General features: G+C 35.8%; 6 protein-coding genes and 1 long non-coding RNA gene across 13 annotated transcripts; 2 read left to right on the forward strand and 5 right to left on the reverse strand.

Moving 5' to 3' along the window:
- Window positions 1-16,652: 16,652 nt before the first annotated feature.
- LOC309509675 (putative ferric-chelate reductase 1) lies at window positions 16,653-25,274 on the reverse strand. 2 transcript variants are annotated; one of them, XM_082184456.1, is made up of 17 exons: window positions 25,128-25,273; window positions 24,836-25,019; window positions 24,049-24,185; window positions 23,683-23,780; window positions 23,507-23,589; window positions 23,436-23,452; window positions 23,140-23,331; window positions 22,645-22,746; window positions 22,405-22,549; window positions 21,262-21,375; window positions 21,076-21,191; window positions 19,551-19,637; window positions 18,899-18,990; window positions 18,753-18,811; window positions 18,530-18,670; window positions 17,739-17,764; window positions 16,653-17,614 (listed from the first exon to the last, which is right to left on the reverse strand). In XM_082184456.1, exons 2-17 carry the CDS (start codon window positions 25,017-25,019, stop codon window positions 17,525-17,527), a joined length of 1,683 nt encoding a protein of 560 aa, XP_082040582.1. In that variant the 5' UTR covers window positions 25,128-25,273; the 3' UTR covers window positions 16,653-17,524. The 2 variants fall into 2 exon arrangements, with proteins under 2 accessions (XP_082040582.1, XP_082040583.1); XM_082184457.1 differs by lacking the exon at window positions 17,739-17,764 and having other exon boundaries at window positions 16,653-17,640; window positions 25,128-25,274.
- Window positions 25,275-26,508: 1,234 nt separating this feature from the next.
- On the reverse strand, window positions 26,509-53,954 carry aglb (amylo-alpha-1, 6-glucosidase, 4-alpha-glucanotransferase b). 2 transcript variants are annotated; one of them, XM_082184431.1, is made up of 34 exons: window positions 53,897-53,954; window positions 52,728-52,834; window positions 48,044-48,254; window positions 47,794-47,963; window positions 46,539-46,742; window positions 44,852-45,033; window positions 44,641-44,752; window positions 44,420-44,546; window positions 43,889-43,991; window positions 43,690-43,787; window positions 42,271-42,410; window positions 41,921-42,108; window positions 40,962-41,085; window positions 39,076-39,239; window positions 38,867-38,968; window positions 37,681-37,836; window positions 36,863-37,013; window positions 36,528-36,652; window positions 36,175-36,287; window positions 35,446-35,580; window positions 35,136-35,266; window positions 34,919-35,055; window positions 34,620-34,753; window positions 34,360-34,535; window positions 32,975-33,077; window positions 32,668-32,893; window positions 30,270-30,387; window positions 30,043-30,178; window positions 29,751-29,863; window positions 29,199-29,410; window positions 29,025-29,122; window positions 27,684-27,771; window positions 27,460-27,593; window positions 26,509-27,313 (listed from the first exon to the last, which is right to left on the reverse strand). In XM_082184431.1, the coding sequence occupies exons 2-34, from the start codon at window positions 52,807-52,809 to the stop codon at window positions 27,196-27,198; spliced, it is 4,611 nt and encodes a 1,536-aa protein (XP_082040557.1). In that variant the 5' UTR covers window positions 52,810-52,834; window positions 53,897-53,954; the 3' UTR covers window positions 26,509-27,195. The 2 variants fall into 2 exon arrangements, with proteins under 2 accessions (XP_082040557.1, XP_082040556.1); XM_082184430.1 differs by lacking the exon at window positions 40,962-41,085 and adding an exon at window positions 41,450-41,573.
- LOC309509706 lies at window positions 42,264-51,320 on the forward strand. Of its 2 annotated transcripts, XR_014210015.1 has the most exons (5): window positions 42,264-42,397; window positions 48,085-48,270; window positions 49,504-49,528; window positions 50,101-50,314; window positions 50,591-51,320. It is a non-coding gene; the product is annotated as an uncharacterized lncRNA (long non-coding RNA). The 2 variants fall into 2 exon arrangements; XR_014210014.1 differs by having other exon boundaries at window positions 50,101-51,320.
- Window positions 53,955-54,536: 582 nt separating the features above from the next.
- Window positions 54,537-63,382, forward strand: frrs1b (ferric-chelate reductase 1b). Its single transcript, XM_082184444.1, has 16 exons — window positions 54,537-54,672; window positions 55,789-55,984; window positions 56,081-56,232; window positions 56,395-56,489; window positions 56,919-57,066; window positions 57,206-57,388; window positions 57,823-57,921; window positions 58,669-58,819; window positions 58,901-59,014; window positions 59,725-59,840; window positions 59,920-60,006; window positions 60,597-60,694; window positions 61,722-61,780; window positions 62,072-62,215; window positions 62,425-62,525; window positions 62,620-63,382. Exons 1-16 carry the CDS (start codon window positions 54,667-54,669, stop codon window positions 62,710-62,712), a joined length of 1,842 nt encoding a protein of 613 aa, XP_082040570.1. The 5' UTR covers window positions 54,537-54,666; the 3' UTR covers window positions 62,713-63,382.
- Window positions 63,383-63,671: 289 nt separating this feature from the next.
- LOC309509668 (uncharacterized protein) lies at window positions 63,672-99,733 on the reverse strand. 4 transcript variants are annotated; one of them, XM_082184439.1, is made up of 10 exons: window positions 99,057-99,733; window positions 97,555-97,693; window positions 91,348-91,710; window positions 83,349-83,400; window positions 81,844-81,924; window positions 81,406-81,536; window positions 78,402-78,516; window positions 65,003-67,070; window positions 64,764-64,852; window positions 63,674-64,684 (listed from the first exon to the last, which is right to left on the reverse strand). In XM_082184439.1, exons 4-10 carry the CDS (start codon window positions 83,391-83,393, stop codon window positions 64,601-64,603), a joined length of 2,613 nt encoding a protein of 870 aa, XP_082040565.1. In that variant the 5' UTR covers window positions 83,394-83,400; window positions 91,348-91,710; window positions 97,555-97,693; window positions 99,057-99,733; the 3' UTR covers window positions 63,674-64,600. The 4 variants fall into 4 exon arrangements, with proteins under 4 accessions (XP_082040568.1, XP_082040565.1, XP_082040566.1 ...); XM_082184440.1 differs by lacking the exon at window positions 99,057-99,733 and having other exon boundaries at window positions 97,555-97,904; XM_082184441.1 differs by lacking the exons at window positions 91,348-91,710; window positions 97,555-97,693; window positions 99,057-99,733 and adding an exon at window positions 83,480-83,696 and having other exon boundaries at window positions 83,349-83,411.
- LOC309509681 (palmdelphin-like) lies at window positions 73,998-78,088 on the reverse strand. Its single transcript, XM_082184471.1, has 2 exons — window positions 77,854-78,088; window positions 73,998-76,830 (listed from the first exon to the last, which is right to left on the reverse strand). The coding sequence occupies exons 1-2, from the start codon at window positions 77,987-77,989 to the stop codon at window positions 75,860-75,862; spliced, it is 1,107 nt and encodes a 368-aa protein (XP_082040597.1). The 5' UTR covers window positions 77,990-78,088; the 3' UTR covers window positions 73,998-75,859.
- A 1,978-nt stretch (window positions 99,734-101,711) lies between the features above and the next one.
- LOC309509125 (asparagine--tRNA ligase, cytoplasmic-like) lies at window positions 101,712-114,928 on the reverse strand. Its single transcript, XM_082183678.1, has 15 exons — window positions 114,767-114,928; window positions 112,721-112,803; window positions 112,564-112,629; window positions 110,978-111,070; window positions 110,800-110,889; window positions 109,477-109,555; window positions 109,227-109,297; window positions 107,934-108,020; window positions 106,527-106,748; window positions 105,801-106,000; window positions 104,893-105,028; window positions 104,547-104,660; window positions 104,310-104,441; window positions 103,038-103,169; window positions 101,712-102,351 (listed from the first exon to the last, which is right to left on the reverse strand). The coding sequence occupies exons 1-15, from the start codon at window positions 114,798-114,800 to the stop codon at window positions 102,220-102,222; spliced, it is 1,671 nt and encodes a 556-aa protein (XP_082039804.1). The 5' UTR covers window positions 114,801-114,928; the 3' UTR covers window positions 101,712-102,219.
- Window positions 114,929-124,096: the final 9,168 nt, after the last annotated feature.

The raw sequence follows: 124,096 nt of genomic DNA on the forward strand, positions 1-124,096 counted from the left end.
TAACGGAAAAACGAAGTGTGGAATGTTGGACACTTCATTTTATTTATTTATTTATTTATTTATTTATTTATTTAATTAATTTTTTGATGCCAGTGAGTCACATTACAAACAATGAACATGGCAATAGTCAACATATAGTATAAAAAATATTGAACAAATATAGACATTGGCTGCATCCGAAATCGCATACCATACAGTAGGCGAAAAAACAGTATGTGACAAAAGAAGTAGGTCTATGTCTTAATTCACAGTAGGCCTACTCCTAAAAGTAGGCAAAAAGTAGCCTACCCAGATGACCTACTTCAGTGTTCATACGATGAACACTTTACTATCCCATGGGGCCACGGGAGAGGATTTATGAAAGGCAGTGAAGCAATGCAACTGACGCTGGTAGGTCATGTGATAAGGGCAACATGGCAAATGTAGTAGTACGTCCAGATTACATATTACACACTTTCATACTACATAGCACTTACCTTTTTATTTCATATATATATATATAAATACAGAATCTGAATTAAAATGTGTTTGATTTAAGCCTACATTTAAAAAATTTTAGTCATAAAATGTCTTGTTTTTAAGCCTTTCGCACGTACGATCACACCGGTGTAATCAGGTTTGAATAAAATTCATACACTACACGGATAAGTACACAGTGCACAAGTACATAGAAAAAGTGCAGTGTGTAGTGTGTCATTTGAGACGCAACTTATGTGTACATTGGACGGCAGGCCTATAACGAAAAAAGTTCTGTCATTATTTACCATATCACTTCTGCATTTACATATCCCAAGCATATTAAAACGTTAAAAATATTATATATTTTTACTGTAACAAATGTAGATGTAGAAAGTGTAGAAAATGTAGAAAGAGTGTTGGCTGAAGAGAGAATTCTCCAGATAAGCAGTAGTGAAACAGGATGATGCATAGTCATGGATATCCTGTATCTGTCTCTCTGCTCCTGTCATGACGAACTCAAGGCGGCCTTTGTTCAACACTGCCAACTAAGAATGTGCATTTTCACTTCAGCATTAGAAATCATGAAATGAAAATGCACGGTCACGCTTTGGCACTCAAGTCAGCTGTTTGAATAGAACTAAAATCAAATTTACAATACAGTAAATTTGTAATATTGGCTTTTAAGCTTGCAGAAATAACATTTCCAGCAATTACTGCATGCTCTCTTAAAGTCACCACAAAATCAAAATGGACAATTCTTGTTTTTTAATGGAATATTGCAATATTTATTATAAATGATTTATCCGTGCACATCATTGTTTTTTTTTATTCATGTGCCCTCATAATCTTTATGGAGTGAGGGCGGGACAACCTGTCACTCACACGAGATCGACCAATAGCAAACCACAACCATCCAATGAATTCCAATAGACAATATCAAGCCCACCCTGAATTTTTTCTTGTTCGAGATGACGTTTCACTCGGATATACATCCCAATGAGGAAGACAATACTATCATAAATGAAAGCTTTAGCGTAAAGTTCTGCCAGGAAGACTCAATCATTACTTTCTGGTCTATCCAGTGCTATCTAATATTTAGAGTATAAAAGATCATTACTTACACATGTTTGAGTTCCCAGATGATGATGCGAACATCCACCTCCATCCTCCCCACCACCACCAGGTTGGTCCCTGTCCATACCTCCCCGGGGGTCGGCTGCGCCCCTACCTTCATCTTCAGGTAGGACATGCAGAGCCGTTTCCCTCCAAATGTGAACTACGGACAGGGTCTGCGCCAAAGAACTTTACCATCCAATATTTCTGTTCTATTAACTAATAAATGTCATTGTGATATCATCTCGCCTTCCGAGTCTTTCTGGTAGAACTTCCTTTTCATGCTGACTTTAATGTGTTTGAATTGACTTGATATGAATAGTTCTTTGCATGTTCAACAGACACCAGCTAAGATGTTTACATGTTTTAGAAGGCCACAGAGAGAGAGACGGTGGACCAGGGAGTCTTGAGCGTGCCGTGACTGTAAATTAAACCATCTGTCTGTCATAAACATGGTGTGTTAGGAGCCTAATAAGCTCTGGGTGGAATTCTTTATTTATTTTCCTTCTGTTTTAGGGTTGACTGAGGGGAGCTCGGCTGGTGTGACGCAGGATGCTACAGCGTACCAGATTTCCTGAACCCATGCTGCTTCACTCATCACCCAGGTTCTGTTTCTATCTCATTTAACACCGGTTTGGAAGGGATGGACGCCTCCATCAATCACATATCAATCCCCAGAGAGACTATCAGACTGAGTAATAACGCGAATCAGCCTTACTGTGACCGTTTCCACATGGTGGGAGGGGTTTATCTGTAAAGCAATGCTTTGTGATTGGCTGAAGAAGAGAAAGAGGAAGCATGACAATGTGGGCCAGCGCAGGAAGGAAGTGGAAAATGCAGGATGTTTGGAGCCAAAGTCTATCTCTGTTTCCCTCCACAATTTTAGAGACTTGGCACACGGCAGATAGCCCCCTCTGAGCTGACAGATGATCAAAGCGTCACACACTTGCCAAATGCTCAGAGAGACTAGCGCTCTGCCACATTGCTGCAATTCCAATAACTGCCATCCTTGCATGACCTGCATTGTGTAGGTAATTTATAGCCAGACGCGGCGTGCTAATGACACTGCATATGGTGACAATACCTGATGACTAGCATCATGATTATATTTCACAAGCAAAGATCAAGGTTGTGTTTGAAATTGAATACGAACTAAGATTACTGTTACTTTAAAAAAAACAATTGTTAAAAGGATGTTACGGGTTCAATATAAGTTAAAGGGATAGTTGTGTCATCCTTTACTCACCCTCATGTCGTTCCAACAAATTTCTGTCTTCTGCTGAACACAAAAGATAACCAAACAGTTTCCATTCACATTGACATCCATTGTATTTTTTTGTCCATACAATGGAAGTCAGTGGAAACATATTTTGTCCATACAATGGAAGTCAATGGAAATCCAAAACTGTTTAGTTCTAACATTCTTCAAAATATCTTCTTTTGTCTTTCACAGAAGAAAGTAATTCACCTAAAGGTTCAAAACAACATGAGGGTGAGTGTTTAAATAAACATTTAAACAACTGTATAAATGATTATTTAAACAGCTGTATAACTTATGTAATAATGCACACGTTTGAACAATATATTAATGTTTATAAAATTATGAGCTTCACATTTAGGCTTTTTTGAAGTCAGATAATTCCGATAAAATCTATATTTCAATGATACGCACAATTTGACAGCAAATTGTATTCTGAGAGAAAAGGTAATGGCCCTTTACTAATATCTAGATGAAACAATTTTAGTTAAAACCCATTTGTAGAAGTATTGATCCATGTGCAGTGCACAGAGTCCACAGCAGAAATCAATAACCAGAGACCCCAGGAGGAACAGAGCCAGACATCTGATAGGGTTTCTCGGGCATAGAGCTGTCAGCTGTGCAAGGACAGGGGCAAAGCTTCGGACGATAAACAAAGAGGAACATATAATAGAGACAGCTAAAGTCACAAGGGTCACAGGTCTGTAATCGTGAGCCACAAGGCAAGTAAATAAAAGAGCTGCCCTGAACACAACATTCAAAAGTTTGGGATTTTTTAAATGTTTTGGAAAGAAGTCTCTTATGCTCACACAGGCTGCATTTATTTTATCAAAAATACAGTAGGCTAAAACAGTAATATTGCAATGCTATTACAATTTAAAATAATTGTATCTATTAAATCTATCTATTAAACATTTATTTTAATAGATTTTAAAATGTAATTTATTACTGTGATGACAAAGCAGAGCATGATCCTTCAGAAATATTCCAATATTCTGATTTGCTGCTCAAGAAATATTTCTTATTATAATCAATGTTGAAAACAGTTGTGCTGCCATTTTATTTTTATTTTTTTTGTGGAAACGGATACATTTGTCAAGATTCTTTGAAGAATAGAAAGTTCAAAGTACAGAATTTATTTCAAATATTTTTATATAGTACTGTTGTAATCTGTGAAAATTTAACATTTAATTTTTAAAATTTAAAAAAAATTTATCAGGTTAAAAAAAAAACACCCAAAAAATCTACTGATTTAGAAGTGCTCCCTCTATTGGCGGATTCATATAACTTTACGTGGACTGGATCTACTATTTGTCTACCCTTGTCTAAAATCAAACAATGAAAGACGTTGAGCTATAATTGTAAACATACTCATCATGACTAAGCTCTGTTGTTACAGTAGGTACAACATTACTATAATCACAGTAACAGCCTTGAGTACCTATAAAATGATTTACTAACCATTAAGGGCCAAAAACATCCATTATCATTTTTGTTCTGTCCTTCCACTAAGTAAACTATGGTTGAAACCAATAGGAAATATTCATTTCATACATTACATCATGCTATAAAAGACCACTGGGTCTATGTGGGGGTGAACTTTTTTAGGGGGCCGGGGATGTGGATAACGTGACATGACAACATGTTTACTAGCAATATTACAGGACAGCAAAAAAGAGAGAGAGAGCGGGGTGACAGTGTGAGAGACTGCAGCGAGGTATAATTTTATTCTGCATTCAAATACAGTAAGACATTTTTTTTTTAAATTTGTGCCCATGAATCATGTCTGTGTTCTGAAAGCATATGCATCTGATGAATCAGGTTATGAGAGTCTGTTTTTGGTGTCGCAGATGGCCTGCACCCGGGAGGACAGGCTAACATGGTGCCAAGGGAATAATTCTTTGAAAAATTCTTCTTCAAAAAGACTGGCTTCTGTAGTAAAGGTAAAATGTGTTTTTAACCAAGTATTAGTTAAAGGGATTTTTTTTGTTTGTTTTTTTTTTTGTTTTTTTTTTGTTACTTGAATCTTGTTGGTTTAAATATCACATTAAAGGTGGAAAAAGATCTGACATGATTTTACATCTCAAAAAGCTACAATTTAACAGGGATGTGTAGATGTTTTAGAGTAGCCTACACACACTGTATCGGTTTTGCTCAGTTATGTCCTGTTTTAGTTTTGTTTTCACTCTGTTTGATCGTTTCCCATTTTCCTGTGTTCCCTTTAGTTCCCCTGGCTGTTAATTAGTTCCCACACCTGTTTCGGTGATACTCACTATCTCCCTGCTTTATATAACCAGAGTTTTCCTTAGTTTTTTATCCGGTCTTGTCAATGTTTAATGGTTGTGTTCTACTGAGTATTCTCCATTGCTGTATTATTAAATTCAGTTTATTTCACCAAATCTCCTGTGTTGTGCTTAGGATCTTATGCTTTCATACCTTGCTATTGCTAGCCTCTCCGAATATTGCCCTGCAGCCTAACATGACATTTTTTCATGTGGCATATTGCATCTCTTTTTCCACAATATTCCACAATGATCAGTTTAGTTCTACTCATTAAAAATACTTACAGTCCAAATTTTGAGTTTCTGTTTAATGAAATTGAGCATCAGAGGCCCTGGACATAGACTGTAAAAAAAGATGGACGACGCCCCTTCGCTCTCTTCCATTGATGAGAACTGAAGCCGCCAGAGTCCTGATATGGCGCTGACATATTGGAACTTGAGTCTGCGCAGTAGCGATTTCGGGACCAGACCTGCGCAGTAGTGAGCAGGAAGTAAAGCCGCGAAATCAACGCTCCGCCCTCACTCTCGCAGAATGCACTGAGTGGATTCTGCACACTTTTTAAAAAATTGATTGCAGTACGACAAGAGGCTTGTTAAAATAAAGTAAACACAATCTCCTCAGTCCTCCGAAGATCCCGAAAAAATGTCCGTTGGTACTTCAGTGACTACTTCGCTCAGAGAACCTGTCAATCACAGCTGTCAATCATGACGTTACACCACCGCATCACGTAACTAACTAAAAACCAACTTATTTTTGGAACAGACACTTGAACTTACATCAGCGTGATAAAAACGACAGCAAATGAAAGAAACCACCTTTGGAAAAAAGATATTTGAAGTGTAATTTAATTGTTTAGTTGGTCTCACGTCCCGTTGAATAACACGGGGAGGCGGGGCTTATGACCTATACTAGGACCAGTCACCGGGGAGCGATCGAGACGTTTTGGCTTCACTTTTCAGGGCTTGTGCGGCACGCTTGGGCCCTGGAGATCAAACTCCTAATTGACAGGCCATAAAGAATTTGAAGTCTAAAAGCTTTCATAAGGAACATGTAATCTAGCCTTTAGCCTAATTTATGTAAGCTATGTCCTCAAATGGATACCTTAAACAGTATGTGATGTAGATCATCACTAAACTGGCTATGGTACAGTAGTCGTGCTGTACACATAGACAGTATAAGAAATGGACAGAGTCATCTCATTGGAACTCAATTGAGACAAGTGAAGCCCATTTTCAGCGATTTTTTAGGACTTCCGTTCCTGACGCGCAGACTCAAACTGAGCTTGACGACGTAGATGTGACGTGAGCAACCCGTCTGTCTTCTAGTGGCTGTGGCATGAGAAATCTGAATCATTCTCTTACGAATCTTGCAGAGACGGAGAGTGTGAGTAGGAGGTGTCCATGAGCTAGGAGCAGGAGAAACTTTTGCTAGGTATTCTGATTAATTATTTTGTCATTTTGCCTCCACGTCTCTCCGATTCCCCGCGAGCTTCTCCTCCTGTCCATACGGTAATCTCTCTACTGTGCGACAGAGAGTCGCGTGGTTATGACGCAATCGTTAGCCTACTTTTACAAAAACTGTTTTTACGGGGCCATAACGTAAGCTACAAGGTAATGGAGCATTTTATACATTGTCGTGTTTCTTTAGAAATAAATAATGGACAAATGGAGTCTTCAAACGCCTCAGATGTAAAGTTATTCGCTGTCAAAGTGACGCCAAAATGAATGGGAGTCAATGGGATGCTAACAGCAGGTGAAGTTCTGCTACAAGATGGTGGCACGCGGCCGGCTTCAACTTCCGGTCGACTTCCTTCCCGCTTGGCTGTACACTGGAAGGTGGGAGATACTGGAGAGGAGACAGCACTGTCTGTGGCCGTAACTCTTGTTGCCAGGTACCCTCAGAAACATTCAGGTGTCTGCTCTTCTTGCACAGACAGGAAATCATTAACTAAAATGCAAAGTATAAACAGTAAAACTTTTTTTTTTTGTCGTATGCAAACTGCGTTGTAACTCATTTTCTTAAGGGTCTTAAAGCACTTCATTTAGAGTAGCATTTATGCCAGTGCTCTGGACTGTTTTATAGTAGAAAAAAATGATAGTAGAAAAAAGGTTATTTAAATGCTAAAAATGTTCTTAACACTCAAAAAAAAAATTTAAAAAAAAAAAATCATGCAATGCAGAGTTTAACAGACGTCAGTCATCGAACAGCAGCAACCTTTTACAGTTCCTCCTGAACCAAAAACAATGAGCTTGTGCCGCATACACGCCATAACTTCTGTAATTTGGAAGAAATGGAAACCCGTGACGTAATACTCGGAGCGGTTCGTGACTCGAATTTACGTTCATTTGTTCCAAACCAGTTAGGGTAGGATCTTATGCTTTCATACCTTGCTATTGCTAGCCTCTCCGAAAATTGCCTACCATTTAAAGGTTCTTTGGGGAACCCAAAATGGTTATTTTACGGCATCATTGTGAAAACCCCATTTTGGAACCTTATTTTTAAATGGAAATATCACTAATGTGTTAAATTATGTGTAAAATATGATATCAAACAAACAGATGTGCTGAAATGTGTAACAGCTTGTCTGGCATATGTTACTATAGTTTGTTTAAGGGAAAAATACCTCAGAGACATAAAACCAGTGTCCAATCAAACCGTTGTTCTTTCATACTCCTTTTCTAGGGCATCTGAACCAGGAAAAGAAGAACTTAGCCAAGACACTCCAGGTGATACCTGCTGTGTCCTCAAACACATGAGGTGGGCCGCAGTGCCAACTTCTCACCAGTGAATGTGATTTCACCAAGTACATGTTTCTGGATCGACCTCTTTGTTGGTCCTGGAACAACATTCCAAACAACCAATTAGATTTGAGGGACAAGTTTACAGTTTATGTCAATTTTAGGCTTACAACCAGGGTTAGGTGTTTCTACATCAGTGTTATTCACTTCTGATTTTAGTGATAAGTTATGAGTAGGGTTAGGACTCAATTTTCCAGACAAGATTGTTGTTCCAGGATCAACTAAATATGTTGATTCAGGAACATTTCTTACTTGGCAAAAATCACAGTGAGTGCTAACTCCTCACCACCAGAAGAGAACCCTGGTCCACCTCTCAGTGCAGTTCGGCTCTATGGAGGATCCCTCACCTGTAATCCTCTGTTATCCTCTGTTATCCTCTGAAGAAGAGAGAAACACAACTACACTTGTTTATGTGTTAAACCTGAGATGAAATTGAAGGTTTTGGGTGCAGGGGCCAAAATAACAGAGGGTTCAAAATGAGGGGAACCAGTGGCCTGGGGTCAACCAGGGGTGTGAAAATGTAAAGTCGGTGTCCTTATACACTCCTGGGCAAAAATGGCAAAATAATTAGTGGTCTTTTAATGGTCTTAACCATTTTAACTATAAATTACTGGTCAGGAAATTAGCAAGAATTGCACAAATGCTGTAGATAAAGTAACAGCACGGAATAGCCTTCCCCAACTTACAGACAGACAGCTTTACAGGAAGAAGAGTCAGTGTTGTTCCACTCAATGTTAATGGCTTCAAACAGTTCATGAGTAGTTGAAAAATGTCTCCCAGTTAGATTTGAGTACAAATATTCACTGATATGGACTCTGGCCAGGCCAAAACACGAGCCTGATGGACTTGTTCTCGAGCCACTTCTTAGTTGTCTTTGTAATTTGGACAGGAGCATTGTCTTGTTGAAAAATAACATCTGATCATTCCTCTTAGATAACAACTTTTCATTTGTGGGAAGCAAGCCATTCGGCAATATTCTCCTGTACTCCAAAGCATTAAATGACGTTTCACAGTGAAGCAACTCACCAATACCAGCATCTAAAAAGGCTCCCCCACTGCTTCACTGTGGAAGAGATGTATATATTATTATAGTTCTCACTGGATTTTCCAAGACACCGCTCTGGAGCATCACCATGCAACTCGTGTTTCATTGTAATTCATCACTCCACACACAACTTCCCATATTCTGCCAAAAACATTCTGTCATTGATGATTTTCACTTTTGCTGAGCCACTGAAGCGAGCTCCTCAGAATAATTCTCCCAGTCAGTCAAAGCGGTGTTACGTCACGAAAGTACGGACTCGTTGGAAGACCACAAGTTTTTAGGGTGCCATTTGGGACAGGGTCTAAATGCCTCAAGCAAAAACTCTTGAACATATTTTAAAGATTTTATGCCGTGAACTTCACATGCTTTATAAAGTCCAGCATTGAGCTGATCCTGATAAGCGTCATTGCCACAGTTGTAAACACGATGACTCTCTTTTTCCATGAGGGGGTTTGGCATCTCGACAGCTTTGTTTCCAGGCGAACTGTAAAAGAACCCGGCACACACGTCTCCCAGAAATCCGGCAGAATCCAACCAATCAGATGACGACTTCGAAATACCCAAAGTGTTTCCCATTTCGTGTGCCTTATGCATCAGATGTTCAGCCAATGGTCCATGGGTGTAACTCTGCGGCTGAGAGACTAGTCTAGACCTGTAACTCTAGAAGTACAGTTACTTAAAGAGTTATGTCTCGACTTGGAAAGTCTTTCAAAATTGTGTAAATTAAATATTATGTCAGTTTTAAATATTCCAGATTACATCTGGGTCATTAGTGATATAAACAATTATTTTAATGTGCCTCCCTTATTTCAAATTCAGGTTAAATGTCTAATTTAGTGTGATTTAGATGGTACTGCGAGGAATCCGGGAGTCTTGGAGGAGCAGTACATTTGGTTACCCCTTATTGCTTAAGTTGGCGAGATGATTGTGAATCAGCAGACATCTTAATTGTATCCGTAAAGCCTCAGCAAGGTCTGGCCAAATTGACTTTCCATGTAGCAACATTAATGGCTTGAGTGCTGAATACTGCATTGGTGCTCTTGTTTAATGTTAAAGTATTTAAAATGTCCATTATGATGGAACAGTTGACGGGAACATTTTAAAGTTTGAGGTATGGAACTTGATTTGTTTCATTTTAACAACAGATACGTGTGTGGCATGTGAGCATTTATTAAAAACAAGTCAAGGAAAAATGAAACGCTGAAAGATTAAATTATTTTAACCACTGTAAAGCCAAACGTTTTACTTTTAAAGTAGTCACTCGTGTGACCGGCTGTAGTTTCGACTGGGCTGCGAGTTTAGTGATGTGAATTTAAATAACTTCACCTAAACAAGAGGATATGGAGAGATAACATCATGTTAAAGGAACAGAAACTTATTTTGTGCAAGAGGAAGTTTCAACATTCATCTCATTTGGGCACATACTGTATGCTGTAGTTGCCATGGCGAAAAACAACCATTTAATGATTTACAGTTTGATGGAAAACGAACTAAATGCAAAATAGGGTCAGTTTTACAGTCTAAACTGATCACCAATTTGAATGTAGATAGGCTACTTTTGTTTCTTTTAGCAAGGATGAAACCAAATCTTTGAAATCTCAGAGTGGGAGAAAGCTGTGCTGCTCGTGTCTACATATATCAGCAGTAATGGGAAGACACACCTAATGCTACAGACATTACATCAGAAGGAACGGCTCTCGCGAAACCACAGACACACAGAGACTCATACTGTAGTTATTCTGTAGCGAGTCTAAAACACTTACTGGTTTTCAGTAAATGATTCGGCAAACATTTTTTTTTTAAACTAAACGCATTAAGTAATTTAATGAACTGTAGAGAGTGTTCACCCCAAAATGAAATTATTTTCATTCCAAACCTGTATGATTTTCTTTCTTCTGTCAAACACAAAAACAGACGTTAGACAGTATGTTCACGCAGTTGTTGATCAAAAACCATCATTTAAGTATCATAAAATTACCTCACATACGTTATGTAAATCTCAATGCTCACAGTCATTGTATGAAAAAAAATCAAACATTTATACTAACTTTATATAAACTTTCAAATGAATATACATTTTAGGGGTGAACTAAATGTCCTAATATCTTTTTTTTTTTTTTTTTTTTTTTTTTTTTTGGATGGAATCATCCTGAAGAAAATTACTTTGCTAAAATAATTTTGTTTACAAGCAGAATTCCTGTAGAGAACAGATAATTTTTTGCTTCAACTTTCCCTATCTCCAACAAGACATTTTCAAAGATAAACTTCAGATAGTGGTTTAATCTGTACAGCCCAGAAGATAATTTCCACTAAAAGCCAGAAATATATATCTGAACAGAAGTGCATTTCATATCAGATTAATGTTGTGATTATTAATTAATATCTTTAGGAACATAGATGAAATATACATTGAATCTAATATGGTTTTCATCAAGTTGCATTTGGATGAATGAAAACCAGCAGGATGTAATCCTCCAAAACAACTTAAAAACATCCCCTGTTTATGGAAATACATCCAACAAGTCATAGTGAGCATTTCAGAAACATGCTGCAGGCTTCGCCAGCCCTGCCTCTATTCAAGTCCAGGGGCCCGGGGCCGGGGCAGTTCTGCTGAGGGCATCTCCGGATCACTGACCCTTCATGCTAATGAACATCATTCAGACAGTCTCCCATGATTCACTCGGCAGTTCACTGCATCATCAAGGCAAGTTCAAAGCAGTAAGGGATTCAAATGAGAATTGAGGAACTCCAACAAACCATTGCGTAAAGATAAATAATTTACCTGTCGAATTTGTGGTATTTTGACATCTTGTTTTATGCGGCAGGGCCAAAGTTTCGCTCTGGTTTTTCAATTGATGTCAAGGCTGTTAACTTTACCTTAGGCTGGGGTGCGACGTCCCAAATATACCAAACGCCCACTTTGTCTGACTGCTGTCCAGCCTGTGCTTCCAAATCCAGATCCCGCATGGTCACCCGCTCCCATTTAATGAAAAACCAAAGCACATGTCTATCTTGACCAGGACCGGATCATTTAGGCCGACTCATTTTAGTCTCATCTATGGGCTCAGATGACTTTTAACCTTAACCCACAATATACAATATCATACAATAGCCTATTCATAACATGATATGCACTGCTTGCAGCGTTCTTTTTTTTTAGTGATAAATTATTTCAAATGATTTTTATCACGTAAAAATCAGAAAGCACAAGATTTTTTATCAGGTTTGTAACGGGGTTCAGACAGATGTTATGGGAAGAAGGAGGCGGGAACCGGCGAACATTCAACATTTTAATAAATAAATGAACAAATACAAAAATTCAAGTAAAAGCCAGCAGCCCCTCACGGACGACTGCTGGCAACACAAAACAGAAACACATCAAATAAAATTCAGGCCTGTCCTCTCTCCCTCTTCACTGTCGTCGCTCCTCCTTTATGCTTCCGCTCCTCCGTGAGAGATGCGAGACCGGTGCGTCGCGCACGTGTCGCTCATTATCAATCGCGCCACCGGCCTCGCGCCGTCCTCCCACGGCCCTCGACCTCGTCGTGCTCGCCACAAGGTTATTATGTTAAATATAACGCTAGAAGATGAGGAAATTGTAAAATTTCAACTAAGTTAATAAAGTTTAAGCCTAATCCTAGACTAAAATTGCCCTTTAAACCAGATTAACAGAAATCTGCTTTCTCAGTCAAGGCTTTAAATAGTCCTAGATTTAGTTTAGTCCACAGTTTAATAAACTGATTTCCTGGAGGAAGACTAGAGTTACTCCAGGACTAAATCGAGGCTTAAATTAAACCTACCAGGAGGCAGGTTTAACTTCAGATTAACATTGTGTTTCAAAGTGGACACGTGTATTACTTGGATACACACACACACAATTTAATGTATGTGTGTGTATATATATATATATATATATATATATGAAGAGTTCAGATGCAAAAGCCTCTAAGTGCCATCTGAAATTTTCTTTTAGAATGATAATTTTTATCAAGCTCGTATATTTAAGTTCAGTAATTTCACCTAAATGGCAGTGAAAATTACCTATTAAATGTAATTTAAGTGAAATTACTGAAATTAAATATACAAGCTTGATAAAAATTATCATTCTAGAAGAAAATTTCAGATGGCACTCAGAGGCTTTTGCATTTGAACTTTTCATATATATATATATATATATATATATATATATATATATATATATATATATATATACTACCGTTCAAAAGTTTGGGGTCAGTAAGAATTTTAATGTTTTTAAAAGAAGTCTCTTCTGCTCACCAAGGCAGCATTTATTTGATAAAAAAAAGAAAAAAAAGTAATAAAGTAATATTGTGAAATATTATTCCAATTTAAAACAGCTGTTTTCTATGTGAATATACATTAAAATGTAATTTATTCCTGTGATCAAAGCTGAATTTTCAGCATCATTACTCCAGTCTTCAGTGTCACATGATCCTTCAGAAATCATTCTAATATGATGATTTGATGCTCAAGAAACATTCATTATTATTATCAATGTTGAAAACAGTTGTGTACAATTTTTTTTTCAAAATTCTTTGATGAATAGAAAGTTCAAAAGAACAGTATTTATCTAAAATCTAAAGCTTTTGTAACATTAAACACTATACTGTTCAAAAGTTTGGGGTCAGTAAGAATTTTAATTTTATTTTTGGGGGAAAGAAATACAAATAAATCAATACTTTTATTCATCAAGGATGAGTTAAACTGATCAAAAGTTACAGTAAAGACATTTATAATGTTAGAAAATATTCTATTTTAAATAAATGCTGTTCTTTTGAACTTTCTATTCATTTATTTTTTTATAATTTAGAAAATTTGTACACAACTGTTTTCAACATTGATAATAATAATGAATGATCAAAACAACAACTATATTAAATTAATAGATCAAATTAAACAAGATTTGAACCGCTGGAATACACTTCCCCTTACTTTAATAGGCAGGGTGGAAGCTGTTAGGATGAATGTTCTCCCAAGGCTCCTCTTTCTTTTTCAAACTCTACCAATTTCTCCGCCTAAATCTACTTTTAGTCTGTTGTCTCATCTCAAGATTTATATGGCAGGGTAGGAGACCCAGAGTTAGATATAAAGTCTTACAACTGCTAAAGGGGGTCTAGGCGTACCCAACTTGAAGCATTATTGGTTAGCGTCACAATTACGTGCAATGATAGTGTGGTTATCAGATGACACAAGTACAAGATGGCTCAATATAGAAAAAAGTTACAGTCCTGATATGCCCTTGTCAGTGATCCCCTTTAATAGGGTTAAATCCACCAGAGAACTTTTGGGAGAATGGTCGAACACAACATATGTAGCCTGGAAGGAAATACAACAAATATTTAAGCTAACAGGCGATTTCTCTGTTTTGAGTTCAATTACTTATACTAGAGATTTTCTTCCATTGAGACTGGATACAGGATTTAAAAACTGGAAACTTTTGAACCTTCATTATGTATACCAATTATTTAGTAATAACAACTTCAAATCATTTGAACAACTGAGAACAGAATTTAAACTACCAAGAACAGATTTTTTCAGATACCTACAATTAAGGAGTTTTATACTGAAACACCCAAACTGGAACAGATTAATAGAGCCCTCCCTATTAGAACAGTATTTATTAAAAATTCAGGGTGGAGAACATATGAGGAAACCAATAACCAATGTTTATAAAATCATTGTTTCAATGACAAGAGATAATTCATTCTATGTGAAAGACAAGTGGACTAGGGAGCTATATACGGCTCGAAATAAGTGAAGAAGTTTGGTTGGAGATATGTACTCAGGCTCATAAAGTCACAAACGGCAATTTGTGGAAGGAATTTCAATGGAAAATTAATAACAGATTTTTCAGAACACCACAAGTTGTGGCTAAAATGAATCCGGATCAATCAAGTCAGTGTTGGAGGGGGTGTGGAGAGACAATGGCTACTCACTCACATATTTTTTGGCAATGCCCTTTGTTGGATAACTTTTGGAAATCCATTTTTACATATATTAATAAAGTATTGAATGTTGAGCTGATAAGAGACCCTCTGATAGCAATTCTAGGGATTAAACCAGCTGTGATATGCAGTAGGAAAAAGATGTATTTATTACAGATATTACTGATAGCAGCAAAGAAAGCAATTACAATAAAGTGGCTTAAAAACGAGTCACCAAACCAAGCTGAATGGCTAACAATTTTGAGAAATATTTACACTATGGAAAAAATTACATATTCGTTGAGATTACAGAGGGAACTTTTTATTGAAAGATGGGCACCATTAATGACAGTGATGGAGGATCAGTAGAAATAACTGGTTATATTTGCCAGGGGAACTTGTATACAACCCATGTTTTGTTTTAAGTTGATGTTTGTTCTGTTCAAATTGTTTACTTTAAACGTTGTTAATTATTTTTTATTTTATTTCATATCCTTGTAACTTTGGACATATTTTTCTTTGGAATTGATCATACACGTAAGGATGTGTGAATGTTATGACCCCCTGTAAAGGGTATTGTTTCTGTGTGGAAGTAATTGTTGTAAATGGGGATCTGAAGAACATTCAAAATAAAAAAGAAGTAACAAATAATAATGAATGTTTCCTGAGCATCAAATCATCATATTAGAATGATTTCTGAAGGATCATGTGATACTGAAGACTGGACCAGTAAATTAATCTGGTTTATTTTAGTTCAGGACTCCATAGTCCAGGTGTAACTAATCCTCCGTACTTAATCTGTGTTACAGAAAGCCATTTTTTTAAGACACAATTAACTATTCTTGATTAAGGCCTACTCCTGGCTTAATTTAAACCCTGTCCGGGAAACTACCCCAATAAGTTTAAGTTGAAGCACTAAAAATGACTAACTGGAAATAAATAAATGAATAAAAAATTACAAAAATAAAACTACTAAACATTAAACAAATTAAAACATACTGTAAAAATAAAAGCTAAAATGATAATAAAAAAAATATATATATATCCACCTGGAAATGACAATTCAGAAGTCAATAATATCACTTCTTGATTTGGACAAAACTGTCATAAAATAGTATTTTTTTTACCAATATGAAATATTGTTGTGGTGACTTTGAAAGAGGAGACTCTGAATCAAAGCAAGTTGAAAGGACGGCCCCTGACCCCGACTCAGTCGGCCTGTGGATCGGGCACACAGCAGACTGCTAGTATTGCGCTTTTTTCCTGTGTGTTTCCTCAGTGCCACGACTGTCCTCCACGTTTACCAGCCAAACACCAGGAGGCCTGTGCTGAAACAGCAAGAACCATGAGGCACAACACTATAAAAGATAAAAGCCAACCAGCTGACTTCACACAAGCTGCTAAATCAACACCAGAACACCACAGCGCTGAGTGTGTAAAGACTAGATGAACACCCACATACTGTAAGAGTTTTCTTTCCCTTCTTTGTGTAATGTTTTATCAAGACAGGGAGGTAAAGTAAAGGCATGAATTGTTCAAAATTGATACCGTTTACAACACACATTTCCGCTCTTAATGCAAACCATTCATCTGTGCATGTTTTTCCAAATTAAATTGTTTTCATAATCTTTCATGAAAATGTAACAACTTTCTCCGCCTCTGAAATTATCTTTATTTTTGCTGATCAAGTCTTATGACACTTTTAACACTTTATTCCAAATGGTTCAAATCTTTTCCAGTTGTTTTTCTTGCTTTTCTTTCTTTTTTCTTATCCTGTTTTACTCAGAAATATGCCACATAATAGAGGCTTAAATCATTTTAAGTGCTCTTTAGACACTTAATTCATTTTATTAAATTAAACATGCAATAAAACAATAAAAAAAGGCTTGTCAACGCTTATAAAATATATTTTCCTGATTTCTATCATAGTTTAACTATTCAGTTAATATTAATCATTCATTCATACATCTTAGCGTGAGCAAATCAGCAATTATTAATCCAAAAAGTAAACAAAATTGTTCATTTATTAATCGAAATATATATCAGGAAGTTCGTATTTATTCCTTCATTAGCCTGTACAACAAAAAGTCACAGTTGTTTAAAAATACCTGTCATGACACTGCCATCTAGTGGATGAAAGCTGATGTACACTTAAGTTACAATCACAATATAATGTCTATATATACATACAAATATATAAAAACACTTAGTTAAAATATATTCTCCTTAAATGCTTTCATTAACATTTGTAAAGTTTTAAAATAAAACACATTTGGATGACTTGTTTTCTGACCTCTGTAATTAGAGACCGAGATGATTACACTATTGTTCTTCCATCTCAGTGAGCAACTGACAGTACAGTTATTGCAAGAACAGTCTTCTAACAGCAACTCGCACTTACATTCCTTACACCCAAAGGCACAATGGTGAATCTATAATTGGTATTAGCACAGAAAGAATGCAATATTAACTAAAAAATGAAGAAGAAAAAATTTGTGTAGAGATACTTCTGGGATCATATGATAATATATATTAATATATACTATATATATATAAACTATACTTGTACAATGATAGTGTGTTGTTTCAACCAGTGAGGAAGGCCGATGCATATTTGGTGTTCTTAGGAAGTGCCTATTCCAACAAGAAGTGCTATCAAGAAGGCCAGGTTTCCCAGCAAAAACACCAGAAGCAGGACTATTTCAGGTTTCGTCTAACAAAATTAAAACAAATATATTACTTTAAAACATGAAATCACCTTTTATTTATGTAGTCTACTAAATGATCTATATACTGTAATGAGACTAAGCCCATATATGTCTTAAAGTTGGACTTACCGATCCACAGCTGAAAATATCAGAATCTAAAATAAAATGACAAGGGGTGAGATAAATATTTTATGCATTGGATTGTTTAAATAATACATTTTCAGATAATAATTTCCAAAAGCGTAATTCCAAGAAAAAGTGGAAATCAATAATAATAATAATAATAATATGATGTAAAAATATAAATATACACTACTGTTCAAACAGTTTGGGGTCAGTAAGATTTTCTTTTGTTAAAGAAATTCATTTTATTCAGCAAGGATACATTAAAGTTATCAAAAGTGGCAGTAAAAATATTTATAATGTTACAAAATTTCCAGATTTCAGTTGTCAAATAAATGCTGTTCTTTTGAACTTTCTATTCATCAAAGAATTGCACTGTTTTTAACATTGATAATAATAAGAAATGTTTCTTGAGCATCAAATCATCATATTAGAATGATTTCTGAAGGATCATGTGACACTGAATTCTGGAGTAATGTTGCTGAAAATTCAGCTTTGCATCACAGGAATAAATTACATTTTAAAACTATATTCAAATAGAAAACAGTTATTTGAAATTGTAATAATTTTTCACAATATTATTGTTTTTACTGTCATTTTGATCAAATAAATGCAGCCTTGGTGAGCAGAAGAGACTTCTTTAAAAAAAAAAAATTACCAACCCCAAACTTTTAAAAGGTAGTGTAGTGTATACAATTAATAAATAAATAAATAAATAAATAAAAGGGTGTTTTGCTTCTTTCAAATTACAGCATTGGTATTTTCAAGTAACTTTCCCAGTGCGAATGCAGCGTTACCTTTTTTCCTGGCGCGAAAGTTAAGATCTTGAAGAATGTACGTCATGGCCTCCCAGGTAATAAAACCTCCCATAACTTTCAACATCCATCCATCCGTCTTATATTCTTCAAACAGTTCCAGACCAGTGAAAATTGCAGCAACTGTCACAGAATAAAAAAGAGATATTGTTTTCATCTGAGGAAATGGAAGATGTTGATGAAGATAATAAAGTTGTTGTCATACCTGCGAGGGCTTTGATAGCTAAAGCAATAAAGGAATGGGCCCAGTTGAAAATAAACCTCCTGCAAAGAAAACCATTAGATTAATAATAATGCGTGACCCCTCGCCTTTCCATGTCCTTTCTGCATAAGAGAAGTGAAGTTTCTCACCGCTCATCCTGCGGCTCACAGCGGAAAGCAGCGACTATGGGCTGAATGAGACTGAGGATCATCACCAAACATCCCAGGACAGGATGAGCTCCCTACACACACAGATCACAGTACGTCAGCACAAAACACTTCACTTCAAACATCAATTTAAAACCCTATGTCTTTATATGGATATATTTTATATACTGTAATTGTGTGGAAGTGTTTTAACTGCATGTTTTTACTGCCAATTATTCGAATTTAATATTATTTCATTTACTGAACAGTGAACAATAGTGTCTGTCATCATGTTGCTGTGTTGCTATAGTATATATATATTCCACTGATCCTATAACAATTTGGCTCAGCAGCAAATAAGCATATTAGAGTGATTTCTGAAGGATCATGTGACCCTGAAGACTGGAGAAATGATGCTGAAAATTCAGCTTTGTCCTACAGAAATAAATTACATTTGAAAAAATATTAATATAGAAAATAGTTTTTTTAAATTATAATAATATTTCGCAATTTTGCTGTTTTTACGGTATTTTTTTTTAATCAAATAAACGCAGCCTTGGTGAGCATGAGACACTTCTTTCAAAAACATTAACAAATGAATGTGTGTGTATGTGTGTGTGTTTGTGTGTGTAAAATTCAATTTATTTTGGTTTACCCCAGCCCAATCCTGCGCATAAGAAAACACCAGTATAAATGCAATGGCTGTGGCTATGACTGACAGGACCATCAGAGACACGTGGGCCTGTGGAACAACAAACAAATCATATTTAGTTATTTTCAATCATTTGGTTAAACTTACAGTATGTTTTAACAGCATTACATAATGCATAAAACCAGTCTATGTACATTCATTTACATTTATGCATTTGGCAGACGCTTTTATCCAAAGCGACTTACATTGCATTTCAAGGTACACATTTACATTCTGATCAGTTCTTGCTTTCCCTGAGAATCGAACCCATGACCTTGGCGTTGCAAGTGCCAACGCTCTACTGTTTGAGCTACAGGAAAGCATTCAAAATGAAAATGTATTAAAATAGATGAATGTACATTAGCTAGATCCAGACCATTTATTTTAGAGTGCTGATATTGTGCTGAAACGCAAGTTACTCAATATTATCTATGCATTTATAGATCGGTTATATAAAAGTAATACTGCTGTAAACTGTTAAGCGTTATATAATGCAATAAAGATTGTCAATGGCAAGTGATGTTCACACACCATAACTTCTTATCTTATCTTGCTTGCACACATACGTATTACTGCAAAGCATTTATCAAAGAATTTTTCCCACTGTCATGCTGATGAAACAGATATGTCAACATGACTTGTAATTCACTTTACAAATGAGATGACGAGTTAAATAAAGGGGCCCACATGGGCAGGACACTGGCTTTGTTTCGTTTTTTTTTTTTTTTTTTTTTGCATGTATAGTCTAAACAGCAAAAGATGAAAATCCAAAATCCATATTTTTACAAACTGATTTTTTAAACGCTTTTTTAACTTTGAACTTTTTCAACTTTCTTTAGTGTGTAATGTCGCTGTTTGAGAATGAAAAAGGTCTGTTTGAGTTATTCTCTACATCAGTGCGCACTGATTCTGAACTCTCTGAAACGCGTCGATTGTAGTCTTGAGTTTTCTCCTGGGAAATGTACAAGTCACAAAAAAAAAAAAAAAGGGCGAGGCCTGGTCACGTTTTGGTAGTACCGTGTTGAAACTCGCTGTTATGGTAATGAGTGTGACATTTACAAAACACGCTCTATGTGGTTGACCAATCACAACACACTGGTCCAGGTGACCAATCAGAGAACACTTCTGCAATAATTTAAAATATTTTTAAAATATAAAAAAACCTGTTCTAGTAGACACCAAAATCAAGACTTTGAAAAAGTGCATAATAGGTCCAAGAGTTGAGCACGGTGCTAACAACGGCAAGGTCATGGGTTTGATTCCCAGGGAATGCATGAGCTTAAAAAAAAAATGATACCTTGCATACAGTTGGATAAAAGCCAAATGCATACACGTAAATCCACATGCGATTTGAATTATGGGTAAAATGTGCATTTTTTTCTACTACTATTCTAGTGCTATAATTCTTTCTTTTTTTGCCTCTTGGCATTGTTGATGATTGTGTAGGTGATTCATATGGCAACCAATGTAGAAATAGATAAAAACTTACCAGAAACCAGAAATCTTTACCGCCTAAACCTTGGCCCTTGGCAACTCCCTTTAAATAGCGTGCTATCATCATCCCTAAACTGCCCGTGGTCATCCAGGCGATCAACATCAGGGCACCTGAACCAGATCAGTAGCATTAGGACCACAGTAACACTGATCCAATGGCAGTGTTTCATGATGTACTCACCATGGGCTTTAACGATTGCAGGGAATTCTTCATTGCTTGTGGCGACCAGGGATGGATTCAGTAAATCAGCCTTGGTGCTACTGACGTATCGGGATGTGTGAAACTGGATGTTACCTACAAATTAAGGTAATTCTTCAGTTAAAGGACATAAGATGCTTTCATCATTTACTCTCCATCATGCTGTTCCAAACCACTGACTTTTTTTTCTCCCAGAAAAAACACAAAAGAAGATGTTTATGCCACTCTTGTGCATACAATGAAAGCATACGTTGACTAGAGACAGTCAAGCTCAAAAAAGTACCATAAGATTAGCATAAAAGTGTCTTGTGCACCAGTCTTCTGACAGCTTTCTGTGAGGATTTTTTGTTATTCACTGAAAACCCTACCTTGCGTAAATCTTGATTTGTGTTTCATGGAAGAACAAATAAAGTCCTTTGAGTTTGAAACAACATGAGGGTGAGTATAGGATGACAATCTTCATTTTTATGTGGACTAGCCCTTTTGGTATATTAAAGCAGAATGAAAGCATTACATCAGTGTTGTTATTGTTTTAAAATAATTTAAAAATATATATTTTCCTTTCTTTAAAGCTGAACTAAAATAAAATATAAATATAAGATGAAAAATGAAAATTATAAATGTTGCACTGGCAACTGAAATAAGAGCTAAAATTACTGAAAATTACTCAAAAAATAAAATAAAAGGTCACACTTTAGGGGTAAGGTCCAATTCTCACTATTAACTAACTATTAACTATGACTTTTGCTGCTTATTAATAATAGTTGTAACGTTTAGGTATTGGGTAGGATTAGGGATGTAGAATAAGGTCATGAAGAATAAGTCATTAATATGTGCTTTATAAGTACTAATAAACAGCCAGTATCCTAGTGCATGCTAATAAGCAACTAGTTAATAGTGAAAATTGGACCCCTAAATTAAAGTGTTACCATATAAAAATAAAGCCAAAGAAACATTTAAAACTAATAAAATTACAAAAGCACATACCATTATTAAAAATTAAATGAAAAATATAAAATAATACTATAATAGTATAGAATTATACTAAAATAACACTGCATTACATTCAAATCTACAATTTTACATTTGATGCACATTTTAAATCAGGCTGGATAAACCACTGACCTTGATTGGAGGGTCCGGAAGCAATCATGAGGTAGTACTGGCTAGTGGATGTTGCTCTACTTCCTGTGCTAATGGCATTACGAGAAGTAAAAGAACAATTGATATTTCCATTCGTCAACTGTGTCTTGATATTAGTCACATTCCCCTGTAAATAATGTAGAATATGTATGTGAGTGATGATATTTTATGAAATAACAGTTAGAAATGGTGGCACACTAGAGGAATGGAAGCGAACTGTACCAGTTCGAGAATATTTGGAGTCTCTCTTCCTGTGGAATAAGCGTGTTGCACTTGGAGGACGCCAGCGCTGTTCTTTATACAAATGTAGATGTCGTCATTGCCCTGGAAATACAAACAAAACACGTCTTAAACCCATATGAACATAATGTTGTCTCATTGTCCCTGGAAAAACAAAATCACACATGGGTTTTGTTGATGTTTGTTGAGAATGAGTCAGTGCTGACAGAGGTAGTCCTCCAGAAAAGATTCAGCAGATAGATCTCATGTTTCAGGTGAAATATAATATGTCCAAAATGGTGACACCGACTTGGATGTTTACAGTGTATGGAAACATAACAGACATCCAGTCCCACACCCATCACTCCCAAAGTTCTACACATTCCACATTTCATGAAGGTTTGTTTGTTAAATATTTTTAGACAAATTAAGTAGAAAAGGTCTGCAGATTCCATTTGGGCCTGCTGATATCTCATGAGCAAGTATAAAAGCATGTACCATTCTCTGGTCATCTGAAAACCCAATGGCGACATATCCATCAGACTGGCCAAACATTTCAATGATCATTTCAGATTGGTTAGATGATGTCTGAACTGCCATGAAGTAACAAGCTGTGCTGGTAGTTGGGTCACAGTTGTTAGGCTGACTGAAGCAGACTTTGGTTTTCCCACAATCAGGGTTTGATGGAACCTGAAATGAACAGAGCAATTTGTGCTGAATATAAAACCACATTCGAGAACAGATCGACATATTCCTAGATTTCATGTTTTTGTAGGTGTAGGTGTAAAACGTACAGTCGGAGCTACAGTAGCAGTTGTTCCTACAGTAGCAGTTGTTCCTACAGTACCAGTTGTTCCTACAGTACCAGTTGTTCCTGTACCGTTAAACACAACAGCAGAGCTCTTGACACCAACCCAAAAGGTTTCTTTACTTTTAACAAATGTTGCTCTGAAAAAAAATAAATCCATTAAAAATCACACTAAGTAATACCATCATACAAATAATAAATCAATACATTTAATGACACAGGAAAATGTATACCTGAACTCTATATTGCCAAGCTGTCCAGATGTAGGGGCCGTCCATTTAGCTTGCACTGAAGTCTTTTCAGATCTTGTTTTGTGAGAAACTGCTCCATTCTGGATAATATAATATAATATATTATAATATAATATAATATAATATCATATCATATCATATCATATCATATCATATCATATCATATCATATCATATAATATAATATCATATAATATAATATAATATAATATAATATAATATAATATAATATAATGTCAATGCTGTTATTTTTAAAACAAAAAATACACCAATGTCATCCCATACTAGTTTATGATTATTAGTAATGGAAGCAAGTAATGTAATAAAAATACAATGTAGAAAAACTCACAGCCAAACTACCGCAGGAGATGACCTGTGCTTCACTGTCCGTCACAGTAAAAGTGCCAATGGGATTTACCGATCCAACTAGATTTGCTTGTAACATAAACCCTTTGAAAATATCTCCTGGTTGTGCGTTTAGAGATACTGAGAAAGAAGAAACAGTTCAGTGGAATTTCCTTAGATACAGACAGACCCTGAACTAGCATAGATAAACTGATGTATGATTATGATACGATAAAAAAAAAATCTGATTATTAAAATAGTTCAACATAGACCATGTAAAAACCTGATTGGCAGTCATTAATTAATGAATAGTATAGTGTAGTATAGTATAATTATATTATCCATTGTGAATGCATTAGGCGATTTAAGTAATGCAGTTAACAATTCAAATGTTACTGTAAGTGTTATAAATGTTGTATATTATTTATTTATTAAGGCTCTGAAATGGATTCTGATTGGTCAAACAACATTCAGTGGTCAAATATTTATTTAATGTCTGAAATATAGAAATTCTGGTTTAAAATGTTTTTTTTTTAAATTTCAGGCTAAATATACAATAGTATACTAAGTAAGTAGTCTATATATTCCTTCTTTATTTTATACTACATCAAAACTACTTTCAACTACAAACTACAAAACTTTATATAACACATATTAAGGTGTACAAAATAAAATAAACTGTTCATTAACACTCAACATATGAATCCCCTAAAAGCTGCACAAGCTTTTAAATGCTAAAGCATGTCCTACACAACTTTTGCAGAGGAAAAGTTGCAGAAGAACAGCCTCACCTGTGATTTCATCTCCTTCTTTAAAGGTGGCATTGCCAGAAGTAACGTTAACGGTGAACGTAGAATTGCTGGTCTGAGCGTTAGCCCCGTGAACAGGCATCAAAGTTCCACACGATCCGCTGACCTGTCCACTAGGAAAACACTGCACGATCCCAACACACGCCAGGAGAACATACAGGAACATCTGAGGAGATTTAAAAACTCACTATAAGTAATAAAGTCGTCGAGAGTATCAATAAACAGCGACGGGGAAGAGAAGAGAGAAATAAAATAAATGGATAAAAACAACAACCTTCGGAAAATTTGGCAGGCGAGGGTATAGTTATTTTTGTTTTGGCTGAAACCGTGTGTGCGTGTGTGTGTGTGTGTGTGTGTGTCAAGACTCCAGGCACTTCTCCTCTGCAAATAGTGTTAAGTCATTGTGGGCAGGGCTTTACCTGGAGAGGTAAATGATGATGTAATGCAACAGTGGGCGACCATGAGATCCTGAGTTTCTCATGAAGTCACTTAAATCATACTTAAATAAATATACAATGCATGTTGTTTACTGCCTCAATACTTCATGTGGTTTTCAATGGGGACATTTTTGTCCTTAAAGTCCTGAGTGTAAAGTGTAAAATAGATGAATTAAAGGAAATGGGGTGAAATAATAAAATTCCAATAAAAATACACACTTGTGCCAAAATGTATGCAGTTGGCATTAACACAGGCAAAATGATCAGGAAAAACAAAACTGAAAAAGACAAAAATATCCAATGTCCATAAGGACACACAAGGGTTAAAATTGTTAATTATGATTAATCTTAAGTTAAAAAAAAACAAACAAAAAAAGTAACTAATTGTACAGATGCACAATTTGTCTGTTTGAAGAATACACGATAAACAAATACATTTTTTTTTTTTGATTTTCTGACAATTGATGATTTGTTTGCTGAGGCTGCACAATGTACTGTAGTAAAAACTGCATATGAAGATATGATTTTTCTTCAGAGCAAAAACAAAAGAAAAATGCATTAATTAAATGTAATTATTTAAATAAAAAAATGCTGTTTTGTAACAAACTATATGTTATAATTTATAAATTATATCAATTTATGTTATGTCCCAGTTAAGATCCACTGTTCAATAGAATGGATCTTTTGTTGTAATGATGCAATATAATGCAGCGTTTTCGACAGAAAAAAAGGTAATAAAACTGATAAAAGAAATTGTACTCGTTTATCTACTCAATGCTCAATTTCACCACAAATTAAGTTAATTTTTCTTGTGAAGATTGATACATTCATACACTTGAAACTCCTAAAAGTTGAATGAATCATTATTTATTCTTCAGTATTGTTCTATAAAGAAGTGATCACTCCTCTTTATGTCCTTTCCATTAAACATAGCACAAGTTTAACAGCAATAATATAACTGATGCTATTGTAATTGATAGAAATTGCCAGTGAAATTGCATTACTGTAATTCCAATGTAGTGTACATATTGTATATAGCGTAGTATGTTTTCTCAATTTTCTTTAAAACTACTGTAGTTTAGACAAAATTGATCTTTCAATGTCTAAGACGTATGGGGGAAATTAGATGCAGAAGAAATGTACAGAAATCTTTGAATTTCTAAATCAACATGTATTTTCCATGTAAGCGAGACCCAGGAAACAGAAATGACTTATCAATTCTAACCATACAATGAGTTATATATTTGTTTCTGAATAGCAAGAAAGGGAAGAAAGATCAAGGTTACAAAGCCAACATTGTACCATAGAGAGTTAAAACATGGATTGTTTTACTAAGCTCTTATATTAGTTCAAAGCTGAAATTAAAAATAACTCATGAAACTGTGCTGCATCTGCTCTGTAATGCATGAGTGAAACTAAAATATGTATGTCATCTTATGATAAAGTAGTTTGTGATGTCATGAAAGCAGAACAAGCTTTTGTTGCCCTTGGAAAAGACCGCCCATATTGCAGATCTAAATTTAGATCTGTTTCTATAGGTCTAAGATTTTGTATATATGAATTTAAACAATGACGTAAAGGACCAGTTCTATTTCGAAGTAAGGAATCAATTATTTGTCTTGAGGGATCATCAGATGTGTTTTAATAATCACAAATGGGCATAAATATGTCTCTTAACCAACAAACCCAATCTGAATATGCTGGTAGTAAACATGACAAAAAGCTCTCTAAAATGAGTTGGCACATTCTACATATAAAGTATTTCCATTTCTTCCAAACACTAAAGTAGTAACAGTAGCAGCACACATTTGTGTCTGGACAAGGTTGTGAATGTAAAATAATGTCCTTTGAACTTCTCAGTTAGGTGGCAAGTAGTACATGAGATCTTCAAGGTCCTTGACATAATCATAGATCATAGAGGGCCTCCAGAACAGTGGCGATAGACCAGGCCTGTGTTTCACAACTGAATGGGCAGTACTGTCCGTTTTCATTGGTCAGCTCAGGTAAACCCTTCCAAGGTGATCTAGAACAAAGATGACATATAGATATGAGCTGCTGTATACTGTGCAAATGACTCAAATACTTAATTATTTAACTCAATCTCCTGTAGATTCCAACAATTCCACAAGAAATACAACCATTTTTGTTTGTGTGTGAGATCTGCAATACCTTTCTAAATGGGTATAAAGTCTAGACAGAACATTCTTCACCAGGTACACACTTTCGTTGTACTTCTCTTGGCCCATTTTCTTAGCGAAATAAAGTTTGGCTCGTAAGAAGTATCCGACTGGCCACAGCCATTCCTGAAAACCAATGATTAAATGTGCATGGTTTAAAAAAATAAAACAAAAGAAATCTCTCACATCTGAGATATTTCAAAAATATTATCTTACAGGTCCTTGGTGATAATTGAATCCTTTCGCACAGTTGTAGTTGTCATTATCCAGGGCGTTGTCATAAACGCCACAATACACCAGATCACTGTTCACAAATACAATACACACTGATCACAAATACAGACACGCTAACATCAAAGATATCTACATGCGAATGACTTCTCTGATGCACATACTCTAGTTCTGGAAAAAAACACGGTAACACTTTCTAGACCATGCTTATAATTAATTATAGCCCCATTTATACTTATTTATAAGTATTGCTATTCTTTAAATATATTTATAAAGACTCATTAAGACCTATACAGCATTATAAGAACAGTTATAGTTACATTTATATTATTTTTTATAATTACTTATAAGTCATGCATTTGCTTTCTCAATGTGCATACTCATAATCCATTATACACTGATTTATAAATGATCAAATATCAAATAGTTCCAGAGACACTTGTTTGCTGTACCTATTAGTTATCTATTATGTCTTTAATGGCTAATGTTTGCATTAGAGGTCATGGTAAATTTGATTTGTTGAAATCTATATCTCCTCAGCTATATGCATGGTATTGCTTATAGCAGTTTGGAATTATACTTTAAAAAATATTGTTGCAGTGTTTTGCTAGTATGTATCTTCTGTTGAACATTTTCATTATTTTATTACAGGAATTATTGTTCATTAATTACATTTACAAATAAACAACTTAAAATGTATAATGAGAACATCTTCATGATTTCTTAACATTTACTTTAGGAAAATTGCATCCTATGTTTTCACTTTACTTAAAGCCATCAATGATGCATTTACAGAGGTTAGTAACTGTATTATCACTCACAATAAGTATTTATAAGAACACAACATGGCTATTAATAATGATATATTCACTTATTTGACAGAAATAAATCTGAAGACTAAAAAAAGTAATTGTAACTATAATATAATAACATTATAGGCTGCATCTTTATAAATGCATTCATGGAACCATAGGACTGACTAATTCATACTTATTAATTAGTGTATAATGGATTATGAGCATGCACATTGAAAAAGCAAATGCATGACATAAGTCATTATAAAAATAATATAAATGTAACTATAACTGTTCTTATTAAGCAGATAAGCACTATAGGTTTTAATGTGTCTTTATAAATATATTTATAAAATAATAATACTTACTTATAAATAAGTATAAATGGAGCTATAATTCAGTCTAAGCTCAAAGAAAGTGTTACCAAAAACACTTATCAAAGAATGTCCAGTCAGCACGCCAGAAGAGCACACTCTTAACACAAGTAGCTGCTCAGGCAATAGGCAGACAGCAGGTGTTGTTTTCTACTTACTCTGGGTCCAGTGTTTTCATTCCCAGAGGACCGAGCAGCTTCTTTTCTACCATCTCTAAAGCCTTCCAGGCTCTTTGCACTGTAAACAACTCTGGTGCCTGGTGAAACACAGTGGTGTATAAGAGAACAGCCTCCAAAACACTTGAAAAGATTTTTACAAGCACTAAAACTCACCACAACCATGGCGATGGTGAAATTAGGCCTGAGCTGGTAGTCACACCAGGCGCTAGAGGACCCATAACTGTCTTTGTAAATGCATTTCTTGTGGACCAGGTCGGGATGTTGCTCATTTGGGTCCGCAGGGTCATCTGACACGTAGAATAACCTTTCAAAATTCTCTTGGATCAGTTGATTCCACTCCTTATATGAGATTGACTGTTCTGCTCCTGGATGAACCACATTGGAATGGTCATGATCGATCATTAAAATATATGAAAAGTGATTTTCATGCTGTCAGCTGAATAGGCTGTAAATAATATGTATAACAGTGAATTGTGATACAATTGAAGGTGTGGCTTTGCAACAGTGTAGGATTGGAAAGTGTCACTTTATTTTGAAATATAAATAATAAAATAAAGCAATTATTAAAAAATAAATAAAAATAATAATAATAATAAATAAACAAATATATGTATATAATATGCCATTACTGGCACTTTATTTTGTAATAAAATAATAAACACTGACATTTTCATTGAGAATGAGAATGTGTTATAAAGAACATACCATCTCTGTGTATTGTGACAGAGGAGTATGGATAATTTCCACTCTCATTCATCATCATCAGCCAACGCACCGCTGACTTACTAAGACCTACAATCTCCACCGCAGAGCCATCCCTGAACATAAACACAATGCCATCATTCACTTGACATATGGAGGACTGGTTTATCCAGGCTCAAAACCACTCAGTCTCAGTGTTTAACATTAAAAGCATTATTTTGTACTAGATATAATGGAGCTTTATTACACTGTAGAGGTTTAGTGTGACAGGTATGTTCGCAGGTAATTATAGTACCTGGGTGTGGCTGGAACACCTCTATTATGGGCTTTGTCGCTCTCTCCCATTTTATCCATCCACGTCCCACAGTTGAAGCGATTTCCACCGTAAACAAAGCCTGTCTCGGGATTTACTTTGGCCTCAACGTTAAAGCCTATGAAGCAAGGCAATTGCAAAAGCAAGGTATGGTTAGAGACAAACATGAAAAAACAGAGTCCTCTGTGTATTCATAGACAATGACTCACCTTCATCTCGCATGTTACGGTCGATCTGTGGACCCGCGTTTCTCTCTCTGAACACTATCCCCTGGATATGACGCTGCATAGCCTCTTGAATGACCACATATAGTGGCTGGTCGTGCTCCTGATTCAAGTCATGAACAAAAATATTAACAGCATTCAGTCAATCTGAAACCATGCCAAAACATTTATTTTACATTTTTGAAGAATATTCTGGCTACACTTTTCATTCTGAGGACTGGGGTTGTTAAGCTACAAAATGACAAAAAAGCACCATAAAAGTATGGTATCATAAAAATGAAATGTTTATTAATTCCAGAGGCTAATCATTTAAATATTAAATGGAAGTTAAAGGGATAGTTCACCCAAAAATGAAAATTCTGTCATCATTTACTCAGAGTCTTAAGTTGTTCCAGACCTATATGCATTCATATTTTCAAAGAATATGGGTAACTTAATCAGTTGATGGGCCCCATTGACTTCCATTATATGGAAAGAAAATACTATGGAAGTCAATGGAGTCCATCAGCTGTTTGGTTACTGACACTCTTCAAAACATCTTCTTTTGTGTTCAGCAGGAGAATGAAATTCATACAGGTTTGGAACAACTTGAGGGTGAGCAATATTGGAGCAATATCTAAAACTTACAATATCTAAAGTCTGAACCTATTATAAAGTGTATGATGTTACACTTATAAGCAAAATATCACATTTTAATAATTTTATTTAAAAACGGCCTTGAAAGTTGCTTACCAATGATAATGTACAGTAATAGGTAATGCTAATGTAATAGGTAATTGTGAAACAAAATAATAAAAATGAAAGGCTTTTTTTTATTTCAGTGGCTAATATTTTGGATGTTAAATGGAAGTGTAGTAGATTAAGTAGCAAAATATTAAAAAACCCTTACTGAGGCATATAGGCCAGGGCATAAGGGCGTTCGCACCGGATAGTTCTAGGAACTTAGTTCTAGGAACTAACAAGCAGGGTGGTTCCAAAGAACTACTGGTTCCCTTGGAAACATTTTTAAAGGGCATTTAAGGAGAAATCTTTTCATAGTTCCTAGAACTATGAGCAGAAGTACCCGGATTTTGGCATGTTCACACCGCAGGAACTAGGAACGATTTTAGTCCTAGGAACTTCTTTTGGAGAAACTAATTTAGCTCCTACTTCAGAGTAGGGTCTGATGGTGCGTTCAAGTCATCTCGTATAGATCGTTTTTACGAGTTGAACGCACATGAACGCCACCACAATGTCGTAAATACCAGTGTGAAGCTCGGAATTTTCTTGAAGGCCCGATCTTTACGAGTTGTGGGCGTGTCACTGAGAAACATGGCGGAATACCTCAATACCGAAAGGTATTTAGCTGTGATATTGTCAGGCTTTTCTAGTTACAGAGAAGTAAGCTAATTACCTGCACAGAATATGATGGCATTATAATATAACAATGTAATATGTAACGATAAAGTTTACAGTGGCTTCATAAATTAATTAAAAACATAAAAAACCAAAGCACACCTGAGGCACATTTCTTTGTTCTTTATTTTCTAAAACTAGAGTATAACCTTGCTGTATTTTTGTGTAATTAATTAAGAGAAAGTACACCGCCATCTTACTATTCTTACACCGCCAACGCACCTGCCGTCGTAAACACGACTTCCCACCTTGTAAGTACGAACTTCCCAGGAGGACTTGAGCGCACCATAAACCAGCACCAGTGGAACTGTCACAGGAACTACCAGTGACGTAAGTGTACGCTGATTGGCCGAACGCATGCGAAACACCAGCACCTGCCATTTTTTTAAAAGCTGTGTAAACACAGATTATAGCCTATATATTTACTCCAGAAACTAACTCTATGAACATGGGAACAGTCAAATATTGGCCTCTTAACCTTTACACTAAGGAGAAAATCCAAAGTAATTTTGAGGGGACCAAGCAAAACATAATTATGTATTTCTGCTCAGCTAGCAACTGGACATCAACCACATGGCATATACTAATACCTTTTTAATATACTGTCTTTCTATGAATAACATTTCTATCTAATAACGTATTAGACAGGACTGTTAGACAGATTGTAAACTAAACATGGAGAATGCGAGCACTGTGTGCTCAGGCTCTGGCGTTCTCAGCGCCGTCAAAATAAAGGTCCGCCGCGCCGCCAAATTAAAATTCACAACAACAAGTGTGGCTTACGTCACTTCATAGTTCCTACTGGCAGTGCGAATGCAACCAGGAAAATGACCAGGAACCTTTAGTTTCTAGGTGAACCACCCTGGTTGCTAGTATCCGGTGTGAAAGCCCCTTTAGTCTAAAATTAAATATGGCACTACCCTGACTAAGGTCTATTGTACTGTATCAAGTATCATAAGCAGTCAAAGATTGTTTCCTTTTTTCTTACCACTGTCCCCAGGGGCTGTGCCTCAGAATCATCAGTGGGATACATACGTGACACAGGGCATGTTATAATATCTGTGCCGTTGGGCACAATGCTACAGTAGTCCTGGATACACTGAAGCCACCACCACACTGCATCACGGCAGTTATAACGGGCTGCGACACCCTGACCCAGCAGATTAGGGATCAGACCGTGGCGCATCGTGCCAGCAAAGGCTAAGATTATATTTCTGTCAGAAACACACCAGATTAGAAGATGATTTCGGGCGGGATTGGTATGTTTAGTATGCATTCTAAAATTAGATGCTCACCTGGCCTCCAGGTACCGCCCTGTCAAAAGCATGAGGCCGCGCAGAGCTATGAATGTGTCTCGCCCCCAGCAGCGGAAGATTCCAGTGGAGAAATGCGGCAGACCTGCACAGATGAAAGTGGAACCACAGGCATCTTCAACTTTATCAGGTCAAGAGACGAAGTATGAACCCTTGTGACATGCCGTATAAAATTGACTTGCATTTTAAACCAGGTAAAAAAATAATAGGTATATTGTGCCATAATGATGTATTTACACACATTTTTGTACTCATTATAGTAATGTACTGTAAAATGTATTTATTTATGTTTTTGTTTTATTGTAATCTCATTTCTATTTATATTAATCAAATTATTATTATTTTTTTTTAATCTAGCTTCATTATTTAATAGATTAATAACTAACTTATATTTGATCACATTTTGTATGATTTATTGTTAATCTAATTTATTTGCTTAATTATTTAAACTTATTTTTATTTTTTAATTTTTTTACTTTTTTCCAGTTTTTTTCCAGTTTTTTTCTAGACTTTTTCCACAGACACCCTTAAACTCCCTCTGGGTCTCCAGACCCCAGTTTGAAAAAGCCTACAGTAAAGGAAAGGTTGTGCAAGAAAGCCTTTATATGGGGATGGTTTGGGCATTTTTATTCAAATTATTAACCTTAGAAATGCAGTCAGTCATAACATTAGAGCCAGGATAAGAACAATTTCATGTGTGTACACATGCATTGTGGATTAGGCATACGTTTTTTGAGAGAAGTTATTATTAGCACAAAATTAGCTGTTCCAATTTAGCAGACTTTAAGTATATCAATTAAGTATATTAAAAGTACAATTGCAGGGTATTTATATTAAGTACATACATATGTAAATGTATTTGTAGTATAACTTAGCATAAAATACATTTATTTCAAATACATTTTGGTATATTTATTTTGCATGAGGTAATGACACCCATTTTTTTTCTTTAACTCTGAAATAACCTACATACAGTTTTATCTGATGTCGTACTTATGGCATATTGTATGTGCTGTGCATTATGAGAGTGCACATAATTTAAACATTTTCCAAAATTGCACTATGTAAGGATTTTTATTTAGACAAAAAAATGTCAGCTTATCATTTAATAGTCCCTCACACAATTTAGGCACAATAAAAAATGTGGAAGTGTATGAGTTTGTATATCAATAATCTTTAAGTATGTAAATATGGTACTATTTGCATGATATTATACAGTAGGCCCACATCTCAATTTTAGACAATATGTAATGCGAGTTTCTTGGCCTAAAAAAGGCCTTGTTTTAGGAAATTTAAAGCATGAATTAATCTAAATATCCCAGGCAATCGAATTATTTATAGTCGATGAAAATGTGTATGAATCCAACCTGCAGCAAGAGAAACGCAACACTGCTCCTCTTGTTTGGTTACATTGTTGAGTCGGACCGGGACATCCTCCAGTTCGGGGGAGAGAGGGGGCAGGGCAGGGACATGACCTACCCCACACATCTGAACCGAGCCCAGGGCCAGCTGCTTCACCAGGGTCGACCCGTTCTGAACAAAGCTGTCAGTTCAATAGAACCCATTACACACATTATTACAAACATTACTCACAAAATATTAAACTTATACAGAGAACAAATCAAACCTGGACATTTGGTTGAAGATTTCATCTACAGCCGTGGCATACGCCCCAACAATAATGGCATCAAAATAAGACGGCACTAAGTAGCGTGGAATATGTTTGAGGTATGTGAATACAGCACTGAACCACTTTCCGACCTAGGATAAATCAGAAATATTTAGACAGAAATATGCCACATCAAAAGTGTGAAAAACATTTCTACAATTTTACATTTTTGCTAATCTGTTCTGAGTAGCACACCAAACTTTATTACTTTTTACTATTTATTACTTCATTACTAAAAAACATATTTCCTTTCCTACCTCCCGCAGAGCTCCGCCTTTATTCATCAGGCGAGTGCTCACGTAATTGATCATCCAATCACCTTGCCTGAGATTGTCACAAAACGGATGTCCGAGGTCATTTTTGGGACGAATCTCAGACAACACTGACACAAAACCTGCGAATATTGAAAGCATGATGTTTATTCATAGTCACATGACTACAGTGACCGATCATGTTATTTGGGTTTTGTGGTACCTTGTAGGCCTCCGTACTTCAGCGGCATCCAGGATGGTATATTGTAGCAGCCACCACCATCTTCCTGTTCCTCCGCATCACAGCAGAATAACAACACGTTCAGCTCGGCCAGAGTCAGTTTGGATATTAAACTGCCACGTAATTTAAAACAACAGGTCTTAGTGAGAGAATGAAGTTAAAAGAAACTGAACTGATTCATATCATTATGTAATAAAATTAACTGTTAAACAGCACAGTTGATATTTCGCTTTCTAAGCAAATTAATTAATGCGAATTGAGTTTGTAAAAGGTAAACGTAAATATGACTTACAATTCTAGAGCTACTTTCAGGATGCCAGGAACATTGCTGTCAGTCAGACTGCCAGATTTATACAGCCGGTTGAACTGTGAGAGTTGAGTTCGCAAGTAGCCGACCATTTTCTGAGAGTTTGGATCAAGACTCACCCTGTGAAATCAGTTACATGTTGAAATTAATTCATTAATATTCATTTAAAGGAACAGTTCACCTAAAAATAATTCACGCTCATGTGGATTTAAACATGGAACCATGGAACACACACACACAAAAAGAGACTTCCATAGCACCAAAAAGGACACCAAGAGCACTTTAAAAGCACTATATTTGTGGTCTATAATCCAAATGCTTTTTGGAGATGGTATGGAGAAGTTTCAAAAAAAAAAAAAAAAATGTATGTGTGTTCCATGGTCACCATGATTATATTATCATGACATTATATTTTTGTGGGTTTGTTTGTGGTTAACACCTTCAGATTCGATGGCTATTTTCATTTTCATGGCAAGAAGGGTTGCAAAATATTTATATAAAGATTCTTAAAAAAATAAAAATAGTTTGGGTGTGTTTCAGACACACACAAATTATTATAAAAAAAAAAATATATATATATATATATATATATATATATATATATATATATATATATATATATTCTTTCAGTTTAAGCAACAAATGATATAATAAGTGACACATTAAATAAGACTATTAAATAGGATTCATTTAATTTGGTGTGTGTTTGATTACCTGAATGTAATTACACTACCGGGAGTGAGCTTTTCAAACAAAATCTCCTCAACAAACTCACTGCGGCCCTTTGTGGTAGCATCTCCCTGTTTTACAATTTCACTGTCCTTTAACTGAAAACAAAAACACGTGTTATATGCAAGCCTACATCAGTAGGGACAAGCTCTGCACACAAGTACAGTATTAAAGTACTCTACACTAAGAAGCTATAAAAAGAGCACACTAAAAGCCAACAAATAACCAAAATTCACACAGAACAGGATCTTTGTCTGTTAGTCTTTTCTCTGCCTGATGACAGCATACAGAAACTTCATGTCACAGCACAGCTGCACCCAGCACTAGTGTCATGTTACCTGGACGTGTTCACGGATCACAACAGTGTAATTCGGCAAGCCGTTTATGCACGTCTCATCTTTCGCATATGACTCAGCGTTTCTCTCGATTGTCCGTGCCTCTAAAATCACCTCCTCAATTTTACCTGTGTAACATGATGACAGATTAGACAGAACATGTCTAACTGGTTTATAAGGATGACTGATTCACAGTTAGTTGCACTTCAGTGACATTTGAAGAGAAAATGAATTGTCAAACTGCTTGATGTGCTCTACATAAAATTAGATGACTTTGATTTTAACAGCGTAATCTGAAAGCAAAGAGCGCTTAGCACTATGAGTTTTGGCGTCTGTACCTGGGATGTACATGGGGGCCAGATGCTCTTTGTATTGGTGTGTTTCAGGGTTTTTAAACGCTGTTCGAGACACAGTCACAACAGACTGATGTGTGCTGGGGCAATGCCTGGTCACAGCCACGGTGTCTTCATCCAGCTGATCTACATAAACCTGTGACATGCATGATGAACAAATACAAAGAAACAGACAGCAATGTGCACATAAGACTGATGTAGGTTACAGGTATAAATAATAACAACGAGTCCCACCACCCTAGTGACAACTTTACAGCTCAAATAACATTTTAATACATAAAGAATTAATTTATAGGGGTTCGAAAAAAGTATTTGGACAGCTAAATATATCTGAATGTCTTTGGATTAGAGTAAGAAAAATTGGTATTTAAAGCAATATATATATTAAAAAAAAGGTTTTTACATGATCAAAACAATATTTGGATAATTTTGGATACTTTATAACACATGTTAAACAGCAAAAGGGGCTCAGAAAAGTGAAGTTTGTTCTGAGAAAATTTCTGAAAACCAACTCTTTAAGTGTTTTGGTAAATCCTGAGCTTCACATTTCTGCTTTTAAAATGAACTTCCAATGCAAGTTCTTCTCTTTATAAACAAGTTTGGTATGAGGTATGAACTGTTGTAACAGATTCCTTAATTTCAGTTTAATCCAGAGGAATTAAGGTGTCTGCTACAGTAAGTAACAAATCAGTGAAATCAGTAGTTAGTAAAAACTTCGCAATAAGTATCAAAGTCTCCTCTTGCCGTTAATGATTGTGACTAATAATACTTTTATTTGAGATCTGATATGAGTAAACATTAACCTGGGTGAAGCCCTTCTCTGCCAGTTCTTGGTGGAGTTTGTTGAGGGCCAGCTTTCCTGCCATTATACCAGTCTGGAGGTTCACCTCCCCAACAGAAGAGTTCAGTGCATCAGGATTCCATTTAGGGTACAGACGCTCTTCCTTTACTACTGAAATCTGAGAAAAAAAGCGGGTTGATACTACACCAACACCCATTATGTGGGCAAAAAGCATATGTACATATATATTTGCATACATATTTTCAGTGTTGGTAAAGAGTGTTATGTTATCAGATTACTTTTTTCAAGTAACTTCAACTTAAATTGACATTAAAATGCCATTCAAACAAGTAGGCAAAGTTACTTTGTTTTCCCATTTATTGACTGACAAGTTGTGTATTTGTAGTGTTGCATTCCGAATTAGAGTTTCTTCCATTTAGATGAATGTAAATGCTAACAGATAGCTTTCTCCAGGTATATTAGAAACCCCAGGGAAATATTTTGACGTGGAAGGGAGGAAAAAAATAATAACAGAAAAGGTTTTGTTTAGGTATGAATACCGAACCAGATACAGAGGACTCTTTGTTAGTGAGAAGTAAAGAAATAATTATGGGAGTTTTATTATCAAGGTGCTGACAGAACAAATGATTCTTGTTACATAATTGTGATGAGCGTAAACAGTATTTTTTAATCTGCTTTGTTATATAAAAATACATAAAAACTTGGAGGAGAAAGAGTAAGTTATGCAACTTTTATGTAACAAAACAAAATCTCAATATACAGCTACCGTTGTTTTTAAAAGTCTGTTATGTTCACCAAGGTTGAACTGATTTGATCAAAAATACAGTAAAAACAGTAATATAGTGAAATATTATTACAATTTAACATAACTGTTTTCTATTTTCCTGTGATTGCAAAGCTGAATTTTCAGCATCATTCCTCCAGTCTTTAGTGTCACATGATCCTTCATAAATAATTATAATATGCTGATTTGCAACACAAGAAACATTTCTTATTATTATCAATGTTAAGCTTCCTTGAATTTGTTTTAGATCAGTGACTTTAGTGAGTTGAAAGCCTTTCTGCTACCAGTTTCCTTAGGAGGTGCCTTTATACTAAAATACTGTCTATTTAGTCATTGACTGATTGGACGGCAAGACCTTTAGGTTTAAGTTTAGGACAGCCAAAGTCACTGTACACATTTTTACCTGGTGAGGTACGAGCTCATCGTATCCTCTAGTGCTGCCTGAGGCGCAGCAGGCCATAGAGACGATAGCAGAGCTGGGTAAAGCATCATACGCCGAACGAACCTACAAGACAAGAATAAGAAAAACAGATCTTTCATATTAAAAATGTATATTAAACAGTATAAAAATAAACCTCATGATACATAAAATACATTTTGTGTGTTGCTGACCTGAATGGGACATTCGTTGTCATGGGTAATATCCAGAAACATGGCATGAGCGATCGATGGCACTAAAGGCCTGAGGTTTGGCTGTACGAATGACCCTACAGGCTCCCCTCCGAAACGATACACCAGTCGACCCTCCTCATGGCTGTTCCCGGCACTCATGGCCTCTAATGATGAGTGAACAAATTTTATCAGTAAATGGCACATTTAATAAAAAGGTCAAACTTTACATGACAAGATTCATGTTGGAGTTTAATTTGGATGTTTTCTAAACTATTGGCACTTTTCATACTCTCAAAAGTTTATTTAATTTGTGTACTAACTATATACAGTACATATACAGTACTGTACATACATCACAGAGGAAATCTGTAATTTTTTTATGGAAGTCATTAACATTACCGTCACAGCTTCATTGTTTCGTCATTGGACCAAAAAACCTATAAAAACGTATATAAATTATTTTTTACACAAATATATTGGAATGGTTTTCATTTCACTTTTTGCTGAGATAATTATTTTATTTTATTATAGTGCTGTCAATCGATTTAAAAATTAACTCGATTAATCACAATTTTTTTCTGTGATTAATCGCAATTCAAAACACTTACATTTTTATAGGTTTATATTTAGTTTACATATTTTATAATGTAATCATTTCACAGTTAATCTCCAAATTAATGTAGAGACTCAGACAACATTTTTATGAATGAAGGTCAGTATCACTGATACTAATACAGCTACTTATGTCTCGATGAAAATGATTTTAAACATTAATTATAGCCATTCAACATTACAGTGTAATTGAAAGCTATACATTTTTTAACATTTATTAGGCTTCAAAAAATATAATAACTTTTAATTTAAGCAAACTTCAAACAATCCTCACATAAACCCATAATAAATGTCATATTTATTTGTGCCCTTCCTTCCTGACTAACAGAAATTGAATAAAGTTATCAAACAGTCTGCACTGCATTAGATTAAATATAGACTAAGCCTTATTAAAGCTTCAAAAGTTCTTTGCAACTTTGTTCTTTGATTAATATTACTGACAGAAAGCTTTATTGGCTGCTGTCCCTTTAAAACCAGCCGCTGCTGCACGACACATCTCACACGCCTCATTCTCTCACAACTCTTTATGTTAATTTAAGACTTTATTTAACTAATTTAAGATTGCTGTTATGAGGATACTCGACAAAACGGACATTTTGGCATAGTTGTGTGTGTTATTGTTCGTTCAAGCGCGAAAGAGAACTGTATTTTGGCGCGCTGTCTGTGCGCACGATACTGGCGCGCGTCTTCTGTGCGTCACATAGACAGAACACAGCGCGTTCTTGTTGCGCTTGAATGGTTTAAAAGCATTTGCATGAATAAAAGCGTTATCATATGATGTAACGCTAGCAAAAGGATGACGGAAAAAACGGATGCTGCGTTAAATATTTTAACGTGTTAAACTGGACAAAAATGTATCGCATGCGTTAACGCTGACAGACCTGACTTGATCTGTCCATTTTACATTTTAAAATGGGACAAAAGTAAAACAATACAATGTAAACATAAATGGCTTTTTAAAAGTAGAAAAAATAAATGACAAAAAGATAAATGACAAAAATAATGTGGCCTTCTTCAAAGAAATTAATACGTAAAAATTAACACCTGTGACATAAAAGTGCCAGTAGTTCAAGAACCAGTCCATATCCATCTAATATCTAAAATCTAAGGATATTCTGTGTGAAATACAACTCAAACTCTATCAACAGCAGCTGTGGTGTTTTAGCTCATTTTGAGGATGATTTACATCTGCTGTAAATTTGTATTTCACATGGAATTCACATTTATTTCTGAGTGTCACTGCAACTGCATTTCCCAATCTCTTTGCGTCTTACCTCGGATAAGGGAGGTAATGCCAAGCCTAGTCATAAAGACATTGTCCAGCTCTTCGCTGCCAGTAAAGAGCTCAGCCACCACATACAGATCAGGCCTGTGATGACGAGCGAAAGCTAACATATACTGCAGCCCACGCAGCACACAGCAGTAGGGTTAGAAAACAGGATGGATGGATGGATGGATGAATGGATATGGGTGTAGGTAAACTAAGCAAGACAGACAATGTGTGAAGTGCATGACAATGAGTGGGAACATGCTCAGGTTACATGGTAAAAAGGATATAATGCAGGTGTATTAGTAATGAAGTATGGCATTAATATAGTATTATTTGTGTGCACATGAAATGCATCAGGTCAAATTAGGTTATGGAGAGAAAAAGTATGTTATTAACGGTAAGGTATTAATGTTTTGAGAAAGCAAAAAGGAGGGGGGAAAAAACACAAAGAGCAAATTGAGCATCAAACGTGTATTTTGCAGTCTGCAGTACCTCTGACAAGACTGGTTATCCCCAGCCGATTTACAAACAAATTGTCAAGCTGTTCACTTCCTGTAAAGAGTTCAGCTATCACATAAAGATTGGGCCTGACCACTCTGGCTGCAGCTAACATGGCCTATAGACACAACATACAAGATGCCACATTTAATAGTACACATGAAAAACCTGCAGTACAAACTCAGAAGGAATGAAACCACATATTTTCAACATTAGAATGAAAGAAAAGTGATCACATTCTTCAGATATAATCTAGGAATCTACAATGACATTGCAAAACATTCTGAATTTCTGTCTGTAGAATATGATGTCATTTGTATGCAGTAAATATATCATAATCTATGAATCTACAGTGACACTGCAAAACGTTCTGAGTTCCTGTCAGTAGCATATGGTGTCATTTGTATAAATATATCATGAAATATGCCTGCAGATCAAAAATAAAGTGGAAATCTGAGCACGTACCTCAGCCACATGAAGGGGTGTGGAGTGGCAGTTATCCAGACGCACACCGGAGAAATGTTTGGCTGTGATCTCTGTGTACTTCTTCATGTGAGCCCATAAGTATGGACAGTCTTCTGGCTTATCGCCATAGCGAAGTTTAACGCTGTCACCCCAGCAAACAAGCTCTCTTCTGAGGTAAACATTAGACCCTAACAGACAGATAAATCAACCATTAAAAACTGGCTGAACATTTTTTGAATGGCTTTGCTGGCCCAACCAGCACCAAACCAGCATAAACCAGTGTGGACCAGCATGCAGGTATTTTCATTACCGTTCAGAAGAAACCAACATAAACACATATTTTGACTCACCTGCCTCTGCAAAGTTTCTGAGCGGGTCATCACCCATGACCCATCCATTATGGGCGAGCAGATGACAAGCCTCATTTGGATTCAGCATCAGCTGGTTTTCCTGCTCCATTGGCATGTCCTCAAATGGGTAGGTAAAATATCTGAATCATTAAAACAACAAAACAAGGATGAAAACTGTAAATCTGCCGTTCTCATCAGTGTATTACACTATAAAATGCTAAGCTTACAAGATATCATGTGGCTTCTGAGGAGAAAAAAATTGTTATTTGGATATATTTGTGCCATTAAAAAGTTTTGTTTGAGGCCCTTGACTAGAATCCATAAGCATTTTCACGAAACTCAGAATATGAGTGGACATGCAATAGGCTATGTCAAAAGAAAGAACAGAGCATCTGCTTTTAAACAAAAAACCTGTTTTATTCTAGCTTAATGCATTCTTTTTTTTATTGAATTTTTTTTATTTTATTGATTTATTTTCACTTGAATGTGGGTAGTTTCATAAAAAAGCAACATTTTGAGAAAAAAGCTGAGAAAATCACATTTTCGTCAAAGACTACATCCAGATCGGATTCAGAATGATGAGCAAAACATATATGGAGTAAATCGAGTTCATCAACACCCCTTATGCTTGCACAGTCCTATAGCTCGTCCTGGGTCGATATTTTATTCGGTAACATTCGGCAGTTTGGATATGCTGTTTAATGTTGATGATCGCGTTATTTTACATATGCATCTGCTTATCTATGCTATCGGTTATTTCTGCTTCTTTTTTGCCTGTTTGTCTGTTTTGATCAGATTCAGTACTCTTTCAGAAGATGCCTAATAATAGCGCCCCCTACTGTATAACAGTGAAAACACGGAAAGCCATTTCCGTCAATGGTGGGAAAAGAGTTAATGGGTATAGCTACAGTAACGTCTTCAGCTAGTCAACTTGAGATCCTTTCCATCTAAGCTGGTTTTATCTCGTAAGCCTATTAGTTAATGTTTTATGAGCAGTAGGATGATCTCTCTTTCCTTTTTATTTACGAGAAATAACCATATTTATCCACACAGTCACACAGAGCCAAAGCACAACCAAAAAATTATTACGCAAAATGTAGGCAGTTTTGTTTTTTAATTGCTAGTGTCAAAAGTAACATAGTGGACCTTTTACGACTGCATAACCCAGAAAAAACATGTTTAAAACATTCAGAATTAGCATTTTCATAACCTAATGGAAACATTAGCTAAATGTTTTTTTTTGTTTTTTTTTTTGCTGCCGTGTCTTAGCAACACTAAGCAACTGCTATGTCTTAGCAGACATAAGTCTGTCAGATGATTTCTTCCTAAGTGGGCAGTTCTTGTCCAGAATAAGTTTCAAAGTAGACCAGACTTTCAGACTGCCACCAATCTTGCTCTGCGAGATTTATTGATATTTACCTAGTCACCAAAGGGTTTGTCCGAGTGACAGGTCCAAGTAGAGGACCGTGGGTGGCGAGTCTTTCATAACAAACCGTTCCAACTATGCAGTTTATAGCCTGCAGGGGGGAAATGATGCAAATGAATCACACAAATAACAAAGCTAAACAGTAAGATCATCTGTGAATCATACAAACACCTAAAGCTAACAGAAACCAACCTTCTCATGATGACTATGCATTTCCTTATAGCATTCCACATTCAGTTCCTCAAGACTCTTTTTAAACCAATCACAGGACTCTTGAATGGATTTGGGACCGTTACTGTTGTTTTGATATGTACAGGGAAATAAAGTTTATTTGTTCACAAAGTGCAGTACACTGGCATAATAAGAAAAAAATAGACATATAAAAAAATCAAATTTTAATGTAAAAATGGATGAAAACATATATATATATATATACTGTATATATATATATATATACTGTATTAGTATAAGTGACAGATATATTAGTATAATTATATTATATATATATATTATACTGATCATATATCATATAAGTGATGTAGGGACTTCCTTGTTGATAGTTATATGACCATTAGAATATTATTGCTTTATTGTGATTATACCATTATATGAAAAGGTCAGGGTGACTAAGATAAGTATAATGACAATACAATTAAACAGAAAACACATACTCTATCCAAAAAAACAATCATTAAACAGAACTTGAATAGGAAGTGGACTCACGTGTGTCTGCCAAATATCTCCAGGGCCAGTTGCATGTCTACGGTGTTGCTGAGGCGTCCATACCGTGAATCCTGGATGACTTTTAATTTCGGCTTTCCCATCAGCTCGGGGCCCTCAGGTTTGTTACCTACAGATGCCAAATACATCCAACTTACCTCTGACCCTACAAAATACAAGTGACAGAGCATCCAAGAACATTCTAGCAGACTTCAAATGCTCACCAGCCTGAAGAACCTTCCTAAACTGCTCCACGGCTTTCTCAATGTTCACCTGCAGAAACTCCCATAGTTTCATCTGGGAGAAAACTTCCGTCCATAGAAGCCCTCGTAGGATCTGAAACATCAATCCAAACACCATCACTTGTTGGCCTGTCACCACAAACTTTAAAGGATTTTTGGCACATTAAAAAGCCGTGACAGCCTCCAGACTCACAGTAATGCGTTTCTCATTCTCAATAAGAGGTGGAAGGCCACTGTCGCTGTATTTCCCATCAGCTACGGCACAGCTGAAGTGCCACAGGGCTCTATCCAGCACCCAGGCTGGCTTCAGATGAGGAGAGTTTACCAGGTTATAGCCACACTCTGGATGGAGTCTGATCCACTTACTGTTGGCAGCTAACCAAGGGAACAATCATAAAATCATAGTCTTATAAATAAATAAAATAAAATCTGTTTTTCTAAGCTATAGACAGAAGATATTATTTAAACTGCCGCATAGACTATATCATCATCACTATGACCTTCGGCTCATTTTACTTCAGTCAATTGGAGTGATTTCCTTTCAAAAACCAAACATATGGAAATACAATCTGCTGCACCTGTTAGTATAAGATTATATTACACATGCTGGGTCAAAAGTGTGCGGAAAATGAAAAGGTGACATGCAAACATAGTTAATTGGTTGGAAAGTAAATGGCGAATAATTGTATGTGAGTTCCTGATAAGGATTGGTATGTTTGCACATAATAAATGGCAAGTAAAATCAATTTCAAAATGCTCATTAAGTGTGATAAACTTCAGTCTGGTGTCTAAAGAGCTGCTCTGATTCCAAATTTACACTATCACAGCCGTTCTGCTTCTAAGCAAAGATTGCAGCCGTGTTCAAAGGTTCAAAGAGCAGGAAACCGTTTCTGTGGCACTTGAAAAAAAATGCTCAAACCTATCTGGAATAATTAATCTACGATTCAGTGAATAAGCTCTGTTGTGTGCATAACAATAAAAACAATAATGACCACTAAGATTTATACAACTGTTTTGGGAGATACATCCATTTTCTATTTCTTTCACTAATCAACATGCATGGAAAAAAATAATAAGACAAATCAAATTACTTGTTTGGAAAATTGCTAAATTAGTCACATCATATTGTGTGAATATTGCTTGCTGGGAGACTTAAACTGAAATATATTATAGCAACAATTTTGGCAGGGAAATAAAAAACAGAGTGTGAGCTGCAGGTTTATATAGTTTTAACCCATATTTATTGAAAAGTTGATTTGATGGCTTTAAAACAACTGCTGTAATTTTGTATCAGACTGTGAGTCTCTGAGGGTTACAGTAATTGAGCTGTTTATAGTCGGTAAATGCCGATGGTTCATAGTTAAAGCATGTTAACCACAGCAAAACAAGCAAAAGATCGAAAGGAAAAATACAAAAAAAATTTACTTCTGGCATCCTGTAGAGCTACTTTTACACCCTGCTGGACCACATTTTTACAGACTAACCAAAACAAAGCTAGTTGGCAAGAAACAGTTCTTAGTTTGACACCCAATTAAACTATATGGTGTATATGAAAATGTGTTCCTATGACACACATGCAGCAGAGGGCAACATGAAACATTAGAATGTCACAAAGAACGAGGCAGCCAACATTAATCTTCCTACAGTGTGACTGAAAGGTCAAAAATCTTAAACATTGTGCCACAGATGTGACCAGCTTTCATCTACCCTCTGATCGCTGCAATTGATATATAAATAGCCTAACCACTTCTTTCTTAATCTGCTGTGTCGTTCTTCAGAGGTGACATTGCCATTCCAATGAGATAAATAGCCAAAGATGCAGGACTGGAAGTTTCTCCAAACATTATTCACTAATATGTGCTAAAGACAGTTGAAATTACCTGTGTGGTTGTACACCACATCTGTGATGCAAATCACATTCCACTCTTTCTTGAGTTTCTCCGTCAGGTTGCCCACATCCATCCAGGTGTAGTTCTTTCCAGGTGGGGAGAAATCGGGGTTCAGCTCTAGCTGATCAGCTATGGAGTAGCATGACCGTGATAAGCCTAGTTTCTGCAGAGGCGTGAAGTGGATCATATTGTAACCTGAACATAAAAAAAAACATGTACAAAAAATTGGTGGTTCATCTACTTCAGATGTGTTTTTTGTGTCTTAAATGGCTAAACTTGGCCAAAAAAAAAAAAATGGCTTGTTAGTTGTTAGTCGTGCAAAAGTGCCAAGGTGTTTTTATATGATTATGGTGTTTTGGCCGGTTGATAGGGCATTGGTATGGTGTTCAGGGTGTTTGCTATGGTTACTTACTGGAATTAAAAAAGTCTACACACAGATGGCATGCATTCTAATCTAGGGGTGTAACAATATATTGTGTCACAATATGTCGCAATACAAAAATGCAACAAGATGTATCGTGGATAGTGACAATCTGTATTGTATATAGTTCACCCAAAATGAAAGTTACTGTGTGAGAAAAAATTCAAGTTTACATAGTTTTAGTGTCCGTACTCAGTACTACATTAAACTACTATATAATGTTGAATAATGTATAATATTGCAATGGGGGAATATTTGTGGGTCCTAATCATGCCAAATGTCGTATGTTACCAGTAAAAAGTGGCCTACATTATTTTAAATATCTAGTCGGCGACAGAGTGCAAGCATATTCGTCTAAAATAATTCTGTATTTTCAGCTTCAGAATCATGAATAGTTTTTATTCTGGTGTCACCATTGTCCTGTGCATTGGGTTACCAGCACCAAGTCCAAGCCTATTCATTTACACCGCCAGTGTAATACCAAATTTTGCATTTTATTCAACAGTAAAAAAAATGTGTTAACCTTTTACCGTATGTCTTGGAGTATTGCAATAATATCGTATCGTGAGTTCAGTATTGTGATATGTATGGAATCGTGACTTAAGGAGGGTATTGTTACACCCCTACTTTTTGATGATTCTGGTAAAGTGCAATAACCCATAGATTGCCGCAATCAGTGGGGAGCAAAAATATCCTTTTTTATACACATTAGCACATATTTTTCTATATGAGGGGGCTTCAGATGGCTTTTGTTGGAGTCACAAGTACTACAGCAATACCAAACTCATAAATGAGTTTCAATAGACACTGATAAATGATTCATACCAGTTTCCTTAGCCACTCTTAGTCTGTCTAGCCATTCATCCAGAGGGCCCAGACATTTTGCCAGGTAAGTCTGAACTGTAATGCAATCCAGAGGCAGGATCTTCCTCTCATGGCCGACGCGCAGCACTGGATCCACAACAATGTAGCCACCTCCGGTTCGTTCCTCATTCCTGAATACACAATATTGTAACATCTTTCTTTTTTATGGTAACAATTAGAAACTGCCACAATTCCAAGAATTCTCACTCACCCACACCCAAAGTAATACTGATAAGACCCTGCTATCTCCAGGTCCAGTTTGCAGTACTTGTCTGAGTCATCCTCTCTGCCACTGGGGTTCACCCACTCCAGCCGACGGAAACTGGAGCCAACGAACCTCTTGCCATGTGCTGGGTAATCGGTGTGAACATGCACACTCTTGCCCTGCAGGGTCGGGCCCAGGCGGAACTGAAGCTCAAAGCCTAAGTGAAATTAAATGTGAGTCACATGACAAAAACATCAGGGTAATATCCAATAACCCCTCAAAGAAGATCCTTGAATCATAAATTATTGTTCAGAGTCATGAAACTTAATACATATCAGATACTGTGTAATTTATGTTTTAGAACAAAACATGAAAATCCCTTCAAGTAGACTTCAAGAAGATCTTATTTTCCTCATAAATCTTTGATTTAATTCTCCTTGAAGCCACTGGTTGTTCAGAAAGCTTTCCCGTTCGCCTTAAGCTAAAAGGCGAGAATGTCTGTGTTTATCAGTGTTAAAATTTCATTAGGCTATTTAAAATAAATTATATTTGGAATATTTTATCTACAATTTACAGAATATGCGCCATTTTGTGTTTAAAAAACAAAGCTGACCACTGATTTATACAACAGCATATAAACAACTATACAAACTTTAAGTTGGCTTAAGAAAGCCGGACCAGATAGTTTGAAGCAGTTTCTTGCCATAAAGTTTGATGAAGTGTTAAAAGCTTGAAGTTTGAAGGTTTTTAGTTTTAATTAGTTTAAGTTTTAGTTTAGAAGTTTTAAAAGTTTGAATGTTTTCAGTTTGAAATGGTTTAAGTTTTAGTTTAGTAGTTTTAAACGTTTGATGATGGGCAAAGAGCCTCCTGTGCACTTGCTCCTGCCTCCTCCGGTTGAGAAAGTGGAGCATTTTTTAAATTTTGCTGATGTGGGTCCCAGGAAAATACACTTACGCCCATATTTAAAAGTCAGAGTGTAATTTTTTATTACATATGCAATCCCTTCCTCAAATTCGACCTCTTCTCTGCTTTTGAAAGCTAAATATACTTGTTTTCCACTGCCGAGTGCACTAGTCAATGTGTTTTTGTAAGCCGTTATCTTAACTTCACCACCTTCTTGAAGAAATGCTGTACCCCTATGTCACTATAATTTATCTATTAATAATTTTTGCATCGGCAGTATGTTTATTAAACACTAAAAGTATAAACATATTTGTGCACAAAAAATCCAAACTTCTTAAAACTCTGTAACATATAGATCAGTGGTTCTCATCCACGTTCCTGGAGTCCCACACAGTTTGCATGTCTCAATCAAACACTCCTGATTTATGTCATCAGCTCATTATTGGATGACATATATCGTGAAGGACATTATATAACAATGTAAACTTTTTGGTAAATGTGATCATGCAGGCTTTGTTCGAGCTGTGAACAAATCTATTTTGTCTTTTTTTTGTTGTCTACAGTAGATTGGACATCTTGTCCATCTAGGTAAGTTACATTGTTAAACATTTCAGATTTAATGCATGGTGGTTTTTGAAATATCTTTATAGGGAAAGTAGGGAAGGGTGATTACTAAGATTAAAAAAACTTTGTCCTGTTTTCAACAATTAACCCTTAAGGCTGGACTACATTACCCAACTTTAAAATATAAACATATTATACAAATACTAGACAGCGCTTACTTAAACACAATTCATGATTAATATGACGGAAATGTAGTACAGTTCTTATTTACATTTAATAATTCAATTATTCTTGTACTAGGCATGTTTGTTTGTGTTCATAATGTAACTAACTTGTTTTTTTCTTCTTGTGTTCGTGTGTGTGTGTGTGTGTGTGTGTGTGTGTGTGTGTGTGTGTGTGTGTGTGTGTGTGTGTGTGTGTGTGTGTGTGTGTGTGTGTGTGTGTGTGTGTGTGTGTGTGTGTGTGTGTGTGTGTGTGTGTGTGTGTGTGTGTGTGTGTGTGTGTTAACCAACTCAATAACCCAATAACCAAACCCAAACTTTGAACCCAATGACCAAACACAATTACCAAACACAAACTTTGAACCCAATAACCAGACCCAAACTTTGAACTTAATAACCAAACCCAAAAAACACAACAAATTGATTTGCAGTGCCAGAAAGCCAGAAAGATGGACCTGCTACAGCTCCAATCTGCCCGGCTACCTTCTTGATCATCACTGATCTGAGGACTACATTGAAAAATCAACAACATTAACACACACACACAGTCATTTGTTTGATAACAAACTGTTTTACTTTAGATTACATAGTGTTAATTTTCTATAGTCTTATTTATCAGATATTTACCTTTTGTAAAATTGACTGCTTAATTGGCTCTTATCATTAAGTATTTTTCCTGTTCAGTAAGTTTGGTCTTGTAACATTGATCTATGTTGTATAATTGATTTCACAAGTGACATTATATTTTGGGTGACATCTTATGCACCAGTCGAATCTTTTTTGATGATATCTGTGTTTAGCATTTTAGTACTATCTCTCGGTTTTTGTAGCGCATATTTAATTTGAGCAAAATTATCTGTTTTAGCATTGCATTAGTTCAGTTTCTGTATTGGTCTATATCACATACTGTAGGACTATTTAACTTTACTGTTTTTTTATTACAGTACGTTTTGTACATACAGTACAAATAAAAATTATATTTATAGTCAAATACTTTGAGATAAATTGTCTAATTTAATATTAGTTCTGTTTCAATTAAATATTTTGTGTTAAATCTAGAATTTAGTTGACTTTACATCCTTCCACTGAAGTATCTGTTAAAACTAATAGCTTAAATAACTGCTGGGATTGTTTCTTGTTTGACTGTGATAGTTGATGTCCAACTGATATTGAAACATTAACAAGAAGAACTAACATTCCTTGAGTAAGTGTTATAATCTGGTGTTTCACAAACGGTTACATTTGCTTTCATAACCCAGTTGTTTAACGATATTAAAACAAACTTCAGTTGCTTCAACATCCTTAAACATCCCCAGAGGTTTGGATTTTTGCGAGACACACCGGTTATCGGCGAGTTTCATAACCTTGTTGAGAACACACTGCAAAGTCTACGAGCTGACGTAAGTGACGCGCTGCTTCTGTGTGGAAACTCGTGTGTCGCTGTGTTCAGAGATCGCTCAGGGAGGTTTGGCTATTTTGATTCGCATAGCAGAAAACCAGATGGCATACCTACAGATGAAGACACAGGTACTGCTGTAATGTTGACATTTTTCCATTTGGAAGACATGGTAGAGAGACTTCTTATAATGTTTCAAGGGTGTTTCTTACTGCCTGATCGGGAACAATTTAATCTACTGCCAATAATGTAGCAGCCCGTCAAGTGATCATCTTTTTGGTGAATAGAACCACACAGTTGATCAATATAACATGGTTACAACTAACACCACTGATCATTTAGAAACAGTCCCTTTAAGTGGAATTTCTCATGACACATTCTCGCATGGTCAATTTATCCAAAAGGCTCAAAATCTGCAGGGTGCACCTACTGGCTTAAAGCAAGTGAAAAAACTGAACAAGTCTCAAAGACAAAGGGCTTTCTGTAAAAAAAGGCACACAAAAACAGCGCAAAAACAAGATGACAACAAAAGCAAACAGATAAAAAGTTATAGGCATCACTATTGTTCTCTTGCATACTTGCATGGATTGAGGGAGCCAACTTACTGACATTGTACTTAACCTTATTATTAGTATGCAAGAGAACATTAGTGATGCCTTGCCTTTGGTAAGCACCACTAATAATAATAATAATAATCTTAAGTACAGTATCAGTAGTTGGCTTTTCCAAGCCAAGTTAATAAAAGATACAATAAAAATTGTCTAATCTTTAATCTTAAATTTTTATTTTAGGGTGATATTGCGATTTTTTATCACTAAACATGCTTGTAAAATCTAATTAAGAAAAAAAAAAAAACAGTTCACATATTTCTTTGAAAGATTGCTAAATTTGATCTGAAAAGGCCTGTTTTAATCTATATTTACTGAAAATGGTGATATCATTTCATTGTTTTGAAAAGACTTGCTGTAGAACCTTTATGTTGTAGAACAAAACATGAAAATCGAATAGACTAAGATTTTATTCTATTCATAAAAAGATATTTATTTAAGCTATTTTACAAACCCATAAGAAATTCCAGAGGGAACCCATGGCTCAAAAATGATAATGCTATAAAGATTTTCAGGTTTATGGTTGCATAATAGTACTGCTTCATAGTACGTGCAGTATAATAAGCAGTTTGATTCTATTTGTAGTATTCTATTCTGTAATTAGTGACAATCTAACAGTTGCATAGTAAACTATATTTACATTATCTACACTGCAAAACATATGAGCAACACAGCAAACAGGATAGAACACCAGCACATTCCTCCGCTATATATAGCGGACAGATTTTTGAATGTGATATTCGGTGCTCATGCACCACGAGTAAAGCATAAATCTATCCAAAGCTCCCAGGGTTCCAAAGTCTTGAGTTGCAGAGAGTAATAAAGTAAGACAAATAAAAGGGATAGAATAATGTATGCATCAACAACAGCATTAACATTTATAAATGATACAAAAAATCTTTAAAAGAATAAAATAAACATTATGATAGCACAACTGATGATGACGTCAATTAAAATATTTGCATTTGCAATGCACAATTTTTGAGAAGAGGACCTACCTTGCTCCAAGCGAAATAGAGTGCGCTCCAGTCTCTCCATGTCATTCAGGAGAAGCACTCGGATCTGTTGGCCACGGAACATGTTGGCGGTGCTTTTTTAGGATGCCCTTTAAACACAGGAGAGGTAACCTCTGAATTTGCAAGAGTGTGGGCTACCATACGATAACAACGATCAACATGTGAACAATCTGTTGCAATCGATATAGGCAAGTGGGGGATTTGTAGGCTAAATGCTTGCCAGTTTCTCAACAATGTTTGAATTAAAAAAAATCTGACCTAGTGACCTAACCTGAAACAACAGCATATGGACACAATGATGACATAGATGGACAGATAGACAGACAGACAGACAGACAGACAGACAGACAGACAGAGAGAAGATAGATAGATAGATAGATAGATAGATAGATAGATAGATAGATAGATAGATAGATAGATAGATAGATAGATAGATAGATAGATAGATAGGATACAAATAGTCAGACGATAGATAGATAGACAGACAGACAGACAGACAGATAGATAGATACAAATAGTCAGATGATAGATAGATAGATAGATAGATAGATAGATAGATAGATAGATAGAAATAGTCAGATGATAGATAGATAAAAATAGTCAGATGATAGATAGATAAAAATAGTCAGATGATAGATAGATAGATAGATAGATAGATAGATAGATAGATAGATAGATAGATAGATAGATAGATATAAATAGTCAGATGATAGATAGATAAAAATAGTCAGATGATAGATAGATAGATAGATAGATAGATAGATAGATAGATAGATAGATAGATAAGCAAATATATACTGTACTTTTTTAAAATGTTGCATAAATACAGACATGCATAGTTTCAAATAAATAAAAGATTAAAGAATTAGGCCCTATTTGTTGTCACTTTATATCGCACAAATTTGGAAAACTTTAAAAGATACATTTTAAGCACTGTTACATTTTATAAACATTAAATCCAGCTTATAATGTATTTACATGTAAGATACGCTGAAAGAAATATTAAAACAACCAAAACATTTTTTTTTACTTATCTTGACAATTTTGAGGCCTTTTATTTTTCCCATTTGATAGTAGCATGCATTTCATGCAATAAGTAAATATTAAAATGAGGAGCCATAATTGAAATGAACTAATAAAAGTTTAATTACCAGCAACATCCGACAGACTCCTCACTGGAGTGTCACCCGGTGTTAGTCAAGCAGACCTTATGCATCTAATAAGGTCATGCATCTGAGGTGACATGACCTTTCAGTGACCCTAAATATAGCCAGCACCTTTAGTTACATCTCACTGGTTACATCAGGCAAAGCCTGTGCAGTACATGCGTTGTCCATGCAGCACATAGGTGTGATAAAATTTGATGAACTATTGTAATTCCTCCAGTAACAATAATATTTTTTATTAATAATGTATATTTTATAGTGAATTATTTATTATCGTTTATCGTTTATTATTATAGTGTATTTCAGTAATATCACACAAGCACGAGCTGACAACAGCCTAAATATTCATTAGACTTTGATTACCTGAGCCTGAGGCGGCAGGCCCAAAGCCTCAGGTAACGTTAATCACGGTCATGCTGATATTCAGTATTACAGACGTTGAACTCTTGTTCGTGTGATTTTGCCAAATTCAAATTACTACTACTTGGCTTGCGTTCAGGAAAAAAACAGATGCTCCGACCTTTAAAGGTCCTCGCTTGGGAATGGGAACACATCTATCGTTTGTCATTCATTTTTTAGCCTCACCCACATGTCTTTGAGATCATTTTTGAGCACGGCATTCAACCAATCACACGATTCCTAGCAAAAAGACCGCCCATACCTCAGCACGTGCGCGTGCACATCCGCCTCATGCACAGTTGTGTGTTTTTTTTTTTACGTGACGTGATAGTGTGATGGTAATTTGTTTTAAATGAATGGAGGTAAGCATATGCACTTATTTTATCGTTCCGTCAGCAGTTTATTGTACTTGTCTCTCTGCTTGACTGCTTATTTTCTTCATACACATGCGCAGACGTCTTGTCAACTAGGAAGTAACGTTAGCTGTTGTTACAGTGTAAAGGTGAATGTGGCTGCTATTTGTGTGTATTTGACCCTAGTTCTTATGGAAGAGGTCGAATTTCCACACTTTGCTTTCACTAACGCTTTTATTCTTATCTGTCTGTATCAGTTCTGTTAGATGTCATTAGCCTGACGGAACACGGAAGAGACAGAAACCTGACCTTAACCTGGCCAATATCACATTCACACTTGTATTACACATACACACACACACATATTTACAGATATTACAGACCAGTGTCCAGCGTCGAAACGCTTCAGTCTTTTAGTGCTGTTCTGTAATCAGTTACAGTCACAGTCCTCCTTATCTTTTTTTCCAGGTTTCTCAGCAAAAACTGATTAGACAACAGGCATTAAAAAAAAAAAAAACTTTTGTAATGTGCAGATGACTATATTTATTTGTATCATTGAATCATGGACTATAAGTTAAAGGGATAGTTCACCCAAAATTGAAAATTCTGTCATAATTTACTCACCCTCAAGTTGTTTCAAACATGTATGAGTTCTGCTGAACACAAAATAAGATATTTTGAAGAATATGGGTAACCAAACAGTTGATGGACCCCATTGACTTCCATAATTTGTTTTGTTTTTTAAAAATACAATGGAAGTCAACTGGGCCCATCAACTGATTGGTTTACGCCATTCTTCAAAATGTTGTCTTTTGTGCTCGGCAGAAGAAAGAAATTTGGTCACACTTTAGATTAGGGTCCGATTCTCACTATTAACTTTTGTGTCAATAAACTCCTAATTGTTGCTAGTTAATAGTTAGTAAGGTATGCTAGTTGTTAAGTTTAGGTATTGGGTAGGATTAAGGGTTGTAGAATATGTCATTAATATGTGCTTTATAAGTACTAATAAACAGCCAATATCCTAGTAATATGCATGCTAATAAGCAGCTAGTTAATAGTGAAAATTGGACTCCCTAAACTAAAGTGTAAAGTTTGGGTTTCACAGTAATTATCCATTTATTTCAGGTTCTCACAAATATGAGGATTGTATTGCTGCTGCTCCCATTATGTTTAGAGACAGTCATTTGCTACAGTAATGGAAAGGTTGAAGTGGCTTGTAGAGACATGACACCCCAACATGGCTATGATCCCAGCCCCAAAGATCCACCATTCACCATCACAGCAGACAAATCCCAATTCAGCCCTGAAGATGAAATCAAAGGTATTAATACTGTCTTGCTATGCTTGTCAAATGTTAAAAATGTCAAATCTTGCTCTGACATAAAAGTACAGTATAATCTGTTTTTCATATTCACAGTGACATTATCAATGGCGTCTTCAGGGACCAAACATTACTTCAAAGGATTCCTCATAGAAGCAAGGAATGCTGGGAATCTCAGAGAAATAGTCGGATCATTCAAGTTAATAAATTCTGACATTTCTCAGCTTCTTCAGTGTGACAATAAAGTGGTCAGTGACATTTATTGAGAACAAAATATTTACAAAAATATTTTCTTACTATTATTTGTTATTTATTCAACTAAAAAGATTAAATACTTAAGAAATTATGGTACTTTGTTTCTCTCAAATGAATATAATTAATTGAACCTACGATATTTTCAATATTCACAGAACTCTGCTGTGAGTCATACCAGCGATTCCCATAAGACAGAGGTTCAGGTGATCTGGGTAGCACCACCTGACTCTCCTTCCAGTGTGCAGTTTATGTAAGTATTCAAATGCTGTTTTTATCCACCTTCTAGTTACGAAACTTAAAGTCGGCATGAAACCGAAGTTGCGATGGTCTTTTCTTCCCTATTGTGATGTTTATCAAAGTGAAACGGCTTCTCGGAACAAGAAAAAATGTAGGGTGGGACTTGAATTTGTCCATCGGGAATTGATTGGATGGTTGTGGTTTGAAAGGTGGTGAAAGGTTGTCCCGCCCTCACGCCAGTAAACGCATCATCAGAGAAGATATGTCGCTGCAAGAGGGAGGGGAAGTTATTTTTGTGAAATATTACGAGGGCACATGAATTGAAAAAAAATATTTATAATAATTTATAGATACTGCAATATTGCATAAAAAATAAGAATCGTCAATCTGGATTTCATGGTGACTTTAATGTGGGTTGTTTTTTCTTTCTTTTTTCTTTCAGGTTAACAGTTGCCCAAGGCTATAAGGAATATTGGGTGAAGATTGCAGGTCCAGTGGTGTCCCAAAGTGGTGTCGTTCCTCCACCACAAACTACCTTTGGAGGTTCCACTGGTGCCAAAACCACAGCTTCCTCAACACTGTCACGTTCAGTGAGTCAAAACACTGCTTAAGTTACTGGAGTGATAGTTTACACACTGTCATGAGTTTGTGATCATTTCAGGCTAGAGAATCGTTGGAATATGTAAATAATACTAATGAATAATAATAATATTCTCTTCTCCTGTTCAGTTCACCTCTGAGGGCTGTGGAATCAGGAAGTCCTGTCTGAGAGATCCACAGGGCTGTGACCCACAAAATGACACAGCGTGTCACTTCCTGTCCTTTAGGACAGAGGGCAATGGCGTGCTGTTTGAGCTCAGTGGACCTGCAGATGGTTATGTGTCCTTTGCCTTATCACTGGACAAATGGATGGTAATATAGACAGACACTTTGAATAATTTCATATTTGACATCATATTGTACAACATGAATTACTTTGACCTTTTGTAGTATGACACACTCTATGATTTCTGATAAATAGCCTGAAAGTGTGAAATCATGGTTATAATCATTAACTAAAACTAAAATGTTTAAAAACACATTTCCATTGTATTTTTTTTACAACTTTTTTTTAACTTTAAGCACTAAAATAACTTTAATAAAATATATATAGGCATATTTTTCAAGAAAAATAAATGACAAAAATTGCTAAAACTTAAACTAAATATAGTATAATAGTATATCATGGATATAATAGTGATGTAATCGTATATCATTGATACTAAAATAAAATATTATTATCATTATGCCTTTGAATGACTAGCATGTCTTAGCATAAATAATAGCAAATGTGTTGTGAATTTCAGGGGAACGATGATGTCTATCTGTGTATCAAAGACACAGACAGAGTTGACATCAAGGCTGCATTTGTTTTAGGACGGACTCACCCAGAAATCTCTTCAGAGGTATACTTGCATTGATTGAACAATGGAAATATCTAACAAACAGCACACCCTGGTTTAAGTGAGATATAATCTATGACGGGCCATTGATCTATTAGAAAAACAATGCACAGCCGAGGCGGAGTTCAACGGCCTGGTTTCAATTATTCAGCATATATTATGGTTTCCACACCTCAAAATATTGTTCAAATGTTTTATTTTTAAAGACATTTGTCAGGTTTTTGCCCTTAAAACGCTTATCGCATATCATCCCAAGCCTCTGTTGCTAATTCTATTAATCATCTTTGAGCTGGAAATGGAGGCTTGACTAATGCAGTTATGTTTGATTGAAACAGCTTCTGAAACAAGAATAAATGAGGGTGGGACTTGATTTTTTCCATCGAGAATTGATTGGATGGTTGTGGTTTGCTATTGCTGCAAATAAAATAAAAAAATAGTAATGTGCATGGATAAATCATTTATAATAATACTGAAATATTCCATAAAATAAGTGAGAATTGTCATGGTGACTTTAAGCTTGACAGCGCTGCTTACCTTTTACTTTTGCACATTTTTGTTCCATGGAAGAAGGAAAGAATGGATTTGAATAAGACATGAAGGTGAATAAATGATAACAGGAATTTGATTTTTGTTTTTAAATTATTACCTTAAAAACATACTAAAATATTTAAAGACAAATCCCCCCCCCCCCCACAATATTTTATTAATATGAATTTACTCTCTAGTCTATGTGCTCATATTCATTCCTAGAACATTCTGAAAGACACAGCTTGGAGACTATCAGACGGAGTGATTCAGTGTAGCTTCCGCAGAGACATTTATGTCCAACCTGACAATGCGAACCGGTTCATCCTGGACCAGATGTACTACCTCTTCATGGCACATGGTCGAGCTGAAAATGGTGAGACATTGTTTTTGTTTTTTTTCTTTGATTATTTTCTGTGGCCAGTAGTGTCAAAGACTCTGTTTTCTCTCTCTCTAGGGCTAACTCATCGACATGACCGCCAACCTCTGATTTCAACCTATCAGACAGTCATAACTGGACCTCCTGAGGATCTAACTGGTTCTCGATCGCCCTTGCTCATCAAATATCATGGTGATGTTAAATAACAAAACTCTGCATACTGAATGTGATTTATACAATGCATTTGAATGCTTTTCACTGGGCAGATTGTTTGTTTGAATCGTTATAAGAATTGTTAATTGAAATAAAGCTGAAATAAAATAAAACATAAATATTAGAAGAAAATATTTTACTTTAAAAAAACTTAAATGATCTCAGATCAAATTTCTATCTCCGATAAATGAAAATTCTATCTCCGTCTGCATAGAAAATTCTTGGCAACTAATGGAAATAATAAATAAAAGTTCTACAATTACTAAAACTGAAAGGAAAATAAATTAAAGCTATGTAATATAAAAAACACAAAAACTAATAGAAGTGACAAAAGCACATAACTAAATTACAAAAAACATATATATACATATAAAAACTAAAAGCCAATCAAAATATTATTAGATGTTGTATTTATTGTAGATAAATAATACTAAAATGATCTGTTTTGGGCACATGTTACAAAAGATTTCTATTTCAAATAAATGCAAAAATAAATGGTAATACAAAACATTATTATGTACTGTAGTAGAAGATAATGCTAAAATAACACTGTTTTGGGGCAGTTAACATCAACCTAGCAAACACCCAAAATACCATAGTAATTGTGTAGTAACATCCTTGTGGCAACATTTACAAACTTCTGGTTTCTGTTGACTGTTCTAAAACTCAGTATCTGTTTGTATCTGTAGGGGCATTCATGCTGATCGCCTGGATGTCAACAGTAAGTGCTGGTGTCATCATGGCACGATACTTCAAACACGATTGGCCTGAAAGGAATATTTTGGGGCAGAAGGTCTGGTTTCAGGTAGGAATTTGTTTGCTAAAATGTAGATTTCAGAACATTTTCAAATGTTAATCATCTTCAAGGCTTTCTGTTTCCACAGTTACACCGAATGCTGATGACCCTCACAGTTCTGCTCACCACGGTCGGCTTTGTTTTGCCTTTTATGTACAGAGGAGGCTGGAGCAAGGTAACACACACACAGACACAAACGTCTGCCTATGAGTAAGACTCATGATTTAACAGCGTGTCATATTTTCACCCCCTTTATCACACACCTCTGACTGTTCAACAGCGCTGTCAATGTGTCAGACCCACATGCTGCCTGCTCAGAATAAAAAAGAGCCAATAAATGTCCCGTGTTCATCAGCTGTGACCCATCTTTTTGGCTCGTTTATGAAAAACATGCCCACTTTTCTTCAGTGATTAATCAAGCACAGTGTTGATCAAGTGTCTTAATAATTCTGAAAGTGCTGGCTTATTTGAGCCTCAAGCTGACACGTGTATCCATCCATAAGGCTGGGCATGAGGGACACATTTGTGACTCACCAGGGGCATCTGTGACATCCCTCTTGCCAATTATCTGTCACAGCTTCTGTCATTTCCTGTGTATGACCAGCTGAGGGCGCCCTGTTCCAATTGTCAAACCCTCCCCCTCACAAAATAATACCCATCAAACTTGTACAAAGCTGTTCCCTGTCATTACTAATTTATTTATGAAGTTTGTTGACAAAATTAGCTTCATGAATACAGTTCTAATTTGTAATCTATTGTCCACAGAGGGCAGGCATACACCCCTATTTGGGCTGTGTTGTCATGGCACTCGCTGTCATCCAACCTGTCATGGCACTTTTCAGACCAGCACCAGATACCGCCAGGTAAATCCTGGAAACAAGTGCACTGCATAATACAGCCAGGAAAGAAATGCCCAGTATGAACTATTAGCATACACTGCAGTTTGTACTGTGCACTGCATACTATTTTTTTTTTTAAGTAAAAAAATAAAATGTGTACATTGCATGCAGGATAAAGAGTCTCTCACAATCTGGTCTGATTGTGTGCTGCACATATACTGGCAAATGTAGTGGGTCATCTGGGTTTTCTATTCATACACAGTATATATGTTGTGCAAGTAATAGTGTGAGAATTAAGGTAGTATACCATTCCGATTCTGAATTTCGTAAGGGTTTATTACATTTCAGAATCCTCATTTCAGAAACACCCAGTATACACTACCATTCCAAAGCTTGGGGTTAGTAAGAGGCTTAATTCATAATTTTATTCAGCACATTAAGGACATTTTAAATCAAAAGTGAGAGTAAAGACATTTATAATGTTATAAAAGAATTATATTTCAAATAAACGTCGTTATTTAAGCAGCAGAACTGTTTTCAACATTCAAATTTAGAAATGTGTTTTGAGTACCAAATCAGCAGATTAAAATGATTTCTGAAAGATCATGTGACTGAAGACTGGAGCTGCTAAAAATTCAGCTTTGCCACATTACATTTTATAATATTTTAAAATAGAAAATAGGTATTTTAAATTGAAATAATATTTTTTATTGTATTTTTCATTAAATAAATGCAGCCTTGGTGAGCAGAAGAAAACAATTTAAATGTAAAAAAAATTTTTTGAATGGCATTGTACAATATACCATCCTAAACAATATACCAAGCTTCTGAATTGTCTGTCAGGGACTATAATATTTTCTAAAAATGTTAAACATAGTATGCATAAATAGTATGCAATTCCAGTAAACATGGCTTTTTAAATGGTCTGTTGGGGCTTTCCCTTTTTTTTTTATAGTGTAGATTGCTTGTGAATTACAGTTTTAATATTAATTGTGAAATGAAATGGTCTTGTTTGAAATGTCTGTGTTTTTTCTGTAAAACCTGCTCTCAGGAGATACATCTTCAACTGGATGCATTTTGGAACAGGAACAATAGTTCAAATCATAGCTGGTAAGACACAATGCTGTCAAATAGTCTCGGATGGGTAATTGTGTGGCTCAGATCTATAGTAACAACAGTGTTGACAGCAGAAAGCGGCTTTGTAAGCTCAGTAAAATTGCGCAGTGAACAGTTTTGTCAGAATAAAATTGTCTAGATAACTGATTGCATGTCATATGGTGTATAATATGTTGTATTGTAGATTTATGGAGGCTAGTCATGTTATGATGCATAATATTAGTTCAGAGTGCCTGAAACACTGGCAGTATGTGTTAAGCGAGCTGTGTGTGTTTCCTGATTTAGTTGTCACCATCTTCCTTGGGATCCATCAGCAAGCTCTGTTCCTGCCAGCTCCATGGTCCACAGTGGTCCTGGCGTTCATTGTGATCTGGTTTGTGCTGGCAGATTTGGTTCTGGAAGTCCATCGAAGGGGTTTTTTACCAATAGGTCAGTGAACCGCCTCCAACCATGTGGGTTTTGTACCTGAATTCCTCAATTTACTGTTTATGAGTAGTGTTTCTTAGCGTCTCGCCTGGAAATCAATTTTGCCGTATGAATCCATTAAATTGTAAACGTTTTTATTACACTGCATTAGTAATTGACATATTGGGTTGAATACTAATCAGCTTCAGTTTTTGCGTATGTGTCCTTTTCAGGTAAATATTTTAAAAACGTCAAAATCTACACAGAACATATTAATTCAGATGACAAAGAGGAGATTTTGTTTGTTCCTGATGAGAATGAGACTTCTAGCATGGTGAGTTGAGTTTGTATTTATTTCCTCATGACAAACATGTGCATTACATTAACGTTATACCCATTGCATTTTTTTCTGCTTTTTTTTTTTCTAGGAATCTTGTTTTAAAAACATAGTTTTGGCTGTTTATCTCTGTGGAAATCTGGGATTTCTGACTGTTCTCCTTTGGACCATCAGTTCAGTATGACACTCTCAGCAGTCATTTCCACATTTAGTCTCTGGGACTTTCACCAGTTGTGCCTATGTTAAAACAAGCCAAAGAAATATGGAGTAGGCTACCTGTCAATTTTCAGTGATTATTAAAAAAAAATATTTTTTAACTTGAAATTACATTTATTTACTGCTGAGGTATAAATCAATTTAGTTTTATAACTTCTTAGAAGTTTTTGTAATTTATTTTTATTATAAATGTTATGGTTTACCATATATGGTGTATATATATATATATATATATATATATATATATATATGGTTTACCTATAAAATTATTTGTTGTAAAGAACAAATTATGCTTTTATTTAAATGTCTCCTGATTATCTGCCTTTTTTTTTATCGAATCTGAAGAACGTATTTCCTTTGTGTGTTATTTGGTGAAATCATTATTGATCATGTTTACAGATCAAGTAAATATGAAATTATGTTTTTGAACACTGTGTTCTGGATGAGGATTTCTGAAAGTGAATTGTGGATTTAAAGACTGTTACTGTTGCCTGAGATTTAAACATTCATAGCCGCATTAAAGACTAATGTGTTCATTCTGTACAAAGACTGAATGTAGTTTTAATGAAGGTTTTTGCACAAAAGACAATCTGTGACAGATCTATTGCTTTTTTAAATAAAGCTTTTTTTAAATTAAACTGTGTTACTGGCTTTATCTTCTAGAATTTGTGCATATATTTTGTATTAATAGGCCTACATCTCTTTGCATTGTTATTTTGGCCGTTTAAGAATATGTGCTGCTGGCTCTCTCTTTAAAATCATCTTTTGGTGAGTTATAGATTGAATATCATGCCATTTATTTGTGTGTGTGTGTGTGTGTGTGTGTGTGTGTGTGTGTGTGTGTGTGTGTGTGTGTGTGTGTGTGTGTGTGTGTGTGTGTGTGTGTGTGTGTGTGTGTGTGTGTGTGTGTGTGTGTGTGTGTGTGTTAATCACATTTTTGTGTGAGGAAATGTGTTTTCTTCTGTGAAGTGGTAATACAAAAACAATATTGTGTGTTTGCTCGTAAGAGTTAACTGTTTTAGTATAAAAAGACAATTGATTTCAATTGACATTTATTTTTAATTCTTGTTTTGAACATGTGATTGTTCAAATGGTATGCAAAGCAAGTATTTTCTTGAGACTGACATGGTAAGCAAGGTTAGCAAGCAATACTCTTAAAAGCATGGCGGTTTGACAAATATGCACATATTCTGTGGACAACAAAGCAACAGGTAATTTTTAGATAGTAGATGATTTTCTGAATAGCTTTAAGCTCATACTGAGTGTAACTGAAGTATTGAGATGTTATCTGGATGCAGATTAGTCTCTTCAAAAAATGTCCTCTATTCCTAGCAATCAAATTCATATTCATTCTTTAAAAAAAAGAAATCTCTCAATGATTTCCTTTTGACAAAAGATACCAAATTGATGTTTTCTGCGATATTTACCAAAATGCATCCATTTTGTGTATATTTTGACTTAAATTTGATCCTAAAACCCTTTAATACTGTTTCATATTTTCATATCATTTAGGGATATACAAACATTTCCATACAAGAAAATACGAATATATGAATATACGAATATACAGTACATATTCTCCTCAACTTCATAGACAAAACACTAAAAAATATGGTTTATAAGTCTCTCTAGATACCTCATCAAAGAGGAATCACAAATATGCGTGAAACAGTACATTCAAATAACATTTAGGCATCTCGGCTTATGCAGATTTGTTTCAGGATCAACAACAAAGTCACACAAGCAGCAGTAGCAAGTGTATATGCTGTCACAATAAACAAACAATTTTGAGCATTGAAAATTCTCTTACATAAAACAGCTGCAAATTGACGATCAGTGTCCATCTTGGTTTTATTTTACTCATTGTTCGCAAACTCCCCTGCCTCCCAGCGCAAAGCCATGGCACTTTTACGTCGGCCTCCAGCATAGGTTTCAAGAAACTATTGAGAGGACAATAAAAGTGATTTTCATTTACATTCATACATATATACATATATATATATACATACATATACTTACTTGATGATCACAAGCCAAAGCTGAACGATCCATTCTGCATGTTTTCATTGGAGATGAAGGGGATGATTTACATTTAATTGGCACATCATCTGAAATTATATTGAAAACCAATAATGAACAGATCTTTTCTGACAACTTTTTCTGATATGCATGTGTTTTGTAGTCTCAGTGATGTAGTCATTACTTCAGATCAATGGAATGAAAACTTCTGTCTGTATGTTTCTTTTGGCATGCAGTACCTGTAAACGATGAGCTGTCCAAACGATTTGGAGACATCAGGAAGTGATCCTTTGAGTAAACACTGGCCCTTTGACGCTTCAGTTCCTCTTCTCGCTGCTTCACCATCTTAATCTCCTCATCAACGAGAGATATCGTACTCCTGGACCGCAGCTTAAAAAACGGGTTGTTGAGAAACATCTTCTCCTGGGTTTCCTCAGAAGCAGAATTCAAGTTGAACTCAGATGCACTTCGAATGATGAGGTTTGATGTCTCCAGAATGATGAGATTAGGGGTATCTTCAGGTCTCCAGTCAGCAGATTTGGAGGACACCATCTTTCCATGTCGTGGACTTGGAGGGAAAGGCTCTGGCTCGAGGACGATAACGCTGTTGGTGGCCAAGTCTAGTTTCTGTGAGCTTTTGGATGGTGAGGAGGTAATGGTGAAAGAAGGCATCATGCTGATGAGAGATTTGGATATACTACTATCGTCATCCTGGTGATCAAACATCTTCCTTTTCTCATCGACTTCTTGGCATAGTTTTCCAGGGTTCAAGCTGGCAGATCTCACCCTCATCTGTACACAGTCACTGGAGTACGATTTTGACATTCCCCTCTCACGCCTCAGGTTGTCCTCACGCTCCATGGTCACGCGAATCTCTTTCTCAATTGGAGTCTCTGGGTCTTCAAACTGTGATCTATAACTAGAGTCGTCCAGACCTGAATCCTCAGAGCAAGGGCTAAACTGGGTGTGCGCATAGTCCTCTGCAAGCGACAAGCTCTCAAGGTCCCTCTTGGGCCGGTCGATGTTGCGGACGGGCGTATACATGAAACTGTGACTACCTTGGCAGGTGCCAGATCGAGTTGTTGGTGTGCTTGGATGGTGTGTCAAGTTTTTCGTTTGCTCTTCGATCTCTAGCCACTGTTGGCGAGCAACTTTGAAATCCACATGTTCAGTACTGACGTTCTCGCTTTTCATTTCCTGAATCACACAATAATCTTTCGGCACCTTTTTGACGGAATCGGATTTGACGGAATCGAATGAATTGCTCTTGTGCGTTGCTGAGCCTCGTCCAAGATCCTCATCATCTTCGGAAATCTTGGACAAGCCGTGGAACAGTGTGGATGAATTGTAAGATATCTCTTGCGGTTGCTGATCTGGGTCATTCCCTGGTTGTTCTAGCACTTCTTCTCCCACAGGAACCTCCTGCTCTTCAGTTTCCTTTGAAACTTCCTCAGTATTCAGAACTTCTGTTTTTTGAATAAAGAGTTCTTGTGCGCTCAGCTCAAGGCTGTCAAGGTAGGAATCATCATCTTCCTTATTGATGGAGGAAGAGAAGAAGCACCTCCATTTATCATCGGTTTCGCTGTCTGACGATGCTGCAGCTATTTCGACACGAAGACACTCGTCTATTTCGTCTGGGTCGTGACAGGACTCTGTGGAGACGTCTGACAGAACTTCTTCTCGGATGTAGTGCTCAAGGATGGTTTCTTCTGGCTCCTCACATCCAAAACTTTCTAAGATGGCTTCATGTGAGTCTATACCCAATGGGTCTAACATATCTGCATCGTCAACATCATCTGTTTGAGGTGCGATGTTCTCCAGCGGTTCCTGTCTCAGTGAATCTTGCCTCTTATGTGTGACATCATTTTCATACATGCTCTCAGCACTTGACGGAGTGTCGGATATCGAAGAGGTAATTGACTCATTGCGATAAAGTTCTTCTTGAGTGTCCTCCAAGACAAGCGCCTCTTTTGGACTGCAAACGTCTTCCAGATCATCAGCCTTGGTCTCCGTAGGAGGTAAGCCTGCTAAAATGTCGGCCACAACTTTTGTACTAATGGACTCTAAAACATCAGCATCATGACAAACTTGTTCATCTATGATTCCTGCGTCCTTGCTCTCAGGTAACTCAGTTTCCAGGACTTCCATTTCACAGTCAATTATGTTTGCTGTGCCGGAGTTTTCACTTGTCTCCATGGTTACAGGCTCAGACAGGGACTTCAGCTCTGTATGCTCTGGATTCTCAGGATGAGAAGAACCTGCAATCTCTTCCAGTCTGTCCACCTCTTCAAGCTCACCCGTAGCTCCCTGCAAGAGAAAAATACGACAAATAAATGCAAAAGCAGCAAGAGGAATCTCATTTCCCTAATCACCAAAACATTCACAGCATATCAAAGCTACATTTGCACCCACTCTTGTTTAGTACCGATCTTATGTAATACGAAATTTTTCAGGGCTGATTCTTATATAGGAAACTTCCTGAGCTTGAGCTGACGTAGCTAAAAGTAATATTCCTGGCAGGAGGTTGAAAAAATTGCTTGACTAACAACTTTTACAAATAAAGTAAAACCACTAAAATACATCAGGAATGGTGGCACATATATGAATGCATTCTATACTGAGTAATTGAATTCCGGTTCTTTAATGGTTCCATTAACGATTTATTAGAATTTGAGGGAAAAATCCAATTCTGTTGCTAACGGGATAGTTCACCCAAAAATGAAATTTCTGACATCTTTTACTCCCCCTCAAGTGGTTCGAATCCTGTATGAGTTTCTTTATTCTGTTGAACACAAAAGAAGATATTTTGAAGAATGTTGTTAACCAGACAGTTGACGGTAGCCATTTTTTTTTTTTTTTTTTTTTACAATGGAAGTCAATGGGGCCCATCAACTATTTGGTTACTTACCAGCATTCTTCAAAATATCTTATTTTGTGTTCAACAGAAGAAATACCGTTATGTGTGTGATTCACTAAAAAGACTCATTCGTTTTGCATTGAAATGTCGGACACTTCCGAGTATTCTGGCAGAACATACGCTTTAACCGTTAATGGAACCGAACGTTATCAATATCATTCCGTCCTGGTTTTAAAGGGATAGTTCACCTCAAAATAAAAATGATATAATTTACTCACCTCAAGTTATTCCAAAACTGTATGAAATGAATTTCATTAGACGAATACAATACAAAGGTAGATATTTTGCCGAATGTAAAAAACTTGAGGGTGAGTAAATGATGATTGGGTGAACTATCTCTTCAATAGGACCTTCTGAAAGAGAACAGATGCGAATCAAGTGTGAGAGGAAAGCATATAGCGGCCTATTTAATGTAAAGAACGACTGGTAAGAATAGTATTCAGAGTGAATAACCTCAGATAGCTTACTGCAGCTGCTTTTTCAGGTAAGAATTGAGATCAAATAATGACAGATTTTTATTTCTTTTTTTAGGCTGAGATGAAAAATTGTGACAGAAGCACTGCTAAACGTCCAGCAACGTCTATGATTTTTGAAAGGCACCATGTTGTTGTTGTAATTGCACAGCACTTAAAAAACCAGGTTAGTCACAAGCATTAGTTTCACTCTGCACAGAAATTCTTACCTTTTGAACTGACTCTCCCAAATTGCACCTTGTACATCTGTTTAACACATTTTATAGTGTGAACGTTATTTTTAAAATGTTTGAAATTCACCTGGGCTTCCTTATGTAAAATATGCAACCTTTATATTAGATTATTCCAGGGTTTAAGAAGAAAGTGAAATCACTTGTTTAATTACAGCGAATTATTTCACAAAAATGGGTTATAGTAGGCAGAAATAAGTAGACTCATTATATAAGACTGCAGAACTGGCTCTTATTCATGTCCTGTATTTAATCAGCAGCATAGGCTCTGGATCAGACAGGAAAAGAAAGAAGAAATCTTCTGAAAGATTACACCCTCATATACTGCCACTGCACTGACCACAGGGTTTCTTATATTGCATACTGAGAGAGCATTTTATATGAGAATTAACAATCAATCACACATTGCATGTCCTTATTTGTCTTGTCTTGTCTTGTTGATGCGCCACTGCACGACTGCAGAGCGTTTGATCACGGCAGCGTGGTTTGTTTACATGGATTTTTCTGATCTCATTCGTACCAAGTGCCAAAGTGATGTGTGATCTAACGCTCAAACACTTTCTGACAGACTAAATCAGCTGCCATGGGGATTAGAAAAGGGATTTTTTTCTCTCTCACAACATCAAAACCACAATTACACACTTGAATGCTGAACATAACACAATATCAGTACAATATGGGGGTTGTGTTGAAATCAAAATCTATAAATTGACAGCACCATTCATAGATTATATAAGTTCACTTTGGCTTGAAATACTTTAGTCGTCTAGCTGTTCCTTGATGTCTGTTTGGTACAATTACCAGCATTGCACGAAAGTCTCCCACAATCATTCAGAACTCAAGCGGCATGCTAATGCGACCACTAAAAACAGTCAAAATTATGTGAAATTACCATCCACTTCAGCGCCTGCCCATTTCACCCCAATCAAGCCACACAAAAGGCACAAAGCCTCATGAAAATGACAAGCACTAAAGTGTTGACTACCATAGCAACACCCCCCTACCCGGCTCCTCCTCTAGCAGCTCAGCTTGTGAGAAAACTTCAACACTCTCGCACCCTCTCCGTCTCAGCATTTGTGTCATGACAATCTGTAATCCATAAATTATTCAGTGACAATAACATTTGCATTGAAGGCAGACGGAGGTACCAGCGTGTCCCAATACCTACCGTGAGCTTTAGAAACAGGAGCCAGAAGGAGATCATCACCACTTTGCCAAGAAAATCTTCCTGGTGAAACCTGCATGCACTCTGGGCTTGAGTAAATAGTTTGTGGATGCATGGATAGGAAGTGAACTTGCCCTGATATGGGAGTTATTGGCAGAAATGCCATTGCGAGTTGGTCTGATGTCACTGATGTTGGCATGAGTGGTCACCTCAGGGCATCTCAACTCTGATTTGCCGCTCCAGTGTTTTTGCATTAACAGCTGCAGTTTTGGCTGACTGATCAATGGCTTGTCAATGAGGTCGATGGGTTTCCTTAAATGAAAGTTATGTCATAGGGGATTGTGGCATAGTTGGTGCAGAGATTTCACTAATAAATATAATCAAGGTATATATTTTGTAGGTAACTCTTAACAAGGTAACTGTTTCGGTATCTATAGGCTGTGTGCAGCATTGTGTGAGCAAAGGCCATTAAAGAAGAACATTTCATGCTCAAGGTTGTTCTATTCAGAATGAAATAATAACCTGTGTGGAGCATCACAGTAACAGGTGCTGGGGGGCCAGAGCGTAGGTGGCCATTCAGATGCATGTGACTGAGCACTGAGCCTTTGGAAATGGGAAGGCGATGTTCTCGGGTGATAAAAATCACTATGCGGCATGAGAGCATTGCAGAATAAGACACAAATGTCTCGAAGGGAGAATTTTGTAGAGATTCATCAATTTGAATGGAAAAACAACTTGAATGTTTGTTATTTTTATGTACGTATTGACTATTTAAAATGAACTATATACTGTATTTTAAAATTAAAAGTGAAATTATTTAGAGAAGAATATATAAATATAATATAATATAATATAATATAATATAATATAATATAATATAATATAATATAATATAATATACAAATATAAATATACAAGAATGAAGTTCAGATATTACTTCAGACCTTTACCAAATAGTAAAAATATATGCAAATATATGTATGTATATATAATGTAAATATATACACACCGGTCAAAAGTTTGGAGACATTACTATTTTTGTTTTTGAAAGAAGTCTCTTATGCTTATCAAGCCTGCATTTATTTGATCAAAAATACAGAAAAAAACCTGTAATATTGTGAAATATTACAATTTAAAATAATGATTTTCCATTTTAATATACTTTAATTTATTTTAATTTTTTATATTTTATTTAATATACTTAAATTTTTTATTTATTTATGTGATGCAAAGCTGATGCAATGTCTTCAGTGTCTCATGATCCTTCAGAAATCATTCTAATATGCTGATTTATTACCGATGTTGAAAACGGTTGTGCTCCTTAATGTTTTTATAACCTGTGATACTTTTTTTCAGGATTCTTTGATGAATAAAAAGTAAAAAAATTACTTTTTATTCTATTTCTATTTAAAATAGAAATCTTGTATAACAATATTACACTACCATTCAAAAGTTTGGGATCGGTAATTTTGTTTTCTTTATTTTTTTTAAAAGAAATTAATACTTTTATTCAGCAAGAATGTGTTAAATTGATAAAAAGTTATAGTTAAGATTTATATTGTTAGAAAATATTGTTTTATATATACAGTATATATATAGAGAGAGAGACACACACATACATTTATATATACACATATTTATATATACATACATACACACACACACATTCAGAAGTAATTAAAAAAATATGAATGCAAACTATATTATCATTTAAATATTTTTTATAAATACTATTATATATGATTTTTTATACATGCTGTATATACATTTTTATATTCATTTACTTGGTCAAAGTGTTTATTATTATTATTATTATGAATACAATATAATCAAGAGAATAATCCATTATAATATGTGAAATTTGGTGATTATGCAGTGTTTTAACTATGATTTTTCAAGTATTATAACTGGTTTCAAGTAATTAAAAGAACATACCTGATTTGAAATTCTAAAATAAGCCATTATAAATACGGTATATTATGAGTACATACAGGCTGCATAGAAAGTGTTACCCATATTTTTGCTGACATATTAATAGCAGTTCATGTGTCAGCTCTCTGCTCTTCTCTGCATTAATGGGAGGGTGAAATGGACCAAGAGACATTCTCATCTGTAATCAGTTCCAAAGAGGATCCATCTCTGTCTCACATTTACCCTAGGCACACACACACACACACACACACACACACGCACGCCTCCACTCACCCACGCAGACACTTTAATTCACTCTAAAACACACTCACACACCCACACACACATTCAGCTGAGAAGCCCAGTGCTGATGCTGTCTGACAACATCTCAGATCTCGTATTCCACGTTTTCTGAAGTGCTCGAGGTTTGTACAAGCAGCCTGGGATTAATTAAACTTTCACAGCTTCTGTTCTTCATGTTGTTCCATCTTCACGCTTCAGGTTTAAATTAGAGAGGACGTTGATGAATTTTGAAGCCCAAAATAATGAGTTTTATTGATATGACTGATTTTTTATTCATAATGCTTTAAAGATGCACATCATGGATGTCACTAAAGCCAGATTACAAAAATGTAACAATATACATATTATCAAGTATCAATGCAATCTCACTTCTCACATTTATGATGCAACAATATTAAGTTTGACATAAAATACAGTAAATGTTTCAGTCGGAAAAGCAGACAGAAACCTATCACCCCATGCAAGCGTACACACTCTCACACTCTTGTTTGCACCAAATCAAGTCTCTTTAGACCACGTTAGCACGAACCCAATGAGTTCAGCGTCTGTTTGTCAGAGCATCTCAACAATATCACATTCTTTACAGCACCACTGAAAAATGTAGAACAGCAATCCAGCATAAACTACATGTAAAACCAACAGCATGACACCTAAACAAGTTCATTCACCCCATATATTTTCATTAAGTAGAAGTCTGACCATTTATAAAGTTCTCTGTGTCCTACCTTGTTGTGATATGAGCAGACGGAGGACAGGGAACGTGCTCAGCGATTCTGTCTTGGCTGAAGCTCTGCTTCTCTGTAACCACAGAGACTGTGACTTACTCTGAATGTGCCAGAAACAGCCAATAGCTGAGCAGCCTCAGCCGTTCCGACACGCACACTCAGTTTCACAAGGAATTTCTTAAAAGCTTTCTGTCAATCAAGCATATTCTCAAGGTTTCATGTAATTGGTTTCTCATCTTAAGAGAATATGACGTAATATGGTTCATTACTATCCTCTCAAAAACCTGCCCTTTGCACTGATGCAGTGATAAAGTTGAAGATCAAGTGACTTAGTTTAATGTGTTTAAACACTTGTCACTTATTGTCATTTTGATGTGTGTCATGTAAACATACATTAGACTGGCAAAAATAATATTCTTAATCATAATTTTTTATTGTAAAAATATCAAAGCTGGATAAATTTGCAAATTCACTATAAATGCGTAACATTAAAACTTGTTTTGAGAGAATATTTCAATTTTTTTTTAACCCCCACTAGATATTTTTCCTGTTCTTTTTCTTGTTCTACAACTCATTAATTCATTTTGTTCGATTTATGGTTAAAAAAAAAAATAATAATATTGTAAAAAAATATTTTTGCCAGAAAGTGCCTTAATATATTTAGCAATTATGGTAAATTAAAAATTAAAGTAAATGTATATTCTTTTAAGGATTTTTTTATTTTATTTTATTTTTTGCTGGAAAATATGACAGCAGTGCTGATTAGGAAAATAACATTTGGAGTGTGAATGTTGGCAAGATAGGCTACAACTCAGTTTGTTAAATGTAATATTATTTATAATACATTAAATTAAGTCACCTTACATAAAACTTTGCCCCTGCAAAGCGAGGTGTTGGGAAGGGACAGAAAAAATGGTAACACTTTACAATAAGTTTTCATAACATTAGTTATCTACTTTAGTTGAATGAACAACACTTCAGCATTTATTAATTTTAGTTAATGTCCATTTCAACATTTACCAATACATGATTAAAATCTAAAGTTGTATTTGTTAACATTAGTTAATGCACAGTGAACAAACAATAACTGATGTATTTTAATTAACTAACATTAACAAATATTAATAAATACGGTAACAAATGAATTGCTCATTGCTAGTTCATGTTAGTTAATACATTAACTAATGTTAACAAATGAGACCTTATTGTAAAGTGTTACCGAAAAAATATATTATCTACATCACTTTGATAAAAAACAGAACCAAAAAAAACAGAAAAAAAACTTTACCAAAAAGCAAAATAAATTACATAACAGTCAACTGAAAAACATTATGTACAACATGATGGCACTCAAATATGATTCATGTCATAAGCAGATTTTTTTTTTTTTTTTGATCAGTCTCTCAGTCCTTCCCATCCTCATCAGCAAGCTGCCGACATTGTAATCTTGCTTTGAAGAGCTTACATGTATTTCTCAGCTGAGACATGTCATTGGCAGCGCTGTGGAGAAGACAGTAAGAATATTTCAGTTCAACCACACCTGGATATTCTGCATGCAGTTGCTTAGATAGATAGTTAGTTTCAACCCCAATCAAAATCCAGTTCAATCCAATCAATCAATGAAATCAATGGATTTGTCTGCGATCTGTCATTAGAGAGGATGATGGGATTGCAGTTAGCACATTTACCCTGCACTGACGAGCCAAAATGAGGGGATGACAAAACAGAGAAAACAATGAATATGCCGAACATCGCAGGTTTTAGCATTCATTTTGCACCTTACGTAACGCAAGCCAAGGATTATTACATAACTGTCTTTTTGGCTGATGTTATGAAAGACCTTTTGAACAGACACAATGTCTTAAAAGCAACCAAGGGCAAAGTGCTCAATTATAGCTGATGGACTGGAGCAGAAAAAAAATACTATGCTAATTCACACATTAGCTGTCGGAAACGGCTGAACCTATAATGAAACAAAATAAAGAAATGAATAACATGTCCTAAAGATATCTAAAAGCCATTATGTTTTATCAGCCATTGCACACGTTCACCATGGTAACCACAGTCTCCGCCACAGAAATTGTTACTACAATAAATGAATATGGGATTTCCTTTCTGATTCTTTCTGTAATTTGATTGTATTTTAATTATTTTTGACAGTGTCAGTGATGTCTTAAAAGTACCAGATTTTTGAACTAGCTTATTTGTTTGTCATTAACTGTTAACCATGGTACATTTTTTGTAAGGAAAGTTTTGTCTTTTAAATCCCAAGCCACTAAAGTCTGATTAGAAATCTTGTTATATTACTCCAAAATGTCCCCAAAAAAGTATGACAACAGCAAGTTAATGTCAAAGCAGAAATTATTTTATTATTCATATAAAAACAAGTCAGTTGTTATAAGACAAACAATAAGTTTAATTTCATGCACGCCATGCATTTGTGTTATTTAATATTATTATTAGTAGTAGTAGTATATAATATTATTACTATATGTGTGGATGCTCCAAACACAATGCAGCATATTTCAGTTGATTATAAACATTGAAGTCTAGTATTTTTAGTAGTCTTGCTGCCGGATATTTCTTTGCATTCTTAAAGTTACAGTAAGGTTCGACATCAGTTAAAACATTAGGTATCATGAACTAAACTAAACTGTTTTAAAGAAATTATTAATCTAGGTTAATGTGAATGTATATATATTTTATTGTTAGCTTCTGTTTATTCTTAAAACATTTACTAACGTTAATTTATATTTATAAATGTATATGTAGAAAGTAACATTAACCGAGATTAATAAATGCTATAAAAGTGGATTTTCATGATAACTGATGCTTTCAAAGGAATAGTTCACTCAAAACTGAATATTCTGTCATCCTTTTACTCAACCTTATGTCGTTCTAAACCTGTATGACATTCTTTCTTCTGTCGAACACAATAGAAGATATTTAAAAGAAGCAAACAACATTGGAGTCCACTGACTTCCATTGTCAAGACATTTTAACGAAGTAAACGAAGTAAACGAAGGCACGTTCACACCAAGGACGATAACTATAATAATAATGATAACTATGAGAATAGTGGATTCCAATCACTTTTTAGAAAGATTTTTTTCCCCAGCTGATAAACAATAAAGACATTAACAGCCAATCAAAATCCTTTCTGCTTTAAAGAGCTTGATCAATTAAAGTGGCAGCTATGAAATAAGTACACAACAATATTGTGCGTTGCTGTGGATGCTAATATTATCATTCTTAGTGTGAACGGGCCTTAAATGACGACAGAATTTTCATTTTTGGGTGAACTCTCCCTTATATGAAACCTCATTGTAAAGTACATTTGCATATCAAACACATGTAAGGAACTAAGAAATGTTATTGGAAACCAAAGTGTCTCCTCAATCTTCGAATGGTACCTGTGGCTATCGGGTCTTCAGTTTCATTTCCAAACGTGTGTCTTCCAGAGCCGGAGGTTCTGATGGCACCAGGCCTGATCTCACAGCGGTACACTACACTGTTGGGTTTGAAGATCTTGCTGTGGTAGCCCAGAGGGTGGTACGACAAAGGAGCTTCATCATCATCATCATCATCATCACCAATAACTACCAGTTCAGCCTGGATTCCTTCATCTTCCTCATCGGATTCAGCATTCTGATAACCCATGAAGATCATGGTAACAGGTTCACCAGATTCCACCTCGGGTGGGAGTAAGCTCATAAAGTTGAGACTAGAGTCTTCCTTTGGATTCAGAGGGGAATACCGTCCGAATCCCAGCCCGGAGTCTGCCGTTGGAGTTATCCGAAGCTGTTCCTCACACTCCTGTATGGGAGAAGATCCCGGGCTGATCCTGGTTATGTCGCTGTATTCATTGTTAGCATATGGTCCATTTTGAGCTGGTTGGTTGGTTTCCAAATACTGGTTGGTTTTAGTGGTTGGAATGTAAAGAGCTTCTTGTTTGGTAAATTTCTCAGCCTGAAAAGGACTCTGGTTCATGTTGGGCATCTGAAGGCCATGAAGACTGATGTAACCTCTTTCTGTCCTCTGAGGGGTTGTAGGTCGACTGAATGGGCTTGAAAACACAGGTTCGTGGTATTCCACATCTGATGGGACTTTCTTCTCCGCGGCTTTCATCAGAAGTTCCTCTACTTCAAGAGGGCTCATCTCGTTCATGTCATTCTGGGAGTCCTGGCCATCAGGTGGCAAGGCGTAGACAGATTTCCGCCCATCTTCAAAGAGTTTGATGCCTTGCTGTTGGAGATCCAGAGGTGCGATGGAGGTCGTGGAGAGGATGTGACTCTCACCGGTGCGGAGATCTTTTTCCACACTGATCTTCATGGTGTATGTAGCTGAAAGGAAAGAAAAGCGTTAAACACAAACCACTGCGAATCAAATCATGAGATTCAAAAAAACAAACAAACAAAAACAAGAATTGAACCATCATTTAAATAAATGTATATTATTAGCAAAAAACAAAGACTTAAATATATCTAAAACACAAACGATTTAAAATACATTACCATTCAAAAGTTTGTGATCGGTAAGGTTTTTAATGTTTTTGTAAGATTTTTTTAAATGTTTTTGAAAGAAGTCTCTCATGTTCACCAAGGCTGCATTTATTTGATAAAAATATAGTAAAAACAGTAATATTGTGATGACAATTTAAAATAATAGAATATAGAATATAATAAAATATAGAATATTTTATAATGTAATATTTTAAAATAAAATTGAATCCTGTGATGGCAAAGCTGAATTTTCAGCATCATTATTCCAGTCTTCAGTGTCACATGATCTTTCAGAAATCATTCTGATATTCTGATTTGCTGCTTTAGACACATTTCTTATTATTATAAATTTTGAAAACAGTTGTGCTGATTAACATTTTTGTGAAAACCGTGATAAATTGTTTCAGGATTCTTTGATGAATGCATCCTTACTGACACCAACCCTTTGAACGGTAGTGTATTTGGTGGAAGAATTATTCTATTTATTATAATTAATATGCTTGAAAATACCCCTTACCTGTGGTAAAAACACAGTAACACATGGCCTCTTGAGGCTTATTGCTTTAATAAAAAAAATTGTGATCTTGCAATCTGTATCTATATACAATATCCTGTTCAGTGTTCAGATGGTGATAACTTGATTTCATAATTCTATGTCATGCCCATAATTACAGTCATGGACACCATCTTTTTCATGTTTGAAAATGAAAAATGAAAGACAGCATTTACTGTATGTACCTTGAATTGCTATAATTACAGAAGTGGACAGTTTGATGACATGTTTGCACTGTCTAAACAAAATATTCAGGAAATTCGAGCATGTTTGTGCTGATTATATCAGCAAATAGTTGCCTTGCGTTGTACCTTTTTTCTCCTGCTCTTCATCAGTTTTGTGTTTCCCTGGTGTGACACTTCTCCTCCTAGTTGTGGGAGTATAGCTCTTCGGGACATCAGGTATAGCAGTGTAGATGTATTGGACTGGCTCTGTAGGAAGCAACATAAAGGTCGGTTGAGGAAGTGTCAAGGGAAAAATGCTGTACAAATCGCAATGTAGGAAAAAGAAGAAATTTATTTACCTGGGAGGATATTTGCGTTTACTTCCTGTGGGGAAATACAGTAGTTTGCGCAGTACCAAAACCAGATTTGATTGAAGATATAAAACAAAACCAAGTTTCACACAAATCACATGAGGTCACATATCACGCAAACAGATCCTTTTCTCACAGCACCAACTGGCATCAAACAATTTTATCTTGACGTCAATTTGAAACCGAGGGGAATCTTCACAGCATGTTGCATTGTAGTGATTTCCCTAGTTCCCAACTCAAAAGCGGATCCAATTTAAGGGGCTCGGTGTTGTAATAAGCGGTAAGGAGTCTCCAGGCCTTTTAAAGTGATTACACAAGCAATACCTTTATGATGTCCTCTGGAGTTTTCTCCACCTCCTTCAGTTGTTTCAGAAGAATCTCCTCTTTTGCAGAAATCTCCAGCTCTTGCGTCTCCAGAGCCGCAATCTCCAGCTCTATTCTGCAAAGACGCAGGGAATGTTGCTACATATCTTGACTCTCTTTCACTAAAAGCCAGTAATCAGGTCAAAAACACAGCTAAAAATGGGTGAGTCAGCCTTTAGTCATTTCGGTCCCAAGTTATGGAACTCTCTTCTTGACAAACTACAAGCAATCGACTCACTATGCAAGTCTCTCAAAACACATTTGTTCACTAGGGTCTTTCTTTGATTTATTTTATTGTTGCCTGTTGTTTTACAATCTTATCTCTATTATGTGTATGTGTGTGTGTGTGTGTGTGTGTATGTCTTTCTTTTCTGTGAATGCACACATGTATTTATGATCTGTAAAGCACTTTGTAAACTGTTTTTAAAAGGTGCTATATAAATAAAGGTGCTTTACTTGTATAATTTAGCTTATTTTTCAATTAAGTTACAGTATATGTAGATGAAATAATGCAACATAATGTTTTTACTTAAATGCGAGGTTCACCCAAAAATGAAAATTGTGTCATGATTTCATCACCTTCATATCGATCCAAATCTGACTTTATTTATTCTGTAGAACACAAAAGAAGATACTTCGAAATGGTTTTGTCCACACAATGAAAGTCAAAGAGGTCCAAAACACTTAATACAACCTACTTTCATAGTATGGACAAAAAAACTAAATAAACATTGTTCTTCTTTTGTGTTTCACAGAAAAAACAAAGTCATAAAAGTTTTGTTCTACATGAGGACGAGGAAATGATGACAGAATTAAAATTTTTGGTAAACTATGCCTTTAATTTTTGTAATGCAAACCACTTCAATTTGTTAACTGTTATATACATATTTAATATATATATATATATATATATATATATATATATATATATATATATATATATATATATATATATATATATATTAGGGCTGGCCTGGGGGAATTAACGCGTTAATCCTTGCGATTAATTTGAGATGTTTAACTTTTTTTTTTTTGCCTCGTTTTATGATTTCCAGTTGCGGCTGCTATTGAAAAGGCCGAAAATATGCCGTCCCGCCCATACGTGTTCAGCGATCAGGTTTCATTCTCGCGCAGCTTTCATGAGCGGGTCTTTTCCGCTCCGTGTGTGCGCCGCGCTCTCTGTTCCGTGTGTGTGTGTGTGTCGGTGCGCTGCTGCGCTATCTGCTCAATGTTCCGCTCCGTGTTTGCGCTGCGCATTCTGCTCTGTCGTTAACGGCCCAAACGCTCCAATCATGTACCGATCACACACTGGAAAAGCAAAGTCCGCTCAAATAACGTGAAATTTCTCAGTAGTAGACTTCTGTTTGCAATAGCCCTACTGAGCTGGTATAGTCATGCTGGGCAACAATGGTAAAATTACCTGCTCTGATCACATGCTCTGGTAATAATAGCTTTGTAGGACTATATTTTATTTTGATAATTAGTCCCAAAAAAAAAATATATATATATATATATAAAAAAATCTGTTAAATTGATTGTGTTGATTGATTATTGATAAAGAATAATATATTGATATATTGATGTTTAATATTATTTTAATATAGGGCTATTTTCTGTTCCTTTTTTTTTTCTGTGTTGTTTAATTTAATTAGGTGATTCTAAGTTTAAATATTGATGATTATAAGCTTGGGGGAAATGCAATTAATTGCAATTAATTACAGCAAATTGTGCAATTAATTAGTTAATTTTTTTTAATCGATTCCCAGCCCTAATATATATATATATATATATATATATATATATATATATATATATATATATATATATATATATATATATATGTTATGTGTGTGTGTGTGTTATATTTATATATATTGCATAGGGATTGTACGAAAGCATTTCAGAATAACACTAAAAAAAGATGCATTGTACATAAATATAATATAATAAAAAAGATTTAAACAAAACAAGTAGCTCCGTTTTCTTTTGAATGAGTGCTTCACCATTATTGCACATCATCCACATACTGTATGTAATCTAATTCAGTAGTTTATTTTATTTTTAATTTTCTTTCATATATATATATATATATATATAGAGTAACAAATGTATAAAAATTAGTTTTAGCCCTTTTTGATGTAACCTGATTTCATGAAAATCACTCTATATAATGGCACCTCCTTGTGTAATGTTTCGGTATTGTTCAATCTTTAACAGTCCCTAGGCCTATGGCATGTGCAGAGAGCTGATGATATAAAAAAATGAGTTTTTTAGTTTCAGAATGTATACCCTCATTTATGTTTTGAGCGGGGCCATGAACCTATACGCCAAGATAACTGACGGGAAATGACCAGCCACCTCTGTCCTGTGATGGCGGAGTTTTTCATCTGATTGCTTTTTTTGCTCTTAATCCAACTGGTTTAAACTGCAGCCATCATATTGAAGAGTCTATTTGAGAAAGCTCTTTGGAGATTTGAGTCCTTTAAATCAACCTTAACAACTTCTTGAAAGCAAACTTCCATTCCATCTAAATAAAGCTCCACATGGAGAAACCAGGCAGAGAGTGTTTCACAGATATTCTGTATTACAGCTTATGGTAACTTGAGAACGGTTCATTTTCTATCTGTGAAAAAGATTTTTCCTCAGTTATTTTGTCCTTTTATTGTGTTAGTCATGCTTCCTGCGCCAGGTATGACCTCCTGCATAATGATGGTTGTTTTTTTTCCAGACAAAGCTTGTCGTAAGTCAACAGGCTCTCACTGCCAAGGCGGGTTGTGTAAGTAGACAGTTTATGTAATACTGTGAGTGAGGTCTATCTGTCTGAACCTTGGCTAACACTGAAAGCCCATCACAGTGGTTAAACAGGAATAATCCAATTGCTTCTCACAATCAGGAAGTCGGGAACCTTGCAAACCATTAGTGATAGAGTACAAACTTTTTTTCACTTTTTATTTGTAGAGAGTACCTGTCGATATTGCTCTGCAGGAGTTTAGTCTTTTGTTGGAAATCTTCAGTCTGGGCCTTCACAGATTCTTGCTCCTCTTCGCTCTGGGTGCTCAATCCATCCATCAGCCATTGTTCTCGTAGAGTTTTTTTCTGTTTGTGCAAAGAAAGCAACACAGCATGTTGTATCAAGATAATTGACTTTTTTTTCTTTACATTACAGTGTTGTAAATTAATAAAATCACAAATGCAAACACAATCTGTTGCAATAATATAATGATCATTTGACATAAAAAAATGTAACATTAATTGAATTATTAATCTTTTGACTCTTATTATTCTATAAAAAAATTTTTTATTAATACTTACTGGAATATGTTTTAATAATAAATTCTGTATTCTTAAATATTTAATTTACAAATATATATATATATAAAATGACATACATAACAACACATACCTTTAGATATTGTAGCTTTAATTTCTCTTCTTCAGTGTTCCTTCGTTTCTTTTCTATCTCCTCTCGAATTTTTCTTTTGTCCTGATGAGAGAACAGAGTCATACTATGTAAAGTAAAATAAGATCCTAAACCTTTTTCAGTTTCACCTTGACCCCATACTCTTTTGTTGTTTCACGTCTTGCTATTAACACAAGCATGCATAGGGAGAGAACTAATATAGTCTTTTTGAGAGGGAGGCTTTGCAGCATTATTTTTAACTCTCTAATAAACTATGACTTCATATATAAAATGAACAGCTCAAAGGCTGTGTGTGGACAGAAATAACACATGGACAGATATCTCCATATATGCTCTGAATGTTCTTTGATGGAGTTCACATACTGACAGAAACTGATATACATGGATTAATCTCTCGGATTTGTTGTCTGGCCATTAACTCTATCGCCGCCATTGACGGAATTTTCTAGCTTTCCTTTGTTTTCACTGTTATACGGTAGGGGGCGCTATATCACATCTTCTGAAAGAGTACTGAATCTCCAGATCAAAACACATGCAAAAAAGAAGCACAAAACAAGTGATAAAAGCATTGCTTTGTAGTCTTAAAAATAAAGAATGTGATTTTCTCAGCTTTAAGTTCAAAATGTTGCTTTTTTATGAAACTTACTCGCATTCAAGTGTTCAAAAAGCTAGAATAAACCGTAATGTTTGTTTGTTTAAAAGTAGAGACACTGTTCTTTATTTTGTTTGATATATTGCATGTTCAGATATTCATACAAAAATTCTGGGGGCCATCAAAATTTTGAGAAAATTATCAAAAATGCTGCCGGTGGCTGGCAAGTTGGGAAAAAAAATTCTGCCAGGGAAAAAGTTAAAGGACAAGTTCAGTATTGTACACTTAAAGCCCTGTTTACAGATCGTTTCTGATGAAATAGAACGGTTAAGATTAAAATTTGGACACATGCTGCTGTCCCGAGAATTTTAGGTTTCTTTTGCTTTCCCCCCCACCTCCAGAATGGCTGCATATGTGCAATGGAACAATCCTTCCTAAAACGCATTAAACTTTCGTTTACAAAGACGTGAAACTCACCGAGTGGTCAGGGGTGTTCACTGATATGCTCACACAAAAATCGCTGCAAAAGATGCAATCTTAACCATTCTATTTCATCTCTGTAAACAAGGCTTTAAGTGTAAAATACCGAACTTGTCCTTTAATGGTTGTGTGGTTCATATCATCAAGGCCACAAAAGTATTAAGACTATAATGCTGGGATTAAGTGCTTTTATTTAAATGACACACTAAAAACTCTCACCTTATCAAGGTTACCAGACACAACTGAGAAAAATGTATCTGTTATATACACGTTTCAAACACCAAGAAAGGTTTTGTGATTACCAACTTGAAAGCCAAAGCCAAATAACAATATATAATGTGATAATATTTCCCTTGCCAATATAAAACCTTGATTCTCTGTTACACAAAACCAAAAAGAACAGCCTGATACTCACTGTTATAGCCTGCAGTCTCTCTCGCAGCAGGGTTTCTTCCTCCATTATGCTCCTGACACAGAAAGAGAGAGAGAGAGAGAGAGAGAGAGAGAGAGAGAGAGAGAGAGAGAGAGAGAGAGAGAGAGAGAGAGAGAGAGAGAGAGAGAGAGATAAACAACCTCTCTCAAAATTCTCACTAACAACCCTCCGTCAATGTCTGTCTAAGACTAAGAACAGGTTGGTAACAAGCTTTGATTGGCACATGTGGGTTGGCATGAGAGAAGTTTTGGTAGGGGGAGACTTGATGGTGGGCGTAAAAGCTGGAGGAAAGGAAGGAAGAGTTGTTGGGGGCTCTTTCACCCACTATCTCTCTGCCTGAAGGATGACTGCGCACATAAAAGATGAAAGATGTACAAAAGGCTGTGTGTGTGTGTGCGTGCTTGCGTGTGTGCTAGCTAACCATAACTTCCATAGCTAGCATGTCACTCTTTGACACCTCATGCGTCAGATATCTCCACGTGGAGTGCTTTGCCCATGGGACAGAGTAACATAATGTCTCATGTCAATAAATAATAGATAAATAGCCTGACATTACTGCGCTACAACCTGGGGTCATTTAGCTTCCACTTAACAGAAGAGGGTGCGACTTCTGATGATGTAGTATGTAAAAATATATTAAAGGTAGACTGTGTAATTGCTGCACCAAATAATAATAAAAAATAGTGCCACCAAAAGAAATTGCAAAAGAAATTGTACATTTCCTGAAGAAAATGGTACTTGTGTGTGCGGATGTAGCCGCTATGATCCTAAAGTGTTGTAGGTGGTTGCCAGGGTGTTGCTACGGCATTGCTATGATGTCTTGGAGTCTTTTTGAACATGTGATACGATCACTAGGATATTCTTGTATTTGCTAGATGATCAAAAGAGCCCTCCTAAAATAAAATTACTTTTTATTATTCTAATAATAATAATTATTATTATAAAAAAATGAAATTATATTTAATTGAAGAATATTATAAAATATTTCATTAAATATAATTACATAAATTATAATAATTTAAAAGCATATAAGGTACTAGAATGAACTAATAATAGACCAATATTATAATTATTTAAATTAGCAAACACAACTATGGTTTCCAAACAGGTTTCCCTATTGCCAAATCTTTCTCTGCACAATAAAATGGAAAAGGACAAAGTAACTTCAGCTTTATATAATCTCTGGTGCATGAAAAGCAAGTGAGCTGATCACAGTGAGACAAACCATTTCTGTAAATATCTGCTTTGTATTTGTTCAGTGCAGTATTGATGTCATGTATCTTGAATTTCATTCAAGGCCATTTCTCAGATGTTTGGACTTGCAAAGCAAAAGTTGTTGGGTTAAGAATAGCCCACTGAAGACAGACCTCATCCCCTTTGTACAGAAATAAACACATGGTCAGCAAGATATACACTCTGTTGTCACAGGTGGACTGCAAGGTTAAATGGCATTCAGATAACAACATGTGGTTATGAAACACACGTGAATGACCGAACCCTCTGAGGCCCTGTGATCTGCTAAGAAACACAGGTGTGATATAAAATGTCACCCCCCAAAGTTTTTTTCCCCTATATTTCCTATTGATACGGGACGTTTTGGTGAGGAATATTGAAATATGTATTACTAGGCGAGTAATTTCCATTTTATTTTAAATTTTTTCCAAATACAATTTAAGTAATCAAAGCTAATTTATAGGAAGAAGTAATAAAATAAAAAAATTCTATAGTAGATACTGGATATTTTTCTAAAATTGAAAAGTTGATGTTCAACTTTTAGGAGTACATTAGCATATGGCTGGCTTCAAAGCTAACACATATGGGCTAAAAGTCACAATTGTAGATTTCATGGGGCCAAATCCTTTACAAACTTGAATTTTTTATATATATTTCCTGGTTGTGCCCCTCTCTCCCTGGTTGAAATGTGACCCATGCTCCATCTGACAGGTGAAGAGTTCAAACAGTAGAAAGCCCATTGCGACATGGACAGAGTGTGCTAAGCGTTGTCACATGTGGCCTTTGGTTTAAAATGTCAGGCTTGTCCCTTTCTTAAAAACAAACAGTCCTGAAAATGTGTGTTGTCTCAGATGAGGATCCATCTGACATCAATGTGACTAACATCCTATGATCCTGCACTAAGTGCAATGCCTGCTCCGATTGCACCCATCCACTCTGCCTGGTGACTGTCCACATTACTGACACCCTTGACGCTATCTAACAAATAGATCTACAACAAAGCAAACAAGCACTATTTTGTTTTTAAATCTATATGCAGTTAGTGACCTTAACACATGAAGTCAGTTTCCCTGCAGATTCTCAAAGGAACCAAGAACTCACAAACAAAAATGACATTTCCCCCGATGACACCACTGAGCGACCCATCATGCCTTTAAATGTCTCACCGCTTAACAAGATGCCTCACTAATCTAAGATGCAGATTAAGTAGTATGGCAGAGAGAGATGCATTTACAGATATTAGTGCATCAGGTTTTGTTAGAATGTGCAATCAGAGACGTCCCTGTCCTCACATACCCTTTCAGCACTTAGAAGGAAAAAAAAGCATTAGAATTAATTGGTATACTTAGAACCAAATAAATATTTTGGATTAAAGCTTAGCCAAACAGACAGTCAATTAATGCACTAAAAAAAGAGAGATTATTTTTTAAACAAAACAATAAATAAAGTATTTACAGCAGCTGCTTTCTGCTTTCACTAACAAATACTCTGCATGGTATTTTGGACATAGTACCATGGTAAATACTGTGTTTTTCTGGACAAGAACAAGGACAAGAATTACACTATTAATTAAAAGTTAGGACACACCAACTAATTTAACTTTATTATTAGGCTAAGTAATCAAAGCTCTAAATAACAAATTGAAGTATGGGAATTATGAAATAAAGTAAAATAAATTTCATGAATATTTTAAATTAGTCTAAAATTGAAAAGTTGATTGCCAACGTTCAGGAGTACACAATCATAGATGGCATGAAAGCTAACAGATACAGTATATGGCTAAAAGTCACAATTTTAAAATAAAATAAAAGGCATACTGTCTTCTTTTTTACTCTCTTTGTCTAGGCAGGTTGTGCTGGGGAGGAGGGGGGCTAAAATAAGAATTTTGCATAGCAGGCAGACTTACTGTATTCATTTTGGATGCATCGTGGTTATAAATGCTAGTAGGAATGAATACGTGAAATTGATTGGCTGTGGAAGTTACGTTGAAACAACCAATCAGAAAGTAAATAGAGTTTCAAGGCTGAACTATTTATTATTAAGATCAATGTAAGATCCATTATAAGCTGGGTTTCCATCCAAATATAAAGGGAATCTTCTCAAAGTTAGCAAAAAAAAACTAAAATCAAACAAATGTGAATTAGGTGTGTTTCCATTAAGTTGTTCGAGTGGATGACAGTGGTATTGGTAACCTAGTAACCAACAGTAAATGAAACACCATCAGCGGAAACAGCCGATTAGTCACGCGGGTTTAATGTTCGCTACGTCAAAATGTATTCGGTAAATGCATTTTCATCTCCCATGATTCGCATTAAAGGGGTGGTTGATTATGATTTCACTTTTTTAACTTTAGTAAGTGTGTAATGTTGATGTTTGAGCATAAACAACATCTGCCAAGTCACGATGCTCAAAGTTCAAAGCAAAGGGAGATATTTGCTTTTAAAGAAATTGCTTTTAAAGACTACAACAAACGGCTGGTAGGGACTACACAACATTCCTCCCGGGTTAGTGACATCACTAACCCTAAAATGAACATAAACCCCGCCCCCGGGAACGCGATTTATAGATTATCATGACAGAATATGCTAATCAATGATTAGAAGATAGTTAACTCCACATCAGCTACATAAATTTAAACATAAATAAAAAAGTTTTTGAAATTTTCAGGACACAAGCTGTTGTAGCTCCGCCCCCCTTACTGGGAGCAGCTGCTCATTTGCATTTAAAGGGACAGACACAAAAATGGTGCATTTTGCAAATTAAGGGATTTTTTTTTTTTTTTTTGAAGTTTGGGGTTTCCATCACTTGTACTTCAAAATGAGCATAAAAACAGGGTGATGGAAACATATACTGTCAAAGAAGAGGTCTGCAGCTCGCTTAAGTGACATGATGAAAGCCTTAGTTTCATTCATGGTAAAATAATGAGCTCACAGTCAGGTTAGTTGTAGTATTGTAGTTATACAGGGCAGGGCAGGAAACTGATGTTCACCTGTGTTTAATCTGACCTCTTTCTCTTTCCTCGCTCTAAAAATACCTCACCGGCCAAGCACAATAACAGCATGAAATACTTTCTGGTTTATGACTTTTTCCCCCCGATTTTTAATGAAAGCTACAACATTCGTTTTGCACTTCTTCAATTTTGTAAATGCAGTGTTTGAAAGATGCTCACACAATAGAGCTAATTTATGCAACAAATCAGAATAAATGATGCCCCAGCTAAAAATTATCCCGAGAGTGGGAGGATATTATACACAGACTCACACACACACCCACACAAGCTGCTGCATATAAATGTCTCCCAGTTTAATGTTCCGAAGCACAGATCCACAGAACTGGAATTCTAATTCCTGCATCCAGAATTCCAATGCATTATCATTCCTCTCTGCTTCAGTCAGCTCAGATTACAGCAGCCTGGCAGGGTTCAGTGAGGGAATTAGGACACCCAGTGTGGCGACAAACAGGAGAAGGTCATGCTAGTTAGTTCTGCCCACGCTGGTTCTCACTGCCAGGCTTGAGACGGGTACTGCAGCAGAAAATAGTGTTCGTCTCACAGCTGGACTGTCAGTGCTGGACAGTCAAGGCAAACGCTGGCCCCCGACCTCTCTTGAGTTCTGAGATCCATCAGCTGTTAAGACATACACCCCTCTCCTCCTCCAAACCATGCCAACTGCTCTCTTTCTTCCTCTCATCTTCTATTGCCATCTCTCTGATTGCATGACTCACAAGCAGGTACCTAAAAAATACTGTTGTGGCAGCATGGTACAGTGATAGTATCAGATAGCAACACTTATGCGTTGATGATATATATGGAGTTCCCACCTTTTAATTTTCTATGATTTTTCCAGTTGTTCATAATGATAGGATTAGGATTTTTAACAATTTGATTGTACTATTATTTCTACAGTTTCTAGCCAATGAAATATTTTCGAGCTGAGCATAACTGAAAATATATATATATTTACTATTTTATTGAGTAGATATAAATGTTTTTATGGTTTTTCTGTTTTTGTTTTTCATATATTAATTTATTTCTAGGAAGATATTGTTATTTTTGTAATAGTACCATTGAGTATCATCAATAGTATTTTGAATCAGATTTTATTTTTATATTAAATGTGTCTATATAGTTTTATTACTTTTTTATTTGAGTTTTAGTTATTTTAGTACATCAAGTAAAGTTACACATAATGGAAATAAGAAATTATGCCTTGGCAACTATAGCTGAAATAAAATAAGTTTACTTATTTTATTTTATTTTATTTTATTTTATTTCAGTTAATATTTATTTTATTAAATCAAAATTATTTTGATAGTTTTAGTTAAATTAAATTAATTAATTAATTAAGATATTAAAAATATATTTTCACTGTGATATAAAATATACATTTTCATGAATTTTAGTGATTAATGGATATGATTTTAATAACATTTTCAAATCATGAAAACTAATACCTTAAAAAGTCATAGAAATGTATATAGTGGATATAATTTTATTACATATATTACATATATAATTTTAGAAGAAAAATACATTCACTAATCACTACAGAAATATATTTGACTTAACATTTTAAATTTTAATGACTTGATTTTTAAAACTTGATAATATTAACGGGTTTTTCCATGGGATCCTTGTATATACCATGAATCTGAATTAATTGAATTCATGGCAATAATTATATGTAAATCCTTTATTTTCACTGTACTGTTTTGTGCATGTCCAAAAAAACATAGTAAATTCAGGGTACTCTTCAAGGTATTACCATAAAATACTATGATGATATACTCTGATATACACCACAGTACCATTTAAATACCATAAAAAATTTATATAGTAAACAGGCAGTGCATGGTAAGGTACAAAGTACCTTGGTAATACCATCTGATACCATCACTGAACCACAGTGTCGCACTTCAACTTCAAAATCTGTAACGCAATAACTAAAAAATGTCCTAATCCTGCTGCGATCACAGCAAACAGCCTCTCAGCCACAGTCACAGCTCAGAGATCAAAGGTTTTCATGGTGCATGATATAATACCGATCAAACACGCTCTTATAGCGGCCCGATCTCCCTCGCTCGAGTCTGACAGAAAGATTTAGCTCAGATTCAGTTTTGAGACAGACACCTATAATCTCCAGTCTCTAATCTAATCTCTAATGGTTTAAAAGTCAAATTATTTGGGGTCTGCAGCCTTTAGTGTGTGGAAAACGTCCTGTTTTAAAGCATTTCCATGTAATGACACCCAAAGGTGAGAATTTATAACAACACCTCAGATATGCATTCATTTTCAATAATTTAACAGAGAAACTAAGTATTCCACTAACACCACAAGTACATCAGTGTTTATCTCAAGGCATCATACAAGGTTTAAACCCTTAAACTCTCTTGTGCATAAAACTAATTCCTTACACCACCAATTTCACTTTTTTCACAGATCTCTGGAATACTTCATTCTGATTGGTCAATTGCAACATTCTGCTGTCAAATATTTCAGTATAATAACCCTTAAACATTAAAATTGATCATTACTGGCAACTGATTTCCTCTCAAAAACTCAACAATCAACTCAAGAAAAAATTTAATCCTGGCAAAAGTAGTAGACTATTAAAAAATGTTTTGGAAAAAGATTTATTTAAATAGATATTGTCAATGCAGTTGCATTACCATTCACTAACCTGTATTGTTTAAAACTTAATTTTAATACATTATTTTAAGATATTAATTTTCATGTTTTTTTTTTGTTTTTTAAATGTCAAATCTATGACTTGTCTATGAAAAAACAGACTACTTTCATCTCTCTAGTATCACACTGTGGTCTCTTTACTCTAATATACAATATTGTAATTTCAACTCAAACATGATTTATTATAAATATTTTTTAACAAAAACTGGTAAGTAGCCCTATAATGAAGATGTATAATCAACCAGTCATTATGACAAAATAAACCACTTAAGGGTGATGCAAGTCTATGTGCCTTCATGATGGGGTCCTGATCACCCTGTCAGAATTTATTTTGCAATGACAACCAGCTGACTGAACATTATAATTACTTAAACACTTTTAGTAACCAATCAGACAGTGCTGTGTATCAAGTGAACTACACAGGTTTTATAAGTAACCTTCATCATGAAATACCAACAGACTAAATAATATGTGTATGGACGTGGTGTGCTAGAATATTCGCATGCAGTCTGATTCATATATGTGGGTGGAAGAGAGAAGCAAAGCCTCTCTCTCCCCCCTTGTGGTTTTCCATGTGTGTGTACCGTTCGCAGGTACGAGACTATACAAGACTTCCTGTCACTCTGTGGTGAGTTGAGAGAGAAGAGGGTGTCCCCGGCTAGGGTGATGCCAACACAATGACGCCATAAGCCTCCTGATGCTTTGACACACAACAGCAAACTGGCAGTCTAAAAGTCAGACCCCATTAAATCAGTTCACAAAGGCTTTACGGACCTACCGGCGTCCAGCCAGGACAGCGGGCAAAAAAAGGCAAGCTTAGGGGAATTAAAAGCTTACGAATCAATGGACCCCCCCAGCTCTTTTTCACACTGAACACAACAAAAACATACAGAGCAAGTACCTGAACACAACTGAGCTAACCAGTTAACCAAGCATAAGTACTATCAGATTGTTAAGTGACAGGCAGCAAATAACATTTAGAAGGAAAATAGCAAGCTGAATTACACTAAACAGACAATATTTAGACACAATCACAAACAAAAGGAAGAGAGCAATGCTCACCAGTTATCTTCTGCTGAGGGTTTTAGTTGGGAAGCGCTGACCGGAATTCAGTCTGTTCCTTCCAGCATGGTTGCATGAGTGTGTAATGAGTGTGCGTGTGTGTGTGTGTGTGTTCAAGTGCAGGTACTGTAGGCTGAGGGTTGATCCTGTGTTACCATTCACTGGCAGGCTGCCCCCTCTCGCTGTCTCTCTCTCTCTTTAACTCTCCGATTCCCCCGCTTTCTGTCATGCTATCACTCTCTCTCTCTCTCTATCTCCCTCCCTCTTCTTCATCCTCTCTCTCTCTCTCTCTCCGCTCTCGAGCTGTCAGAGCCGGGCTGCTCTACCATGTGTTAGCCCACGTACAACTGCAACACACTGTGCCTACACACACACACACACACACACACACACACACACACACACACACACACACACACACACACACACACACACACACACACACACAGAGAGAGAGAGAGAGAGAGAGAGAGAGAGAGAGAGAGAGAGAGAGAGATCAGCTGTTGTTTCTATTACATGAACATGCTGACACACAATTTGTTAAATTACTCCTCTCCAAAATTAGTTTTTAAAAGAACAGCTCAAAGGTTTTGCAAACACTCTAGTTTTATCTAGGGCTTTATCGAGTGTGTATTGTGTGTGTTGTGGTGAACTACCCCCGCTAAGATGTTAATATTTCATCTGTTTCTCTCTATTTCCCTCTCAGTTTCATGTCACAGTGGTGATATTCAAAAAACAGAGTTTCCCCTCACGGCAGATGTTCAAACTAGGCAGATTTTGTAAACAAGGCCTTTAAAAAACATATTTTGAACAGTTTAGGTATTAAACATTTGCACATCCTGGACATTTCACACTACAAATATCACCCTAGCAACCACCAGAACAACATAGCATCTACATGAACATTTTTCAAAGCACTTTAGCAACCACATAGCAACACCCTAGTAACCACTTAGATCATCTTAATAACCAGGGCTGCCAACTTTTGAGTTCAGCTTTTAGTGTGATTTTGGGGGTTCGCGATTTGATTTTGAAAAAAATCCATTCACTCCTTTTTTTTAATCCCCAAAAAGCCTAAACACTCTCAATAATCAAGCCATTTGGATTTTCTTGCTCCGCCCACGACTACTGACGGACTGTCCTATATTAGCATATTTCCGCCCTCAGCCATTTGTATAGACCCTTTTACAGCCCACGTGATCAAATAGCTGCGCGCGCATTTTGGCAACGGAAGTGGTGTTTCTCCCCACTGGCTCTAACGTGTTAGCAACTCCGAAAGTTTATCAAAACAGTTTCCCAGCATCAAAATGTCTGGTTGTTGCGTTTACGGTTGCCCTAATCGATATTCCACCAAGGGGCTTAAGTTTTATATTATTCCGACAGGATCACGGCCGTTTCAGAAGAGTGGCTGCAGGCGATTAAACGTGTTGATTGGAGCGAGGACATAATAAAAAATGCTTGCGTCTGTTGTTTAATCCGCTCGCGTAGCTTGACACGCTGTTGATTCTCGCCATACTTCCGTTGCCAATGTGCGCGCGCATACGGCATCATTGTGTACAAACAGTAAAAGGGTCTATACTGTCTGCCAAGGCAGCACTTTATATGAGAGGGGTGGGGTGAGCAGTTGCTCATTATCATTTAAAGGAACACACCGACTTTTTGGGACTTTAGCTTATTCACAGTATCCCCCAGAATTAGATAACTTTAAGTCCATACATACCCTTCTCATCTCCGTGCATGCCGTAACTCTGTCTGATGCACCCACCGCTAGCCTAGCTTAGCACAAATACTGGACGTAAATGGCTCCAGCTAGCATTCTGCTCCCAATAAGTGACAAAATAACGCCAACATTTTCCTATTTAGATGTTGTGATTTGTATAGTCGAAGCGTGTACAAATAACAAGGTCACATGAGACACAGCCATCTTCTAACCGTATACATACTAGGAACTTTATTCTCAGAAGGCGAAGCACTGCTACTTCTGCGGAGTGATTTACTCCAACTCTGAGCAAACTCTCTGCTCCTCACCACGGGGCTTCTCAGGTGCGGCAAGCAAATCACTCCACCCAAGTAGCAGTGCTTCGCCTTCTTGGAATATAGTTCCCAGTATGTATACGGTTAGAAGGTGGCTGTGTTTCATGTGACCTTGTAATTTGTACACGCTGTGACTATACAAATCACAACATGTAAATAGAAAAATGTTGGCGTTATTTTGTCACTTATTGGGAGCAGTATGCTAGATGGAGCCGTTTACCTCCAGTATTTGTGCTAAGCTAGGCTAGCTATGGGTGTGTCAGACAGAGTTACGGCACGCACAGAAATGAGAAGGGTATGTATGGACTTATCTAACTGAGATACGGTGAATAAGCTAAAGTCCCAAAAAGCGTGTTCCTTTAAAAAGACATGCACCGAAACGGGTCGCTGTGAACAGAGCTGTTTTTAAGGAGGTAAAAAGGGTGTTGTTTTACACAACCAGTGAGGAATTTTAACCAAAGTATGTTACAAACTTTACATGAAGACCCCAAAGAATCATACCAACATGTGGAAAATGGGCATACGGTGACCCCTTTAAGTATCTGTAATAGTAATGGGGGCCTTTTGCCCCATTCTGGTGAGCCTTTTACCCCCAGAGTGGGGTAAAAGACCCTCCTTGCCACCACGCATTTACAAGATTTTTTAGGCGAAACAAATATGATTTATGTTCCCATAAAATGTGTTGACTCAACAACGTTCAATTGAAACATAGGCCTATAGGACTTTATTTTCTGCAATTAAATTGAAAAGCGTGTTCCATTTAGACCCATTCTACCTTACCCTACAAGTTAGTTTTACTAAAAGAAAAAAAAAAATCTTTCTCAACTAATGTTGTAAATTCTACAGAGAACCCTGTCAGCTGATACTGTTATTAAAGGTGATACAATTTGTATACAATTACATAGGCTACTGATTTGTATACAATTACATATAAGGCCGTTTTTATAATAATAATAATAATAATAATAATGTTATAAGAATAACTTTTTAATGGTAGGTAGAGTAAAAATAATGAATATGTAATATGCTTTTTTGCAAAATGCTCTTCTCCTTTATTTTTCTCGCTACTGTACAGTTTATGGCCACTGACTTGAGTGGCTTTTCTGAGGTAAATGTAATGTTACGTGACATTCAAGACAAGAGCTACAAAAACACTGATTGAGCGATTACATGAGACAAGATACATTTCAGTAAGTTGTACTGGTTCTTTCAACATACCTTCTGATGTTGATTTATGTGTATTTTGTGCTGTAACAACTAGAAGTAAAAAGGGAGAGATGATCGGTTCAAGTGCGCTCGCTCCCGCTTCACTTGATCTGAGCCGTTGTCGATCGTGTCACGCCATATTCAGAGTTCCAAATCGGTATTTATTATTTGAATTTCGTAATGAAAATTTGAAAATTTGAAAGCTGAGGCCTTTAGTAATTTAGTTTATAATTTAGTGCATTGTCTGTGTCCTCTTTGCTCCATTGTGTTTTTTCACTGCGTGAGAAAATGGACGTGTGGCGTGAGAATAGTATAATTGCGTGACCATCGTAAATAACCCTAGCAACCACCAGCATAGCAACTACATAGAAAACATTCTAAAAAATACTCTGAATACCTTAGCAACCGCATAGGATTGTGGGTGATTGCCTGAGTGTTGTTATGAAGGGAGAAAATACATATCCAGGGACCAAAATATCATAGATCTCCCTAGCAACCACTTAGAATATCCTAGCAACTGAATAGTAATGTACAATAGATGTGGGTGGTTGCCATATAGTGTATCTATGAGGTTGCTAAGGTTTTCTGAGTGTTTTTTATTTTTTAGCACATATGCATTTAGCAGATGCTTTTGCAACACAACGTACAAATGAAGAATACAACAAGAAAAAAACAATTCTAGTTGTGTCCTAGGATGTTCTGAGTGGTTGCCAAGGTGAAATGTGATATTCTTGTCCCTAGATACGGCTTCCACTTTTTTCTAGCTTAATATCGCCATTCTAGGAGTGTTGTGTATTTGCTTCAGGTAGCCTACTTAAATCCCCATCACAAAATCTAGCACCCTAGCAACTACCAGAACAACATACTAACAACATTGAAACATTTTAAAAACACTCAGCAATCACATAGCAACATAGTAGTTTGCGGTTGCCAGGGTGTTGCTATGCGGTTGCTAATGTGTTCAGCACATTGCTCATCAGTTGCTAGGATGTTCTGAGTGTTTTTTAGGGTGACCCAGGGTATTCTGGTCCCTAGATACAGTTTGTCTCCCTCCGTAAAATCTACATTTTTTTTCTAGTTTGTTGTTCTAGAAATGTTGCCCATTTGCTCCAGCTAGACTAATCAAACCCCCATCACAAAATCAAGCACCATAGCAACCACCAGAACAACATAGTAACAAAATAGAAGCATTCTTAAAACACTCAGAACACTGCAAAGCAACATGGATGGATGCCAGGGCGTTGCTATGTGGTGGTGTTCTGAATGTTTCAGCACATAGTTGCTATGATGTTCTAAGTGAGTACTGATACAGGTATATGAAATTCCGGTTCCTAGATAACACTTTGCTCCCTCCTTTAATGTAAGTCCAGTTTTTCTAGTTTAATATCACTGTTCTTCTGGGAGTGTTGCCTTTTTGCTCCAAGACTACACAAATCCCCATGACCATTCTTATTGTAATTAACTTGATGAGCTCCGAGCTCATTATTTCTATATTGCTCTGCCTTCCAGCAGGAATCACATTCTCATTATTGCCCAGATTAATCAAATCGCACACTGTATGTGTGTTCAATTATGCCACACTTGTGAAATTAAACTAAATAATGCTTCGGATGATCTGATGTAATTCCTGATGTATATAGGCAAATGTGTGCTAGATTTTGTGATCTGCGGTGTTGTGTGGCACGTGCTTTCACTCTACATTCACGAATCAGCAGCCTGGAGCTTGTACAAAAGTGTCCATGGCAACGGGCTGATCCCATGCCAAGTTATTTGGTCCTAGCACACTAAAGATAGACCCACGCAGCACACGCGGGAAAGTCTGCACTGCATGAGATTCCAAACCATCAGCACCTGTACCTCATACTGTAAAAAAAAAACACAAACAAGATGCTTATGCTGAAGGAAACAGGAGACAGGCTGCTACTTATAACATAAAATACCATGGTATGACAATATCTGATTGTAATACCATGGGACTTTGATATGTAGCATGATTACCACAGTCATATGTTAGCCATTCTTACAAAATAGTACAGTGGCTGTACCATGGTAAAGTGATGGTATCAGATGGTAATATATGGTACTCTTAAATAAACCATGTACTTACTATGTAATATGGTATTTATTTACATACTTCCAAGATTATTAATAATACATGGTCAAATAAACCATGGTAGTCCCACAGTACTAGTACCATGCACTTTTTGTGAGTGACTAAAAGATTACTATATTATTTATATACCAGGAATTACCAGGTTCTAAAAGCCATGGTACTATCATGATACCATGAACAAAACAAAAAAAAACATGGAAACGGTATGGTACATGCTGTAAGTGATATTTCAAGCACTGTACAATTGTTATAATTATATACCATGGCATTTATATGGTCTCTAAAGTACCTCAAATACTACCAAAGAAACCAGATATTACCATGGGGCCATGTTTAAAAACCATAATACTATGGTTTATACAGATGTTGTGTTGTGTTTTCATGTTTTGGGACTTTCCATAGAGATAATGATTTTTACAATGTGCAAACTCTATAGCCTATCCTTGTACACTAACTACCCCTTACTAGGATGATTTATAAGCTGTTATCCTCATGGGGACCAAAAAATGTCCCCACAAGGACAAGGATTTCAGATATTGCCATTGGGACATTTGGTCCCCATAATGTAGGGTTTACCAGGACACACACACACACACACACTAAGGGGACAGCTTGCAGAGTGAACAGAAATGTGGGACATTGCTGCTGGCAACGCATCGTACAACACCATCGCAGCCTGCCACATTCCCGCTGGCTCCCTAATGAACGGAAACCCAGGGCGGATCTGTCACCAGAACGCTGTCCTGTAAAATATGGAGCCAAGCTGCCTACACACAGTCTGTCATATAAGAGAGGAATTAATCCATGTTAAAGAAAACTGTACATCCATTTGAACACATCTGAGAAATGCAGACCTTTTATGAATCTGTCAGTTCCAGATGCAGTTGTGATGTTAACGATTCAATTCGGCTAAACCCCCGAATGACAGCTTGACATCTTTGAAGCACCGGCGGTCAATATTTGTTTGTTGGAGATAGTCTCTCTTTCACAACCCTGCAGGAGAGCAATAGAGAGGAGAGGGGGGAAAGAGGAAGAGAGATCATAAACTCTTTTGTGAATGACATAACAACAGGATGCTAGACAGACAGACAGACAGACAGACAGACAGACAGACAGACAGACAGACAGACAGACAGATAGACAGATAGACAGACAGATAGACAGATAGACAGATAGATAGATAGATAGATAGATAGATAGATAGATAGATAGATAGATAGATAGATAGATAGATGCAGCGAGTGGTAAAACTGAAGTGTCTTCCTCTGATCCATTAGAGCATCTTTCCCTCATCAGCAACACAAAGAGTCTGTCAGAGCGCTGGAGTGACTCTGATCGCACAAACACCCACAATGCTCTCCTGATCTCACTGAACTGTCAGTCACAAAAGAGAACACGTTTAATGGTACTTTTACTTTGATTATAGAAGTGTAGTTATTTATGTTCACACAAAAATTTGGAGTCTGTAAGATTTTTGGAAGAAGTCTTATATGCTTACTCACCAAGGCTGCATTTATTTGATAAAAAATACAGTAAAAGCAGTAACATTGTGAAACATTATTATAATTATTTAATTTAAATAAATGTTTTCTATTTGAATATCTGAAATCTGATTAATTCCTGTGATGCAAAGCTGAATTTTCAGCATCATTACTCCAGTCTTCAGTGTCACATGATCCTTCAGAAATCATTCTAATAGGCTGATTTTCTGCTAAAAAAAATATTTATTATCAATATTGAAAATGGACACTGCTACTTTTTCAGGATTTTTTGATAAAAAGAAAATTAAAAAGGAAAGGATTTATTTGAAATACAAATATTTTGTAACAATAAATGTCTTTACTGTCACATTTGATTAAATAATGCATCATTGCTACTGAATAAAATATTAATAATTTCTTTCAGAAAAAGTAATACACATATAGGCTACCTTAGATTTCACTAAGTGTGCAACCAATTACAGCTCTTCTTTTGGCCTGCAGGGAGATCTATCTGCTTTAGTGTGTTCATAACTTCAATATTATGAAATTGTACAGCAAGAACTCTTGAATCCATGTGTGTGGATGTGAAAAAGAGTTTGAATGAGAAGACAGAGTTAACCTTTACTGTGAGCTTTGCATGAAAAAAATGAAAAAACAGCTGATGATGATGAGAAATTAAAAAGTGCTTTGAGTAAAAGCGCTATATAGATGTAATGAATTATTATTATTATTATTATTATTATTATTTATTAACAACCTTGCTGTAGACATTTCAATACATGCCATATCCTATAAATCAACTTATCTGTGCCTTATTTTAAATGCTTTTGGCTGGAAGTCACCTGATATGTAACAGACTAATTAAGTAGGCCTACCTTTGTGTATATTAGAGCAGTTTCTCCATGTTTCCAGTGCACATATTGTGTAAAACTTCCTGAAAAAGACACAGGAACCTATGAATCGCATTACGAGTCACAACAATGGCACATGTACATATAAAGTTTGACATGTTCTTTATAGAGTTATGTTTTATGATCATGAAATCCTACAAGGACCCAGCTGTCAGCTGTAGCCCAATTCTCCATTCAGGTACTGTTACTGTTGCCATGGCAGCCAGAAAACCCATAGTGAGAGGAGGAGCAGAACATGAACCTTTCATTTCTATGTTCTAACAAAAATAACTAGAGTTTGTATTACTGAGCAAAATGTGAGTCATGAATGCATGGTGCACAATGATGCTGTGGATGGTTGCAAGGTATGAGATTCGATTCCAAAAATATTTGATTCATTGATTTCGAGGCATTGGAGTTCGATGGAATCGCCTAAACTGAAGGGCCTGACATGTCTGAGCATAACTGTCCATTACCTCAATTACCAAACTGTTACACATCCCAGAAGAACAGTAGTGGAATTTGATCCAGGGACTTGAATCTTTTGACTGTTTACCTAGACTTGCACAGTTAAAGGGATAGTTCACGCAAAAAGGAAAATTCTGTGATCATTTACTCACCCTCAAATTGTTCCAAACTTGTATGGATTTCTTTCTTCTGCTGAAAACAAAAGAAGATATTTTGATGAATGTTTGTACCCAAAATGTTGTTGGGCAACATTGACTTCCATAGTTAAAAAAAAAATAAAAAAAAATGTTATACTATGGAAGTCAATGGTACCCCACAGCATTTGGTTACAAACATTCTTCAAAAAAATCTTCGTGTTTAGCAAAACAAAGAAACTTATACCGGCCTAGAACAACCTGAGGGTGAGTAAATGATGACAGAATTTGTATTTTTGAGTGAACTATCCCTTTAAGCCAGCAGGTGGCGACGAGTGAACGTCTTAAAAAAAAGTTGATTCCCTGAAAAAAAATCGTTCAAAAACTCATAGCTGTTCACATCCACAAGCTTATTTTAAAAACAACAGTTTTATCCATTATAATTATTCACGAGTTTTAATCAATCTAAATCAACTCAATAGATCTATCTGAAAACCCTCAATGCTCACAATCTTGCCCTTCCAGTGCAACGGTCGGTGACCAACTAAAAAAAATTAAGTTAAATATAAGCTCAAGTCTAAATAATTATAACGACAAATATTTAGCAATATATATATATATATATATATATATATAGAGAGAGAGAGAGAGAGAGAGAGAGAGAGAGAGAGAGAGAGAGAGAGAGAGAGAGAGAGAGAGAGATTGTTCAAAAAACCCTCATGTTCAACAGAAATTATCACATAAATCACGAAAAGGGTTTCTACTGTACGAGTGTCTTTGGTATGCCCACTATTTAGCCTATTGTTTGAAATATTTTTACTCGATTTCCTAAAGAAATATAGGGGAGGAAAATGCCTATACAAAGCAGGCTATACGTTTTTAAGAGGTGTGTGTATACTGTATAGCCTAATATTAATTGCATTAAAAATTATGTTAATATTGCTTATATAGTATAGATATCCATGTTTGTGCATTTTTACGATTATATACAGGCTCTATTTAAACAATTGTACTACTACAATAAAAAATTGTATACCCCTTTCCTGCATATATCTGTCACTGCTCAGCTTTGTTTGTTTTACAAAATCTCTAGCAGGCAGAAACTAATAATAATTTACTTAAACAATTTCATAGCATGCTTAAATATGTTCCAACCCGTATCTCATCAGTAAATAACCAAAACAGTCTCCCACCTGTGCTGGATTTACTGACTTGGCTTTACTGGTGCCAGATCTGGTGTGTGAGGGGATTTGGAACTAAAGGTCTGAATGTAATGGCTGGAATCAATGGTTTATAGAGGGAAGTGAATCTCTGGCAAGGGTTCTATAGCATTCTCCAGCCTGATATGAGGGTAGCATTCCTCCTGTGTGAAATCACTTTGCACTGAATCAATATGTATTTTTTTACTGTAATCATCTCTGATATGTTTGATCAAGAGCCGTGTTTCTGTTATGGAAAGCTAGAAAGTTGATTATTGAAAGGTTCTCTAATGCAGAGAGACATTTAGCACACACACACACACACACACACACACACACACACACACACACACACACACACACACACACACACACACACACACACACACACACACACTTAATCCTAAATGTATTTTTGTATTTTCTTTTTTCCTCTTTATTATTTCCTGTATTTGTTGCAGGTTAGGGCCTTCATATTTAATGTCCATAATATCTTTTAGTAATGATATATATAGGATATAAGATAGGGCTAAAGGAGGGGATTTTCTTTCCTAATTGACACGACCACAACACATCCCTAAAGTGTCACTTCCCTGAAGTGTTCTTTCATGTCACCTAATCAACAAATCTTGACAATTCATTTCTTATAAGAGTTTTTTTTTTTATAATGTTTTTTATTGTTGTTGTTGTCAGTTTGTCATTAACATAAAATCTCTATCCTTGTTTGATGACAGAATGTTTAGGTAAGAATTTTTGGCCACATTATTATCAAAAGGATTGATTCACTGCCTCAACTGTCTATTGCTTGCAAATATGAGATCAGAACACTTAATACCACATTAAAATCTCACAACCCTTTATTTCTGTAATGTGAAATTTCTTATATCTGAATATCATTATGAAGACAAGCATTTTATGTTATGGAATAATTAATGGATCAGAAATGTGTATTTTTATACACAAAAAGTAAATTTAGTAAGAGTAAGCCTTTCTTTAACCTTTTTATTAAAGTCTTAAAACTCTATATATATATGATTTCTGATTTCTCTAATAAGAAAGTTAATAAAAACCTTAAATCATTTCAAAAGGTATGTTACTTTTATTGCTTAATATTCTGTCATTTTGTATTTGTTATCTATTAAAAAAAGTAATGTGTATTTAAGTAAACAGCAGTGCAGATGAATTTTACAGATAGTAAAATAATGCACCACTGCAATCATCTTTCAAACCATCTTTTGATTAGATCTTTAAACATTAGAAATATATTTATGTATATATGGTCTCCAGCAATAACTGTGAGGGATGGGATCTCCTAGTTGGTCTCTCGCAGTGTGTGTGTGGATGCGCTTAAGGCCGGCAGCGCTGAATGAAGCGCGGATACAGGCAGACGTCACGGATGTGGTGGCGGTTCAGGAGCCAGGTGAGGAACCGCTCCAATCCCAGACCGTATCCACCGTGAGGACACGTGCCGAACTTTCTCTGCAACACACAATGTTACACACTTAGAGGTGAATATTTCAATCAATGTGGTATCACAAAGGGCTGGCTGATACATTGAATATTCAAGATGATTTTGGTGGCATTTTTGTCAAGTTCAATTGCATTATTGTGATCAAACCATTTCAATAAATAAATCTGACAATAAAAACTATGTCACTCATATATTAAAATATTGTATATACAGGCAAATATTGCTGTTTATTATTATGTATTATACTGCTGCATTCTTCCTGCAAACCAGGCTTAGTTATTATATCATTACAATTATTGACTAGATTTTGATTTTACATGAAACATTGTTAATCTACTTGCCAGCAATGGATATTTCGAAACAAAAAAATCCACTATTTAGATGACTTCAGGGCAAATACAAAAATATTAAGATGTACACCTTTATAAAAGTTTGTGGTCGGTAAGATTTTTTATGTTTTTTTGAAAGAAGTCTCTTCTGTTCATCAAGGCTGCATTTATTTGCTGAAAAATACTGTAAAAATTGTGAAATATAATTACAATTTAAAATACCTGTCTTCTATGTGAATATATTGTAAACTGTAATTTTTTCCTGTGATCAAAGCTGAATTTTAGCTATTATTTTAGATCATTTTAATCTTTCCAAGTTTGCTGAGGCCTCTGGTCTATATGAACTGCTGGCAGAAGGCTGTTACCTGGTCAGTGTACCAATAGTAGGGTGTGGGGTCGATTTTCTCTCTCTTATACCCTTCCAGGAGTTCCTCAGAGTCCCAGATACGCATGGAGCCTCCCACGATCTCCCCGACATTGGGCATCAGCACATCCACCTGACATAAACACAAACACATCAGCCATGCACAACACAATTCAGCTGAATACTGCTCTCCTACAGACTCATTTACGGAAAGTTGTGTCTCCTACAACAGGTTTACATGCATTCAAGGTCGAAAAAACACAAATTTTGTCATAAAATAATATCCACTAGCATCAACTGTTTTCTCACGGTGTCCGAAATAGTTCGCTTAAGGATTCAGTTTCTCTAAACCCCACCATTATTATAGTAAAACCATGTTTTTTTGGTTTATTGATTACCATTTGATTAACCACACAAATACCATAATTAAACTATGGATTTGAAGCAAAACCACGATTAATTTATGGTTAACATGGAATAACTACAGCAACCCTGTTTTATTTATTTATTTATTTGTTTATTATTATTCTTTTTTATTCATTGTAAAACCATGGTTAATTTTTGTAAGGATAGATATATTCACTATGTATGTTTTCATAGCACTCAGCTGACACGTTTGTTTGAAGGACAGCATTGGGCAGGATGTGGAGTAGTGTGTTTTGTCTATTAAATAAAAAAATTATCAGCCAACTAACCGATTCTAAATCAAAATAATCATTAGTTGCAGCCCTATTACACACTGCATGAAAAGGAATAATATGCAAAAAAGCATAAGAGCGGCACGTTAACATTTATATTTTATACAAAAATGCATATTGGACTTGAAAATTGCTAGATTTGCAAGAAAATCTTAGCCGTACGTCTAACCAAATATAGTTAAGATAACAAAAATTTAGTTTTAAGAGGTTTTAAAGTATAATTTCCATGGTAACGCAATGTCCAATTTCAAAATGGTTTTCACATGATGAATTTTGAGTGTTTGAGCTTTCGAATTATGATAACTTAAATATGGGATAGCAAAAAAGTGACAGTAACTGATAACTGCCATCAACTGATCATTAAATCAGCTAAAATGAGTTGCTTGTAAAACGTTTTGTTTCAGCCAGTGTCTGGTCAGTATTAGCTCCGCCTCATTTAGTGCCTGGCTGGTAACTCCGCCCACAGTGAAATCTCATTGAATGCAATGTCTTTGGTGTAGACAGGAAAAAATCATGTATTACTGGATTTTTTTGTTTTGCGCTGGTTATGACAGGTTAATAAGTCTGGTCCTGACCGATTCAGTGAGGCGACGGTCCTCAGGGCAGCGCTGCATGTAGAAGGATTTGATCTCAGCCGGGAATCGACACAGCAGGATGGTCTCATTAATGGTGTCAGTCATCAGACGCTCAGGGGCTTCTGGGATATCCTGTAGAAATGACACACAAATAGTCAAATATCATTATAATTCAAGTGTTTCAGCCTTCGTTTCTTCGTAGTTGAGCAACAATGTATGAGACTCATCATAACAAACCTCTCCAAACTCATAAAATGTCCCATCATCCTTCTTGATGTTGTGCTCTCTCAGCCACACAATGGCGTCAGGGTAGTTCATCCTCTTGAACGGACGTTTGGGAGGCTTGAAGTTCTGCAAGAGGAAAAATCAAAAATAGATGTAATGTACAGATTCCAGTCTCTCCATACTTTTGACATTTTAAGATCCATATTGAACAAATATTTAGAAGAATATTCACAATGCTTTTTAAAAATGTATAAATTTCATAAATTTTCCAGGCCTGAGTAACATCCAGAACCTCTGTATAATATTTTACTGATACTCAAGACACATATAATGGCGTTGTGTGAGGTCGGGGTCATACTGGGTTGATGTCGTAGAGCAGTTGCGCAGCAGGAGACTTTAAAACCCTGTCGACCACGTCACACACCAGATCCTCCAACCGGTTCAGAAGGTCTTCATAAGTCATGAAGGGACACTCGGCCTCAATGTGGGTGTACCTGAGAACACACACGTGTTGGTTTTAATGGTTTATGGGGACTAAAAAAAAATATCAAACAATACAATTTCCCCACAAACTGCACCAAGTTACAGTATTTTCTCAAAATAAAGTGCTCTGTGACTGGAAAGAGGGGAATAATTTTGATTGCAACTGTATAGACTAAATTAGGGGTGATTCTAAATAAATTCAGATGATCAATGCAAACACAGTTCTAATCGCAAAGTGTGACAAAATGACTATTGCCTAACTTTAAAGTTAGTTCATCCAAAAAATTGTAATTCTTTGTCCATTTACTCACTCTCATGTTGTTCTCGTGCATCACACATGCATTTGAATGTCCATGTTTACTACAGTATATGCGTTGTAAAACTATTCATCATGCAAACAAGCAAATATTTTGCATACGATTTAGTAAAAGGAGGGAGTTTTTTTCATGCATGTCACGTGCACTGCTCCGTACGTTATTGCCTGTGCCGCTGGCGACAGAACGGATGAGACTGACCGGCCGGTCACCAGTCCGGGCCGATCATGTGAAAAACCGTCTGATTCCAATCGGTGTATCTCCAATTACTTTTTAAACATATATTAACATAGAAAACAGCTATTTTAAATAGTAATAACATTTCACAATTTTTACTGTATTTTTCATCAAGTAAATGCAGCCTTGGTGATCAGAAGAGGTTTCTTTCTAAAACAAAAATTCATAATCATCCCAAACTCCATTACACTGCCCCACTTCTGTCTGTTTCAGTAAATGGCTCCAGACTCACTCGGACAGGTGCCTGCGGGTGCGCGACTGCTCGGCGCGGTACGACTGGGCGATGCAGAAGGTGTCGCCCAGCGCAGGGATGCAGGTCTCCAGGTAGAGCTGAGACGACTGCGTCAGGTACGCGTTCTCACCGAAGTAATCGAGACTGAAGAGGGTGGAACCGCCCTCCACCTGCGTCTGCACCAGAGTGGGCGGAGTTATCTGAGGACCACAACAAACACACCTCCACATTTAATAACGTCTCTTAAATCTGTACTCCAGAGTTTTCAAGATTTATAACAAATTAAGTTGGAAATGTCTTTTTGTGGTCTATGCCCCAAAAATAGGACTTCAAAAAAAATCTATCTTAAGACTTGACATCAGAGGTCACCCTTCTGCTGGAACTTGACTCTCTCGTAGACGCGTGTACGGCTGTTGCCAGAAGCCAGAGATTATAGTTTATACATTTTTAAATATAGATATTTTTCTTACAGAAACCCATCGCTTGGCTTCAGAAGGCATTTATTAACACACTGGAGTCGTATGGATTACTTTTATGAATAATAGGTGCACTTTTTAGAGCTTCAAAGACCATTTTGAAGCTGGGAAGAGCCAGGATATTATTTAATATAACTCTGATTGTGTTCAGCTGAAAGAAGGTAGTCAATTTTGGGATCATTTTCATTTTGGGGTGAACTATCAAGGAGCCTGTGCTTAATGTGTGCATGTGCATGGCTTCGGGAATGACCTCGCAGTAACCACGGCTGAAGAAATGATCCCGAAAACACTGCATGACCGTGGATCGGACTTTCAGGATCTTGGAGATGTTTTCCCCGCGGATCATCATGTGCCTGTTGTTCAGCTGCACGTCCACGTCAGACTCCTCGTTAAGCAGGTTATCAGCACCTCCCGCCGGAGCCAGACCGATCAGCTCCCAGAAATCACAGTGCAGCTCATGGCCGCCCGGAGCCTTTCAAAAAAAGAAAAGAAAATGCATGAAGGACCAAAAAAAACACACTCTTTTTCTGTTTTGGAATTCAAATAAGTATGGGAAAGACTTAAAGGGTGAGCAAACTTTCATCTTGATAAACTGTTAAAAAAGGTAGTTAATATTAATTATATTATATTAAAATCATATTAATGTTAAACAGTGTTGGGGAATAGCTAGCTGCAAGTAGCGTTACAGTAGCGGCGCTGCTTTTAAAACAGTGTAGCTTTTCCAGTAGCTAACTACTTTTTCCAGCAAGTGGCGGTGTAGCGCAACCAAAAGCTACATTCCGTTTTGCGTTCTGATGAGTCGCAAGCCTGTAAGAGTAGAGTCTTCTACTAACTACATCACAAACTGATTCATTTTCCTGTTTTACTGCACTCTTTATCAAATGTCAGCTCTATTTCTGATTTAATTACAATGATGAACTGCCATAGTTTAATCTGTCCCACCAAAGTTTTTAAATAAACTTAAAAGATCACTAATCGAACAGAAAATAAAATCGTGATATAGCAGAGCGCTTATCACATGGCAAAGGCTGGTTGCAGCAGGATTTCAAGCAAAGCGCACTGTGGGCAGCTCATGACTGGTGTCTCACAGCGGCTCCGTTCACAATAAATATTGAATATGCTGTGAGTTAAACCTGCATATTTTACTTCTCCTGTGTTTCCAATTTAAGGTGCATACATTTTGTTCTTGCATTGATGTTACATTTGTAGCAATTTTGCACTTTGACAGTCAGTTTGAGATATAGGCTATATTTTATTATTGTGTGGATCGGATAGTTTACAAAATCAAATGATGGGGACACTTTTGCCATTAAAATGACTGGGAAAAAGTGTCCCAATCAACCTGAATTTACCCTACTCTCTGAAATCATAATTGCATTACAACATGTTGTTTTAAACCCTCAAAATTTTACTTATAACATTCTTCATTAACAATTATTCAGTTATTTGTAACAATGTCATTGTAAAAAAGTAGTTTCAATGTAGCTAGCTACTTTTTGATTGTAACTTGTAGTGTAGCGAACTACTTTTTCAGAAGGGTAGCTTAAATGCAACTTAACTACTTTAAATTACGAGTAGCTTGTAGCTTATCGAGATACAGTTTCAGAGTAGCTTCCCCAACACTGATGGTAATGAATTAATCAGGGTAATTTCTCACCTGTTTGCCCTCAGGAACAGGTTTCACAGTTCCGTACAGAGCGACGGTACTCTCCGTAGACAACAACAGTCCATTGTAACACTGACACTGCACACAACACACACATCCATCATCTCAGAAACTATCTGAGCTACACTTTTACTGTATTTCACTTCTTACATTCAATATCATCAAACACAGCTGTTTTAGATAACTGAATATAAACAACCCATTTCAGAGCAAATACAAATTCCAACTAGATGATTAGGTGAACAAAGTTGATGTAGGTTTGACAAAGCCACACAGTCAATAACATGCTATGTTCAAGCAAGTTGATAGAATATTTTAACACATTGTTAATGTTTTAACAAAATGATGTTTTAGCATGATTTAACGAATTGCTTATTTTTAACATGAATTAACACACTGCAAGCATGTTGTTAGTATGATTTACCATGTAGCTAACATGTTATAACATGATTTTTTAAATTGCTAACATGTTTTAGCATTTTGATAGCAAGTTTTAACATGTTGATAAGTTGATTTAACCCGCCTTTAACTTGAATTGACAATTTGCTAACATGTTTACCACATTAGCATGTTTTAACATGTTGCTAGCATGAATTAAGATTATTTTTCTTGTTGCTGGCATGATTTAAAACATGCATCAAATATTGTTACAATTATAAAAAATCTATATTTATAATACACAACCGGTCAAAAGTTTTTCCTTTTTTTAAATAAAATGTTTTTTCATCAGGGACGAATTAAATTGATCTAAAGTGACAGTAAAGACATTTACAATGTTACAAAAGATTTTATTACAAATAAATGTTGTTCTTTTGAACTATCTAATCAACAATGTATGTTTCTAGAGCAGCAAATCAGCATATTAGAATCATTTCTTAAGAATCATGTGACGACAGACTGGAGTAATCCTGAAAATTCAGCTTTGATCACAGGAATAAATTTCATTTTACAATGTTATTCACAAAGAAAACAGCTATTTTAAATTCTAATAATTTTTTTATTTTTTTTATTTACTGTATTGAATGAATGCAGCCTTGGTGTGCAGAAGAGACTTTAAAAAAAAAAAATCTTATCGAACCCAAACTTTTGACCTCTAATGTACACTATATAATACATCATTTTATTTTATGTAATTTTGATATCATTTTTGCTTTATTATCTTTTATTTAGGGTATCATCTAGCCTTAATCCTAATAACTAAAAGCACTGATAACTAACAGAGTAAATAGGACTAATTTACACATTTATAATTGTGTAAAATATCGACAAACACACACACAGTACCAGTTTGTCCGTGAGAACACACTGCAGGAAGCCCGTTCCGTCACGTAGCACAATAAACAGAAGGTTCTTTCCTGAGAAAACATTAGCAAATACATTTTAAATGGAATGTATACGGTGTATTTTCGTTGAAGCTGAGCTTTATAAATATGTGAAGTTCTCGGAGAAAGAGATTCAGACAGAAGCCATTCAATCAGAAAGCAGAGAAAGACAGAATCGATTCTGAATGAACAAACACACCAAATCTGCTCACCTTGTCTACGTAACCGATGGACCCAACCAAACACCTTCACCCTCTTTTCTCTGAGTGGCTCCAGTTTATTAATCTTCACCTGAGAGTGACAGAAAACAAACCAGAAAATCTCTATAAGGCAGACTTTTATTTCCATATCGACTTCACTGCCTACGTTAAAATTAGGGGTGTCGAAATTAATTGTTTCTACGATGCATCGCGATGCGGACGTGGGCGATTTTGCATCGATGCAGTCATAAACCATAATCGATTATAGCCTACTCTGACAAGGGGAACACAAAAGCGAGTAATAAAAATGCACCCACTATTTTAAATGCTCCTGTTGTCTGCTGCGTTCAGACCAATATTCCCTCAAAGCTGTGTGCGTACACGGTCGCGGACAGAAGAAAGAATAAAATGATGCGCACACAACATACGCGCAATGTGTGGGGAAATTATTGCAGTGCTCTTGTTAACCTAAACCGCCATAGATTATAATAAATTAGAGGGAACATTGGTCCAGATTTAAGTTTTGTTTGATGTTTGCTACATTCAGGAAGTGTTCTTTCTTGGAGCAGAAAAAATAAAAAGAGTATATTGACCAAACATTGATGTACTGTACCTCTTGATGGAAATAACATTTATTTCATCAAGAGGTGCATACATTTTTGGTCAAGCTCTTGTATTGACAATGCAAGAGTCCAGCACTCTGTAAAGTCTCCTCCAGCACATCCCAAAGACTTTTAATGAAATTAAGGTCAGGACTCAGAGGTGCCAATTCATGTGTGAAAATGATTCTTCATGCTCCCTACCAACCATTATTTCACAATTTTAACCCTGATCAATCTTGGCATTCGCATCCTGGAATATGGCCACAAATACGTCTTCCGACAAAGTTGATAGAGAAATTAAAAGCCACACACTCCATCTTTTAGGGTTAAAAGAACTGTTGCCAAACAAAATACATGCTAGAAACATAATAATCACTGTAATAATTATTTGATCATAGATTCTAAAGTATATGCCTATTAAAATCCAAACAGTGACTTTTTTTTTTTGTCCGGGCAGTGTATAAACTCAGAATTCCAAGGAAAAAAGTCAAAGTCAAACCTCTGAGATGTAAACTTGGAATTATGAGGGGGAAAAAATAAGTCTGAATTGCAAGATGGAAACTCAGAATTCCAAAATTGTGAAATGTAAACTCAAATTTAAAGTTTACAGAGATGCAAACTTCCAGCTGATTATTAATTACACCCATCACTGCTCCTAAAACCACCAGAGACTGTAACTCAGAGCTATTATATAATCAATATTACATTCTGTAAGTATGCAGAAAACACTCACGGTTTGGGGTTCAGGAAGGCTGGGGTCATTCTCGATGATGATCTTTTTAGCTTCTTCCAGATTCTTCTCTCGGCGTTCAGCATCTTCAGTCTGTCAATCATGACATCAAACAGGCAGAGGTAAAAAACTGGTCTATAATAAAAATTACTGGTCTATAATCACAGAATGTTCCAGGTACCTCCTTCTTGTCTTTGTTATCACTCTTCATTTGGTCTCGATTAAAGAGCTTCATTGTGTTCTTCATTTGAGTCTTAGAGATGACGGCCCAACGCTGACAACACAAACACACCATAATGTCAAACTATTAAGACCAATATGCTACAGGTTAATTGCTATTCCTACAAAACTTTGCCAAGTTATTTAAATATTAATTAAATATACACTAATTTTGAATGCAGCAAATGACAACAAAAATGCACGTGTGACAATGTTAGACTTAAGATTCATTTTAGTTTCTTTCATCTTGTTAAAATGTCAAATAGTCAAAACAGATACTTTATAGCTAATATAACCTTTCCTTATTTTTTATTTCAAAATACTATCTATAGACTATAATATAGTATAATACTATCTATATACAGTGCATTCAGAAAGTATTCAGACCCCCTACACTTTTTTCAATTTTGGCCAGTCTTTCAGGAATTTACCGCTGGCTCTTACAGTGGTTAAACATGAGATATAATTAATTCTGGATGTATGAAATGGGCAATCTCTGCTCTTATTAATATATTACTTGTTCCTGGGTAAATTGGGTTAAGGGCTGTTAACTTTAATAATTTTAGATTTAGGCTATATTTAAATTAAATCTTGTCCTAGAGCACTGCTTTTGCAATTGTTAAACTTGTGTTTATTTCCTATTGTCTTTTCAAATGTCCATTGTTGTTCATTTAAATATTGTTGTTCAATAAATATTACTTTTACATAAATGATATGCTGTATTTGGTATTGAGAAATTGTCCATTAGTGGTAGTGATATGGACTTCTGTGAAAGTTACATTATTACACCATTAGATGGCAACAAAGACTTTATCAGTCAGTTGCAAAAGACTTCTAAATCGAAAGGGATTGAATTTAAACAAAGGAAGTTGTTTTAGCTGTCGTGGGAAATAATCCCTGAAATGTTGCAAAACAAAAAAAGCCCTAATTTTTCATGAATACTTATGCGAAAATGTATCAATGTTGTACTCCATGTTCAATTCATGTTGTATTGACTGAATATGATTGCAATGTGCCTTGTTGTATGTTTGATATATGAATCTTTAATAAAAAAATAAAAAAATAAAAAAAATAAAAAAAGCTGTCGTGGGAAATCCCCTCAACCATTAAAAGGACAAATACAAAGATATTGCTTTCCTCTGTGGATGTTGAAACTGATTGTTTTTATAATGAATATAATATTATGGACATCCACCTGAAGAATGAATGCTGTATCAGATGCAGGTAATACTCACTCAGGCGATCTCTCTCTCTCAATAATACTCAGAATAGGTACAAAATACATTGAGCTTCACTGGAGCGACTCAACATTCCATCGTTACTAGTTCTAAGGTGACATTTTAGAATTAGTAACGGAGGCTTGGTTACAACTGTAAAACTGTCAATTTGGAAGTAGTAACACACTGTAGTTGCTGGGCAGAGTGTATGTGTATGTCAGGAACCAAACTGTTAAATCAATATTCATTTATGTTTATATAATTATTTTTATGAGATTTATATGATTATTTTTGTTACGGTTAGTTAGTTGTTAACTGCAGATTTACACACCTCTCCTTCCTTCTGCGAATCCACATAGATAACTGGAAAAGGCTCTTTTCCCGCAAACAACAGTGCCTGAAAACATGTAGGAAATATGAATGAGAAAAGTCTGAAACAAAACACAGAAAATGGCATCATATATCATTGCAGAGAAAACTCACAGCACCTTGAGTGGGGTTTTAAAGGGTTTCTGCTCGGATCCATCTCCATCCACATCACTGCCATGTTTTTCAGACACGTACAGTTCTTCTGCAGGACCAAACAACAGCAGATTTAACATTCACCAGTTTGCAAGCAGATTCACAGCAGACTTTACTGCTGTAAAAGGTTCTTCAACGTCTGTAGCTTTAGTGTGCCACTGAGGGCACTAGGTAGGGATGGACACATCGATTTTGCAGTGCTAATATATATATATATATATATATATATATATATATCAATATTCACAAGCTACTTATTTACCATCGATTCGGTTTCAAAAATCATTAGGCCTAAACAGCTGTTATGTCCTTTTTAAGAAGAAAAAGAATGTATTTCAAGAAAGTGCAAATGAGCTTGTTTTATGTTGTTGGTATTTTAGTTTGATTTAATTTTAACTTTATTCATGTTTATATTGTTACTTATAATCAATTAATTAATCACAATATTTCTGTAAAATAAAGAATTGTTTTTATACCTATTGTTGCTACAAACATTTTTAATTGTGCTAATATTAACTTTTGAAACAGCCATTATGTGTCATATAGATGTGTTCTTCAAAAAAAAATTATCGCTAAAAGTATACCAAAAGTATCGCTATCAAACTAAACCAGTTTGACATCACCAATCCCTGGCACTAGGATTAAAACTATTATTCGATTAGTCTGATTATTTTTGATTAATCAACATATACGTTTTTATTTACAAAATTGTAAAGCATTTATATTTAAAAGCAACAGGTTATTGCACATGTACCACACTGAACCTTTTAGACTTGACAGATCTTGTCACTTTATGACTAAATACATCATGCGTGTATAGATGAGAGATGTATCTTCATTATAAAGCATGTTCTGTTCAAAGTATTTCCAAAAATGAAGTTTTAATAGTATTTCCCTGCTGTGACGGTGTGGGCTGGAACATGTGTGATGCATCCTTGCTCATTCACTTACTAGACTGTCTCATTCTAGCGTTTAATGCTGAGGAGGACAACAACCTACAAGCCTCTGAAGGACTGGACTAGGAAGGACACAGCCTTCCGCTTGAGAAGCACCTATCGTATATACTAGGGGTGTGCCAGAAGCCTAAATCCAGTGTGATGCGAACTGCCTATTGACCTACAAAGTGAAGTCATACCTGCACCACTCTATTTAAATTGTCACATTTCAAATAAACCACAATAAATGAATACATTTAATTTTAAAATACATTCACATTTATATTAGTTTGATTTGTAAAATGTAGCCTACAATATAACGGTTTATTACTGTAGCCTATTTTTTACAGCATTTAATATCAAATAAAATCACTCTTACGTTAAATGTACCTATTACTTAACGAATTGTAATAAAATTTCACAATATTACTGTTTTTACTGTATTTTTGATTAAATAAATGTAGCCTTGGTGAACATACAAGTTAGCCGCCCTCGTGTGTCCACACTCACAGAATTGAATCCGGCCCCCTGCGAAAAGTTTGAACACCCCTGACTGACCACCCCTGACTGATCACATGAAGAAAGTAAGGAGATTTGGCAGACTGGACAATGGTGAATGATTGTCAGATCCCAAGCGCCATTGATGAATATTTAATCTAACTGCCGCTCCCTACACGGAGTAGTGATAGCGAATCTCGAAAGTGAAAGTGAAAGTAAAAAGCAAGAGTGCATTCAAAGGCGATTTCAGTACTCTGCTTTCTAATAGCGGTTCCCAGATGCCCGCAAATTATATCCAGTATTATTACCCAACTATATAATTTGCCAGAGAAAGCACTGAAATAGATATATTTTTTACTCCCATCTCGTATTCCCTTTAGAGGCTCCATAGTAGGCTACACGCCCTTTCCTTTCCGAACATGATATTCGGCTTCGGACACATCCCTATAGTAGGCTACAGTACATAATATACATCTACTGTATAGTATAGTGTGCACTGGAGTATGCATAAATAAAATATGTATGGTATAGAGTGCATAATCTGACGCAACACTGCATCTCCATCATCATCAAACTCACTGATCGACATCTGACCGACACCCTCGTCCGCCATATTGTGCTCTTTAGACCTCAGATGAGTTTTGTCCGGCTCGGTTCGGCAGTTGTTTTAAACGCGGCGTTAATCGGATGGTCCGTACGGCGCACGTAGCATGAGCTTCTGGGGACGCGTGCGCAAAAGCGCGAACCTTTCTGTTGTCGCTTCAGCTGGGGATTGGTACATTCGCAAGATGACGCAAATAAGCCTCGCCTTAAAAGTAAACGAAAGTTTTATTTTATTTAGTTTTTTTGTTTTTTTTTATTGAACACCAAGAACGTAACAAGAACAGAATATACATCTACAATGGCATTGACAAATACAGATAAATTAGTATTACACAAGGCACATGTCAGTAAAATAAATGGATAATGACAAAAGAACATAGCCTAACATATATTTGAAGAAAAAAAAAAAGAAATAAAGAAAAAAGGGGGTCTCTTCATTCCTCTTCTAAGAGATCAAGGTCTCTTATTATTCTAGCCAATTTCTGGGCCTTTTTACTTTTCATACATTGCAACGATGGAAAGAAATTACAAATAAAGTCTCTTTTAAATACAGAAAAATAAGGTTTCGTCTTCATACATTTGCATTTATGAATAAAGAATTTGCCCAAAAACATTACAAAAAATCCATTTTTTTTTCTCATCCAATAACATTCCAAACATAATATGCTTCCTAGCAAAAGTTAGCAGTGAATGAATCTTTGTCTCCAACCAGTAAGACATTATAGGTATTTGAAAAAACAAGGTGATCATTTGTCTCTATATCAACTTGACAAAAAGTACAGGCATTTTCTTCAAAATTAAACCGTTGTCTTAAAAATTCACTTGACGGGTATACCCCATTGAATATTTTAAAATGGGTTTCCTTAGCTTTAGGAGCCACTGGAAAGCTAATATACTGTGTTCGCAATTTTTTAACAAATGGTTTGTCATAAGCTTGCAAAACACAGTTATTATACAGAAATGTCGGATATAATATAGAATTGAAACAAGAGCGAATAAGTTTGTTGGGAAGCATTGCCCTGAGGTCATTAGTGATTCTATGTGGAGAAAAATTGTGGTTATATAATAACTTCCAATATAACAAAATCTGCTGGTGAAAGGAAGATCATTTGATTGGCAGTCTGGAAACAGTAAAATCACATCTCAGTAGAAAATCAATTCCACCCAATTTTCTAAATATACCTCTGGGAATGCAAAACCAGAAATTAGTTTCATTTGTTATAAAATGTTTAAGCCATTTGACCTTCAACATACCAACAATAGAAGTCAAAGGCTTGTAATCCACCATTTTCATAATCTTGTATAAGATTTGCCCTCTTTATATAGTGCACACGTTTTCTCCATATATAATTGAAATTAATTTGATTAATGGAGTAAACGAAAGTAGGCGGCAATGTGGAAAATGTGCAACAGTGCAACCTATGAGTTCAACCAAGGACATTATGGTCAGATCAAAGTCGAACATCGCGTGATTCCCGCCCATGCTGCTAATAAACTGGATGATATCTAAATTCCGTTGCTTTTAAATGAAAATAAACACGATTAACAAGACAATGTAGGCTTTATCCGGACTTAAGCTTTTATCCCAGTACTTTCATTATTATTGATGTTTGCAACACAGGAATAGCTAGCCTACATACGAGCTAGGCCTTTATGTAGCCTACGTACTTTTGTATGTCATTTTTGTAGCCTACCAGACCTCAACTATAAAGTTAAGCGCACCCCCGCTTTTGCGATCCATGGAATTTTTAAAATAATAATAAGTAGATAAAATCTCAGATAAAATAATAATAAGTGGATAAAATCTGAGCGTTTTATTTTCTTTTATTGCCAGAACTAAAGAGAATAATATCATGACTGTAAAATTACTAAATTATTATAATCTTTCACAAATTAACATAATAAATGCTAAATTGATAAGATTTATTAAAAACAAATGTTTAAGTGTTCTAGTTTTACATAGTATAGCCCATCAGATTAATCTGTAAATCATTTAAAGGTGCTGTCTGTAAGAATGAAGGGTTGTTGTTGTTTACATTCACTTTCATTATTATTGATGTTTGCAACACAGGAATAGCTAGCCTACATACGAGCTAGGCCTTTATGTACGTACTTTTGTATGTCATTTTTGTAGCCTACCAGACCTCAACTATAAAGTTAAGCGTGCTAATTGAGCCCCTGACATTGATGACTTGACCGCCTTGTTTAATCTTGAACTTTTCCTGCAAAAAACAGTCTTTATCCATGTTGAAAACATTTGACAGAAATGCCAACTTCCTCTTTCTAAGAAAGCTGAAGACCCATCAGCACTTCCTGTTGTTCTCTCTGCAGCCTGTCCTTACCTATTACCCACTTGTTGGACAGACTCCAGTCTCTTCCAGCTCCAGCTCCCATATGGTCAAGCTATTTGGTCTCCTTTCTAAATTCTGACCACAATAGTGTGCTCTTCACATTTATTGCACATTTCAACCATCTCTTTCAATGATCCCTTAATATCTGAATTAGAATCAGTTCCGCATTGTTAAATTTATTATTAAAAAGTTATTATAGTTATTAAAAAAATTTAACAACAAAAATCTGCAAAGAATAAGTGTATGGGACATGTGAATGTCTTTTGGTTATTCCACAAGTTTTTACGTATATACTTATTACAGTAAATTACTAATTAACAAAAATAATTATTATACCAATTTACATAATAAAAATGTGAAAATATACATTTTGAAATATGAACTATGGCTAATTTCCAGCCCCTAATTGACAGACAGGCAGACTGACAATTACCTTTTCAACAAAAAACAATGGAGCCATACTGATATAATATTTACATTATGCATCACTTTAGGAACTTTAAGTGTCCATTATCTATTTTTCTGAAATGTCCATTTCTTTGTGTGACAGAGAAACACTTCTTGATATTTGAGGAGAGAAACAATTTCATGATTCTTCCAAAGACCCATGCATTTCTTGGGGAAGAGTCATCTATTATCAGGACGACATGGCAAACTGAAAGATTTTTCTTTACTTGAGTCCATTTTTGATACTCCTGGAGCAAAGGTAAATATTCACACACCCATCGCTTCCAGAATTTCTTCCATTTGCAATGTCAAAAAGTGATTAGGTGTCAAGGGTTCAAGATCTGTGGGGTCATCTGTTGTAATGGTAAGTGGTCTGTCATTTATTGCTTCCATTGACTTCACACAGGAATGAATGCAAGCTCTCATCAGTGTTTGTGTTTGTTCTTTCAGCAGATCTCAGGATTTTTCTAACGGACCTTATCTGTCTTTCCCACATTCCACCGAAATGAGATCTAGAAGGTGGATTGAATATCCACTGTATTCCTTTTTGCATCATAGTGCTTTCAATTTGAATGGCTTGCAATGAATGGCTTTATGCAGTTCAATCTCAGCACCAATGAAATTATACCGTCGTCACTTCTCATGATTGACACCTGACCTCTCCTGTACACAAAGCATCGGATGGCATTTAAACACGAGTCTGTGTCCAGCGTATGTGCAACTTCAATATGCACAGCTCTTGTTGTCAGGCAGGTAAACAATATGCCATATCTTTTAGCATTACTTCTACCTTGTCTGATTTCAAACGGTCTACATTAGTCAACCCCGACATTGGTGAAGGGTGGTTGATCTGGTATTATTCTGTCGTGTGGCAGCTCTGACATCTTCTGCTCTACAGCCTTTGCTCTGATCTTTCATGTCACACACATTTGGAGAGCAACTAGAAGCCAGAATGTAGATTTTAAAATTAAGACTTTTCCTCGTTATTGTTGAATCACGGAAACAACACCAGTTATTTTGTCATTTTTGTTATTTTGTTCTCTTATTTGTTATTTTAAATAATAAAATACACAGGTCTATTCCAGGTCTATGTGTTTTTCTGAAGTAGTACAGTAAGGATTGAGCTTATATACACCACTGAGGGACTTACAACTTCCTTGTAAGGTAGAAAAACATGTTGCTTTTGTTTAAAATGGAACGTATACCTCAAGCTTACACATGCCACAATCCACTTTCCATATAAAGAAACTGTCCTTCAGTATATACATTCGTGGTACATTTGCCTCAGTGGAAAACATTCCGTTCCTTGTAAAGATTATACCAACTGTACACAGTTGATGTATACATCATCAGAAAAATCTATGCATCACTGTCACGGGTGGTTGCAGGAAGACAGAAGATGATGAAGGTATCTTTTCCAACACGAAGGTTTAATGGGAGTAATATACAGGACAGTAGAACAGGCAGCAACACACACTAAATACAACAGAGATCGGACCAAGACTGACTGAACAGACATAACTTAAATGCAAACAAAGATGACAATGATTAACGAAACACAGGTGATACAGATAACGATTGACTAAACACAGGTGATACAGGACTGCCAACTCTCACGCATTCAGCCTGAGACTCACGCAATTTACACTTTTCACACGCTCTCACGCCAAACATCCATTTTCTCACGCAGAGAAAAATCGCGGAGCAAAGAGGACACAGACAGAGTAGACAGAGCAGGTTACTTTTGATATAATAATAATGCTCAGCTCTCAGGTTCTGTCCATTTTATTACGAAATTCAGACAATAAATACCGTTTTGGCGCTTGTAAATGTGAAACGACAGATCGTTGTAGCGCCTCAGTTCAAGTAAACCGATCATCTGTTACTTTTTATTTAAAGATACAGTACAACTTACCAAAAGGTATTTATGCCTCATACGTAATATCGATCAATCAGTGTTTTTCAACCACGGAAAGAGGTCAATACAACAGCAGGAGAACAATTATGGCACAGAACTTTACATTTACCTCAGGAAAAACATAGCACCTTAGTTGACTAGAAAAAAAATAGCTATAGAGAGGAGTATTTTGCTAAATATGTGCACTATATTACATATTTATTATATTGTTAATTGTGTCATTAAATAATTGTTATTATAATGAAAACCGCATTATATTTAATTACATTTATTTTTAACCTTTAATAATACCAGGGCTCTCTGTACGTTTACAGCATTATGTGCGATATATTTTTTTCTTGCGAAAAATTAACATGTAGGCTATCTACTGTATATTTATCCAAATTAGTCAATATTGAATCAAGATTGAAATCAAATCCCAAGAATTGAATTGAAATCGTGAAAATTGTGTTAAGCAATAATACAAACAGCCTACCATTGTACCATGTAAACATTGTAACACGATGTCACTAAACTTAATACAATTCTGTTTAGTTACCAAATGTTTTGACAATCACAATTACACCTATTGTGATGCAAGTTGTTTTTTACATCCCCTCAATCCATGTGACATGTGAATATTTGGGTATAATGATTGGCTTTACATGCTGAGGCATTGCAGATCTACCAAAACCTCCAACTCTCAAGCAATCCATCCTGTAGTATTGGATCCAGTTTAGAAAGGCAACTGTTCGTTTTAACAGATGGAAAACCTTTTTGCAACATTGAAATTTCTTCTTTGAATCTTTAACTTTGAGTTTTGAACTTAATGATTTCATGTTCAGCCCTTGTTAAGTCCTGAAGTGTTAGAGAATTGCAGTTTTCTGCTGTGGATTTTGTTTAACAACTACATTTTCTGTCTTTGGCTGGTTTTTTTTATTGCTGCGCTGTATAACCATGTCCTTAAATCGAAGGATCCACAGCTCTCTTTAATTTGTACCAATCAGTAATAATTGATCAATTTGTTCACAGCATCTGCATCATCCACTGCACACACAACATTCACTGAGGCTGAGTGTTTAACCTCACTGTCATCCACTTTTGTTGAAAGGACATGATTTGTCTCAGGCCACTTGCTCTCTGGTTCTTTGAGAAAAGAAGGACCGTGGATCCAGCTTTTCACAAGTAAGTCCCCTGGATGCCCAATCAGTCTGGTTCATTAAGGTTTTAACGTCCACTCCAAACGAGGGACTAATAAGCTAATTAATTAGATGACGAGTGAACTGTATCTAATAAACACATACAGGGAAACTGGGTCAAACAAGGCACTGATGAATAAACCAAAAACACAAAGAGGCAAATACATTTCCATGGAAAAGTGAAAATGACTGAATTAGCCAAAGTGAAGCAGGGAAAGGATTGGACACTTACAAGTCAGTTTAATCATTTGAAAGAACCGACAGTTTCTTAGTTCTCTTCTGGAAGCTTGTTCCAGCTCTGGGTGGCATAATAGCTAAAGGCAGACTCAACATGCTTTGAGTGAACCATCGGTATTTATAAACGTTGCGATTCAAATTTATATTCAGTGAGCAAATCTGCAATATATTGAAGTCCTAAAGACCAGTGGTTCCCAAACCTGTCCTGAAGGCACCCCAACACTGCACGTTTTATGTACGTACTCCCTAATCAAACACACCTGATTCAACTCATCAGCTCATTATCACATGGGTTAATGCCTTCAGGACAGGTTTGGAAACCACTGCTATAGACCATTGAGTGATTTATTTACGTGTTCAAAATGCTGCTGTTACAGATAACAATGTGTTTAATGTTGTTTAATGTTAATGTTGTACTTTATTCATTTTGTGCTGGGAAACTGTTATTGGATGTTCAAGTGGAATATGGAAAATGCTCTGCTGCCTATAGTGTTGTGAGGGGAACCAGTTTGTAATCCAGTTCGTATTAAGATGACTGTTATGCTGGTGGCGAATATGTTTGGTGGTGTGTACACCACGTCAATCTCCAGTCAATGCAAGCAGGAGCGCATTAATGCACAGACTTCAACGGGCTGAAGCCCAGGGGCCTACACTGAGGAGGGGCCTACTGGCTGCATGTCAATTCTATATTTAGAAAAATTTGTTCTAGTTAAATGGGAGTTTGCAGCAATGACAACAGCATTCTATAAACAAAATTGAAAAATTTAAACTGAGGAACTCGCAACTGCATTTTCGGAGATTCCCTGCTGTGTGTAAGGTTTTAGATTCAGTCAGTGTGTTCCATCAGTGCTGCTTTATCAATTTTAATTTCAGGAGGTTTTAAATCTTGGGACAGAAAAACAGGAATCGTAATAATAAGAAAATTAAACTTCAAACGGCTAGGAGTTAATTAATTAAATGCAAACATGGCATGTTTCAGAATAAATAAATAAACAGTTTTGAATCACCAAATAGCCCACGCTAACTTGCCAAGTGATCATTTTGATCTACTGATGATGAATAATTAATATATAATGACTATATTTATATATATTCTAAATATTTATTTATATAATTGTAATTTATGATGTTTTAATCATACCTGTTAACTCACATTTTGTACTGCTGTCCATAATGAGCCTTTTCAGCTCTTGAGCTTTCCAAAGCCTAATAAAATTGAATTGTCCTGACTTTAATTTGTTGAACTGATTTAAAGTTATTATACATTCAGAAATATTTTAAAGTTTATTTTAATAATTTTTATTTGTTTAATTTATTAAAAGTAATTATAGATTCAGAAATATATATATATACATTTGAGTTAACCCAAAATCTTAAGGATTTTTTTTATCAAAATTACTCATTTATTTATGCTATGCCAACTAACTGGCAGAATAGTGTTGTAAAACTGTTATCTGTCAAGTAAGCACACACATTTATGGCAACCCATGATTGGTAACAATATGTTTTGCAATATTCACAATGATGATCATGTAATTTTAATGGTCAAATATAACCTTGCAGCATCAAGTGACAATCATTTTAGGAACTTCAAATTCACAGAAAAGTTGCCTAATCCAATGTAAACATGTTTTTGTTTATTTGCCTGATACACCATATAGGCCTACATGCAGTGTGTCACGATCCACACACAAAGGAACGGGAAAAGGAAAGATCCAAGTGCAGTAAAGGTTTATTAGGGTCAATCCAAAATCATAGTCTTCCAGGCAGAGGTCAAAATCCAAATAATCAATCCAAGAAACAAGAACACAAACAGGAAATACAGGGAACGGAAGTGGCGTGATATAAGACAAGGAATCCGTGACAAACACTAGACTGGCAGGGTATATATAACTAGAACTAACAATGAATAACAGGGAACAGCTGGGTACAATGATGACGGGGAACAGCTGGGTGCAATGAATAGTGATTGGTACAGACAGGGATTGTGGGGAATGCAGTTCATGAACAGGATGACACCGTGGAGACGAGGACCTCTAGTGGACACCAGTGATACACAAACAGACACTGTGACACAGTGCAGTCTTGGTCCTGATACCCAGACACTGCACATTTAGATGTCTCCGTTAATGCCGTTCATGTGTATAATGAGCTGATGAGTTGAATCAGGATTAGCGAGGCTATAAACATGGTGGTAGATCTGATGTTTTGGGGGGTGTTTGTCATCCTTTCTGTCTGTGTCATTCATTGTGCAGATATATGCATATCTGCCGATGTAGCAGCCGTTTTCTCTCTCAAAAGCATGTGTATATCGCTTGTATTGTCTATTTTTCCATTACCCTGTGCAACTGTGTAGAGTGAAAAGGTGCTTTACTAATGTACAGCCATAGTCTTCTTTTTAGCTGTTGCATAATTATCATATCCAATACTATGCCTCTGAGTTTTCATGACAGAAATACAAAGTTCTGTCAAGAAGTTCTAGATAGCGCAGGCTGACAAGACCTTAACTTAATCTGCTAGCAATCACGTTGTTATCTCATATAATATTATTATTATTATTATTATGTAATAAAACAAAATAATCCAACAAAATGACAGCTAGGTAATTTTGTTGGATTATTTTGTTTTATTTATTTATTCATTTATTTTTACCAAGGTGCTGGAAATATAGGCCGATCAAACGCTGACATCATAAAACATTTTGCTTTCTGTATTTTCACATTTAAATTAATCATTCTTTATTTGATGATAATTTTGTATTTGAAAGTCATTAATTATATTTAAAAAATATATAACGATTCTCATACTTGTGCATGCACAGATCTTCGTTGCAAAATAGCCTATATTATGACCACAGTAAGGTGAGTCTTGTGACTTCTGTCCTTTATTTGCCACTTCTCGCCTCTGGTTTTGGCCTGTCATACCGGTTGAAAAAGTCACCAATTGCTGCTGACATGCAGGCCTTAAAAATGGGTCAGACTCGGGTTTTATCGGAGTCATGTTTTTCTTTAAAAAAAAAAGATTTATGCACGTTGGGTTCAGATAAATTATAGGTAAAAAAAAAAAAATGCTTACTGCAAATCTCCTCTGTAAAACACCATTTTCAGGTTTCACATTACTGAATTGTGGCTGAATTGTCAAAACTGAGAGCTCAGCTCAGAACAAATGAAGTGAT

Source organism: Leuciscus leuciscus (assembly GCF_965113295.1).
Source record: "Leuciscus leuciscus genome assembly, chromosome: 11".
NCBI classification, from domain to species: domain Eukaryota; kingdom Metazoa; phylum Chordata; class Actinopteri; order Cypriniformes; family Leuciscidae; genus Leuciscus; species Leuciscus leuciscus.

What these genes read in the sequence shown, in the direction of transcription:
- LOC309509668 (XM_082184439.1), bottom strand. Translation starts at nt 83,393, where the DNA reads ATGGAGGAAGAAACCCTGCTGCGAGAGAGACTGCAGGCTATAACA. An exon ending in CTCCAGAGGACATCATAAAG is followed by an intron (nt 67,071 to 78,401) that starts GTATTGCTTGTG and finishes TTTCTCTTGCAG; the next exon opens with GGAGCTACGGGTGAGCTTGA. An exon ending in CTTTGGCTTGTGATCATCAA is followed by an intron (nt 64,685 to 64,763) that starts GTAAGTATATGT and finishes TCCTCTCAATAG; the next exon opens with TTTCTTGAAACCTATGCTGG.
- frrs1b (XM_082184444.1), top strand. An exon ending in AAGGGGTTTTTTACCAATAG is followed by an intron (nt 62,216 to 62,424) that starts GTCAGTGAACCG and finishes TGTCCTTTTCAG; the next exon opens with GTAAATATTTTAAAAACGTC. An exon ending in AGAATGAGACTTCTAGCATG is followed by an intron (nt 62,526 to 62,619) that starts GTGAGTTGAGTT and finishes TTTTTTTTCTAG; the next exon opens with GAATCTTGTTTTAAAAACAT.
- aglb (XM_082184431.1), bottom strand. Translation starts at nt 52,809, where the DNA reads ATGTTCCGTGGCCAACAGATCCGAGTGCTTCTCCTGAATGACATGGAG. An exon ending in TAGGAAGGTTCTTCAGGCTG is followed by an intron (nt 44,547 to 44,640) that starts GTGAGCATTTGA and finishes TGGCATCTGTAG; the next exon opens with GTAACAAACCTGAGGGCCCC. An exon ending in TCACCATCGCCATGGTTGTG is followed by an intron (nt 29,123 to 29,198) that starts GTGAGTTTTAGT and finishes GTGTTTCACCAG; the next exon opens with GCACCAGAGTTGTTTACAGT.
- LOC309509681 (XM_082184471.1), bottom strand. Translation starts at nt 77,989, where the DNA reads ATGTTGCTTCCTACAGAGCCAGTCCAATACATCTACACTGCTATACCT. An exon ending in TGAAGAGCAGGAGAAAAAAG is followed by an intron (nt 76,831 to 77,853) that starts GTACAACGCAAG and finishes CTTTCCTTTCAG; the next exon opens with CTACATACACCATGAAGATC.
- LOC309509675 (XM_082184456.1), bottom strand. Translation starts at nt 25,019, where the DNA reads ATGTTCCTGTATGTTCTCCTGGCGTGTGTTGGGATCGTGCAGTGTTTT. An exon ending in GTAAAGATTTCTGGTTTCTG is followed by an intron (nt 19,638 to 21,075) that starts GTAAGTTTTTAT and finishes GTTGTTCCACAG; the next exon opens with GCCCACGTGTCTCTGATGGT. An exon ending in AGCTATCAAAGCCCTCGCAG is followed by an intron (nt 18,671 to 18,752) that starts GTATGACAACAA and finishes ATTCTGTGACAG; the next exon opens with TTGCTGCAATTTTCACTGGT.
- LOC309509125 (XM_082183678.1), bottom strand. Translation starts at nt 114,800, where the DNA reads ATGGCGGACGAGGGTGTCGGTCAGATGTCGATCA. An exon ending in ACCCGCAGGCACCTGTCCGA is followed by an intron (nt 105,029 to 105,800) that starts GTGAGTCTGGAG and finishes GTGTGTTCTCAG; the next exon opens with GTACACCCACATTGAGGCCG. An exon ending in ACTATTGGTACACTGACCAG is followed by an intron (nt 102,352 to 103,037) that starts GTAACAGCCTTC and finishes TGTGTGTTGCAG; the next exon opens with AGAAAGTTCGGCACGTGTCC.